Here is a 106,792-nt window from a genome sequence, read left to right as displayed (position 1 = left end):
GAAAGAGTCGCGATGGAGGAGCCGTTCACCATCGTCGCGTCTGTTGTTGCCATCAACGGAGCTCGTCGTCAGGGGAGCATCACCGACGTCACTACTAATGAACCGTCTCCGTCCCTGTTGTGATCTTGCTCAGCCCTACGCCCCCTTCATTCTTGTCTCTAAATCAGCACAATTTTTCCCCTGTTCTGACTCCATGTATGAAACTGTAACGCTTCCACCTTTACTCTGCTATATTTTCTTCTTTTCTTACATGCTCTGGTTTTAATTGCGATAATATATCTCTGTTTTAGTACTATCGCCCTACTTTTGTTGCGTTTCTACTGGAAATTATCTTGAGTACTGGTATTAGTGCTATCATGGAACGGTTGGAGCTGTTGATGTTATGATTACATCTGCGATGTAGCCGTGGAAGTTGCTGCCACCGCCTCGATCCAAATTCTGCGCTCATTCATTTCATTTTACGTCAATCCTCCTCACCTTGGATTCTGGCACTCCGGGTTCGATATCTTCAGTCCCTTAGGACCATGTTGTGAGTAGGCTTTACATTTATAATGGTTTGGTTTTACGTCTATAATTATTTTGATATATGGGACTTTGAACTTAGTTATACTCACAAAAATTATTATCAAATGATTTTAAATTGGTTTTACTAATTGATTTATTAGAACTAAATATTTATCCTTGTGAAGCTCATTTTAATATGCACATGAGACTATATATTTTTATGAGACTATATGTATGTTTAAAAATAAAAGTTTATATTATCTTAAAGCATTTGGTTTTATTTGAATATGTATTTTTGAAGTATTGAAATTTGGTTGGTACTCACTTATTTTGGAATTGTGAAATATGGTTGAAATGCCTTAAGATTGAGAAAATATGATTGAATATGATTCGGATGAGAAAGTATTATCTAATTTGATTTGATTCGATACCTTATATATTTGAAAGATCAAAGATTTGTTGTATTTGAAATTATATGTTTTGAATTGGTTTGGGAGGCTCGTATTAGAAAACCGTAGTTAACCGCGGTTATGACGTTAACCTAGATGCATCTGGCTCAGACCTCAGCTAGCAGGGGCGTTGCTAGCCTAACGTGTAGGCCACATGTTGGATCTGTTATTCCGTACGGACACACGAGAGGAAAGGGCTACCCTTAGAGGTGGAGCCGCCTAAGTGTGGACTATTTGATTTTATTTCTGTATGAGAACTCTCTTATTGATTCACATATTCATATAAATTATTATTTTCTAACTAAAATTATTTTTATGATAATGTTTATATGGTCTCATGTGGATTATAGATGTATTGTCTAGTCACTGGGTTGCAAAACTCATTCCGTTTTTCTAAAAATATTTTTCAGGAACAAATACTTGAATGTGTGAGCCTTCTATTTAAGAGTAATAATCTGCAATTGGTACTTCATTTTTGTTGAGTTCTTAGACATCATATGCTCCATATGTCACAGGCAGGATCCATCCATATCTATTTATTTTACCTTTTATTAAAAATATGAAATTATTCATTTTAGAAACTGTAAATTTCTTTAAAATATTTGTAACTTTCTTATTTAATTTATATTTGAGTCTGATAGGCTTGCTAGGGAACTGTTTCCTGAGCGCCGGTCATGGTTCATTTTGAGCCGTGACAGAGTGGTATCAGAGCTTAGGTTTAATCTGTGTAATATGGAGCAAGTGTCCTATGATAGGATCACAATTGTATAAATAGAAGCGCGCCTATTTGTACAAATTGTGGCACTATCAAAGGCCTATAGGAATGTCCTCTTTGTCCTCTATGTCATTGTTATCTTCTGATTATTGAGAGCATGCATCCTCTACCGCTTCTTACTACTCTTGTCCTTTTGTACCCAATCTTGACATATCCTTTGGTAGATTTTCTCGAATGTGTTTTTGCAAGGGTTTCAGTTTTGGTTCTGGTTTGCGATTTCTTTCCTAGCTAGTTCTAATTTTCTCCGATTTTGTGAATGTTTGCTTTAATCTTCTTCGTCTTTGGGTTGTTCTCTATGATTCCTAATGTCAATAGTTCATGAGTTACTTAATTAAAAGATTCGATTTATGTTTGTTGTGAATTACCATCTGATTTCCTTATAGAATTGTATTTGTATTTGTGGATTGCATGAATTTGCTGAGTTTCTGATCGAGATGCTTTGTTCTGGATTTGATAAGCGATATTGAGATTTTCCTTCTTATGTTGATGATTTTTGAAGCTAACATAATTTTGATTAGCTTTTGATTCTTTTTCAAATCAATAATTTTGAAAACAGCTATTTAGTTGCTCAAGAATGACTATGTGATGAAACATATGAATAGAGTGTTATTGTTGTTTGTTCGATTGCTGATTTTCTTTGCTTAAGTGTAGTGAATTATTTGAGTGATAAGTTAGCTGGATCAAAAGTCTTTTTCGATCTAGAAATTTAGTTTTGTTTTTCTAATTTGATGATTTGTTTCCATTATGGTACTTTGTTGCTGAATATGAATTTTTGTCACGGAACTACTTCCTGCTTGATAAGTTGAGAGAAAGATTGTGAACGCTTACCTTTTGGTTGGTGATTATAAGATGAATTTTGCTTTTGAGTATGATCTGAAACCTGAGAATTTTTTTAACCCCTTGTTTTTCTGAAAATTTTCTTATTTTCAACCATTGTTCTTATTCTCAGAGGTTTAGGGAGATTGGTTTTTTTTATTTGTAGTGCCTTTGTGATATTTGGATTGTAGATCTTAGAGATTGGAAAGAATTGTTGACGATTTTTGATAAAAAAGACTAGATATCTAATTTCTTAAAGCAAAATAAATTACTTATACGAATTTTTTTCTTTATTATATTCAACTAATTATTATAAACCATGCTTTCTTATTATGTACCCCTTAATAACTCTAGTTTTAAAATTATCTTATTTCTCAACGAAACTTGATGTTTCATGAATTACATTTGGTTGGGTTTGTGGAATAAAATAGTATAAGTAAAATTATGTACATACTTGAGCTATATAATGATACTTTAAATTAAATTTTCACTAGGATTGAAAATATATTATTTATTTTAATGTGATAATATAGGATTTTTGTGAACTTTGTTGCTTTTAAATTTATAAGTGGGAATCAATATTTAAAACAACTTGAGATTTTATTAGGACAATCATAATATATAGAGACTATTGTGGTAAATTTTTCAACAAGTTAGGATTTTTTTATTGAATGATTAGTAATTTGAAAGTCTTTTCTCTTGTAACGAAGTTATTGCTAATTTTATTATTAGTATTATGGAGTATTTACTTGAATATTTCCTTGCTTTACATCTTAATCATTAGCTTCTTTGTCACGATTATGGAAGCTCTGTTCTCTTGCTTTGCACTCATTTAAGTATTTAATTATTATAATTCTTGACTCTTTGCGAAGTTGTTAAAGTATTTCAGCATTTGGCGTTTTGATTTCCATCATAATGTATTTTATACATAAAACCCCACCATTTCTTTAAGCTTTTTCTTTCCTTTTTCTTTTGAGAAATTTCTTTTACAAAGATTTCACATCTTCCTCCAACCATTGATGATTATATGCTCCTATTTTTATTTTATTTATTCTTATGCATATTAAAATTTTAAGAGCCATTAATATCGGTTGAAAACTGCTGCAAAGCAGATATAGATATTTGTCTATATAAAATATGTGCATCACTGTATGCATAATGACTGGTTTACAATTGGTAATTTATAATTTATAGTTGTTGTTCTCCTTTTCACATAAAAAATAGTCAACCTTTTTCTATAACCATAGTTATACTTGCATGTGTGTTATTCATTTATCTAAAAAAAAAAAAAGAAAAACAAAGATAAAGTATATATATTTATGAATATGATTTTTTTTTGGTGTTTTATCTTTACAAGAAATCTTATTTCATACTAATTTTCTAAAATTCTTTTGCTACGTGCTTTGATTATATTAAGAGCAAATTCATAATTGGAGATTTAGACCAAAAAAAAAAAAAAGAAGAAAGTAGTTATTATAATTGATCCTAGTGTGTTAATTGCCAATACTAAATTTTAGTTTTATTATTATTATTATTTTATATGTGAATTTATTTGTAACTTCATACTAAGTTTAGCTACATGATTATAGGAAATCATTTAACTTTATTTTATAATAATGACAAAAATGAGTTAAATATATAGGTGAATTTTGGCCTTGGGAATAATGAGATGATTGCTTACATTTTCTCATTATGTTTTACGCTATTTATCTTTTATTTATAGTCAAAAGCTATTAAATTTTATTCTAGTATACTTAGTATTCAAGGTTATGGCAATAATTATTTCAAATGGCCTTTGTCAAAGAATTCTAGATAAGAGAAAATGAGGATGTTAATTTTTGTGACAATTACTATTTTTAATTTTCATAATTGTACAATTGTCTTTCTAAAAGGTGCGGTCAAATCTTCTATTTGTTGTTTTGCTTTGTCCCTCTGTTATTGCCTTTGTCTTGTTACTTGGAATTTGGATTTATAATTGTTGTGGGTATTTTATTTACGTTGTATATTTGTTGCTGTTTAGTTTTCCTTACCTATAGTGCTGTTGCTTCTTATTGTTTTCTTTAACTTCATTTGTCCTATTGTTCTTATTATGCTCGACAAATATTATAAAAATTTTAGGCCTTGTATGTTCTTCCTCTTCTTTGATTCTAAAAGATTGTGTTTCTAGTCATTCTCTTAAATCTTTGTGAATATTACCGTTGATTTTAGTGGCCATCTCTTGTAAACTTCGTACTTCTTTGGTCCAACATAAACTTGTTTTGACTTCATACACCATCTTTTCTTTTATTTTTCTATCGAAGTTTCTTGATTCAGATTTCCTTGCTAAGATGCGATTGATTCTCTTTTTGGCATGCTTCACTGTTTTTGTATATCCTTGTTTAGTTGCGATCCTACGCATCTCCCCGAATTCTTGCGAACACCATCTGTGATGTTTGCTCTTTTCTGCATAAGTTTTGAATCCTTTTAAGCAAACTCGTGTTTGTTTCAATGTCACGTGCGATTCCCAGATATAGCAAGCGATACGTTAGTTTTTTAGGACACAGCTATCGATGCGGAAGTTCGGAAAGTTGAAATTCGAACACTTGACATAAGACTGGTTGCTACCATGGATATGTACTACAGAACCAAGATTGTATTTAGAAAAGATTGACGAACGATGGTGCGGTATTTTACAACCACACTTACTAACCGGCAAGTGCACCGGGTCGTACCAAGTAATACCTTATGTGAGTAAGGGTTGATCCCACGAGGATTGATGGATTAAGCAACAATAGTGTTTGATAGGATTAGTTAGACAAACAGAAAAGAGTATTTGAATATTCAATCGTGCAGAAATTAAAATAGTAAAGTAAATAAATTGGGAAGAGAATATGGAGAAAATAGTTAAGGGTTCAGAGTTATCTATTTTTTCTGATTAACTTTTCTTACTAACTAATTTAATTATGCAGGATTTAATTTATGTCACGTATCCTATTAAATTCAGATAATTAAAATTTAGGAGAAATAGTTTTCAAGCTGTTGTTCAGGTAAAGAGCTTTTCCAAGTTTTACAAGAACTCAAATAGAAAGATGGTCATACTTCCGTTCCACCCAAATTCATAAAATAAAGAGCGAAAACAATTCTTAAATTATAAATCCATACATAAATAAAATAGAAAAAGCAATAAAATTAATCCATAGAAATAGACAGAGCTCCTAACCTTAACAGTGGAGGTTTAGTTGCTCATGGAAAAGAGAAAATAAGGATTCAGGTAAAATGTACAGAGCTCCAATCTGATGGCATCAGATCCCTTTTTATAACTAATCCTAATAAATTTAAAATCTAATATTTAAAATTAAACTTAAAATAATATCTTTTCCTAATTTAAGATTTGAGTTTAAATTTGAATTAATTAACAGATCTTCAGTTGATGGGTGGGGACCACTTGTTCTGTCCATTCTGCAGCTTCTAATATGTATTTTCAGGGCTGAAAATTGAGTTAAAACAGCCCAGAAATCGCCCCCAGCGTTTTTCTGCATTTTCTGCACGTGGCGCATGTGACGCGTCCGCGTCGTCCACGCGTTCGCGTCATTTGTGCAGATTCCAGTCCACGCGATTGCGTCAGGCACGCGATCGCGTCATTGCGATTTCCTCCATTCCGCGCGGTTGCGTGAGCCATGCGTCCGCGTCGGTATTCGCTGGTCATCTCCTTGGCTTCTTCTCTTTCTCTGCAGAAACTTCATCAAATCCATCCGAATGCTACCTAAATTAAATAAAATTGCACAAAACTCAAAATAGCATCCATAGTGGCTAAAATATAATTAATTCTTAATTAAACTCAACAAATTAGATGCAAATTCACTAGGAAAAGATAGACAAGATGCTCACGCATCACAACACCAAACTTAAACTGTTGCTTGTCCTCAAGCAACCAAAACTAATATAAGCTTAGGATGTGAATTTGCATGAGAATGAGAGTTCGATTAAGCCCATGTCTTCTCTTGTAGTGGGGTTTATAACTGCAATCCTGAATAGTTTTGGCATTTCTCTTTATCCTTTGAAGTTCAGAATGATTGGCATCCATAGGAACTCAGAATTCAGATAGTGTTATTGATTCTCCTAATTCAGTATGTTGATTCTTGAACACAACTACTTTATGAGTCTTGGCTGTGACCCTAAGCATTTTGTTTTCCAGTATTACCACCGGATACATAAATGTCACAGACACATAACTGGGTGAACCTTTTCAGATTGTGACTCAGCTTTGCTAAAGTCCCCAGTTAGAGGTGCCCAGAGTTCTTAAGCACACTCTTTTTGCTTTGGACCACGACTTTAACCGCTCAGTCTCAAGTTTTTCACTTGACACCTTCACGCCACAAGCACATGGTTAGGGACAGCTTGATTTAGCCGCTTAGGCCAGGATTTTATTCCTTAGGGCCCTCCTATCCATTAATGCTCAAAGTCTTGGATCCTTTTTACCCTTTGCCTTTTAGTTTAAAGGGTTATTGGCTTTTTCTGCTTGCTTTTTCTTTTCTTTTCTTTTCTTTTTCTTCTTTTTTTTTTCGCCAATTTTTTTTGCAAGCTTTGTGTTTTTCACTGCTTTTTCTTGCTTCAAGAATCAATTTTATAATTTTTCAGATTATCAATAACATTTTTCTTTTTCATCATTCTTTCAAGAGCTAACAATTTTAACATTCATAAACTTCACTATCAAAAATTATGCACTGTTCATGTCATGCTTTCAGAATCACAGAAAATACCACCACATTTAAGTAAATCCGACTATTTTTAAAATTAACTCAATTTCTCATGCAATACATCACTTCTTTTTCTTTTATTTTTAGATTCAAGTTCAGTGAGTGGTACATGAAACATCTTTTCAGCGTTAAAGCAATTAAATGAAAACTAAACTAGTCCTAGGATTCTAACTAATAAAGGATCATGCAACAAACAAAGAAAAATAACAGGAAACTGGAACATAATATAGAAAAGAGGGAAGGAATAAAAATGAAAGGAACTCAACCACCTTAATTATCCTAGCGGTCGTTTTATTCTTCAGGTTGTGTTCCTCCGTGAAGATGATCCGCCTCCCTTTGGTGCCATAAGAATAGACAAAAAACCTATAAGCGAAGCGTCAACACCAATTTTAAAGGTTTGCTTGTCCTCAAGCAAAGAAGAAATGAAAATAGAAGAGACAAATATTAAAATGAAAGAAAAAAAATATAAAAGGATAAGAGAATAAGAGAGAATTAGGATTGGGAGAGAGAGAGAAAGAAAACTGGGCGGCGCAAGCGACGCGTTCGCGTCAATGACGCGATCGCGTGCGTCGCGCATTCTTCATAATGACGCGTTAGCGTCAGGCACGCGTCTGCGTACCCTAGATTTTGTGCGATTCGCGCGAAGCCAGCCGCGCGTCCGCGTGACTTTCTGTTCGCATGGCTTGGGAACTAAATCTTCATACGACGCGTTCGCGTGGCCGACGCGGACGCGTGGATGGCCATTTATGCAATTGACGCGGACGCGTCGGGCATGCGTCCGCGTGACCAATTTTGTGCTTTTAGCACACTTCTTGCCTCAAGCCAGCTTAACTCTCTGTCCAGACACCTTTTACATCGATTTTTCGGGTCACGCGTCCGCGTGGATGACGCGGTCGCGTGAAGTGGCAAAAATCATGAATGACGCGGTTATGTGAGCCATGCGTCCGCGTGGGCTTGTTTGTGCTAGAGGCATCATTCTTGCGCCACTCCCGTGCAACTCTCTATTCAAATTTATTTTTCACGCACACATGATTGACACGTTCGCGTCAATGATGCGATCGCGTCGTGTGCCTCTTTTTTTTTTTTTTTTTAGCCTGAGGTGTTCGGTTCCTGGAAGAACATAGCTGCATGATCAGAAAATTAGTAAGAACTCAATAAAAATAAAATAACTAAGAAAACTACTACTACGAAAAATAGCTAAGGATACGAAATTATCGGGTTGCCTCCCGACAAGCGCTTCTTTATCGTCACTAGCTTGACGGTCAGCTCCTCTAAGGAGGAGGATCATAGGGGCTCAGCTCTTCACCCCTTACTTTGAACTTCTTTCCTGTGTCTCCATAACGTAGCTCAATATGCTCCAGAGAGAGGATTCTGATTACTGTATAAACCCATGCTGGATTGCTGGTCAACACCACCTTCATTCCTGGGGAGAAACCTTCAGTGGGGATCTTTTTGTTTCTCCATCCTCTGGGTATTTTTTCTTTTTGGGGACCTCCTCCTTGGTGGATGATGCAGTTCCAACACCAAACTTAGGTTTGATGTCAGGCGGAATTTTATCGGTTGTCACCACAGGAGGTTTGAGTTGCAAATTCTGCTGTGCATCATCAGGGGGTTCTTGAAGGTTTGGATCAATGAGCTCAACCTGCATGCACCTCTCTTCTTCACCTGTTGAATGTACATCTTTGAAGACATGAAAGACCAGTTGCTCATTATGCACTCTAAGCACTAATTCACCCACTTCTACATCAATCAGAGCTCTTCCAGTGGCTAGGAATGGTCTTCCTAGAATTATAGAGGCATTCTCATCCTCCCCTGTATCAAGAATCACAAAATCTGCTGGGAGGAAGAACTTACCCACTTTCACCAAGATATTCTCCACTAATCCGTATGCAGGCTTCATAGATTTGTCTGCCATCTGTAATGCTATCTTTGTGGGTTGTGCCTCTTGGATATGCAGCTTCTTCATCACAGATAAGGGCATTAGATTTATGCTTGCTCCTAGATCACATAGGGATTTCTCAAAGGTTGTGCTCCCAATGGTGCATGGAATTTGAAAGCTCCCTGGATCTGGCATCTTCCTTGGCAAGTTATTCTGAATGACAGCACTACATTCCTTAGTCAGGACTACTGTCTCATCTCCCTTTAAACGCTTTTTCTTTGACAACAGCTCCTTCATGAACTTGACATAGATAGGCATTTGCTCCAAAACCTCAGCAAAAGGAATATTGATTTGTAACTTTCTGAAGATTTCCAAGAACTTTGAAAACTGCTTTTTCTTGGTCTCCTTTTGAAGTCTCTGAGGATACGGCATCTTAGGCTTGTACTCAGGAGCCTTTGGCAGTGTAGGATAAATGTCAAGAGAGTCTGGGAATGGGTTGTCTGCACGCTTTGGAGGGGCGTGCTCTACTTCTTCCTTCTTCTCATCTGGAGCTTCTTTTTCAACTACATCTTCATTGACCTTGGTTTCAGAGTCAGCTACTTTACCACTTCTCAATTGAATAGCCTTGCAATCTTCTCCTGGGTTCACCACTGTATCCTCTTGAAATGTACTTACAGACCTCTCAAGTATTTGCTTGCTCAGTTGGCCCACTAGCACCTCTAAGTTTCTAATAGAGGCTTTGGTTTCCTGTATAACTTGTGCTTCCGTACTTGCCACTTGTTCAGTTATTACAGTGATAGCCTTGCATTCCTCTCTTGGATTTAGAATTGTGTTACCAGGAAGGCTGTTAGTGGTCCTCTGATCAATTTCATTAACTTTTGTGGCTAATTGACCCATTTGAATTTCCAGGTTCTTGATGGATGCTCTGGTTTCCTGTCTAAAACCTGTTAATATTGCTTCTAAATCATTGTTCTGTTGGAAACCGCCCTGAGAACTATTGTTGAAGTTCTGAGGTCTCTGAGGTTGGTCCCTCCACCCAAAGTTTGGGTGATTTCTCTATCCCGGGTTGTATGTCTTAGAATATGGATCATTGTTGGGATTCCTAGGACCACTCCCCATGTAATTCACCTGTTCATAAGAAGGTTGAGCATAATCATGATTATCATTTTGAACAAAATTACCTGCCATGTCATAGGAGATTTCTTGGGGTGGATTTTGAGTGTTGATAGCTGAGACTTGCATGCCATCCTTCTGTTGAGTAAGTAGATTTATCTGTTGGGACATAAGCTTGTTTTGAGCAAGAAGGGTATTAACAGCTTCCACTTCCAACACGCCTCTCTTCTGAGCGGTCTCAGAGTTCACAGGATTCCTGTTTGATGAGTATAAATATTGGTTGCTTGCAACCAATTCAATCAGCTCAATAGTTTTCTCTGGTGCCTTCTTCTTGTGCAGTGAACTGCCTGCAGAAGTGTCTAGGCTCATCTTTGACATCTCTCCTAAGCCTTCATAAAAGATATCCAGTTGGGTCCACTTGGAGAACATGTCAGGAGGGCATTGCCTAGTCAGTAGCTTGTATCTCTCCCAAGCTTCATAAAGAGTTTCACCGTCCTTCTGCTTGAAGGTCTGAACCTCCAACCTAAGCTTAGTCAACTTCTTTGGTGGGAAAAATTTAGTGAGAAACTTTGTAACAACCTTTTCCCAAGTATTCAAACTCTCTTTTGGTTGGGAATCTAACCATAGCTTTGCTTTATCCCTCAGAGCAAATGGGAAAAGCATGAGTTTGTACACCTCTGGGTTTACTCCATTTGTCTTCACAGTATCACATATCTACAGAAAATCAGAAATAAATTGATTTGGATCTTCATGAGGAAGTCCATGATACTGGCAGTTTTGTTGCACCAGGGTGACCAATTGTGGCTTCAACTCAAAGTTATTTGCAGTTATAGGAGGCACCACAATGCTTTTTCCATAGAGATCCGCAGTAGGGGCAGAATAAAAGCCAAGCACTCTTCTCTGCTGATCATCCCCATTCGAATTTACCACATTGGCATTAGCATTATTATTTGCCATAGTGGATTCTGCAGCCTTACAAAGTCTTGCTTGTTGTAAACGTCGCCTGAAAGTTCTTTCAGGTTCAGGATCAAAGTCTAAGAGATGTTCTTTGTCTCTATTCCTGCGCATACACAAGCAGAAAACAAGAAAAAATGGGACTCTCTACGTCAGAGTGCAGAGAAGTCCCTGTGAGGTAATCTGTGTAAAATAAAAAAATAAAAATGCTAAATAAATAAAAATTCGAAAATTTTAAAAATAAAAATAAACAGGAAAAATTAAAATAAAAATAAAAATAAATAGAGGACACCAAACTTAATTTCAGAAATTAAAGAAAAATATTAGTGCTAATTTTTATTTATTTAAATAATAATTTTTTTTCTTTTTTTTTTAGACAAAAATAAAGTAAAACTAAAAAATAAAAAATATAATAAAAGAAAAACAGAATAACACGACAGTAAATAAAAAAAACGAAATTAAAAGGAAGTAAGAAAAAAAAAAAAAGAAAACAGGGATACGGGGAATGGGAAATATTAACGTAAAGAAAGAAAAAAATGAAAAAAAAATAAAAATTAAAAAAAATAAAATTTAATAATACTAAAGAAATATAATTAAAGAAAAAAAATATCTAATTTAAGCAATCAAACAATGAGTAGTTGTCAATCACAGTCAATCCCCGGCAACGGCACCAAAAACTTGTGCGGTATTTTACAACCACACTTACTAACCGGTAAGTGCACCGGGTCGTACCAAGTAATACCTTACGTGAGTAAGGGTCGATCCCACGAGGATTGATGGATTAAGCAACAATAGTGTTTGATAGGATTAGTTAGACAAACAGAAAAGAGTATTTGAATATTCAATCGTGCAGAAATTAAAATAGTAAAGTAAATAAATTGGGAAGAGAATATGGAGAAAATAGTTAAGGGTTCAGAGTTATCTATTTTTTCTGATTAACTTTTCTTACTAACTAATTTAATTATGCAGGATTTAATTTATGGCAAACTGTATGTGACTAGACCCTAATTCCTTAGACCTTCCTAGTCTCCTCTAAAATTCATTAACTGCCAATTCCTTGGTCAATTAATTCCAATTAGAAAGTGATAATCAATTTCTAGTTTATATGCCACAAAAAATCTGATTATCCAAGAGGTAAAAGGATTATATGTCACGTATCCTATTAAATTCAGATAATTAAAATTTAGGAGAAATAGTTTTCAAGCTGTTGTTCAAGTAAAGAGTTTTTCCAAGTTTTACAAGAACTCAAATAGAAAGAGGGTCATACTTCCGTTCCACCCAAATTCATAAAATAAAGAGCGAAAACAATTCTTAAATTATAAATCCATACATAAATAAAATAGAAAAAGCAATAAAATTAATCCAAAGAAATAGACAGAGCTCCTAACCTTAACAGTGGAGGTTTAGTTGCTCATGGAAAAGAGAAAATAAGGATTCAGGTAAAATGTACAAAACTCCAATCTGATGGCATCAGATCCCTTTTTATAACTAATCCTAATAAATTTAAAATCTAATATTTAAAATTAAACATAAAATAATATCTTTTCCTAATTTAAGATTTGAGTTTAAATTTGAATTAATTAACAGATCTTCAGTTGATGGGTGGGGACCACTTGTTCTGTCCATTCTGCAGCTTCTAATATGTGTTTTCGGGGCTGAAAATTGAGTTAAAACAGCCCAGAAATCGCCCCCAGCGTTTTTCTGCATTTTTTGCACGTGGCGCATGTGACGCGTCCGCGTCGTCCACGCGTTCGCGTCATTTGTGCAGATTCCAGTCCACGCGATCGCGTTATTGCGATTTCCTCCATTCCGCGCGGTCGCGTGAGCCATGCGTCCGCGTCGGTATTCGCTGGTCATCTCCTTGGCTTCTTCTCTTTCTCTGCAGAAACTTCATCAAATCCATCCGAATGCTACCTAAATTAAATAAAATTGTACAAAACTCAAAATAGCATCCATAGTGGCTAAAATATAATTAATTCTTAATTAAACTCAACAAATTAGATGCAAATTCACTAGGAAAAGATAGACAAGATGCTCACGCATCAAACGACGTGAAGAGGGCTATGTATATCTGAGTTGTCAAGGGAATGAGAGTAGGGAAATGCCAATGACATCGTTTTATCAGGATCCTATCTTGTAACTTTTGCACCTCGTTATACTCATTTCTCATGTTCGGTAAAGTGCTAAAACCATGTAAAGTTTTGAAGATTATATCAATTTTCGAGGACGAAAATTTTTATAAGGAGGGTAGAATGTAAAATCCCTACAATACCGCTTGTTCCTCTTTTTTTCAAACCAAACCCTAACCCTCTTCTAACACACTCACTCACCTCTCACTACCGCACACACTCTCACGCCCCTCACAGCACGCACACCCAGACTCTGACGGAAAAAAGAAAGAAAGAAAAAGGAAAGAGAGAAAAGGGGAGACTGCGACAAGAGAATGGAGGAGGAAGGCGGGAGCTGTCCACGCCGAGCCACCATGCGAGGAGAGAGAGTCGCACCTCATCACCGCCAGCCTGGAGCACGCCGTTCGTGTCCCATCGCGTTGCCGCCAGCCGCGTCCAGCTCGTTACAGTTGCGTCGCCATCAGAGGCCAGAACCGAGAGAGGTGCGTCCGAGAGGAGGGACGAGTGCGAGAGAGGAGACGCGGAAGAAGTACTACCGCCGTTCTGCCTCGCCGCCGTCGAACTGCTACAGCCGCCGTGCCTTGTCTTCGTCGCCGCTAAGCTTCAACCGCCGCCATCTCTGTTGGGGTTCACCGTCATTGCTGAATGAAGAAGGAGAGTTTGAGTCGGCCAGTGAAGGGAGGAAGAAAGAGTCGCGATGGAGGGTAGAATGTAAAATCCCTACAATACCGCTTGTTCCTCTTTTTTTCAAACCAAACCCTAACCCTCTTCTAACACACTCACTTACCTCTCACTACCACACACACTCTCACTCCCCTCACAGCACGCACACCCAGACTCTGACGGAAAAAAGAAAGAAAGAAAAAGGAAAGAGAGAAAAGGGGAGACTGCGAGAAGAGAATGGAGGAGGAAGGCGGGAGCTGTCCACGCCGAGCCACCATGCGAGGAGAGAGAGTCGCACCTCATCACCGCCGGCCTGGAGCACGCCGTTCGTGTCCCGTCGCGTTGCCGCCAGCCGCGTCCAGCTCGTTACAGTTGCGTCGCCATCAGAGGCCAGAACCGAGAGAGGTGCGTCCGAGAGGAGGGACGAGTGCGAGAGAGGAGACGCGGAAGAAGGACTACCGCCGTTCTGCCTCGCCGCCGTCGAACTGCCACAGCCGCCGTGCCTTGTCTTCGTCGCCGCTAAGCTTCAACTGCCGCCATCTCTGTTGGGGGTCACCGTCATTGCTGAATGAAGAGGGAGAGTTTGAGTCGGCCAGTGAAGGGAGGAAGAAAGAGTCGCGATGGAGGAGCCGTTCACCATCGTCGCGTCTGCTGTTGCCATCAACAGAGCTCCTCGTCAGGGGAGCATCACCGACGTCACTACTAATGAACCGTCTCCGTCCCTGTTGTGATCTTGCTCAGCCCTACGCCCCCTTCATTCTTGTCTCTAAATCAGCACAATTTTTCCCCTGTTCTGACTCCATGTATGAAACTGTAACGCTTCCACCTTTACTCTGCTATATTTTCTTCTTTTCTTACATGCTCTGGTTTTAATTGCGATAATATATCTCTGTTTTAGTACTATCGCCCTACTTTTGTTGCGTTTCTGTTGGAAATTATCTTGAGTACTGGTATTAGTGCTATCATGGAACGGTTGGAGCTGTTGATGTTATGATTACATCTGCGATGTAGCCGTGGAAGTTGCTGCCACCGCCTCGATCCAAATTCTGCGCTCATTCATTTCATTTTACTTCAATCCTCTTCACCTTGGATTCTGGCACTCCGGGTTCGATATCTTCAGTCCTTTAGGACCATGTTGTGAGTAGGCTTTACATTTATAATGGTTTGGTTTTACGTCTATAATTATTTTGATATATGGGACTTTGAACTTAGTTATACTCACAAAAATTATTATCAAATGATTTTAAATTGGTTTTACTAATTGATTTATTAGAACTAAATATTTATCCTTGTGAAGCTCATTTTAATATGCACATGAGACTATATGTATGTTTGAAAATAAAAGTTTATATTATCTTAAAGCATTTGGTTTTATTTGAATATGTATTTTTGAAGTATTGGAATTTGGTTGGTACTCACTTATTTTGGAATTGTAAAATATGGTTGAAATGCCTTAAGATTGAGAAAATATGATTGAATATGATTCGGATGAGAAAGTATTATCTGATTTGATTTGATTCGATACCTTATATATTTGAAAGATCAAAGATTTGTTGTATTTGAAATTATATATTTTGAATTGGTTTGGGAGGCTCGTATTAGAAAACCGTAGTTAACGGCGGTTATGACGTTAACCTAGATGCATCTGGCTCAGACCTCAGCTAGCAGGGGCGTTGCTAGCCTAACGTGTAGGCCACACGTTGGATCTGTTAGTCCGTACGGACACACGAGAGGAAAGGGCTACCCTTAGAGGTGGAGCCGCCTAAGTGTGGACTATTTGATTTTATTTCTGTATGAGAACTCCCTTATTGATTCATATATTCATATAAATTATTATTTTCTAACTAAAATTATTTTTATGATAATGTTTATATGGTCTCATGTGGATTATAGATGTATTGTCTAGTCACTGGGTTGCAAAACTCATTCCGTTTTTCTAAAAATATTTTTCAGGAACAAATACTTGAATGTGTGAGCCTTCTATTCAAGAGTAATGATATGCAATTGGTACTTCATTTTTGTTGAGTTCTTAGACATCATATGCTCCATATGTCACAGGCAGGATCCATCCATATCTATTTATTTTACCTTTTATTAAAAATATGAAATTATTCATTTTAGAAACTGTAAATTTCTTTAAAATATTTGTAACTTTCTAATTTAATTTATATTTGAGTCTGATAGGCTTGCTAGGGAACTGTTTCCTAAGCGCCGGTCATGGTTCATTTTGGGCCGTGACATGATAGAACAAGACATTGAGTTGATGATGAGGAATGGAAGATGAAGATGGCTTGGAAATTTGGTAAATTAGAAGCTGAAATTAGGGTTCTAAAAATGGGGAGAATTTTGATGTTTGTGTTCATGCTACTGATTGTAATTGGTGTTCTTGTATTAAAGCTGGATAGACAGTAGGGTCAACTATATCTAGCAAAAAACAAATGACATGCATGTTATATGCATTCCTTGTTCATGTAGTTGTTCCTATCCTTTTGTTTGAAAGAAATGGAAATTAAGGTGTTTGATTATATGCATACTTCTGTTCCTGGACTTCTTTTTAATGAAATAGAAATGGACAGCACTTGAACTAGTCTTAAGTTTGTAACAGAGGATAATATATAAACAAAAGGCTGAGAAAACTCAATTGAATAAAATCATAATTCATAATTCATATTCATATTGGTAATGTTTGATTCAAAAAAGGCCTTATAGAGCCAAAACACCAGCAAAATAGATACAAAAAATAGCCTGCTTTTCCTAAAATTCCCAACACTGGGACAATGTTTTAGGCATTGTAAACAACATCAGCAAAATAGATACAAAAAGACAGCCTGCTTTCCCTAAACATAATCATCCTAATCTTCATTTTTTGTGTCTGGGTGCCTTGAATCCAGGATTCGGCACAAACTTCATGAAATTTGCAAGCCTTGTAGCAGTTCCCTGTGTTGCACCTTGCATAGGGTTAGGTGGGGGATTCCTTGATGTATGACTACTTCCTAGTGGGGTAGCAGCAGGTGGGGTGGTTACTGGTGGATTGCTACTTCCTGAAGCTGGTTTTTCACAACCCTTGGCTAACTTTCTTTTTAGAGGGAGCTGTGGCGGCCTAACAGGTGAGGGTAGAACCTATCAGCCAAAAAAAAAATGTAACATAGTTAGTAAACTAGGTAAGGATGTGAGTATGATAAATTTAAAATCATATAAGCTCGTGAACCTGTTGAGAGTCATCAGTTGCTTCCAAGGGTGGTTGACTTTGGTCAAGATTGATTTCGGTTGGGGCTTCTGGGACAGGGGCAGCAGAGTTGGCCTGACCTTCACCACCATTAGTAGCAGTGGGTTGTGCAGCGGCAGCCTCTGCAGCAGCAGCTTCTGCAGCTGCAGCAGCCTCTTCGGCAGCAGCCCTCTTTGGACAATTCCTTCTGGTGTGTGCTGCTGCGCCACAACAACGACATCGACCTTTTTTATATATTCTTTTCATCTTCGTCTTCAACTTCTTACTCCCACTTGGCTCCTCATCTGCATCTTTTCTTCTTTTTTTCTTAAGTGGTCCGGGCTTGTTTCTAAATTTTGGTGCTTGTGGTCTGTTATATGGTGACTTTTCCCATAGTGCTTGACCTGGAATTGGATTGATATGGAAGGCATATGTGTTATTATATGCTTCCATGGTCAACCACTGATGACAGTAGTCCTCCGGTCTCTTACCAGCCCTTGCCAGTGCAGCACACGCATGCACACATGGCATCCCTAAACAGCATTCACACAACAACGAAGACAACAACAGTAAGCCTGCAACAAAGGTTGATAATGATAATAAGACTAAGACAATGAATTTAAAAAACATTACCACTCAATTGCCAGAAACCACATGTGCAGAGCCTCTTTCCCAAGTCCACAACCATGTTGGTCGGCCAACCATGTACTTCGAACTTTTCATAATCTGCATCACCAGACCACATCGGGACCCAATTTTTTGATTCCTTCCGTATATTTTCTAACCTGCTACGCTATATAGGAGGTAGAACTCCAGTGTTCGAATTCAGCTTCACCTTGTTCCTAGCTATCAACCTCATTGCATACATTCTGACTTCTTCCAAGAGTGTGATAATAGGCTTAGCTCTAGCATCTTTGATCCTGGAGTTGAAGACTTCACAGGCATTATTACAGATGTTATCTATTTTAGGTGCATTACTGAAGAATGCCCGGCTCCAAGAGTCTCTAGGCTACTTGTTCAAATACTCCCATGCTTCCTTATTAACCCTTTCAATCTTTTTGATGATATCAAGGAAGCCATCTTGGCTAGTACACCTTGCACAATCCCAGAGAAACCCTCTAAGCTGGAGATCCTTCTATTGCTTGTTGAAGTTCTTCCACAGATGTCAAACGCAGAATCTGTGATGGACATCTGGAAAAACCTCCTTAACTGCATTTATAAGGCCCTGTTTCAGATACCAAAGAAGGGGTCAGATAGTTGTTATCGGGCAGCAAATCTGTCCCTACAGTTATATAAGTGACATCAAAATAGTCCCTAGACTTGTTCAAGTGACATCAAACTAGTCCCTACACATATGTAAGTGACATCAAACTAGTCCCTACACAGCACTGTTATAGAACATTATGCAGAACAAGATAAATGAGTAACAACAGATTGACAGAATATTATGCAGCATATAATTAGTCCAGGGTTAATTCTGCATATATAGACAGCAGCCCAGTGTATTAACATCATATAGATAACTGCAATAGATAGGTTGACACTAAATAACTTAGAATTCTTAAGTCACAACCACTGTATAAATAAGTCACAATAGATTAATTCAGCAACTATAGACATCAGCCATGTGTATAATCATCATGTTGAAACACACCCAATAGGTAACTAATAAGTAACAACAAGTAACTTGTTATAACTAAGAACTATTAAGTCACAACCAGTGTATAAACATCATTTTAAGTCACAATAGATTAATTCAGCATATATAATCAGCAGCCCAGTGTATAAACATCATTTTAAGTGACAACCTATAAATATTGCATACCTTCTGCATATCTGAGATAAAACAGAGCTTGTTCTTCTTATAATCCCCTAGGTCTTGATGAAGTAATTCCAAGAACCATCTCCAGTTTTCAGTGTTCTCAACAGGGACAATTGCATAGGCAATAACATATATATGATTGTTTGCGTCTTGGCCAATTGCAGATAATATCTGACCACCATGCCGGGTCTTTAGAAAAGCCCCATCCAAGCCTATGAGGGGTCTGCAACTAGCCAGAAATCCTTTTTTACATCCCTCCAAACAGACATACATCTTCTCGAAAATTGGATCATCATCAGGGTTGGGCTGAGGTATAACCCTAACTGTGACAGTGGATCCTGGATTGCTCTTCAGCAGTGTCAGCCCATAATCTCTCACCGTGCCATATTGGGCAGCTGCATCACCGTACACAACAGATCTAGCATCTCCTAAGGCCCTGGTCAGTGAAGACTTGTTTAGTTCCAGATCACATTTAGTCTTAAAATATTGCGTAGCCTCGGAGTGTCTCAGATTCGGATATTTTCTTAGTTTCTTCACCAATTTGTAGGCTAGCCACTTCCTATTAGCTAGTCTATTTTTGGTCTCTCTTGCACAGGTGTGGTTATCCATGAATGTCTTGATCTGCCAGCAGTTGTTCTCAGTATTGTTAGAGGCATACACAAGCCAGCCACAGCTCGCATCCTTACACACAGCTCTCATCCTCACGTTATCGTTCTTCTTAAACCAAATCCTTCTACCCTCTTGTATGCAATATTCACGCACAGCCTCTTTGAACTCCATTTTTGTAGTGAAAGTCATTCCAACCTCTAGCCTAAGCTCTCCAAACCTCCCTCATTCTCTAAATGCATGGAATACGTCATCTGAATCAACTTCCTCCAACTCATCCTCAGAGTTTAGAGGAGTCTTCATTTCTTCTGAGTGCCATGAGTCTCCACCATTAGAATCATTATAAGGATCATCCTACACATCATGATAAGGAGCAACTGATGATCCAAACTTAGGAATCGGTCCAAAAATGATTTCATCATCCTCAGAATCTGAGTCTGCACAAACAGGACCATCTTCTTCAACCATAACAGACTTCTTTCCTTTTGTAAGTTTCTTCCCTGGCCTACTTCTCAATTTCACATTACTCTTTCCTGCTGACCTATCCGGAGGCAAGTCTTCTTCACTGGACACTTCATCACCACCAGGCCTATATGCTTCATCCTCTGTACTATCGTCACTGTCATGGCTGTCTGAGGATCCCTCTGAACTAGACAAAGCAACAAAGGCTGTCTTGGGCTGTTTTCCTTTACCAGTTGTTCTTGTAATATTTCCAGTAGCAGCAGCTCTTGTCAGTGGCCTCCTTCCACATGCTGCTGCTGCTATTTTTACATTCTTACAGCCTCTCTTTGTTTTAGCCTTCTTGGTTTCTTTTTCTTTGGACCAAGGTTTCGGAATTGCTGTGGGTTGGAGATTTTTTTGGTAGAATTTTGGGCTTGCTTTTACTGGGTTGGGCCATTGTTTTTGGTGGTGAATTGGGCTTAGGTCCAAGACTTGCAGTGGATTGGGGGGAAATTTTTCCTGCTTTGTTTCGGTTACCAGCAGCCAATGAGGTAGGTGGCTCCTTTGGTTTTGTGGATTCAGTAGTATTCTTTGGTTCAGAAGTTGGATTGCATGGTGTTGTGCTGGGAATTGGTTCAGCTGTGGCATTGGTGGTGGGTTTTGGGGTGGGGATAATGGTTGGTATCAACATCAGCTCCTTGCCAAAAACCACTGGTTCTGCTTCCTCAATATACACAGGCTCAGATACTCCATGTTCGTAGTACACATGAATAACCCCCTTGTTCTGCTGAGCCAGGTAACACATCTCCATCAGCTCATTATCATCTGCTATTGCTCTTAAACCAGTTTGCATAGGCCGATTAGGCACCAGCCACCAAGTTTGGCTAACCTTGTCATACCCAATTTTCTTGTGATAGTCTCGGACGAAGAATACATCCAGCGTGTCTGTATCAATATCCGGTAACTCACAAGTCTCTCCACCGTTGTAAGACATACTCCCATCGGCCTCTGTGATAAACGACCCTCCATGGTAAAATATAATGGTAATTAACGGATCACCCATCTGCCAATATTTACAAAAAAAAAATTAATTGATCACACCCATTGTTTGAAATCAGACATCACTGCTAGTAATAGATTGGAAATATGAAGGTATAGAATAAATGAACTAGATCACAGAATATGGTGTTAATTAATGTAACAATCAAACATTATCAGCTACTCCTACTTGCAAGAATATAATCATAAACAAATTCTAGCTGGAAAAATTCATTGGAATCTACTAGAATGTGGATCACACAAATCAAGTAAAATAATGAAAGCAAGATCATAACTTTATGGTGTCAAACCCTCCACCCCACATGAAAGAAATATGTGCCATAAATCAAACTACCAACAAAAAAAGACACACAAAAATAAAGAAAATCTGCCAAATTTGGAGCTAAAGTAATCACTAACTAGAGAGGTTAAAAAATAATAAAATAATATACAACACTGAAGGTGGAGATGAAATAAGAAAAACCATCTAGAAATAGTAATGGTAAATAGTAGTTAATGAAAGCTCATTAAATGGCATCTGTTATCTTCTTCATATCATAGCATTGACTCAGTCCTAATCTTCTTCTACCAATTTCATCATCACTTTCACTAAGAGCAGTTTAGGAATTATTTTTGTATGTACAGATTTTATTTCTAAGGTAATGTTTAGAATCTGTCTCTGGGACACAAATTTAAAGACAATAAAATCTTTCCGTTCTCCCAACAAGTGGAGATAGTGGAGGCAGGACACTGAAATAGAAATTTTTTTACATTTTATTTTTTCTGTTTTATCCCCGAATGTTAAAATTATTAACAAATACATTTCTCTTTGTATCCATCACTATTGTCTCATTATCTCCATATTTGTATCCCAGAAACCATTTTCAAACACTAACTAGGTGTGCTTAACTATGAGTGAAGCTATTTATTTTTGGATAAGTATGGACATTCGGAACCAAAATGATTGATGAGGAAAATAGAATCAGAAGACAAAAGGATACAATTGTGCCTACATGCCATAAATAAAATGTTTGAAAAGAAGATCATTGAAAAAAACCAATCTATCTGAACCTGCAATTCTTGAGCAGAAAACTCCAGTAAGGCACCTAAGAGTCTCCTCTTGAATATAGGCAATGCTTCCTCACGTCTTCAAGACATTCAAGAATGGTAATAATATACATTAGGACCTTTTTTTTTCTATTCGAAAGAGTGTAGTCATTGAAAACTTTTTGGCAAAAAAAAGTTCCCAAAAGTCTTCTATGTAAAGCTAACTAGTATCATAATTGTGTATTCCAAGAGAAAAATAGTTAAATGAAGCACATAAAGCACAGAAGCACATTTCAGCTAAACTTCAGATAATGGCTTATCATCATTTAAAACCATTCATGAATTTTCTCTTCTACAATTTTCATCATCACTCTCACTAATCAGTCAAGTTCAGAATCCATTATCAGAGTTACAAAAAATTTCAACTCCCAAAAGATCTTTACTTCTACTGTGATCATGCAAACTCTGTTTAACAAATTCATTGATCAGAGTCATTCTCCTGAAACACATTAACAGTTTGGAAACTCCTCCACTAACAGCAGTAAACCCTAACACATAGAGAACACGTTTTCATATCATCAAAACACAAGAAACACTCCTACTCTACAATTTTCTTGGCCAAACCACTACGAAAGCCAGTACTGATCAAACCCTAGCACAGAGAACAGAACAGAGGCGTTCATACCCACCAATTACAATCGAAAAAAACGGCCTGAACTTTTGTGAATATTAGATTAACAACAATATCAAAAAACAGAGGAACCACATTTTTTTTTCATTTTTGGCTTACCTCTTTCAGAGAAACTAGGCTTCCCAACTATGTGTATGAAGGCGAGGAAAACAGCGATGCTCCAGAGCCAAAGTCTTCCACTGAAATCGGTGCGGTTAATGCAGTCGCACATGCGCCATTGGAGATTGAGGGAGGGAGAAGAAGAAACCTCACTCTGTGTTGTGTTTGTTTCGTGTTTAGAGAGGAGGGAGACAATACGTTATTGAAACGTTGAGAGAGGGACGTAGTGAGCGTGAAACGACGTCGTTTCTGTGAGTCCCACGTGTCACCAACGCTGCCAGCTAAGCTTTCTGGTTGCGCCACGTGTGCTGAAATTGCCGGAAGGACCACTTTGAGTCCCGGAGTGCAAGTTCGGAGATGACTCTGAAAAACTTTTAAATTCAAGGACTACTATGAGGCTCGAGTGCAACTTCAGGAAGTACATTGAGGCTTATCTCCATAAAAGATACATAATAACAAATCTAATAAATATCCAACACCTTTTCAAATATTATTTATTAAGTGAAATTGGTAATTGATTTTTTTTTTTTGGGTTTGGTTTCCAAATGATAATATAATATATATTCTGACACAGTGTTATAGTTGCCAAAGGAAATTTTTCTTCTGATACTTTTCTTAGGCCATGATTCAATATATACTAAAGTATTTCAATTATCTAATATGCAAAGTTTGTATCTTAACTTTCATATTTATCTTTTGGAACAACTAACTAATAACACAGCTTTCTTTTTTCCTTACAATGAAACATTTGAATTTCTTTAATTTATTGAAAACATGGCAAAAGAAACTAATAAAAATCTTTATGATTGCATAAGGCGTCATTCCTTTCCATACATTCTATGGAAGTAAGTATTTAAAGAATAAGTTTTTACTCCAATATATAAATGTAATATTTTCTTAAAGAAAAAACAAATAAAAAAATCTTTTTTTTTCCCAACAAAATTTCATTGATTAGATATTAAAGACTCAACCTTATTAAATATACATCAATTTATTAATAATAAATTCTCAAATAGATTTCTAAAAAATATTTACTCAAAAATTATTCAAATTATATTAATCTTTTTATTATTAAAAAATCTAATTTATTTTACAATAATATTTTTTAAATATAATTATCTAAATACATTTAGACGCATTCAATTGTTGACACAGCTGAGCTCGTTAAATAAGATTAGATAAATAATATGTACTATTATTTATTAATACAAAAAATATGTAAAATATTTGATATAATAAAAAATAGTTAATTTGTACTGTAATATCAATAAATATCAAAGTATTATTAGAATTGATCTAAAAAAAATTATATTTTATACATGTATTGTGTTTATAGTAGCTAGAATTCTAATCTAATTTTTAAAATCTTTTTAAGATTTTAAATCCATCAATAATTCTACAATATCTCTACTAATCAGACAATTTAATGATTGTTGCAATTTAATATTTTACACGTTTAATTTATACTTCTAATTTTATATTAAATCTTTTTTTATAATTACTATTATATATAATTGTCTCCTCGCTCGTGTCTTAAAAAATAAGTAACAAGTTTCGTCTTTTTATACGTAATCTTATCTAAAATTATTATGAGTAATGTTATAAGTAAATATTATTATTTTTTATTAGTATTTAAATAATAATAATTTGTATTTATATTTATAAAAATTTTATACATAAGAAATATATAATTTATATTTATATTTATTAAAATTTATATATGTAAATTAATATAATTTATATCTATATATTTTAGAATTTATATATATATAAATTAATAAAATTTATCTATTAAAAATAATTTAATATTTATATCAATTAAATAATAATAAAAAATACTAAAAATTGTGGTGAAAAGTTTCTCAAACATCATTATACACGCCTTAGAAATGTTTTAAATTGATGAGTGTGAGACGTTAGAAAAAAAGTCGCGAGAGAAAAAAGAGAATAGTGAGAGTTTTAATTGTTCTTTTTTAATCCTAAGAAGAGAGTAAAAATGAGTTTTTGGATAATAGGTTATGGAAATTGATTGATATTCTAATTGATTTTACCTAACATGACTGACAGAGTAAATTAAACTAAAATCAATTATAGCTGTACGGTTAATTTTTTTCAAACGAATCAAGTTTTAAATATAATTACTTCGTCTCATACAAAGAAACTTATAAATACATGTAATAATTTTATGGGACACTCTATTATATAGATTGAAGTTGTATAGAGAGAGAATTAAATTTTTTTTATAGTTATTTTTTATTATTTTATTAATGTTTAAAATATAGATCTTAGTATTTTCAATTTCTCTTTCATCACATAAAAAGAAAGATCTATAAATTTACATCTTTATCATATAATTTACCTAGTTTCATTACATGTAAATAAAAGAATTTTGTAATGCCTTATTCAAACATAATCTAATGGTATCGGACATTGTAATTCACCATTTATGTTATGAGTTATGACAGTGAAATAATAAATCATTAGCGAGTATAAAAATAAGTGAAACAGAGGAAGTAGCAATAAAATAGACACTAGTAAAAATCTTTGAGAAATAAACAAATAAAAGGTGTACCACTAATACACTATCACTGATGACGCGTCTTCAGTATTCATCATTGCCCTCTCTAAGTCTCAACTTTGTGTCTCCTTCATCAATACCCAGCAGCTTCCGCTTACTTTTCTTTCTCTCTTCACAAAGAGTTTCTTAATTGATGTTATTAATTAACTGTTTAGTGTTAATAACCACAACTCTTGTTCAGCACATACATACACTTCTTCAAACTTCAAACATATGGCGTCCGCCTCTTCTTCCACTTCAATCCCACTACCACCACCACCAAGATCATGCACCTATCACGTATTCTTGAGTTTCAGAGGAGAAGACACTCGCACAGGTTTTACTGGCCATCTCTATGCGGCCCTCAACAGGAAGGGAATCACAACCTACAAAGATGACCAAAACCTTCGCAAAGGCCATGTTATTTCAAAAGAACTCCTCAAAGCAATTGAAGAGTCCATGTTTGCAGTTATCGTTTTTTCACCGGACTACGCTTCCTCCAGTTGGTGCTTGGATGAGCTCCAAAAAATCATGGAGTGCAACAACAAAGTGGGACAACAGATCGTGCCGGTGTTCTACGATGTGGAGCCTTGTGATGTGAGGCACCAAATAGGAACCTTTCATGAAGCTTTCAAGAAACACGAACAGAGACATAACCGTGAGAAGATCAAAAGATGGAGAGATGCGCTAACACAAGTTGCTACTCATTCTGGTTGGACCTCCAAAAATCAGTAAGCAAACTAGTCATTAACTTATTACTCTTGTTATTACTACAATTTATCTGCTATACATGTTCAAACTTTTAGATCCACATCCATCTAAACAAAACTGCAATCATTATAGGTACCATTTTAATAACATAGATCTGCTTGTTAAAATTGCTCCAGTAAATGGCATAATTAAAATGTTTCAGTAAAAATTTTTTAAGATCGATAAGAGATATTACTCTTAATATTATATAATATTATTATTATTTTATAATACTACATTTTAAATATTTTTCTAAACCAAATAGAGTGCAATGTTTAAACAACGATGGCAACAGTATACTACTAAAAATTAGCCACAATGTTTAAATTTTTTGTACAAACATATCAATTTTTAATTTTTTTTGTGACTGAAATAAATTAAACAAAGAAAAACAAAACAAACAAAACAAGGAACTGCCTAAATAGAGGGACAGTCCCGTTTAAGACTACTCTTAAACTCCTCCCAAGGTGAAAGAAGCTCCACATGCGAAAGTTGTAACTTCATCGCTATCTTTGTCATAGTATCTGCCACCGTGTTTGCATCTCTCATAATCAAACGAAAGTCAACCCGCCAATTCCAATGCATAATATCTCTTATTTTGAGCACCAGTAGATCAATAAACCCAAAACCATATTGAGTAACAAGATTAAATGCTTCCACACAATCCGTCTCACAAATAACATCTCGTTGACCCACATCCCAAGCTAAGAGATATCCTCTCCAAATAGCAAACAATTCTCCTTGAAGAATACTATTACTCTCAATCATTCCCAAACACCCCCTTTGCCAGCTCCCATTACAATCTCTAATAACACAAGCAAAACCAACACTATCACCCGAACCAAAATAACTAGCATCACAATTAATCTTAAAAGTACCAATGGATGGGGGATTCCAAAAACCATTTAGAGTAGAGGGAAAGGACATACGTTGTAATTCAAAGATATTCCTAAGCTCCTTTTCTGAAGTTAATGCCAGACAAATCACTTTTTCCGGAGGCCAAGTTTCATCGGGATTAAAGATGTCATTATTCCTTGCTCGCCATATCCACCAAAGTCCCGAAAAGAACTTGAACGGATGCTCTCTGCTATGATACAAGAACCAGTTCTTCAAATCCAAAGGATGACAAGAAATATCCAACCTATGCCAGACAAGCTGAGTTTTGGGACAATCCCGAATGCAATGTAAAACCGATTCCTGGCTAGAAAGACATCTTGGACACTTATCCGATGACGACATCCCTCTTCTAAAGCGAAAACTTGCAGTAGGAAGAGCCTCCTTAAGACACAACCAAGCCAAAAATTTATGCTTTTCCGGAACAAGCTAGCGCCAAAGCCAAAGCCAATTCTCCCGCTCCTCCCAACCAAACAGCTGCTTACACAACCACAAGTAACCATTGCGAGAGTTATAGACTTTGGCAGCAGACCCACTCCAATACCAACCCACTTCCGGACCTGCTTGTTCATCTGGATTGTAAGAAAGAATATTATCTTTCAGATTTTGAGATAAAGGAGAATAAAGAGTATCCAAATGCCACCTACCAACCGACCAAATATCCTGTATCCGGAGATTCGAATCAGAAATGTGAACATAATCGATCTCATTAGATAACCGTCCTTCTTTCCTCCAGCTAGAAAACCAAAAATTCTGGTTCAAATCTCCAATACACCAAGCAAACCCATCCTTCAACACTTCCCAAGCCTTGCAAAGACACCTCCAAATGGGAGAGTCCTTGTTCTTAGGATAACTAAAACAGTCATATAGAGATGATCGGTATTTGGCATCCAACAATTGGACCCATAGCTTGTTTGGCTGCTGGAAGAAAGTCCAAACTAGCTTCCCAAGAAGAGTAATATTTACACAATAAGGATCTCTAATCCCTAAACCTCCATATTTTTTTGGAGTAACCAGTACCTTCCAACTAACAAGATTCAATCCTCTTCCATCAACTTGTCCTTTCCAAAGAAAATTCCTCATCATAGACTCCAATTTACTAATGATTCCTTTGGGAAAAATAGAGACCTGCATCTGATACGTGGGAATAGCAGCGACAACAAAATTAACCAAGCAAAGTCTACCAGCCCGATTGAGTAAACTTCCTTTCCAGCTTGCTAGCCTACTCCGAATCTTATCCAGGACACCATTGAAAGCTAAACGAGTCACCCTAGAATGGCTAAGGGTAACTCCAAGATACTTGCCCAAGTCCTGGACAAATATGATAGAGGATATCCCAGTGAAAACCTCTTTCCTTGTTGCAGAGACATTCTTGGAGCAAAGCGCTTTAGACTTCTCCACATTAATCTTCATCCCATATGCTTTGCAAAAAGTCTCTAAAACCAACATCACATTTTGCACTTGTCTCTTTGTAGCTTTACAGAATAAAAGCAAGTCATCCGCAAACATTAAGTGGGATATTCTTGGTCCCCCTCTAGAAATAGCAACCGGTTCCCACAAGCCCAAATCAACCTGATGACTAATAAAGCATGCCAATCGCTCCATACACAACACAAAAAGATAGGGTGACATATGATCTCCTTGTCTAAGACCTCGGCTAGGAGTAAAGCCATTCAGACGACTCCCATTCTAAAGAATAGATAAGGAAGAAGCAGTGACACAATTCATAATCAAATTAAGTGTAGGAATAGGAAAACCAAAGCTTTTAAGGGTATGAGCTAAAAACCTCCAGTCAACTCTGTCATAAGCTTTCTCCAGATCAATCTTAAATGTCAGTGTGCCTTTCTTTGATTTAGTCTTCTTCATAAAGTGGAGGACTTCTTGGGCAATAATGATGTTGTCAGGAGTTCCTCGTCCCGGAATAAATCCTCCTTGAAGCGGGCCAACAATCTCCGCAAGATGAGGACGAAGCCTATTAACAAGGACCTTCGTGATGATCTTGTAAACTACATTGCAGAGACTAATCGGCCTGAAATCTTTCATAGATACCGGTGATTCAACCTTTGGAATGAGAACTAGTAGAGTCTCCAACATTCTCGGATCAAGAGGAACACCGGAGAATGCCTGCTTAACCATCTTCCAAACATCAAGACCAATGATCTCCCAATATTCTTTGAAAAAGAAAGCTTGAAACCCATCAGGACCCGGAGCTTTAAAAGAGTTCATGTGAAAAACCGCTGCTTTGACTTCCTCCATAGTAACTGGTGCCGTAAGGTTATTGCAAGCTTTCTCATTTAGAGAAGGAAGAGGCACATCACCAAGGCAACCCAAATCAACATCATCCAAATGACAGAATAAGCTTTTATAGAAAGACTCTGCTTCTTGACTCAGAACCTCTGGATCAGTTTCCCACACTCCATCCTTGAGAAAAAGGCCATGAATCTTATTATGCTTCCTTCGCGCAAGAGTTTGAATATGAAAGAATCTTGTATTCCTATCCCCGAACCTTACCCACTGCTCTATGGACTTTTGGAACCATAGGAGCTCTTCTTGCACTAGAGTATTATTATAATCATCAAGCAACTGTCGCTCTTTCTGACGCAAATAAATACTATCCACCACTTCCAAACGCTTTTGTAAATAATTAATCTGCTGCTCTAATTCACATTTCTTAACAAAAATGTTGCCAAATACCTTCGAGTTAAACTCTAGTGAATTCTTCTGTACTTCCGAAAGCTTGCCATGAATTCCTCTATTACCAGACCACCATGACTGGTTCACAATATCCCTATACCCAGGATGAGTAGCCCAAGCAGCAATAAATCGGAAAGGTCGATTCCCTTTAGGCTGAGGACGACCTTTACAACGCACCAGAATAGGGCAATGATCAGACTGAAGCCTATTTAAAACTTCTGCATAAGCCTCTGGAAAGATAGATAACCAACTATTATTTATACAGACTCGATCAAGCTTTTTTGCCACGTCAACATAATTTTTCACCCTCCTGTACCAAGAAAACTGCCTCCCAATAGTCTTCAGATCAAACAAGCCACTATCCCCTAATGAAGTAGCAAACATGTCTGCTCTTTGATGAGAAAACTGACAGCCCTTAGATTCATAAGAAAATTTGACTTCATTAAAATCACCAAGAACAATCCAAGGTCCTTGAAAAACCATGGATTGTGCAACAAGATAATCCCAAAGGAGAACCCTTTTATTAAATTGAGGACTGCCATAAATACCACTACACCTCCAAATTAAATTATCAAAGTGAACCTCAACAGTAACACCCTGATCAAAAGCATCAATGAACTTACAACAAACACCCTTCATAGAGGATAGAAACCAAATACCTCCCTTATGCCCCTCTGCTTCTACTATACCAACAGAGTGATACCCAATCTTTCCCAGAATAATTTTAAATGCTGAAAAGGGGAGTGAGTTTCAACCACAATAAAGAAAACATGTCTAAATTTCCTAACAAGTTCCTTGCAATGCACACGGGCTAACTTATTAGAAGCACCCCTAATATTCCAAACAATCATATTTAAACTATACATAAATAATAGGGACAGAATAAATAAGAACATAAAACTCTAAACAGAATCACCAACCTCAATAGGTGGTTTGTCCTGCGGTACTGGCACACTCTGATCCTCAATAATTGCCACCTTCGGACCTCCTGACACTGCACCTGCCATGCTTCCATCTACTAAGGTTTCCTCCATTGTGCCACCATTTTTATCAACTGGCGAGTTCTGCAAGGAGGAAGGCCGAGGACGCTTCCGTAGAGAAATTCCACGACGTGCAGGAGTTTTGCGTGATGGAGATGGCGCAATTTCATGTTTTTCTCGCTTCCCCATCCTAATGCCAATTGATTTACCTCCATCACCATGCAAATTGGGTCTTGGAACCCTTCTCGAACCAAACTTGTGCTGCTTTCCATCTTGGTCCTTCAAACCTGATGACTGGCCCATTGTGAATTTTCCCTTACGGAGCACTTGTTGCCAACCCTCTCCATCATCCATGCATGCCTCATTAACATGAGTATCAGGCACGTGAGGAGCCAATGATTTCGTAACCACATCCTTCCCTTTAACAACTCCTAATTTCTCACCCAAATTACGAGGATTCTCACCCAAATCACGAGCTTCTGATTCAGCCTCTTGTTGAATCTCATGATTATTGTGTGGCACTAGTGTCGGGGCTTCATTATTTTTTTCATCACCAAAGGAATTCTCGTTTCCTTCCAAGGACTCCTTCTCCATGCACAACGATTTATCATGCCCATATCGTGCACAAGTAGCACAAATCAACGGTAAACTCTCGTACTCCACTTCATAAGTCACACCCTCCACTATAATATGTTTGATTACAGGCAACTCAAGATTAATTTGAACACAAGCTCGAGCATATTTTCCTCTTTCTGCAAGCTTAGTAGCCAAATCTACTTTCACCGGAATCCCTATTGCAGAAGCAATTCGCAGCATTGCTTGTTCCTGGTAGCACCAAATTGGAAGTCCCGAGACTTGAATCCATACCAACGTTGATCCAAAGGATTTTTCGCATGGCCTAAAATCCACATCCCATGGCTTTACTGCAACATAGTGACCGTCTATCAACCACGGGCCACCAAGAATGACTTTCTCACGATCCGTAGCAATATCAAATTTAGCCAAAAAATATCCAAACCCCACATCCAACAAATCAAACCCTCCTTTGATGCGCCATACTATCCGAAGCTTATGCATGAGAGCCGTGTAGCCATAATGCTTATCCAGCACCTTGATCACGATGGCTTCCTTGTAAGGTTCAGCTAGACAACTCTTTGCCTCCTTGGTAAAACTGACACTTGGGGGATGAGAATCACCCTGCTTACCTGTCACCGTCGCGATACCATCCCCAGATAAAGACCCTACTAATGCAAAGGCCTTAGACTTTTCTGCACCAATGACTTTATCTCTAAAAGAGACCTTGGATGGCTTTTCTAACCCCTCTCGAGAAGAACCCTCCTTAACACCGGATACACACCCACCCACGCTCTCCCCCTTATCTCTTCCCGATGGCATGGCCATCTTCCTCACTGTGTTTCACCCTCAACCGTTCGCCCACGCTCTCTCCTTCTCTCATTCTCCTTGAGTACGGAGTACGTACTCTTTCTCTGCTAGGGTTTTTACTCTCTAGTCTTTATATCAATTTTTAATTGAAAAACAAAAGTAAATTATAACAAATTATATTCTGGTTCCTATGATTTTTTTTTTCAAAATAGATTTGAAACATATCTACCCTACATTCATAGTTTAGACTTTAGAGTAATACATTAATTGAATCAATTTCTAAAAATTTTTTAGTTGAATATTTTAGTCCTTAGAAAAAAACTTATTATAAAATTAGCTTTTTGATTTTTTCATTCAGTTAAACAAATCAATCTTTAGTGGATCTTTCTTAGAAAAAATAAATATTTGAATTAAAATTTATAGTAATATATGGAATAATTTCTTTTCTTCTTCAACGTAGATACAATCACGAGCCAACGAGCTATAACTCAAATGGCATAGTCTCTCTACTCACTTAGAAATCGCAAATTCGAGTCTCTCTGTTTTTAGTAAAAAAAAAATCACAATATGAACGAATTATTATAAATTTTAATTCAAATATAATCATGGAATAATAATTATATATGGTTATTTTAATCTACCATAATTTTCTTCTTGAATTACATATGAAATAAAGCTCTCGAAATTAGCTAATAATAAAATAATATGATAACACCATGGAGGCATGGAATCAATCACAATAGAATGATATTGATAATGAATGCTAAAAATGCAACGTAATAACCCAAATTAGTCCTAAAAAAAATTGTCAGAAAAATTTAATTCTCAGCAAATTTTAACCATTCAACCAGTCTCTGACTTTATATTTTATTAGACATATTAATCTTCGTCTTAAATTTTGGTAAAAAAATTAGACAAATCAATGCATATTGTTATTTAATAATAAAAAAAAATGATCCCTAAAAATTTTTTAAATTCTAAGATGAGTTCTTCCATACAAATAAATAATCTTATGTGAGAATTAATTTGTCTATCGAAATAAAAATTTAAAGGCTAATTTAATAATTAAAATTTGTTAAAAATTAAAATGTCAGACTAAAAAATTTGTAAAAACTAATTTGGAGTATTTCTCAAAAATATATATTGTATTATCCTTTTTTGTTTCTTAATAGGCATAAATAGATATCAAGAGTCATTAATTTTTTATGATGATTTATATAACCAGAAATACTTTGGTATAATACGGTTTGTTAGTATGTCACCTAACTAATAATAACTAGAATAAGACTTGGAGGAAGAACTAAATTAATTATACTATATAAAATAAATTTAAAAATATTATATTGTTTATAAATTAATTAGATAATATATGAATTAATATTAAATTTTATATTTATTTGTAAAAATATTTATAATTTCTATATAATTCAATATAATTATTTTAAAAAACCAAAAGAAAATATATAACAACAAAAGTCTTGTAAAGTTGGCTACTTTCTTAAATATTGACTTATGTGTGTTTTCTAATATTTTTATATAATAGAAGAATTTCTTATATACTATTATTCTGTTTTTAAAGTTAGGAGTGAGGCTCGAATTCGAGATCTCGTGAGGAGGAAAGACTATATCATTTGAGCTATACCTCGTTGGCTTCTTATATACTATTATACTTTATCATAAAAATTTAAATATAATTAATACTAAGAAGATATAATTTTTTTTTCATTTATTGTGTGAATATTTTCCATAAACAATCATTCAGACTTTGAAAAACAAATTTTATTTGTTTGTTGATATTTTCGATTTAATGGTATTGTATAGTGTAATTTTGAAGTTTTTTTAGTGTATTTGGATTTTGGAGATAATTAAAAAAAATTGAAAATAAAAATATAAAAAATGTAGTATAACATTATAAATATACTTTATTGTTTATTAATAACGATATATTAGAATATATCCATAATAAACAAATATTGTTGTATTATTATGCACTTTAAATATTTGTAACTGAAAATTGTTATTAATATAGTTTTAATATAGATATTAATTATATTTAATCGTTACTTCTTAATTTAATGGAATAATAATAGGTATTAAATTTAATTACTTTTGTATTATTACTATATATAATTTCTAATTTTTATTTTGCAAAATTGTAAAATTATTAAATTACCATGTATACAAAATTGCTGATGATGCGGCACAATCGTAGAAACCAATATGTCATAAACTCATTTTATAATAGATTTGTATCAATTTTATATAATAAAAATTAGATTCAATGAATCAGGTATCAAATTAAAATAAATTTATAAAAAGCTATATCAAATGAATAAATTACCTGGAAAATATATATAGCTTATTGCAAATAAATTTTGTAAAAAAGAAAATTGTTTTTGTAAACTTCAGTTGTTTTGTTTTGCGTCTTCCTTTATCTTATTACAAAATTTCTTTTTTATAAGAAAAGAAGTTGCTATATTACAAAGAAATTCTCTTTCCTTGAACAGCGACGAAGCAGTACTTGTGGAAAATATTGCTCAACATATATTTGAAATATTGATTCCTAAGTTTCCATCTTCAATGAAGAATCTTGTGGGGATTAATTCAAGAGTGGAACAAGTGATTACTCTCATTGGCCTTGGATTGAATGATGTTCGCTTTATAGGCATATGGGGAATGGGCGGCATAGGTAAGACCACTATTGCTAGAGCTGTCTTTGAAACCATTCGATGTAGTTTTGAAGTTACTTGCTTTCTTGCTGATGTAAGGGAGAACTGTGAGAAAAAAGATATTACTCACATGCAAAAGCAACTTCTTGATCAAATGAATATAAGTTCAAATGCTGTTTATAACAAGTATGATGGGAGGACAATAATTCAAAACTCTTTACGTCTCAAAAAGGTACTTCTTGTTCTTGATGATGTAAATCATGAAAAACAATTAGAAGATTTGGCTGGAGAAAAAGCTTGGTTTGGTCCTGGAAGCAGAATAATAATCACAACTAGAGATTTCCATCTGCTAAGGAAAAATAAGTTGCATGAAACTTATAACGTTGAAGGATTAGTGGAAAATGAAGCCCTTAACCTCTTTTCTTTAGAAGCTTTTAACCTGCCAAAACCTTCAGAAGAGTTTTTGGCGTTGTCCAAAGAAGTGGTCAAATACAGCGGTGGTCTCCCATTGGCACTTAAAGTATTGGGTTCCTATCTTAATGGTAGAGGTATTGAGGTTTGGCATAGTGCTATTGAAAAAATAAAGCATTTTTCACATTCTGAAATTATTGATGTATTGAAAATAAGCTATGATGGTTTAGATGATATGGAAAAAGATATTTTTCTAGATATTGCTTGTTTCTTTAAAGGATGGCAGAAACATCATGTAACAGAGATATTAAAAAGATGTGGTCATGATGCTGAAATCGGTATTGATATTTTGATTAATAGATCATTGATCACTATAGACAAATATGATTATGATTATTGGTTGGGGATGCATGATCTGCTTGAAGAAATGGGCAAACGAATTGTAATTCAGGAATCTCAGAATGTTGTTTGTAAGCGTAGCAGATTGTGGTGTTTGGAGGATGTTGAATTTGTACTTACTCAAAAGAAAGTAAGTGTCGATTTTTCTCAACTATAGGATGCATAGAATTAAAATAAGAATTTGACAATGTCTTTGATATTATATCTAGGTAACTAAAAACTATTTTTGTTTTTATGGTTATCTCAATCAGTATAGTTTTTTCATTGGTTTTTTTAATTGTTTATTTATTTATTTACGTGTATCTGTAGAAAACTAAAGCAACTCATGGCATCGTTCTACATGAGTGGTATAGCGAGACTGAAGTGAATCAGAGAGATTTATCTTTCTCAAAATTGTGCCAGTTAAAGCTACTCATTTTAGATGGCGCGAAAGCTCCCATTCTCTGCGATATTCCTTGTACATTAAAGGTATTTTGCTGGAGACGTTGTCCAATGAAAACTCTGCCCCTTACAGATCATCAACGCTATGAGCTTGTTGAAATTAATCTGTCTAAAAGCCAAATTGCAGAGTTATGGGATGGAAAGAAGGTAGATCTTTTCATCAACAGTTCTATCAAATTTTATTACATAAACATTTCCAGCATAAATATTAACCATGTGATATATGTTTTTTTTTTATGTTTTTCAGGTTTTAGAAAACTTAGAGCACTTATATCTATCATGGTGCAAGCAGCTGAAGCAAACGCCAGATCTTTCTGGGGCTCCCAATCTTAAAAAACTTAATCTTCGGGGATGCGAGGAGCTGGATTATATTCACCCGTCTCTCGCACACCACAAAAGGCTTGTTGAATTGAATTTAGAAGATTGTAAGAGACTTGAAACACTTGGAGATAAATTGGAGATGAGTTCACTCGAGAAACTAGATCTTGATAGCTGCAGTAGTTTGAGAAGACTGCCAGAATTTGGGGAATGCATGAAAAAGTTATCGATTCTTAATCTGAGAAATACAGGTATAGAAGAGCTACCCCCAACGCTTGGAAATTTGGCTGGCGTGTCTGAGTTGAACTTAAGTGGATGCGACAAGATTACTGGTCTTCTCTTATCACTTGGATGTTTCGTTGGCCTTAAAAAGTTGGTGTTACGTGCTCTTCCACAGAAAACTGATGGGTTAGAGTCCCTCACAGTCAGAGCTGATTATGATGATTCTGACAGCTCATCTAGAGAAGAGTCGACCCTTTCCTATGATATTGCCCACTTAGCCTCGTTGACGTATTTGGATTTATCTCGGAACAGGTTTTTAAGAGTTCCTATAAGTATCCATCAACTTCCCAGACTTACACATCTAAAGCTATCTTTTTGCGATGAATTGGAGGTTTTACCAGAGCTTCCATCAAGTCTAAGAGAATTAGACGCACAGGGTTGTTATTCACTGGATAAATCATATGTTGATGATGTCATATCAAAGACGTGTTGTGGCTTTGCAGAATCAGCTAGCCAAGATCGTGAAGACTTCTTGCAAATGATGATCACAGGGGAGGAAATTCCAGCATGGTTTGAGCATCAGGAAGAAGATGAGGGAGTATCAGTCTCATTCCCACTTAATTGCCCTTCAACTGAAATGGTCGCACTTGCTCTCTGTTTCCTATTTAACGGTATCGAAGGATTACAGCCTTCGGTGATCTGCAACGGGAAAGAATTCATTAACGCGAGTTTTTACTGGTGGTCTAGTTTATATAATTTGTTGTTCATTGTGTGCGTGAACGGTTACTATTTTAGTAAGCTGTTATGCCACCACAATCGCTTCCAAATGTTATTTCCATATGCTGACCATCTTGGTATCCGAGTACAGAGATGTGGAGCACGTTGGGTGTACAAGCAAGACATTCAAGATTTCAAGAAAAGAAAAGCAACTCTAGAAGACTTCAACTGAACATGGACATGATTTCACATTCTTCAGCTTCTATAAATAAGATGCTCGTGGTTGACTCTCCACTGTATGAACAAGAGATAGAGCCAGCCGCCACAGCGGAGGGCTCTATTCCCCATTTGGCATCTCGCAAAAGCTCTCACCCACCTCATAGCTCATGACACACCTTTCTCAATATGTTACATGTATCATTGCCAAGCTTAGATCTCCTCAGCTAAATGGTTCCCCAGATCTGAAGCTTTTGACACAGCTCATTGCATCCATCCCGAAAGAAATGTAAATCTTTTTTATATCAATATTGCTATTTGAACTTTGCATTTTAGTTTGTAATTCTTTTTCTTTCTATTTTTAGGAAAAATAATATGTTGCTTTCTGATAGAGGAGAGTTTATGTTATCTGATTACTGGGAATGTGTTTTTGTGTTAAATTGCGTGTTTCAAATTGTGAGTATGGAAAAAGATGGCTGGGGAGGAATATGAATTGAGCATTTGGGGATTGTAATTGAATTCATGTGTGACGGCTTTTCTTTTTTCTTTTCTTTTTGAATGTCTTGGGAAAAATATTTTAATCTTGGTTTCATGTGTAAATTGCTTACACTAAATTTTTTATTGGGTTTGAGGATTTTTAAGAAGATGGCGCTTGAGATTGAGAATGGTTTGAATTTTTCGTTGCTGCAGCATAGAACTTGTTTGACAACCCAGATTGAGATTCATTTCAGAGGGAAAGAGAAAATCTGCAGGCCATGGAGAGTACCAATGTCAACTTAGTTGCCATTCTTGTAAGTTTCGAGTGTTTTGATATGCGATTATTGATAAAGAATAACCTATATGTTGTCTAGTTCTGTGGGTTATGTCTTTGATGTACCTCATTAGAACTTTGATTACTAAAGTTTGATTGCCATATGAATCAAAGGTTAATGGGTATTGCATTATGTTTCTTCTTTTATACAGTGTCTTGGGGATTTGATAAATCAGTGGTGTTTAATTTATCTGTTAGACATGGTAATCGATGCATCATCCCTTAGAGAACATATAGAATGTGCAAAGCTTATCACCTTTACATTCTCTGATTGACCAATGATTACTTCAATGATGAATGCCGCCGAGATATCGGGTTTTAAACTTTAAACTTTTGATTCAGCCCAGGAACAGGTCAGCCAAGGTGAACCTGAAGATTTTTCTGATTATCCTTTTTTTCATGCCAAAATATAATTCCCCTTCAACTGAAACCATTGCACTTGCTCTTTCTTTCCTATTTGATGTTGACAAAGACTCGGAAGAACAGCCTTCGGTGATAATTTATGCATTGTCTGCGTGAACAGTTACTATTTTAGTCACTTGTTATGCCAACACAATCGCTTTCAAATGCTATTTCCCAGTAATTATGAAATCCGAGTAAAGAGATCTGGAGCACGTTGGGTGACTAAGCAAGACATTCAAGATTTCAAGAAAAGAAAATCCCAAACAGGGAAAACAAAAGAAACTCTTGAACTGAACTGTTGGGCCAACCGTGGGGAGCTCTCGACAACCGGGGAGAATTCGGGGAGGAATCAAGTGAGAAAACATAAGATGAGAAGACACCATATCCAACTCAAAACCTTAAGGTGTCAAGTTAATGGGTCTCTCATCTTATAAACTCCTCACTCTTCCATGCTTTCTTTGATGTGGGACTAACTTTAACACTCCTCACACTTGCAATACTAACAATCTCCCCCTCAAGTGTGAGCCTCCACATCAAGCACTAACTCCCCCTCTTTCTAACTCCTCCACCACCACGAGTATTCGTCCATCACACCGCCGCAAAACACCGCGGGACACGCCGCCCGGACCACCTTTGCCGGGAAGACTTTCGATGCTTCACCTTGAATACTCCTTAAACCAGACCGATTAAACCATCGGCTCTGATACCACTTGTTGGGCCAACCGTGGGGAGCTCTCGACAACCGGGGAGAATTCGGGGAGGAATCGAGTGAGAAAACATAAGATGAGATGACACCACATCCAACTCAAAACCTTAAGGTGTCAAGTTAATGGGTCTCTCATCTTATAAACTCCTCACTCTTCCATGCTTTCTTTGATGTGGGACTAACTTCAACACTCCTCACACTTGCAACACTAACACTGAACATGGACATCATTTCACATTCTTCATCTTCTAGGAATGAGATGCAGTTGGTTGACCCTCCAATGTATGAAGAAAAGGAAGAGCATGATTGCCAAGCTTAGATCTCTTCAGCTAAATGGCTCCTCATATTTGAAGCTTTTGACACAGCTCACTGCATCCATTCAACTGCCTTTTGAACCCAGAAAGAAATGTAAATCTTGGGTTTATTTGAAGTTTGTATTTTAGTTTTAATTCTTTTTCAAATTGCGGATATGAGAAAAAAGAGGGATAGGTTGGGGAGGAATATGAATTGAGCATTTGGAGGTTGTATTTGAGTGTGATGGCTTTTCTACCTTTTTTTTTTCTTTTCTCCTTGAATATCTTGAGGACAAAATTGAATCTTGGTTTCATGTGTAAATTGTTACAATGGGGTTATAGGGACTTTTTAATTGGGTTGGAGGGTTTTTAGGTAGATAGCTTGAGATTGACAATGTTTTGAATTTTATGTTGCTGCGGCAACGAGTGAGACTTGGCAAGCATGACGTGACAGATTCAGATTCATTAGAGAGTGAAGGAGAAAATCTGCAGCCCATGGTAAGTACCAATGTCAAATTAGTTGCCATTCTTCTATGTTTTCAGTTGTTTCGATCTGCGATTATTGATAAAGAATTACCTATATGCTGTCGGGTTCTGCGGGATATGTCTTTGATGTACCTGATTAGAACTTTGAAAGTTCTTACTTGATAAACCTTTAATATGCTGATTCCTTTCTTAAAACAACTGCATGTTTTCAATTTGCAGACATCTTTTCTTTCCAAAAAAGGTCCAGCTTTCAAAGAAAAGAATACACATTGGACAAAAGCAACTCTCTGTGCCCAGATACCTTTATATCTTCCATTTTTCAACCAAGTTCATCTTGAATTGTATCAAAGGATTTGCAGTGTAGGAACCATTCTAGTTTTGATTTTGTATCCTCCTTTAATTTGAAAACTTCTAATCTTATTGTTGTTGAAAATGAATTGTGATCTTAATATTGATGTAAGATTTTTTTCCCTTTTATAATCATGGTATGAAGGATAAAAAATTAAAATTTCCATTTTGTGAAATTACTAAAAGATATGTTAATGTTGATCTCGTAATCATAGATTGAATGTACCATGCATGCTGTACACTTCAATATTAAGTTACTGGTAAATTGCAAACTTGGATAGGTATCTCATAAAGTAGAGATTTGAACAACATATTTTTCTGAAGGTAAGATACATAGATTGAAAAGGCATGGATTTATTAGGAAATTTTGTTGCTTCATCATACATATTCTCCTCCACTGCTGTAACTTCTTTTATAATTAAAAATCTCGTGACATGTTCAGGAAAATGATATATAAATTTAAAATATGTATGATGAAGTTTTATGAAGGATTAATGCAGATAATTATTAACTCAAGTGCTGAAGACAATTTATAATCTGGTGCAAGAACTTTGATAGTTAAGTGTTTGACATGAACAGAGCTGAGATAATGGATTTATGTGAGACAAATATATTTGAAGATGATGTGATTGATGAAGTGATCAACTTTGGGAGAGAAGAAAGGTATGGCCCTTTTCCAAAAGCTAAATTTAATTTTGTTAGAAGAATAACTCTTGAAAGCTAATAACATTTTCACATTTTTTAAATATTTTTTAATATAGATGTTAGTATTGCATGTCATGATATAATGTCTCTTTCCTTTATACGCATTATGCATTATAATAACAATATTATGAGCATTGATTAAAAAACTGAGGGAATGATCATTCGGTAAGGGAAGGTGACCCCCCAAAGACAAAATAATCGAGATGATCCTTCGATAAAGGAAGGTGATCGAATTGAGATGATCCTTTGATAAGGGAAGGTGATCGGCAAACTTTTGGGAATGAACCTTCGATAAGGAAAGGTGACTCCTATCAATTTGATAATAATATATCTTTGTTGCCATAACTTCCTTCTTATGTATGTCTAAATAATCTTGATTGTAAATTGAACTGAGGGAATGATCTTTCAGTAAGGAAAGGTGATCCCCAAAGACAAAATTTCCATATGATCCTTCGGTAAGGGAAGGTGATCGATCAAGATGATCCTTCGGTAAGAGAAGGTGATCGCCAAAACGTTTGGAATAAGAACTTTTGGTAAGGGAAGGGAACTCCCACCTTTTATACTGGTTTGAGCTCAATACCTTCAATAAAAGTTACGAGAAAAAGTAATGAAAAGTATCATGAAAAGTGTGATTATGATTGTTCTTCTGTTATCTTTTTTATTTATAATTATGTTTATTATTTCATTAAAAAATCCTTCATTTATCCAAAGTTCCTTTTTGTATGATGTATGATATTGTTCAAGATCTTTATTTTGTTCAAGATCTTTATCTATTCTGTTTGACTTATATATGCCAATGTTACTATTCTTTTCTTATTTATTATTTATTTTGCCTTGTTTTATGGCCTATAAGGACATAAAACTAAGGTTTATGAGTTTGCATTTTATATGTTTTAACGCTATAGGCGTTTTGTGTGCGTCATACATGTCATACCATAAGTAAATGAGAAGCATCTAAAAGTCACACCACTCCGACTAACAAAGACTTTTGAAATACTAATTAAACAACATTGCATTATCACTATTTTTATTTTAAAACTCGAAGTGACTAGGGATGAATACGATGACACCATATAGATAAACTATTAAGAAATTTTTGTTTCTCACCCCTCTCTCCGTACTATCTTCAGGAACGATGCAGTACAAAACAATACACTGCTCAGTTGAGGTAAAAAGACAAGTGCATTATTAGGAGCAAGCTATCGAGGACGTAAATACAAAACATTAAGCGTTTACCTTAAGAAGGAAGAATATGCGATTGTTTTAGCCATAGTTATACAAATTAAGAGAATTAGGATTTTCTGTGCGTCTTGTTTTATTTTTATTGAGTGATTGCAATTGTAACTATGATATTTCTTTTTATGATTATTTGGTATGAGTAAAGCTTGTCATTGTTGAGCCTTCATAGTTTAGCACGCCCGTTTTTCATGTTAATATTTCCAGATCCACTTATATTTTTCAACTAGTAACTATTCTAATAAAAACTAATTATTCAATATTTTTATATATAAATTATTTTATATAAATATTTTATATTTGTTTTAAAAAAAAATTCGCAAGGTTTTGAATATCAGCTACTAAATATAATCCACATAAACCCTAACTTAGTTTAAAACCATTAGGGTGTTATAAGTGCTTGAGATATGTTACTTAGCATAAAAATACTAGTAAATTTAGAATGAACATCAACAAAACAAATGTAATACTAGTAAATGTAATACTTCAAATGTCTGCAAACACCAGCTCAAGTGGTGATTTGTATATAGTTTCAGTGCTAGAAAAATATAAACGATGTATTTTGACAAGAGAACAGATTTCACACATATTATCAAGGTGAGGATAGGCAAGGAGCAATGTTTAACAACAGTAGTAATAGTTTTTATTGCACAGTGACATAATCTTTTATGCCACAATTCAATGTTTGATACAGAATTATAATTAAAAGAAGAAGCATTACAAGTAGATGCAGTATTACTATTTAAACTGGTAGGAGAAGTATGAAACGGATTACTTTGATTATTCACTAAACTAGGTTGAGGTTTAAGAGAAGAAGTTGGATAACATAGAGTAGTACATGAAGAAGAAATAGACTTTGGCACAGAAAGATGATCAAAGGTATAGATGCCATCTCTAACTATGCCTTGGAAGAAATGCTTACGAGTAGCCTGATCACGAATTACAACAAAATTAGGTCAAAATTCAAAGAAAACATGATTATCAAAGGTAAATTTGGATACACTCATAAGATTGTGTGTAATTTCAGGAACAAGTAAGAGATTATTAAATCAAAACGATAGTAGCAATTGTAAACAACATGATCAAATTGACCACAAAGTTGGCATGAAGGGCGATTATTGGTGAAACCAACTCTGCCTCTACCTCTTGAGTTACGACCACCTCTTTCACGTCGTCCAAAGACGCCTCTATTATCATTGAAGGTCATAGAAGATTGAGCAAGGTTTACCATGTGCATACTTGTGTCAAGTTTCTTGAAGCGATCTAACATATTGTTAAATGCAAGAAGATAATTTTCAGCCTCTACAACACAATACGACCCCAATTTCGACATCACAGTGCCTATATACACTGAATACTCTCCTGAAAGGTCATTTGAAATAGCTTAAATGTGATCATCTTCCAGTATGATATAACCAATAGCAAAAAGAGAGTTAACAATCTTACGAATCTAAGCCAAATACTCTAATGCAGAGGCACCTTTCTTATCCCAAATTTCATAAAACCAAGTTGAACTAATTACTTTATTCTGAAAATTGACAATCGTCAATGCAATGATCCAGGAAGAGAGTGTTAGATCTTGTAGCTTCCAAGTCTTGAAAGATTCTGACTCAGATTGTATCTTCTTGATTGAATCTTTAGTGAATTGTTCTAAAACTTTGTCTGCATAAAGATGATCTTCTATGCTTATACTCTGAATAGTAAGAAGAGCCTGATATCTCCATGTTGAGAAGTTATTCTCGTTGAGCTTATTTGAGATAGGAGAAAATGCTTTTTTGTTGGTGAAATTTGCTAAAGAAATTTCCATGATAGAAGGAGAAAGAAACACTGATGATGGTGTGGGATGGAGGGAGAGATAAATTAGACTCTAGATATCTTATTAAATCCTAAAAAATCTATTTCAGAGTACATAGCAATAAATCTTTGATGAACGAAAAAAAACAAGTATGAATAAGAAAAAACATAAGAAAGAAGAGAATTTTTTATTAAAATTCACAAGTAAAATTGTATATTACAATTTTATATCTTTTACACATATATAGTACAGAGATATACAACTGTATGTATATAGAATTCTGTAATATACTGCTAACTAACTCATTAACCACTTGTAATGTTAATAATCCCAACACTCTCAATAATTAATAATTACATAAACTTAAATTTCATTATTCGAATAGTGATTGCTATGTTATTATAATGCACTAAATTTGTGCTAATGCAGAGTAATGAGATGTGTTGCTAAAGTAATGCTAAAATCTATATTAATTATTATTAAATTATTTCTAAATATTCAGTCTAACAATATTTATGTTCTAGATATTCAAGTTTATCATTTAGAACAGAGTGTTAAAGATAATTTATGTGTTTATCTCTAAATTCTAAGAAAATATTAGAGTAAGCAAGCAAATTACTATTACCAAAAAAAAGTTTAATTATTTTATTGGTTTTTATAATTTTACTAAATTTTTAATTAAAATCTTATATTTTTTCAATTAAGTCTTTATATTATTTTTAATTTTATAATTAGATCATTTTCATAATAAAATTGTTAAAATTAACAAAATATTCCTCCCAAAATACATGTGGTCAAATATCTAGTTAGGTTTTTAATTATGAATACCTTTAATCTATGAAAAAAAATATTCAATTAACTCTAATACTTTTTACAAAAAGAAGGACCTAATCATAAAATTCAAAACAGTATAAGAACCCAATTGAAATGAAAAAAATATAAGAATCTAATTAAAAATTTAATAAAACTATAAAAACCATTAAAATAATTAATAAACAAAAAAAATAAATATTGAGTAAATATTCTGACTATTTGCCTAAAAGACAAAAAATCTCTTCACAATTTGAAAATTTTTAATTGATTTTTCACTAATCAAGTAATTGATCTAAATGACTTTTATAAATTATGACTTACTGATATATCAATAACCATTTAGGCGAATTACTTAAATAAAATTTAATTAAAATTTTTTTAATTATGTATGAATATTTTGTCTTTTAAACAAATAATCAGAACTGAAAAAAAAACATTTACTCCTAAATATAATATATTACTTGATATAGTTCAAAAAAAAAATTACTTGATATACAATTCTTGACATTATTGAATGAGTCAAGTAAAAACTTGGCCTTGTAATATGACATAACACAGTTGGCCCATTTGTGTCTTGGCATTACAAGGCAAAGCATAAACTAATAAATCAAACATCAAATGTTATCACTTTGTTCATCATATGCTTCTTGTATTATGGTGCATCCATTTAAGCCACTTTCATTTTCACTCCTACCCAAATACCCATCATGCTCTTCTTGGCCACACCAATGTCCAATGGTCAATATTTGTCTTCTTTGATGTTTATTCCTTTTTTTTAATGTCCCTTTAATTGTTGTATTTTAATTTGTTCTTTGGAGTAATCTTTAATTTGTCCAAACCCTATTCACCTGGTCCCCCTTTCGTCATCTCTATACACATGATGTTCTTAGGTTAATCCCCCTTTTATATATATCTTTCTTTTCTTGTGGTCAACATACAGTGTTGAAACTATTACATCAGAGGAAATTTCCACACATCTTGGGTAGGCCAAGTTTCAAAATCACAACAACATCTTCACAAGTGTTCTGTCCCCCTTTTGCTTGCTTTATAACTAAATAATGTTATGTAATAATATATTATAGTGTATGTAAATGTATAAAATTTTATATTAACTTGTGGCTATGCTATATACACACCTTATTATATGATTTATTCCATACTTTTCAATATATACAATGGATAAAAACAGTCATAAACATAACTATTTAATTTATAATTATATATAGTTGATCTAAAAAAGATAAGAGTATTTTTAATTTTTTATCTATAAACCATAAAAGATACATAATAACAAATCTAATAAATATCCAAAACCTTTTCAAATATTATTTATCAAGTGAAATTGGTAATTGATTTTTTTTTTTTTTGGGTTTGGTTTCCAAATGATAATATAATATATATTCTGACCCAGTGTTGTAGTTGCCAAAGGAAATTTTTCTTCTGATACTTTTCTTAGGCCATGATTCAATATATACTAAAGTATTTCAATTATCTAATATGCAAAGTTTGTATCTTAACTTTCATATTTATCTTTTGGAACAACTAACTAATAACACAGCTTTCTTTTTTCCTTACAATGAAACATTTGAATTTATTTAATTTATTGAAAACATGGCAAAAGAAACTAATAAGAATCTTTATGATTACATAAGGCGTCATTCCTTTTCATACATTCTATGGAAGTAAGTATTTAAAGAATAAGGCTTTACTCCAATATATAAATGTAATCTTTTCTCAAAGAAAAAACAAATAAAAAAGTCTTTTTTTTCCAACAAAATTTCATTGATTAGATATTAAAGACTCAACCTTATTAAATATACATCAATTTATTAATAATAAATTCCCAAATAGATTTATAAAAAATATTTACTCAAAAATTATTCAAATTATATTAATCTTTTTATTATTAAAAAATCTAATTTATTTTATAATAATATTTTTTAAACGTAATTATTTAAATACATTTAGACGCATTCAATTGTTGACACAGTTGAGCTTGTTAAATAAGATTAGATAATAATATATACTATTATTTATTAATATAAAAAATATGTAAAATATTTTATATAATAAAAAATAGTTAATTTGTACTGTAATATCAATAAATATCAAAGTATTATTAGAATTGATCTAAAAAAGATTATATTTTATACATGTATTGTGTTTATAGTAGCTAAAATTCTAATCTAATTTTTAAAATCTTTGATGTTATGATTTTAAATCCATCAATAATTCTACAATATCTCTACTAAATCAGACAATTTAATGATTGTTGCAATTTAATATTTTACACGTTTAATTTACACTTCTAATTTTATATTAAATCTTTTTTTATAATTACTATTATATATAATTGTCTCCTCGCTCGTGTCTTAAAAATAAGTAACAAGTTCTTTGATTGAAATATTTCGTCTTCCTCTACGTAATCTTATTTAAAATTATTATGAGTAATGTTATAAGTAAATATTATTATTTTTTTATTAGTATTTAAATAATAATAATTTATATTTATATTTATTAAACTTTATATATATAAATTAATATAATTTATATCTATATATTTTAGAATTTATATATATAAATTAATAAAATTTATTTATTAAAAATAATTTAATATTTATATTAATTAAATAATAATTAAAAATACTAAAAATGGTGGTGAAAAGTTTCTCAAACATCATTATACACGTCTTAGAAATATTTTAAATTGATGAGTGTGAGATATTATAAGAAAAATACTCATTAATCACGGGTAAAAAATTTTGATATGGAAATAAAATGAGTGATGTACTTTAACATGGTAATTTTTGGTGTTTTTTAAAATTGTGGAAGTACACAATTCGGACCCTCCGATTTGTGTTTAAAAAGTTAAAAAAATTCAGAGTACACAAATCGGAGGGTCCGATTTGTGTTAAAAAATTTGAAAAAATTCAGAATACACAAATCGGACCATACGAGTTGTTTGATTTTAAAATTTTGCTTAATAAATCGCATGGTCCGACTTGTGGTTAGGCAAATATGAATTTCGGAAGCTAGAAAACGGATCCTCCGAATTATTTGTTGTTATTAATTTTTTTATGAAAGGAAGAACTCGCATGGTTCGAGTTCTATTCATTGACACCACATGGCTCTGAAGTACCTGTATTCCCTACATCTGAGTCCAACACCACTTTTTCTTCCATATTTAAATTAACACTCTCTTCAATCACACTTTTTTAAATTATATTTGAAAAGCATAATCTATTTATAAAATAGACTACATTTTTTTTCATGTTATGTTATTATAAGAGAAAAAAATACAATTATGACATCATTTAAAAAGTATAACCTTAAATATTATAAAAATTATTTATAAAACGTAGCAGTATGTTGATATCTATAGGTACACGTTTTATAATAAAGAGAGTGCTTTTAAAAAGTAACTTATTTATTCTATTTTGGATGCGTCTCAAAAGTGTTCCTAATGTATATAGGCCCAAATACATATACTATAATACTACACTTAGAGAATTTTTTATTTCCTTTTTACACCACCACCAAAATTAAACCCGCGCCCTTCATCTTCAGAAACCTCACCACCACCTTCGCTGTTTTCACCCCTTCACCTTTGCTCACCACCACTCACCGGCGCCCTTCTCCTTCGTCTTCATCTTCGCTCACCGGCGCCCTTCACCTTCACCTTTGATGCCCTGTACGCCGCGTACCCCGACCGTAGCGCCGCTACCAGCGATGTTGTTAGCAGGACGATTCTCCCTCTGCCATCGCGCTTCACTCTGTTCGTTGCCTCCACAAGAACGCGCCCGGGGTGTTCACGCTACTCACCATCGTTACCTTTGTCTCACTCTGTATCCTCTCTGAATCTCTACATCTAGAATGGAGATGCCTCAGGGGTTTAGGGGTTTTGAGATGGTGCGTATGAATTTTTTAGGGGTTTTGATTCATCTAATTTGTTTGTTCTGAGTTTTAGCGTTTTTATTTTGATTGTTTTGAATTTTTCGTGTATCTGATTTTTGCCCGGCCATCGCAGTTCGTCACTTCCTTCATCCGTTCCTTGCGGCATCATTCACGTCGTCTTCTCCATTCTCCATTAGCGTCACAGCATCTTCTCTCTTCTTCGCCGCAAGCGTCGCGTCGTCTACCCTCTTCTCCGTCGTGAGCGTCGCATCTTGTCATCTTCTTCTATGGACTTGTTCGTCTTCTCCACCGATGCAATAGTTTCGTTCATCATCTCTGCCAGCGCAACCTTACTTGCCGCTTTCTGCTCTGGCTCCCTTCGTCTCTGGTAAGCTTCCATTTTTCCTCTTCCCTTGTTTTTTGCCTGATTATATGTTGAATAGTGAAACATTACTTGTAATACGGTGGTTTATGTATTGACTATACTCTTTTGTGTGAAACCATTTTGAGAAAATTGATTTCTAATGTTTTGTTTTGTTACTTATTTGTTTGATAAGAACATCCCTGGATTAAAGATGTAAGAAGTAATGCAGGTTATATTTTGTTTCTAATGTCTTCTTTTGTTTCTTGTGTTTATGTTTTCTTTTTGGTATTTTTTATGAGCTTTGATTTATTTTTAGTGCCAATAGACATATTTTTCAAGTTTTAAAATCTCAGTCGCGGTAAAGATTGACATTAGGGTAGGTTAAAAAGTGCAATGGAGACAATACTTTTTTGTTGTTCTTCAAGCCCAGAACAAAAGTTTAGGCACTGCAAATTAGGTTTTGAAGGTATATAGTGACCTTATGGGATTTGTTTACGGTGATGATCAATCACTTTAATTCTATATATGCTCACATGACTTTAATTCAGAACATAAATCCAATAGAGATTGCACTGGAATTGGATATCAATGTTGCTTGTGTTGATAGAATTGCTTGCTTCGATGATATTTTTCTCTTAGTGCACATTATGGAGCATGCATTAATTGTTAACCACGTTTAGGTTGAATTCTAAGCTTGATTTAGCAGATCACTGCATGAAGCTTGGTCTGAGATTTAAAATCAGTTAAATTTATTTTGTTTGCTTTTTTCGACAATGGCTATTGTTATCAGTGCAAGATGATGATTTTTAAGAGGAATGACTTGACTTTTACTGTAATATCACGTACTGCAGTTTTGAAAAGGCCTTTGATGAAGTTATTTTTCCAAAGGGGGAACCTAATGCTATTTCTATTAGTAAGAGAGATGTCGAGCTTTTACAGCCAGAGACATTCATTAATGATACTATCATTGACTTTTATATTAAGCATGATAATAGAAGTTATAATATTGCTATAATTTTAATGAGTATGTACTACTTGTATTATTCAGAAATTGGTTTTCTCCCCCTTTCTCTGGCATTTGTACATGCATATGTGTTATCTCTGTATCTCATCAATTACCCAGGGAAGGAAGGAGGGTAAATCTTTGTAAGAGTGAGCAATATGTATTCCAGTGTTGTAATTTTTGCAACTTCAATAATATACTTTTTCAATAGCTTCTTCTTTCAGAAGCTTGCTGATTTAGACAGAGATCCATCAAGTGCTTGTGAGGGTAAAGCAGCATTTCAACGCGTTTACAAATGGACAAGAAAACTGAACCTTTTTGAGAAGGATTATATCTTTATTCCTGTTAACTACAGGTGAGAGGTTTATACATGTGCCTTGCTTGCCCTTTTGGAATTTGCTGCATCCTAATAAGAATTACTGGTGCCTTGATGACAGTCTTCACTGGAATTGATTGTCATTTGTCATCCTAGTGAAGTGATAAGCTTCAAAGGCAAGATATCTTATTTGCCTATCAATTTATATTCAATATTTTATTATAGATTGAAACACAAAAGTAATAGCTGATTATCCACAAAAAGGTAGGTAGGTGGAAGCAGTCTATTACCTTGTCAAAGAAGGATAACCTCTATATGGATGCCATGGAGACAGCCTCACAATCTGGTGATCATGAACTTGCGGAGGAGTTGCTCGTTCATTTAATTGATCAGGTACCAGGTTCAGTTTCCAATTGCATATATGATTTATTTTCTTTCAACATCCTTTTGTTCTCTGCTAATGCACTGCGTAATGGCACACGGCACTAGACCTTATAAAAATGTTACTATATATCCATTCCTTTTACAATTTACATTGGTTATTGCATATTAGCGGTATGACTTGTAGCATGTGCAATTTTAGGCCTATGTGTTAGGCTGTTAGCATTTAACAGTTTCTGTACTAATAACAATAAATTTTACAAAATTAACCTAATAACCCTCACTAATTGTTATTAAAAAATATTGGTGTCTATTGCTTCTTGAAGTGTTTATCTTAGTGCTGTTCAGCTTCCTTTAGACAGCTAGAACTTACTTGAAAGTTGATGTCAATGAGCACCTATTTAAGTTGTTTATCTAAATATATCATTTATATTTAATTAATGGCAGAGATGCCGCTTTATTGCAACCATATTGACTTAGAAAAGATGCATTTTTGTAGTATATTTTAGTGGACTTTGTGCGGATATACATGTTGGTGATGATTGTTAATATTGGTTTAGTTGAACTTAGACTATAAACTAGTTATCTACTTGCATAATTTCTAAATAAAAATTGTCATATAAACAATGACTTCGCTCCATGAGTTTTGTTTAAAATTTTTTGCTTATTAAAATGCATCGTATCCAATCTTCACTCTCCCCTCTCCTTCTAGAGTTATACAGGTTACCACCTTTTACTTGTTTTAGCATGTAGTAATAGGCTCAACATTGTTTCTCTTATCTGAACTTAAACTGTTTTTCTTTGTGGGATAAATTTGGTAAAATAACTTCTGATTATAGACTTGTTATAACTGTTGAATATCACTTGTGGCAATGGCTTCTCAGCTTTCCGAGGCAAAGAAACGAGAACGGGCCTTTACGAATAGGGAATGCTGGAATCAGTTGCACTTAATGGGAAAAGCCAAGAATTTGCTTCAATATATGTTCAACTTGGTCATGCTAGGTGCTTTATTTGACGTCAATAGTTTTTTCTCTGCTATCAGAAGATTAATGACTTTTATTAGAAAATAGTTATGTAGGATATAATATTTTAGTTTTTCATAGTTTATTAGTAATAAATTCTAAGTGGTCTAATGTATATTTTGATATGGACATGCTTAATTTAGTGTGAGATGTATGAATATTCAATTATGATCATTCCAATATTTTTAGTTCATTATAAATATATTTTGTTTAAGGATAATTTTTATTATTTAAAGAATATTATTTAGTATTATTATGTATTTATTTTTATTTTATAATTTTTGACTAATTTAATTAAAAATACAGGATTATATATATAATCATTTCACTAAATATTAGGTTTTAAAAAAAAGATTATTAGAGGAGAGAGTAGAGAAAATAATGAGGGATCTAAGGTTACACTTATATAGAGTAGTAGTTATGGTATACAATGTGGTTATGCTTTACAGGTGATGCAGTAGCGTTGAAAAGCGTAGCCTATTCTGGTAAAAATGGAAGTTGAAAAGCGTAACTTTTGGTTCCGGACAGCATCACTTGAAAAGCGCATCTTATTCCCAAATGTCAAAAGCGTAGCCTTTGAGAATAGGCAACGGCCGAATAGGCATCCCTCACTAAAGTGTCTTCGTAGCTCGAAAAGCGTAGCCTTAGCCTAAGACATCATTTTTTTTTTCACTTTTGGCTACACTTTTTAAGTATACCTGAATGAGTGTTTTTCTTGTAGTGCATTAGAAAAAAAAGTCGCGAGAAAAAAAAGAGAATAGTGAGAGTTTTAATTGTTCTTTTTTAATCCTAAGAAGAGAGTAAAAATGAGTTTTTAGATAATAGGTTATCGAAATTGATTGATATTCTAATTGATTTTACCTAACATGACTAACAGAGTAAATTAAACTAAAATCAATTATAGCTGTACGGTTAATTTTTTTTCAAACGAATCAAGTTTTAAATATAATTACTTCGTCTCATACAAAGAAACTTATAAATACATGTAATAGTTTCATTACATGTAAATAAAAGAATTTTGTAATGCCTTATTCAAACATAATCTAATGGTCTCGGGCATTGTAATTCACCATTTATGTTATGAGTTCTGACAGTGAAATAATAAATCATTAGTGAGTATAAAAATAAGTGAAACAGAGGAAGTAGTAATAAAATAGACACTAGTAAAAATCTTTGAGACATAAACAAATAAAAGGTGTACCACTATCACTGATCACGCGTCTTCAGTATTCATCATTGCCCTCTCAACTTTGTGTCTCCTTCATCACTACCCAGCAGCTTCCGCTGACTTTTCTTTCTCTCTTCACAAAGAGTTTCTTAATTGATGTTATTAATTAACTGTTTAGTGTTAATAACCACAACTCTTGTTCAGCACATACATACACTTCTTCAAACTTCAAACATATGGCGTCCGCCTCTTCTTCCACTTCAATCCCACTACCACCACCATCAAGATCATGCACCTATCACGTGTTCTTGAGTTTCAGAGGGAAAGACACTCGCACAGGTTTCACTGGCCATCTCTATGCGGCCCTCAATAGGAAAGGAATCACAACCTACAAAGATGACCAAAACCTTCGCAAAGGCGATGTTATTTCAAAAGAACTCCTCAAAGCAATTGAAGAGTCGATGTTTGCAGTTATTGTTTTCTCACCGGACTACGCTTCCTCCAGTTGGTGCTTGGATGAGCTCCAAAAAATCATGGAGTGCAACAACAAGGTGGGACAACAGATCGTGCCCGTGTTCTACGATGTGGAGCCTTGTGATGTGAGGCACCAAATAGGAACCTTTCATGAAGCTTTCAAGAAACACGAACAGAGATATAACCGTGAGAAGATCAAAAGATGGAGAGATGCGCTAACAGAAGTTGCTGCTCATTCTGGTTGGACCTCCAAAAATCAGTAAGCTAACTAGTCATTGACTTATTACTCTTGTTATTACTACAATTTATCTGCTATACATGTTCAAACTTTTAGTTCTATATCCCTGTAAACAAAACTGCAATCATTATAGGTACCATTTTTAACAAATAACATAGATCTGCTTGTTAAAATTGCTCCAGTAAATGGCATAATTAAAATGTTTCACTAAAAATTTTTTAAGATCGATAAGAGATATTACTCTTAATATTATATAATATTATTATTATTTTATAATACTACATTTTAAATATTTTTCTAAACCAAATAGAGTGCAAATTTTAAACAACGATGGTAACAGTATACTACTAAAAATTAGCCACAATGTTTAAATTTTTTGTACAAACATATCAATTTTTAATTGAAAAATAAAAGTAAATTATAACAAATTATATTCTGGTTCCTATGATTTTTTTTTGTCAAAATAGATTTAAACCATATCTACCCTACATTCATAGTTTAGACTTTAGAGTAATACATTAATTGAATCAACAACAAACAACAACAACAAAGCTTTGTCCCACTAAGTGGGGTCGGCTACATGAATCAAACGACGCCATTGTGCTCTGTCATGTATCATGTCTACAGAGAGACCGTTTACATGTAGATTTCGTTTGACCACCTCATGGATGGTCTTCTTAGGTCTTCCTCTACCTTTCGCCCTTTGTCCATCTTCCATCTCATCCACCCTCCTGACTGGATGTTCTATCGGTCTTCTTCTCACATGTCCAAACCACCTGAGACGCGATTCAACCATCTTTTCCACAATGGGTGCTACTCCAACTCTCTCCCTTATATCTTCATTCTTTATTTTATCCAATCGCGTATGACCACTCATCCATCTCAACATCTTCATCTCTGCCACACTCAGCTTATGTTCGTGCTCCCCTTTAGCCGCCCAACACTCCGTACCATACAGCATAACCGGTCTTATAGTGGTGCGATAGAATTTACCTTTAAGTTTTAAAGGCACTTTTTTGTCGCATATAAAACCAGATGCACTCTGCCATTTTGACCAATCTGCTTGGATCCTATGATTTACATCCTGTTCAATCTCTCCATTATCCTATATGATGCACCCAAGATACTTAAAACTTTTAACTTTTCGCAGGATGTTTTCTCCAATCTTCACCTCTATATTGGGGTTTTCCCTTCTCAGACTGAACTTACATTCCATATATTCCGTCTTGCTACGGCTTATGCGCAGACCATACACTTCTAGAGCTTCTCTCCATAACTCCAACTTCTTATTTAGGTCTTCCCTTGACTCTCCCATAAGGACGATATCATCGGCAAAAAGCATGCACCATGACACAGGCTCTTGGATGTGCTCTGTGAGTACTTCCAAGACTAATGTGAAAAGGTATGTACTTGAGGATGATCCCTGGTGTAATCCTATACCAATAGGGAATTTCTCTATCACACCACCTTGAGTCTTCACACTAGTTGTGGCCCCATCATACATGTCTTTAATTGCCCGAATATATGCGATCCTTACTCTCCTCTTTTCTAAAACCTTCCATAAGACCTCCCTTGGTACCCTATCATACGCTTTTTCCAAATCAATAAACACCATATGTAGATCCCTTTTATTACTACGATACTTCTCCATCATCCTTCTTAATAGGTATATCGCTTCAGTGCTAGATCTGCCTGGTATAAATCCAAATTGGTTCTCTGTTACTTGTGTCTCTTTTCTCAACCTCCGTTCTATCACCCTTTCCCATAACTTCATAGTATGACTCATAAGCTTAATTCCTCTATAGTTTCCGCAACTTTGTATATCCCCCTTATTCTTGTAGATAGGTACCAAGGTACTCTTTCTCCAGTCATCAGGCATCTTCTTTGACCTTAAAATCTCATTAAAAAACATGGTTAACCAGTTGATGCATTTTTCTCCAAGACCCTTCCAAACCTCAATCGGGATATTATCAGGTCCTACTGTCCTGCCATTTTTCATCTGCTTTAGAGCCTCTTTTACCTCGAAGTCTCGAATCCTTCGATAGTAGTCAAAGTTTTGATCTTCTTCCCTTGTGCATAATCGACCAAGGCTCGGAAGAGTCTTCTGTCCCTCATTAAATAACTCGTAGAAATAGCTCTTCCACCTTTCATTAATCTTCTCCTCTTGATCCAATACCTTTCCATCCTTATCCTTTATGCACTTAACCTGATCCAAATCTCTCGTTCTTCTTTCCCGACTCTTTGCGATTCTATATATACATTTTTCTCCTTCTTTCGTGCCCAAAGACTGGTAGAGACCCTCATATGCTCTTGTTCTTGCTTCACTTACAGCCACTTTTGTCTCTTTCTTAGCCGCCTTATATTTTTCCCAATTATCTGCATTGCGGCATAAAGACCACTCTTTAAAGCATTCCCTTTTTGTCTTTATCTTTTCTTGTATACTCGCATTCCACCACCAGGACTCCTTGTCTCTTGGTCCTATTCCTTTAGATTCACCAAAACTTTCTTTTGCTGTTCTTCTAATAACTTCTGCCATCTCCCTCCACATCTCTTCCGCGCTTCCATTCCCATCCCACTTTGCCTCTTCTCCTACCCGTCTTAGAAAGCTTCTTTGTTCCTCACCTTTCATCCGCCACCACCTTGTCCTTGGGTTCTTCGTATGATGTCTTTTCTTCAACTTTTGCTCAACGCGAAAATCCATGATGAGCACCCTATGTTGTGTTGTCAAACTCTCTCCCGGGATAATTTTACAGTTAATGCAAAATTTTCGGTCAACTCTCCTCAACAAGAAGAAGTCGATTTGAGAGCTTGTCATGCCACTCTTATAGGTTATAAGATGTTCGTCTCTCTTTTTAAAACATGTATTTGCGATGAGAAGATCAAAGGTCGAGGAAAAGTCCAAAATAGTTTTACCCTCGGCATTGATCACCCCGAAACCATGGCCTCCGTGAATACTCCCATATCCAGTCACTTCTCTCCCAACATGGCCATTTAAATCTCCTCCTAAGAAAATCTTATCTCCCAAAGGTATGCCTTGAACCAAACTCTCTAGATCCTCCCAAAACCTTATCTTGTGTTGTTCGTCCGAACCCACTTGCGGTGCATAGGCGCTAACCACATGGAAAGCACCTCCCTCCACCACAAGTTTGATAGAGATGATCCGATCTCCCACCCTCTTGACATCCACTACGTCCTTCTTCCACTGCTTATCTACAATTATTCCAACCCCATTCTTATTCTTCACCTTTCCTGTATACCAAAGTTTGAAACCAGAAGTATCCAACTCCCTAGCCTTTGCACCAACCCATTTCGTTTCTTGTAGGCACATAATGTTAATCTTCCTCCTTGTCATGGTGTCCACCACCTCCATGGACTTTCCTGTTAGAGTGCCTATGTTCCATGTCCCAAATCTCAACCTTCTGTCGCTTCGACCTTTACCTTTTACTTTGTGAACTAGCTTATTTACCCTCGTCCGTTCACGAAAACGCGAGAACCCTTGCTCATTTAACACTACATCCGGGCACCGATGCAGCGGCTCTTGCTTTGACACCGTACTCGAGCCATACGGCGCGTTGCTTCCGGGCAACGACCTAGCTTTAGCGCAATAATGTCTTTGATTCATGTTATGGGGGTTCGGCTATATTTTTATGTTGGTTGCCGAAGACCTAACACAACCCTCCTCCTTTATCCGGGCTTGGGACCAGCTATGTACCGCAAGTGTAACATAGGCGGAGTTTAATACATTAATTGAATCAATTTCTAAAAAAATTTTAGTTGAATATTTTAGTCCTTAGAAAAAAATTTTATTATCAAATTAGGTTTTTGATTTTTTTCATTCAGTTAAACAAATCAATCTTTAGTGGATCTTTCTTAGAAAAAATAAATATTTGAATTAAAATTTATAGTAATATATGGAATAATTTCTTTTCTTCTTCAATGTAGATACAATTGAACAAGCCAACGAACTATAGTTCAAATAGTATAATCTCTCTATTCACTTAAAAATCGCATATTCGAGTCTGTTTGTTTTTAGTAAAAAAAAAAAATCACAATATGAACGAATTATTATAAATTTTAATTCAAATATAATCATGGAATAATAATTATATATGGTTATTTTAATCTACCATAATTTTCTTCTTGAATTACATATGAAATAAAGCTCTCGAAATTAGCTAATAATAAAATAATATGATAACACCATGGAGGCATGGAATCAATCACAATAGAATGATATTGACAATGAATGCTAAAAATGCAACGTAATATCCCAAATTTGTCCTAAAAAAAAATTGTCAGAAAAATTTAATTCTCAGCAAATTTTAACCATTAAACCAGTCTCTAACTTTATATTTTATTAGACATAATCATCGTCTTAAATTTTGATAAAAAAATTAGACAAATCAATGCATATTGTTATTTAATAATAAAAAAAATGATCCCTAAAAATTTTTTAAATTCTAAGATGAGTTCTTCCATACAAATAAATGATCTTATGTGAGAATTGATTTGTTTATCGGAATAAAAATTTAGAGACTAATTTAGTAATTAAAATTTGTTAAAAATTAAAATGTCAAACTACAAAATTTTTAAAAACTAATTTGGAGTATTTCTCAAAAATATATATTGTATTATCCTTTTTTGTTTCTTAATAGGCATAAATAGATATCAAGAGTCATTAATTTTTTATGATGATTTATATAACCAAAAATACTTTGGTATAATACGGTTTGTTAGTATGTCACCTAACTAATAATAACTAGAATAAGACTCGGAAAAAGAACTAAATTAATTATACTATATAAAATAAATTTAAAAGTATTATATTGTTTATAAATTAGTTAGATAATATATGGATTAATATTAAATTTTTATACTTATTTGTAAAAATATTTATAATTTATATATAATTTAATATAATTATTTTAAACCAAAAGAAAATATATAACAACAAAAGTTTTGTAAAGTTGGCTACTTTCTTAAATATTGTCTTATGTGTGTTTTCTAATAATTTTATATAATAGAAGAATTTTTTATATACTATTTTTTTTTTTAAAATTAGGAGTGAGACTCGAATTCGAAATCTCTAAGCAAGGAGGAAAGACTATGTCATTTAAGCTATATCTCGTTGGCTTCTTATATACTATTATACTTTATCATAAAAAATTTAAATATAATTAAGACTAAGAAAATATAAGTTTTTTTTTTTTCATTTATTGTGTGAATATTTTCCATAAACAATCATTCAGATTTTGAAAAACAAATTTTATTTGTTTATTGATATTTTCGAGTTAATGGTATTGTATAGTGTAATTTTGAAGTTTTTTTTTAGTGTATTTGGATTTTGGAGATAATTAAAAAAAAACAATTGAAAATAAAAATATAAAAAATGTAGAACATTATAAATATACTTTAAAGGTAATGACCAAATTAGTACCCGAAAGATTCAAACGCTGACATTTTAGTACCTGACTATTGTTATTGACAAAATAGTACCTGAATGTTTTAAAAATTTGTCAAGCGTGTCCTGGTGCTTGCCGGACCATGACTCCGGCGAGTAAGATGCTTACGTGTTCACCGGTTTTTGCTGACAAGAGAAATTTATTTTGAGTTGGAATTTATAATTAAAAATATTATTCCAAACCCTAATCCCTCCCCCTCCCTCATCGTAACCCCCTTTCCCTTTCCCTTTCCCTTTCCCTTTTCCTCTCCATCGCACTCCATCGCAGCTCCTTCCCTCTCCCTCCCTCTCATATCATATCATCTCATTTCATCTCATTTCTGTAATAAAAAAGAACAACAATCTAATATCTCAAAATTCCATCCTTTCAAAGCAACTACAAAGCAAAACTTTCGATTCTCTCTCTCAGATCAGAGAAGAACAGGACGAGAATATGAAGAAGAAGAAGAAGAAGCTACAATTTCTGAACATCCCATAAATCTGTTACCTTTTCTTCCTCTTCGCCTTCTCTCTCCTCTCTACTGCCGCCGCCATCTTTACCGTCACTTCCCTCTATACCAACAAAGTTGTCTCCTTTTCCTCCACCATCTCTGCAATCCCCAAAATCTTCAAGCGTTTGTTCATCACTTACCTCTGAGTCACGCTTTTGATGTTTATATGTAACTGTCTTCAGGATTTTCTTGGTTTTATTTATTATAGCAATTGATACACAGAACTCGTTTATGCAGTTTTTCACGGTTATTGTGGGTGTGTTGGTCATTATGAATTTAGTAGAATTGTTGGTGCAGAATATTTTTTACTGTTTGCAAAAGTTACCATCACCAAGGGATTGATAAGAGTGCTTTACATGATCATCTTGGTAAGAAATTTGGGGGGTTTGTAGGTGGATTTTTTCTTTTTCTATTTTTTTTAATGTAATTGATGGAATATTGTAATACATTTAGAAAGAAATATAAATGGTATTGGTAGATTGTAATTTGAATTGTGATATTGTGTTCATTTGTGCATGCTTCTATCTGTGCCTTTATATGATCTGCGATAGGAGGGAGAGGGAAGGGAGCAACGATGGAGAGGGAAAGGGAAGGGGGCTGCGATGGGGAGAGAAAGGAAAGGGAAGAGTGTGTTGGGGGCTGCAATGGGGATGGAGGGGGAGGGGAGGGGGGCTAGGTTGGGTAGGGGAGGGCTGCGATGGGGAGGGAGATGGAGGAGGAGTCTGCATTGGGGAGGGAGAGCTTAGGATTTGAGGGGTGGTTTGCCATGTCACCAAAATACGGTGGCCATGTCAGCATTGTGTTTGTCAGAGATTTGCTCTGGCGAATTCGGGGATACGCTTGTCAAATTTTAAAATTTTTTAGAGACTATTTTGTCAATAACAAAAGTCGGGTACCAAAATGTTAGCATTTGAATCTTTCGGGTACTAATTTAGTCATTACCTCTATACTTTATTAATAATGATATATTAGAATATATCCATAATAAACAAATATTGTTGTGTTATTATGCACTTTAAATATTTGTAACTAAAAATTGTTATTAATATAGTTTTAATATAGATATTAATTATATTTAATCGTTACTTCTTAATTTAATGGAATAATAATAGGTATTAAATTTAATTACTTTTGTATTATTACTATATAGAATTTCTAATTTTTATTTTGCAAAATTGTAAAATTACCATGTATACAAAATTGCTGATGATGCGGCACAATCATAGAAACCAATATGTCATAAAGTCATTTTATAATAGATTTGTATCAATTTTATATAATAAAAATTAGATTCAATGAATCAAGTATCAAATTAAATTAAATTTATAAAAAGCTATATCAAATGAATAAATTACCTGGAAAATATATATAGCTTATTATTTCAAATAAATTTTGTAAAAGAAAATTGTTTTTGTAAACTTCAGTTGTTTTGTTTTGCGTCTTCCTTTATCTTATTACAAAATTTCTTTTTTATAATAAAAGAAGTTGCTATATTACAAAGAAATTCTCTTTCCCTGAACAGGGACGAAGCAGTACTTGTGGAAAATATTGCTCAACATATATTTGAAATATTGATTCCTAAGTTGCCATCTTCAATGAAGAATCTTGTGGGGATTAATTCAAGAGTGGAACAAGTGATTACTCTCATAGGCCTTGGATTGAATGATGTTCGCTTTATAGGCATATGGGGAATGGGCGGCATGGGTAAGACCACTATTGCTAGAGTTGTCTTTGAAACCATTCGAAGTAGATTTGAAGTTACTTGCTTTCTTGCCGATGTAAGGGAGCAATGTGAGAAAAAAGATATTACTGACATACAAAAGCAACTTCTTGATCAAATGAATATAAGTTCAAATGCTGTTTATAACAAGTATGAGGGGAGGAAAATAATTCAAAACTCTTTACGTCTCAAAAAGGTACTTCTTGTTGTTGATGATGTAAATCATGAAAAACAATTAGAGGATTTGGCTGGGGAGCAAGATTGGTTTGGTCCTGGGAGCAGAATAATAATTACAACTAGAGACGTAGAGGTGCTAAAGGGACCAGAGGTGCATGAAACTTATAAGGTTGAAGGGTTAGTGAAAAGTGAAGCCCTTAACCTCTTTTGTCTGAAAGCCTTTAAACAGGAGGAGCCTACAGAAGGGTTTTTGGATTTGTCTGAAGAAGTGGTCAAGTACAGTGGTGGTCTTCCATTGGCACTTAAAGTATTGGGTTCCTATCTTTATGGTAGACCTACTATTGCGGTTTGGTATAGTGCTATTGAAAGAATAAAGAAGTCTTCACATTCTGAAATTATTGATGTATTGAAAATAAGCTATGAGGGTTTAGAAGATACAGAAAAGGATATTTTTCTAGATATTGCTTGTTTCTTTAAAGGATATGAGAAAAATTATGTAACAGAGAAATTAAAAAGATGTGGTCATGATGCTGAAATCGGTATTGATATTTTGATTAATAGATCATTGATCACTATTGACGAATATGATGATGATGATTATTATTGGTTGGGGATGCATGATCTGCTTGAAGAAATGGGCAAACAAATTGTAGTTCAGGAATCTCCGAATGATGCTTGTAACCGTAGCAGATTGTGGTGTTTGGAGGATCTTGAATTTGTACTTACTCAAAAGGAGGTGAGTGTCGTTTTTTCTCAACTATAGGATGCATAGAATTAAAATAAGGATTTGACAATGTCTTTGATATTATATCTAGATAACTAAAAACTATTTTTTCGTTTTTGTGGTTATCTCAATCAGTATAGTTTTTTCATTGGTTTTTTTAATTGTTTATTTATTTATTTACATGTATGTATAGAAAACTAAAGCTGCTCATGGCATCGTTCTACGTAAGGAGTATAGCGAGACTGAAGTGAATCAGAGAGATTTATCTTTGTCAAAAATGTGCCAGTTAAAGCTTCTCATTTTAGATGGCGTGAGAGCTCCCATTCTCAGCGATATTCCTTGTACATTAAAGGTATTTCGCTGGTTTAGTTGTCCACTGAAAACTCTGCCCCTTACAGATCATCAACGCTATGAGCTTGTTGAAATTGATCTGTCTTGTAGCGAAATTGTAGAGTTATGGGATGGAAAGAAGGTAGACCTTTTCATCAACAGTTCTATCAAATTTTATTACATAAACATTTCCAGCATAAATATTAACCATGTGATATTTTTTTTTTATGTTTTTTCAGATTCTAGAAAAGTTAGAGCACTTGGATCTGTCAAAGTGCATGCAGCTGAAGCAAACGCCAGATCTTTCTGGGGCTCCCAATCTTAAAACACTTAATCTTTCGGCATGCGTGGAGCTGGATTATATTCACCAGTCTCTCGCACACCACAAGAGGCTTGTTGAATTGGATTTAAGCGAATGTGGAAGTCTTGAAACACTTGGAGATAAATTGGAGATGAGTTCACTCGAGATACTAAATCTAACCTGGTGCAGTAGTTTGAGAAGACTGCCAGATCTTTCAGGGGCTCCCAATCTTAAAAAACTTAATCTTCGGGAATGCAAGATGCTGGATTATATTCACCCGTCTCTCGCACACCACAAGAGGCTTGTTGAATTGAATTTAAGGGGATGTGATAGACTTAAAACACTTGGAGATAAATTGGAGATGAGTTCACTCGAAAAACTATATCTAGAGTGGTGCACTAGTTTGAGAAGACTGCCAGATCTTTCTGGGGCTCCCAATCTTAAAAAACTTAATCTTTGGAAATGCAAGAAGCTGAATTATATTCACCCGTCTCTCGCACACCACGAGAGGATTGTTGAATTGGATTTACGTGAATGTTGGAGTCTTGAAACACTTGGAGATAAATTGGAGATGAGTTCACTCGAGAAACTAGATCTAAGCTGGTGCAGTAGTTTGAGAAGACTGCCAGAATTTGGGGAATGCATGAAACAGTTATGGATTCTTATTCTGATACGTACAGGTATAGAAGAGCTACCCCCAACGCTTGGAAATTTGGCTGGCGTGTCTGAGTTGAACTTAAGTGGATGCGACAAGATTACTGGTCTTCTCTTATCACTTGGATGTTTCGTTGGCCTTAAAAAGTTGGTGTTAGGTGGTCTTCCAGATAAAACTGATGGGTTAGAGTCTCTCACAGTCAGAGCTGATTATGACAATTGTGACAGCTCATCTTTGAGTAGCCTGACCCTTTCCTCCGATATTGGCTCATCTAGAGAAGAGGCGACCCTTTCCTATGATATTGTCCACTTAGCATCGTTGACGGAATTGGATTTATCTCAGAACTGGTTTTTAAGAGTTCCAATAAGTATCCATCAACTTCCCAGACTTACATGTCTGAAATTACGGGGTTGCTCCGAATTGGAGGTTTTACCAGAGCTTCCATCAAGTCTAAGAAAATTAGACGCACAGGGGTGTGATTCACTGGATGCATCGAATGTTGATGATGTTATATCAAAGGCGTGTTGTGGCTTTGCAGAATCAGCTAGCCAAGATCGTGAAGACTTCTTGCAAATGTTGATCCCTAGGAAGGAAATTCCAGCATGGTTTGAGCATCAGGAAGAAGATGACGGAGTATCAGTCTCATTCCCGCAGAATTGCACTTCAATTGAAACCATCGCACTTGCTCTCTGTTTCCTAATTGAAATTGAAGAAGATGCTGACGAAAAAATGCTATCGGTGATCTGCAATGGTAAAGAATTCATCAACGAGAGTTTAGACGTGTTCGATGGTTCAGATAATTTGTTCATTGTGTGCGTGAAGGGTTACTATTTTAGTAAGCTGTTATGCCAACACAATCGCTTCCAATTGTTATATCGAGATAATGACTATCTTGATATCCGAGTACAGAGATGTGGAGCACGTTGGGTGACTAAGCAAGACGTTGAAGGTTTCAAGAAAACAAAATCAAAAACTGGGAAAAGGAAAGCAAGTCTTGAACTGAACATGGACATGATCCCACATTCTTCAACTTCTAGGAATAAGATGCTTGTGGTTGCCCCTCCACTATATGAACAAGGGGAAGAGCGAGCCACCACAGCGGAGGGCCCTATCCACCATTTGGCATCTCGCAAAAGCTCTGACCCACCTCCCTTTGCATCCCAGTTCTCATAGCTCATGACACACCTTTCTCAATATATTACATCTATCATTGCCAAGCTAAATGGTTCCCCAGATCTGAAGCTTTTGACACAGCTCATTGCATCCATCTAGATAAAAATGTAAATCTTTTTAATATCAATATTGCTATTTGAACTTTGCATTTTAGTTTGTAATTCTTTTTCTTTCTATTTTTAGGAAAAATAATATGTTGGTTTCTGATAGAGGAGAGTTTATGTTATCTGATTACTGGGAATGTGTTTTTGTGTTAAATTGCGTGTTTCAAATTGTGAATATGGAAGAAGATGGGTGGGGACGAATATGAATTGAGCATTTGGGGATTGTATTTGAATTCATGCGTGAGGGCTTGCTTTTTTTTGAATGTCTTGGGACAAATATTTTAATATTGGTTTCATGTGTAAATTGCTCCAATGAGGTTACAATAATTTTTTTTACTGGGTTCGAGGATTTTTAAGAAGATGGTGCTTGAGATTGAGAATGGTTTGAATTTTTCGTTGCTGCAGCATAGAACTTGTCTGACAACCCAGATTGAGATTCATTAAAGAGGGAAAAAGAAAATCTGCAGGCCACGGAGGGTACCAATGTCAACTTAGTTGCCATTCTTGTAAGTTTCAGAGTTGTTTTGATCTGCAATTAGTGATAAAGAATAACCTATATGTTGTCTAGTTCTGTGGGTTATGACTTTGATCACTAATGTTTGATTGCCATATGAATCAAAGGTTAATGGGTATTGCATTATGTTTCTTGTTTTATACAGTATCTTGGGGATTTGATAAATCAGTACTGTTTAATTTATCTGTTAGACATGGTAATCGATGCATCATCCCTTAGAGAACATATAGAATGTGCAAAGCTTATCACCTTTACATTCTCTGATTGACCAATGATAACTTCAATGATGAATGTCGCCGAGATCTCGGGTTTTAAACTTTAAACTTTTGATTCAGCCCCAGGAACAGGTCAGCCAAGGTGAACCTGAAGATTTTTCTGATTATCATTTTTTTCATGCCAAAATATAATTCCCCTTCAACTGAAACCATTGCACTTGCTCTTTCTTTCCTATTTGATGTTGACAAAGACTCGGAAGAACAGCCTTCGATGATCTGCAATGGTAAAGAATTCATCAACGGGAGTTTATTGAACATGTCGCATGGAGGAGATAATTTATGCATTATCTGCGTGAACCGTTACTATTTTAGTCACTTGTTATGCCAACACAATCGCTTTCAAATGCTATTTCCCAGTAATTATGAAATCCGAGTAAAGAGATTTGGAGCACGTTGGGTGACTAAGCAAGACATTCAAGATTTCAAGAAAAGAAAATCCCAAACAGGGAAAACAAAAGAAACTCTTGAACTGAACATGGACATCATTTCACATTCTTCATCTTCTAGGAATAAGATGCTCGTGGTTGACCCTCCAATGTATGAAGAAGAGGAAGAGCATGATTGCCAAGCTTAGATCTCTTCAGCTAAATGGTTCCTCATATTTGAAGCTTTTGACACAGCTCACTGCATCCATTCAACTTCCATTTGAACCCAGAAAGAAATGTAAATCTTGAGTTTATTTGAAGTTTGTATTTTAGTTTTAATTCTTTTTCAAATTGCGGATATGAGAAAAAAGAGGGATAGGTTGGGGAGGAATATGAATTGAGCATTTGGAGGTTGTATTTGAGTGTGATGGCTTTTCTACCTTTTTTTTTTCTTTTCTCCTTGAATATCTTGAGGACAAAATTTAATCTTTGGTTTCATGTGTAAATTGTTACAATGGGGTTATAGGGACTTTTTAATTGGGTTGGAGGGTTTTTAGGTAGATAGCTTGAGATTGACAATGTTTTGAATTTTATGTTGCTGCGGCAACGAGTGAGACTTGGCAAGCATGACGTGACAGATTCAGATTCATTAGAGAGTGAAGGAGAAAATCTGCAGCCCATGGTAAGTACCAATGTCAAATTAGTTGCCATTCTTTTATGTTTCCAGTTGTTTCGATCTGCGATTATTGATAAAGAATTACCTATATGCTGTCGGGTTCTGCGGTCTATGTCTTTGATGTACCTCATAGAACTTTGAATACTGTTTGATAAACAACTAATTTTTAATCACACATTATTTGAAGTTCTTACTTGATAAACCTTTAATATGCTGATTCGTTTCTTAAAACAACTGCATGTTTTCAATTTGCAGACATCTTTTCTTTCCAAAAAAGGTCCAGCTTTCAAAGAAAAGAATACACATTGGACAAAAGCAACTCTCTGTGCCCAGATACCTTTATATCTTCCATTTTTCAACCAAGTTCATCTTGAATTGTATCAAAGGATTTGCAGTGTAGGAACCTTTCTAGTTTTGATTTTGTATCCTCCTTTAATTTGAAAACTTCTAATCTTATTGTTGTTGAAAATGAATTGTGATCTTAATATTGATGTAAGATTTTTTCCCTCTTATAATCATGGTATGAAGGATAAAAAATTAAAATTTTCATTTTGTGAAATTACTAAAAGATATGTTAATGTTGATCTCGTAATCATAGATTGAATGTACCATGCATGCTGTACACTTCAATATTAAGTTACTGGTAAATTGCAAACTTGGATAGGTATCTCATAAAGTAGAGATTTGAACAACATATTTTTCTGAAGGTAAGATACATAGATTGAAAAGGCATGGATTTATTAGGAAATTTTGTTGCTTCAAGCTAATATATGTAATTAATTATGCTCTATAAAGTTTCATGGCATTGGAGGAATCATTGTATTTCTCCTCCACTGCTGTAACTTCTTTTATAAATAAAAATCTCGTGACATGTTGAGGAAAATGATATATAAATTTAAAATATGTATGATGAAGTTTTATGAAGGATTAATGCAGATAATTATTAACTCAAGTGCTGAAACAATTTATAATCTGTTGCAAGAACTTTGATAGTTAAGTGTTTGACATGAACAAAAGAGCTGAGATAATGGATTTATGTGAGACAAATATATTTGAAGATGATGTGATCGATGAAGTGATCAACTTTGGGAGAGAAGAAAGGTATGGCCCTTTTCCAAAAGCTAAATTTAATTTTGTTAGGAGAATAACTCTTGAAAGCTAATAACATTTTCACATTTTTTAAATATTTTTTAATATAGATATTAGCATTGTACGACATGATATAATGTCTCTTTTCTTTATACGCATTATGCATTATAATAATAATATTATGTGCATTGATTAAAGAATTGAGGGAATGATCTTTCGGTAAGGGAAGATGACCTCCAAAGACAAGATAATCGAGATGATCCTTCGGTGAGGGAATGTGATCGAATTGAGATAATCCTTCGATAAGGGAAGGTGATCGGCAAACTTTCGAGAATGAACCTTTGGTAAGGGAAGGTGACTCCCATCAATTTGATAATAATATATCTTTGTTGTCATAACTTCCTTCTTGTGTATGTCTAAATAATCTTGATTGTAAATTGAACTGAGGGAATGATCTTTCGGTAAGGGAAGGTGACCCCCAAAAACAAGGTATCGATATGATCCTCCGGTAAGGGAAGGTGATCGATCGAGATGATCTTTCGATAAGGGAAAGTGATCGCCAAAACGTTTGGGATAAGAACCTTCGGCAAGGGAAGGGGACTCCCACTTTTTATACCGGTTTGAACTCAATACCTTCCATAAAAGTTACGAGAAAAAGTAATGAAAAGTACAATAAAAAGTGTGATCATGATTGTTCTTCTGTTATCTTTTTTTATTTATGATTATGTTTATTATTTCATTCAAAAATCCTTCCTTTATCCAAAGTTCTTTTTTGTATGATGTAGGATATTGTTCAAAATCTTTATTTTATTCAGATCTATTCTGTTTGACTTATATACTATTCTTTTCTTATTTATTATTTATTTTGCCTTGCTTTATGGCCTATGAGGACATAAAATCAAAGTTTATGAGTTTGCATTTTATATGTTTTAACGCTATAGGCGTTTTGTATGCGTCATACATGTCATACCATAAGTAGATAAGAAGCATCTAAAAGTCACAACACTCCGACTAACAAAGACTTTTGAAATACTAATTGAACAACATTGCATCATCACTATTTTTATTTTAAAACTCGGAGTGGCTGGGAATGGATACGATGACACCATATAGATAAACTATTGAGAAACTTTTGTTTCTCACCCCTCTCTCCGTACCATCTTCAGGAACGATGCACTACAAAGCAATACACTGCTCAGTTGAGGTGAAAAGACAAGTGCACTATTAGGAGCAAGCTATCGAGAACGTAAATACAAAACATTAAGCGTTTACCTTAAGAAGGAAGAATATGCGATTGTTTTAGCCATAGTTATACAAATTAAGAGAATTAGGATTTTCTGTGCGTCTTATTTTATTTTTATTGAGTGATTGATTGTAATTATGATATTTCTTTTTATGATTATTTGGTATGAGTAAAGCTTGTCATTGTTGTGCCTTCATAGTTTAGCACGCCCGTTTTTCATGTTAGTATTTTCAAATCCACTTATATTTTTCAACTAGTAACTTTTCTAATACAAACTAGTTATTCAATGTTTTTATATATAAATTATTTTATATAAATATTTCATATTTGTTTTAAAAAAAATTCGCAAGATTTTGAATATCAACTACTAAATATAATCCAAATAAAGCCTAACTCAGTTTAAAAGCATTAGGGTGTTACAGACTGGAAGTACTTGAGATATTTTGCTTAGTGGGTGTATCTGCATAAGACAGAGAAACGCTGACACACGTCTTCTGTTTGGCTGTTGAGACACACAATTTTGAAGGACACGCTGGTATACAGATGGACACAAATTACATGTATTCAGTATACCTTCAATAAGTTGAGACACAAAAATTAATATTGAGACACTGATTATTTTGACAATTTTACCCTTGTTTTATTTCTATATTTTTATTTTTGTCATCTCCTCTCACCCATCTTCAGATCTCTTCATCTCTTCTCCCTTCCCTTCTCCTCTCCATCTCAACTTCCGTCTATTCTCTCTTCTCTCTTCATGGCCAATCAAGCAGAATTTCTTCTCTTCTCCCTTCTCCTACCCATTTCAACTTCTGTTTCTTCTTTCTTCATGGCCAACCAACCTCCTCTACTGAAGTGCCTCTGCCATTGTCACTGCCTCACTTCCTCCTTATACTTTCCAGATTGCATCTCTGTCTTCTTCCTTCTTCTAAATCTCCAGATCTGCGATTTGTATCTCTGCCATGTCGCAATCGAACCTGTATCATCGACCCATCGTGCCTCCATCTTCATCTCTGTTCATCCTTCTATTTGTCTTTTTCTGGATTTTTTTTCCTAAAATAAAATTCTATTTTTTCTTTGTTTTTTATTATTAATCTGTGTTAGAAAAAAATTATAGTCTGAATACTATGAATAATTTATTTCCATTGGCTTCTACGCATTGAAATATCTCACCCTCCAATTAATTTTTTTAACAACTTAAAATTGACACAAGAGATTCAAAATGAGAATCATGCCAATTAATTACTTGTTATTTGATTAAGAAGATATGTATTGAATTTGTTGTTGAAATTTCTGAAATTTTTGTTATTTGAATAATTTTTTGTTATGAATGGAAATGGAAGAAAAGAATCACTGCAGCCGTTGATGAAAAAGTATAAACAGTGATGATGGGGTAAAGTTAGATAACGAAGGTATTATTGACTTTTTAAAATTTTATGTGTTTTATGTATGTTCTTTGCCAAAACATAAAACATATATACATATATTTTGTATCTATATCTATATAGTCTATGTCTCTGTGTCTATGTCTTATGTTATACACTAAACAAACAGAACATAATATACTACTAACTAACTCATTAACCACTTGTAATGTTAATAATCCCAATACTCTCAATAATTAATAATTACATAAACTTAAATTTCATTATTCGAATAGTGATTGCTATGTTATTATAATGCACTAAATTTGTGCTAATGCAGAGTAATGAGATGTGTTGTTAAAGTAATGTTAGAATCTATATTAATTATTATTAAATTATTTCTAAATATTCAGTCTAACAATATTTATATTCTAGATATTCAAGTTTATCCTTTAGAACAGAGTGTTAAAGATAATTTATGTGTTTATCTCTAAATTTTAAGAAAATATTAGAGTAAGCAAGCAAATTACCATTACCAAAAAAAAATTTAATTATTTTATTGGTTTTTATAATTTTATTAAATTTTTAATTAAAGTCTTATATTTTTTAATTAAGTTTTTATATTATTTTTAATTTTATAATTAGGTCATTTTTATATCAAAATTGTTAAAATTAACAAAATATTTTTCTCAAAATATATGTGGTCAAAAATCTAGTTAGATTTTTAATTATGAATACCTATATTCAATTAACTTTAATACTTTTTACAAAAAAAGAATGACCTAATCATAAAATTTAAAACAATATAAGAATCTAATTGAAAGGAAAAAAAATATAGGAATTTAATTAAAAAATTAATAAAACTATAAAGATTAATAAAATAATTAATAAACAAAAAATAAATATGGAGTAAATATTTATTTTAATCTCAGACTATTTGCCTAAAAGACAAAAAAAATTTTAAATAAATGATTAGAAACTGAAAAAAAATATTTACTCCTAAATATATTACTTAATATAGTTACCCAAAAAAAAATTTACTTGATATACAATTCTTGACATTATTGAATGAGTCAAGTAAAAACTTGGCCTTGTAATATGACATAACACAGTTGGCCCATTTGTGTCTTGGCATTACAAGGCAAAGCATAAACTAATAAATCAAACATCAAATATTATCACTTTGTTCATCATATGCTTCTTGTATTATGGTGCATCCATTTAAGCCACTTTCATTTTCACATCCTACCCAAATACCCATCATGCTCTTCTTGGCCACACCAATGTCCAATGGTCAATATTTGTCTTCTTTGATGTTTATTCCTTTTTTTTAAGGTCCCTTTACTTGTTGTATTTTAATTTGTTCTTTGGAGTAATCTTTAATTTGTCCAAACCCTATTCACCTGGTCCCCCTTTCATCATCTCTATACACATGATGTTCTTAGGTTAATCCCCCTTTTATATATATCTTTCTTTTCTTGTGGTCAACAGTGTTGAAACTATTACATCAGAGGAAATTTCCACACATCTTGGGTAGGCCAAGTTTCAAAATCACAACAACATCTTCACAAGTGTTCTGTCCCCCTTTTGCTTGCTTTATAACTTAATCATGTTATGCAATAATATATAATAGTGTAAATGTATAAAATTATATATTAATAACTTGTGGCTATGCTATATACACACCTTATTATATGATTTATTACATACTTTTCAAGGCTCAATTTTATCGAAATGGAACCTATATGTGTGTTTTTCTTGGATATGGAAGCATGGGGGACTAGACGTATATGTGGGGCAGTTTTTTTGTCAGTTTCACAGGGAAAAACTCGGACCGTGCGTTTTTTTTGTTTATAAATTTTGTATGTCAAATCGCACGGTCCGATTTATACACGAAGGAGATATAAAATTTGGGGTGCTGTAAATCGGACCCTCCGTGTTACCTTAACGTGAGTTTTTAATATGTAAAGTAGTACAAGTCGCATGGTCCGAGTTCCAAACTTTGATTTTGAAAAGAACTCGGACCCTCCGTTTTGAGTGCAAAGGGAAATTGTCTGAAAAGCAGAAATCACAGGGTCCGAGTTGTTATCCCTGACACCACAAACATGTTAAGCACACCCCTCCCCCATAATGAAGTCCAGCACGTACCATAGGACCATATGTAAATTAAAAAGCGTACTTTTCAATATATACAATGGATAAAAACAGTCTTAACTATTTAATTTATAATTATATATAGTTGATCTAAAAAAGATAAGAGTATTTTTAATTTTTTATCTATAAACCATAAAAGATACATAATAACAAATCTAATAAATATCCAAAACCTTTTCGAATATTATTTATCAAGTGAAATTGGTAATTGATTTTTTTTTTTTTTTTTGGGTTTGGTTTCCAAATGATAATATAATATATATTCTGACACAGTGTTGTAGTTGCCAAAGGAATTTTTTCTTCTGATAGTTTTCTTAGGCCATGATTCAATATATACTAAAGTATTTCAATTATCTAATATGCAAAGTTTGTATCTTAACTTTCATATTTATCTTTTGGAACAACTAACTAATAACACAGCTTTCTTTTTTCCTTACAATGAAACATTTGAATTTCTTTAATTTATTGAAAACATGGCAAAAGAAACTAATAAGAATCTTTATGATTACATAAGGCGTCATTCCTTTCCATCATTTTATGGAAGTAAGTATTTAAAGAACAAGTTTTTACTCCAATATATAAATGTAATACTTTCTTAAAGAAAAAACAAATAAAAAAGTCGTCTTCTTTTTTTTCCAACAGAATTTCATTGATTAGATCTTAAAGACTCAACCTTATTAAATATACATCAATTTATTAATAATAAATCCTCAAATAGATTTCTAAAAAATATTTACTAAAAAATTATTCAAATTATATTGGTCATTTTATTATTAAAAAAAAAACTAATTTGTTTAATAATAATATTTTTTAAACGTATTATCTAAACACATTTAGACGCATTCTTCAAATGCTGACACAACCGATCATCAGTTCGTTAAATAAGGTTAGATAAATAGTATGTACTATTATTTATTAATATGTAAAATATTTATATAATAAAAAAATAGTTAATTTGTACTGTAATATCAATAAATATCAAAGTATTAATATAGAATATAATTGATCTAAAAACATTATATTTTATACATGTATTGTGTTTATAGTAGCTACAATCCTAATCGAATTTTTAAAATCTTTGATGTTATGATTTTAAATCCATCAATAATTCTACAATATCTTCTCTACTAAATCAGACAATTTAATGATTTAATAAGTCTTGTTGCAATTTAATGTTCTACACGTTTAATTTACACTTACAATTTTATATTAAATATTTTTTCTACTATAATTGTCTCCTCGCTCGTGTCTTACAAAATAAGTAACAGGTTCTTTAATTGAAATGTTTCGTCTTCCTGTACGTAATTTTATCTAAAACTATTATAAGTAATGTTATATGATTAATAAATATTATATCATTTTTAATTAATATTTAATTAATAATAATTTATATTTATATTTATTAAAATTTATACATATAAATTAGTACAGTTTATATTTATATATTTTAAAATTTTTATATATAAATTAATAAAATTTATTTATTAAAAATAATTTAATATTTATTTTAATTAAATAATAATTAAAAATACTAAAAATGGTGGTGCAAAAGTTTCTCAAACATCATTATACACGCCTTAGAAATGTTTTAAATTGATGAGTGTGAGAATTCATTTGTAGGTCCACCATGGTAGACCCATAGTGATGAAAATTGAAAACATTCTAAAGCCAAGGGGTTGCCTCTTAGTTGACTTGAGTCAACACGGTCAGACCAATATATTTGAAACTCTATCTTCTCATGATCTCATAAAAAAGCAGCCACTAATGCTGAAAACCAAACTACAAATGTTAAAATATTACAAAAACAAATGTCATATATAATCAACTAAATAATCCGAACAATAATAATGTTAATAATTAATTAAGCAATAAGCTAGTGGTTCATGAACACAACCAACCAATCTTCCCTAGCACAGAACGGTGCCTATACAACAAAACATGTCTTTAAAATAAAACATGTTGGCTTTATATTATACTACGTACTATCTCATCATCACTTTCCTATAGTTATAATCATTTGATGAACAAGACACCAAAAAAAAAAAAAAAATCATTTGATGAAACATAATATATAGTATTTTCTGGAAGTGACATAAACACGTATAAGAGACATGAACTTAATATTTTATTTTTCTCCATAATCATCGTTCGTGCTGTTTAGTAATAAATAATTATGAATCTATGACCATTTAGAATAATGGATGATAATAATTAAATAATTACTATTTAATTTAGATTTAGATACGCACTAGGCTTCCACGCTCTTTCCTTAGTGAAGCACATGGAGCTTGCGTGCAATATTAATATTAACACAAGTTCTGTGAAAGATAGAGTAAGGCCACAACATGTTACCAAACCAAAAATGCAAAAAGCAAACCTAGTCATCACGGTAACATTAATACAGCACGTAGTATAACATGACTTTTCAACTTAGATTGTTCAAAATTAAATATACCATGTTATTGGAATTTGGATCTTCTCGTGGCACGATTAGATTTTGTGGTTAAAACTAGAGCAGAAAATTGCGTGTGTTGTAGGATTGTCGAAAACATGCATGGTCCCCATAATAAGATATTGACTTCTTTTCCTAGTGTGAAATACGGTTTTGACCATGGAGCTTGAAAGAATATTTGATAAAAAATAAATAAATAAAAAAAAATTTGATAGTCCAACAAGAAATCTCATACTTATAAAATAGGACATTAAAAAGAAAAATTACAGTTATTAAGTTGTGGGTGCAATTATATTATGCATAGCTAATAATATTTAGGAGATAATAAAAAATAATTTAAATAATTTAAAATTATATTATTTATTAATTATGATTAAAATAACTGTATAAATTTTTATATAATAAATATATAATTATAAATATTATATAACTAAAATTATAATATTAAATTAAATAAAATAATACAGTATCTCTCTAGTAATAATATAACTCTGAAGAGAACAATAATTTCAAAAGAATTAGGAGGGGAGCGGTGGGGTGGTTTTGGTGGTTTAAGAGATATTTACTGGTCTTGTCTCTTTTCGGTTAAATTGTTTATTTTGGAAAACCACAATTCTTTTAAATTACGTAAAGATTTTTAGAAGTTCGCTTTATGCTGAATCGTTCAATTAAAGTAACATTCAAACCAAGCAATTGAGCTGTGTATTATACTTTAGTTTTGCACTTTTGCTGTTTTGCATTTAATACAAACTAATATTTTCTCGCAATAATATTACGGAATAGTTTATTTATTTATTGTTAATGTTTGAAAGTAAAACATATTTCATCAACATTTAAAATAAGATAACACTTAGTGATGTAAAATGAAATGTTTTATAATATAATAATATATAATGAAAATAAAAGGTTCATTATATACATTTCTAGTTTTAAAATATTTTTATATATGGATAAAATAAATTTATTTTTATATACTAACAATATAAAAACTTTAAACAGATATTTAATCAATTGTATCTGATTATATTAATAAAGTAACTAAATTTAAAATTATTATTTAAAAAATGATCAAAATATATAAATTCAATTAAATAATTGTATAAAATTTTTTATATTATTAATACATTAAAATTAACTCTAAATTTAAATCTTCTTAATTAAAAATAAATTACTTACTATCTTAACTAATTTTATATGTATTATTAATAAAGACTCATATGCAATTATTAATGATTAGATCATTTAATTAAATTATTATTTAATAATTTTTAATTATTAATTTTATATAAAAATAAAAGACAACTGTATATGAATGTTTAGTGTTATTATTACTACACAATGTGATAAATACAATATGGCTTAATATAAATGAAACCTATTTAAAATAGAGTAAAAAGGAATAAAAAGAAACTCTAAAAAAAAAAAGAGTGCCGTCCAAAAAATACCAACCTCTCAACCTACCTAATCTTCCATTGGTCATTGTCCCCTCCTTCCTTCGTCACACCATCTTATCACCATTATATACCTTTCTCACCTTCCTCACTTCTCTCCAATTTACAACACAACCTTCTCTCTCTCTCTCTCTCTACACAATGGGGTTCCCCGTAGGCTACACGGAAGTCCTCGTCCCAAACATCTTCCTCCGCCTCCTCACCTTCCTCGCCGCCCTCCGAAACCTCGTACTCTCCCTCTTCCGCCTCCTCGGCCTCTCCGAACTCCTCGACACTACCACCACCGACCCCTACCCTCTCTCTTGGACCCAGGCCCACCAGGCCCAATTCCGGCCCACCACCACCACCACCACAACCACCATCCCTTCCCTCTCCGCTATCCTCATCCGCGAATTCCTCCCCGTCATGAAATTCAGCGACCTAGCCGGCGCCGGAGATTTCATTCCGGCCACGACGGAGAACGGATGCGCTGTTTGCTTGAGCGAATTCTCCGGGGAAGACGAGATCAGGTGTATGGCGAACTGCAGACACGTGTTCCATCGCGGTTGCGTGGACCGTTGGATGGACCACGATCAAAGGACTTGCCCTCTCTGTAGGACTCCTTTCGTTCCCGATCACAAGGTGAACGAGTACAACCAACGCCTCTGGGAAGCTTCTGGAGTAGCGGAATTCTACGCAGATTAAAAATGTGATCTGCATAGAACTCCTACTCCCTTCGCCGATCTGAATCGCCGACACTGTAAACTAGTGTCGGCATCTCAGATCGAATTAGTAGAGATCCGATACCAATCTAAAAATAGAAACAAACTCCTCCTTCCTTCTCCACTCTCATTACTTTCCTCTTTTAAAAAAAATGATTTATTCATTTTTTTCTCTTATGATATTTACTATCTAGATTAGATTTTTTGGATGTAGGTAGAACTTGGTAGTTGGAGAAGCTAGTGAAATTTGTATATAGTTAAAAACAAAAATTGATGAAATAAAATGTAAGTGATACGAGAAATTGACAAGCTTTTGTATCAATTGTATACACTCTGCTTTTCAAGTTTTTGTTTGGATTCTGTTGTTAATTTACTATTTTGGGAGCTCCTACTAGATTAGCATACTTGGTTTAATTAACTTTTAACATTGTGTAATTAATCTGCAGCCACATTTTGATTTCATTACTTTATAATACAAACCGAGACGTGTTGTTCTGGGTGAGATGAGAATGGAAAAATGTGGGAATCGAATCTTATTAATTATTATAGCAAGTTGTCAATTAATTATGCTGATAATTAATTTTCTAGTGCATTTTCCTTGGATAACCAAAAATACAAAATAAAAGATTAAAAAAGTTCTGGCAATTAACCAATTTTACTTTGTGAAGCTAGGTGAAATTAAATGTGTTTGTTGTTACTTGTAGTAGTACTACTATTCTAGTGTTAATAGTATTTTCACTATTGTGATGATAGAGTTATCATTATTGACAAGAGGAAAAAATTGCTCATATGACGATGGATTAATAGTAAAATATTACTAAATTGCTTCTTTTTTCCCCTGCGTGGATAATTCATAATTGGTTTTTCTTTTTCCCCCTCTTATGGACACATGCATCTCTAGCTAAAATTGCGGCAACTTACATGGTAGTTTAATGTTGATTGTGGGGGACTGGATCCAATGATCATTCATTGTAGTTTCTGGAAGTATCTTCAATAAGATTAGCTTTTATGGCATATGACAAGGAGGAACAGTATGTTCAGTACTTTGTAAATTTTTTAGTTAGCTGGAGGTGATTTGAACAGTGTTCTACCCCAATGGGGAAAGTCAATAATTGCTTTTTGTAACTGTATCTTAACTGTAGACTAATAGTTCACTTCAAACTTCAAAGTGACTTTAGAACTACTCAAACTAGTAACATTTTTCAAAAGCTGTTCTTTTTTTTTTTATTATTATTATTTCTATATGATTTGAAGTAATTATATTTTGATATATGTCTTGCTTTGTAAAGATATATTTGTTATTGCTTTCCTAGTAAAATTTTCTTCTTTTACTAATATACTGTTGTTTCTAATACTATTTTAATGTTGATATATTTTTCCTTTCGTTCAAACTTTTTTTTTCCCCATATCCGCTAGCAAGAGATTAGTTCAAATAGTAAACAACTTTGTATTGTTTAAGCAAGAATCGAGTTTAAAATTGTTGAACGGAGTCAAGTGCACGACCAATATATATCAAATTCGAAAAATGAAACCTGAAATACTAGATTCGCAGCAAAAATTTCCTATTTACGAAAAAAAAAAGATTAGTTTTTAAAAAATTTCAGATAAAACACTTTATTTATAAAAAATTTTCTTCCTTTATAAATAATCTTCAAATAGATTGGTTTTTCTGTCGCTTGAAAAAATAATTAATTTGTTTAGGAATTTATTTGTTCAAAACGCATATTAAAAATTTGATTAAAAGCGATGAAATAACTAATCTATCTAATACGAACAATCCTTGAATTTTTTTTTAAAAATTCGTTAGAGTTCAATTTGAATGTTTACGCAGAAAAAATATATAGACTTGAACTCTAGGTTAAATTAGTCTAATTGTCCTTCTAAAAAATAATAAAAAATAAAATTGATCAAAGCTAATTATAATTGTTTAAGTTGGTTTGCATTTTAAATAAAAATTGATCAAAGCTGACTAGTGACCCAACCCTCTAGCGGCCTCTACAGCCTTATAAATATACAAAATTTAAGAAGTAAGAAACTAAGAAAATGAGAAATTAAATCCAAAGTGCAAGCGAAGTTTGATTTGGGCAACCATTTTTTTATACAAGGATGACATCAGTTAAAATAGAGCAGTGATTGGAGAAGACCCAAAAGAAGAAAAAGCTGTCCAAATGGAACCCTACCATATATGAGGTAGGTGAATATATTAAACTAGTTATCATAGTTCACATGTTCTAGATAATGAACAAGGAGACAGAAAAATAGTTGTTATATTATTAATACATTCTGTATACTAGTGTGAAGGTAGATAGAGATTAGAGAACATGTGGCATACATCATGAATCATGATCATGTTTTTCAACATGGGTGACTGTCTTTGTATGCAGGTCTTAACCTGTTGGTCAACCAGACAGCTACATTTTCACTTGTTAAATCTAGGTATCCACGGTAATCTTCTTTATTTCACACTTAGTTTATAAAAATAGTAATGATTATTGGTTGGTTCGATCGGAAAAATTAGTTGACTAATTTGGTAATAAGTTCAAGTGAGTTTTTTTTTTTCTTTTTATGTGTTTTTTTAATTAATTTTTATTATATTAATAAATTATTAAACTAATTTAATTATTAAAATGACTTAGTCGTATAGGATTACCAATAATATTATAGTTCAGGTTGCAAGTAAATAGGATTGTCAAACCGATTAGTTCGGTCCATTTAGATTTGGCCCGTAAGTTAAATAGGTTGGACCGTTTAAGTTCGTTTTATTTGTGGGCCATAATTTTTCAGTCCGGACCATTTATAGTCAGTCCGATGGATTAAATGGATCAACCTGTTTATCCTTTTATTTTATTTTTTGAAAAATATTTTGACAAAAAATATCATTTTTAGGTTAAAAGCCTTTAAAAAATAATATTTTTTATTTGATAAGTCGGATTTTCGGATCAGATCGAAAAAAATATCGGCTAAAAGTATTACTTTTTTTTAAAAAAAATGTAAAAAAAATAAATAACCACCCGTTTAACTCGTCATTTTTTCGAGTTAATCAGATTCATTCCGTTTAACCCGAAATTTAATCGAATTTAATTTTAAAGACAAAATTCATCCATTTAAATGAATAAACCATGTGACCCGATGAATTTAACCCATTTTAACAGCCTACAAATAAATTGGTATCGAGAACAACCAGTTTTGTCTGATGTTAACAGAAACTAAAAAGTAAAAAGTCCTTTATTTTGGCAAGCTGGCTACTAGAGAAAAGACGAACGGTTATGTGACATTAGACAGCGTACATTTGTGCTCATATGTTTGTTAGTATTTGGATGTTGTTAAATTGGTGTTGACATCAAACCGTATACACCGTTACCATTATTTTATTATTGTTAATCAAACATTTAGGTGAAGTGTGAAGAGATGTTGAATGTTGCATAATGCATGAAGCATGGTTACAACTTAGAAGGAGTCAATATTGATCTCATAAAGAAATTTCAACCTCAGAGGAATCTCGATTCTTAGACTTATTTCTGGCTTTGTTTTTAGGTAAAGTAATATTTTAATTCGAAAGGATTGAGTCAAATTTTAATTTAATTTTTAATATTTTTAATATTTTATTTTAATTTTAAAATTTTTTAAATAAATTTAATATTGTTCTACTATTACATTTGACATGAATAATAGAATAAATAGTCAAATTAATTTTTAAAAGATTATTCATTCTTTAAATTCGTCTGTAAAAAATTTTAGTTATATTTCTTTAACCTATGAAAATAAAAAGATATGATTTAACTAATAATATTATTAATTATTCGTATTAAATTTAATAGTAAGATTATATTAAATTTATTTAAATTTTTTTGAACAAAAATAAATTATTTAAAACATTAAGAAGTAACTTAACATTTAGCCCAGAAATTAGAATAAAAATAATACTTTATCTCTTTTTTTTTTTTGTGTTCAATATTTCTTCATTTTGGTATTGGTTATTGTAATTGGAAATAAAGATAATGATATATATATATATTTTTGGTCAGTAGTTATTAGATGCTATTTTGAAACCTGGATTCTAAAGTGGGCTTTTGGAGAACATATGAAATCTGAAAATAGATCTTACTGAAATATGAAGCTGAACTATGTTCTATCTCTTCAAATCCAATCCACTAAATGACCAAAATTTAAAAAACCCCAACCCACTATTGTGGTAGGTTATGGAGTTTATCTTCCAGACGAAAAAAAAAAGAGTTTATCTTTATTCTTACAGCATAATTTACTTCTTATGCTTTTTAATTCTTTTATTCTGATTCTTTTAGGCAACTACTCCCATGAAGATGCCAAAAACATCTTCTCATGATGATCCTTATTTAAAAAGTGTAACTTATTTATTTAGCAACACTTTAAATAAAAGTAACACTTTTACTTCAAATAAAATCAAGCCCTACAATTTATCATCCAATAGTCAAAATGATATATCTTCACATGATGATAATCATTAAATCTTCATTGGAGTAGGTACCATTCTTTTATTACTACTATTATTTGAGTTACTTTTTTTTTTTCAAGACTCCATGATAGTATGATACACTACCTCAAAAGTTTATAGACTAAAATAAGTTGAACTCAATTAAAAAAGTTGACACTTCAAACTCCTAATTTCAACTCATAAGTCATAATTCACCCCCTTTTTCTTCCACCTTTCAACCTTGCTTTGATCTCAAGTGACCCTCACAAATCACACCACGTTGTCACATATAACTTAGAAAAGAAAGAAGATCTCTAACACACTCAAGAAAACCACACAGAAAGGAGAATATTGACAAATATCAATTACCAAAGGAATAATAACATTATGTCAAGTAGTAGTTGCATAATTTAATGTGTTATCTTTGCATTGTGAAGATGATCGCTGCAAAACAGGGTTGTGCAACAGCACCAATGGCTCTTGCATGCCTTTGTAACTTCCATGATCCTTTTACCATCTTAGATGGTGTGATCGAACATTTCTGGGGTATGTAAGAACAAAACCTTGATCACATATCAGAAACTCTACGGCTCAACCACTCTTTCTACTTAGTATAGTAGACATAATTTCCTTTCATTGATTCCAGAAATGTCGTTTTCACTTTTTAAACAAACACTAAACATTTTAATTGATGGAGAGAAGATTAAAATACATGGAGTTCAAACTTTTATATAAGCAAAGTTTTATAATAAAATAATAATTCTTATAGCAATTAAGTACTAGTTATAATAGTTCAAAAAATTAGTAGAAATTTTGACTAGTCAAATTTCTTATTCAAATTTGTTTCAAATTCTTGATTTTTCATTTTTCATAAATATTGTGTTATCTTGCACTAGAAAAACAACTTGCATTCTTATAGTTTCTATCACCTTCTAATTTAGGATACAATTTTTTTTTTTGGTGACTAATTTAGGATACAATTTGATTTTTAATACTAATTTAATTTGATTTTGAATTTCTTCAATGTTCTAACTAGCATGTTGTATTTGTACTATTCTTAAATGTTCTTGATTTAATTATCTAACAATAAAAATTAAAAAAAAATTTTTCTTTCCTTGATCAATTTCAGATTTTTAGTCTGCGGTTAATTATTCATATTTAAAAGTTTGGATTAAAATATATTTTTGGATTGTTAGATTAATTAGATCCATAGTTAAAAATATTAGACAAAAAAAAATTATGTTCATCTTTAAATTTTTCTCTATTGGTTTTTGTAAACTTTATGAATGAGAGTGTAAGTGTTGGAGATAAGGGGCAAGTTTTGTGATGAAGAAATGATAATGTGTGATAGGACAAACTCATTCTGGTGTGAGAATGGTGGAGCTTGTGACTTGAGAAGATAGTTCAAAGAGAGAATTATTCAACTATTCATGCATGTACGAACCTGGATTTGGTGGAGACCACGGTAAACATTATGGATCACCATGTTGCTACATTTTCTGTTTTCATAGTGCTTTGGAAAGGGAGTGATGATTGCTCTCTTCCAACAACAACGTCACATGGTTCTCTCATCTCTCACTTTTTAGTTTCTAGTATCTTCTCTTTGCAAGTTAATTTGTGCTACTGTTCTGAAAATGGAAATGCCTTTTAATCTTTCTGCATTAAAAAGGATACTAATAGGGACATTTAAGAAAATAAAATGTTCTGTTTTTGAATCCTATACTAATTATTGAATCTCTAATGCAAACATTAGGTAGGTTTTGAAGTTTTGATAAAATATATATATTTTTTTAATTTTATTCTTATATTAGGTCAACTTATTCTCTTCAGTTATTATTTGAGATCTATGATCTATTTTATAATAGAAATAAGTGAGTCAGATTTAGTGTTTGTATAAAAAAATTGATTACAAATAAGTTTTTTTTTTGAAAAAATAGGTAGAAATAACATTTCTCTTATTTGAGATTTATGGTCTATTTTATAACAGAAATAAGTGAGTTGATTTAGTGTATAAAAAAATGAGCGCAAATAATATTTTTTTTTTTAAAATTTGCCAACAATTTTAAATAAATAAATCAACAGTTAAAATTTTGAGTCCATAGTAACATCCTGAACATTTTTTGCTTCAGTAATTTTATTTTAATTATTAAGTTTCACCCAAACATGTAAGATGTTTGCAAATTATGGCTATGGCATTGACAATGAATAAATACCAATTGGTTAAGTATTTGAGCTAAATTAAAAGTAAAAGAATAAGGAAGACATAATAAGCTATAAGCATATATTATTTAATAAAATTGATAAGTCCAGTCTTATTTCGGTCAATTGTGAGCGGTGATGGACACGGCGGATGTGTCATTTACTGGGTTGCAAGGAGGCATCTCTTCTAGTCAGATACCTGGGCATTTCTCTAGGAGCAAATCCAAGGCTGATGGTTATCAGTGGCTAAGAGAAAGGGGGTTGAATCTTAGCCCCCTTTTTGCTTGATAATACTTGCTGACTTTTGAAACCAACTTTGGAAACTTTTTGTCTTTTTATTTCGTCACTAGCCACGAGACTTTTTCTTTTGTCTCGTCCCTAGCCACGAGACTTTTCTTTTTGTCTCGTCACTTGACACGAGATATTTTTGGTTTTTGCTCCTATGTAGTAGAAACAGAAATGGAGTAGAGAAGAGAGAAAATTACACCCAGATATATCCTGGTTCAGCTGCTAAGTGTAGTGCAGCCTACATCCAGTCTCCATCACAAACATGATGGAATTTCACTATAATCTTCCTGATTACAATCTGTAAAGTGCTAACCCAACTTACAAGGGGATTCCCACAGAATCATGAAACACAACATAGATGAACAAAGGAACTCTAAGGACATCTATGGCTTTTTCTTTTAATTTTGCACTCTCTGCCTTTTTTCGCTCTATGGCTTTTGCATACAAACCTCACTGTTTGCCTTTTTCCATGAGACTCAAGACATGACAAAATTAAACAGAAAAATACAAAACATAATACATTGAAGGAGAAGAAAATCTGTTAGCTCAGGTAGCTCTGAGAACCCTGTGCCTTGCACTCTCACACTTTCTCCTTGCTCCAAATAGTGGTTGTTCTCTCTTTTTATAGAAGAGGGAAGCCTCCACTTTTGAAGCCAAAAACCAAGCCAACTTCTTCTTCTCCAAGAAACAGAACCGGTTCGGCCACATAGAGAGAGAAGAGATAACCATGCAAAACCCAACATGCAATTACCTCTAGTCCTTCCTTGGTCATCACTCTTCATCAATCCGAGCTCTCCATCCTTGGCTTGCTCTCCAAGATGGATTTCTGGCCCTTGATGCTTCATGATGATGATGGCTTCATCTGCTACAATCTCTGCCTCTTCCATCACTTCGCCACTCTAGCTACTTCCTGTGGTGGTTGAGCAGAATCAGAGACAAGCCATCTCTCCAAGATCTTCTTCCTTGCTGGCCGAATCTCCTTCTCCATTTTTGGTATGGAGGAGCCAAGATCTCATCACAGAATCTTACTACAAGTGATAAGAATCTCAGCCACTACATTTTTTATGTTTTCTTGCCATCATTGCGATGGTCTTTTGGCGAGCCTTTTCTTCTTTTCGGTAGCTCAATGTAGCTTCCATGGTTTGCTGGGTATTGTCCGAAAAGAGAAGAAAGAAAGAATGAATGAGAGAGAAGAAACAAATGAAAGAGAAGTAATTAAATGAAGTTAAACAATTAAGTAGAAAAAGTTGCTTTTACTTCCCTTGCTTGAGTGGCGTGCTGCACAAAGTAAATCAATCATGTCACTCATAATCTCTCTCATAGTTCCCATGCTATTAGTGAATTTGAAATCCATCATGTGGCAAGCTTTGAGATCCGTTAGAAGACATAAGGCAAATGACAACATTTGCTTTCCTGATGAATTGTTTTCGGATCAAGCATGAGAAACATTCATCAAAACTAAAATTGGGCTTAGTAGCAACAACATTTAATCTGGCCCAATAAAATTTTGATTCATCCAAACTAATTGGACTTATAGCAATGTTTGAGTTCTGGCCCAATTAGTCACAAATTGCTTCAGCCACATATTATAGGAATCATACACCAAGGCTGAATATTGGTTTTGATTTGGGCTTGCAATATTTCTTTTATGTTTCGGCCCAAATAAAACCTGCACAGCAAAATTAATTAATTAACATATATGAATTGAAATTAGATTAACAATTTTGCTGTTAATAATGTTTGATCATCACTTAATTAAAAATAGAGTTTTCCAAACTCATCAATCTCCCCCTTGATGACAAACATTATTAAAATTGAAATGAAAAGAAATTTAGGATTGAGTAAAGAGTACTCCCTTGAATTTTGAATTTCTCCCCCTTTCAAATTGTCACATGGCTCCCCCTTAATATATGCCATTTTTACCAAGGGAAGCACTAACCTGTAACATTTTAATCAAGCTTCAAGTAACAATATTATTTAGCATATTCATTACTTGATGCTAAATGCTTGATTTATGAGCAGAGTTGGATGATAATCAAAACTCTTTTGTTATCAATAAATTGATTTTCTGCTCAAATATTACACACATCAATTGAGTACAAAACAATGTTGTTCAAACATTTCAAATATTTTCCAATCAAGATATCAGAGCAATATTATTCAAGTAAGGAAAATATTTTTGAATCATACATGATCACATAAAAAACATGGCAGTTGTTAGATATCACAGTTTAAAGGAACTGCCAAAAATAAATTATCAAGCCAGCATGTTTACCAAGATGAATCAGAATATTCTTATTTCAATAAAGGCATGTTCATCAAGATAAATCAACAACCAGGCATTCATATAATCAAAACAAATGCATTGTCAAACATCATCATAAACCAAATGTCAAATGCATTTCCAGCAGCAGTAATCACAGTGAAACAAATGCAATAACAACATGCATCCTTTTAACAAGGGTGATCATGAATTTTCAAACAAAAATTTCATCCCCTGTTTTCCACCTCTGTTTTTCAGATTTCAATTTTCAGCTTTTCTCCCCCTTTTGTCATCAAAGGGGCACCTGCAAGAAGATATAACATGGAAGCATAATATGCAAAATATAACCCAAAAGTGTCTACAAAGTATCACAGAGTTATTGTTCCAACAGAAACAAGCCAAAACAAAGTACCAAATTGAGCCTAAGTGTGCCAATATCAAACGGTAAACAGAAATTTAATCATCAGAGAGATTAAAGTCAGATCCCTCAGCCCCTGCTTCACTACCAACTTCATCATCAAGGCTTTCCAGCATTAGACCGACCCTTTCTTGGCATTTCTTCCAGGCCGACTCATTTTCATATGCAAGTTTGCGAGCAGACTTGTGAAATTGAACCATGAGATCGGACATGTTTGAGAATTCTGTGAGAATGTCTCTTAGGGAATCGGTCGCCTTTGAGGATTCTGGCCAGCTCTCAAAGTCATCATCAGAAGCCATAGATTTCTTTCCCTTTTTAGCAGCCCCGCCTCCTTTGATCATAGAGACTTTGTTCTCTACATCTTCATTTGTTAAATCTACCTTAAAGTACTCAAAGATGCACGTGAGAAACATTCCATAAGGTAAATTAGCCTTTTTTGTACTCTTTACAGACTCCCACATATGTCTAATCATGAGATAACTAAATGAAATGGAAGATGAAGTAACGAGAGCAAATATTATGAGACAATCAGATACGGTTACCCTGTTATGAGAGCCACTCTGTGGGGTGATAATGTGAGTTATGATGCGGTGCAGCAGGGAGTTGGTTGGTCCAAGAGCCTTGTGAGTCGGAACAGTGCCGTCGAGTCCAGACAGATTCTCACAAATTTGATGAAGAACTTGCTTGTATGCAACCCCAACGTGTGAATCCCATTTATCACTCATGTAAACCTTCGGCCCTTCATCAATGTAACCAAGGGCAGAAGCAATAGTCTCAGCATTCAGGGTGATATGCACACGTTTCACGTAGGAGTGAAGGCTGCCATCAATAAATCTCAGATTCGCATAAAACTGTCTCACCAACCCTGGGTAAACCATTTTGTGAATAAGGAGCAATGGTGACCATTTGAGACTATCAAACAGGGGTTGTAGATTGATTCCTTTGAAGGCCAGAGACTCGAGATTCACCAAGTAGGAGGGGCACAGATGCCGCTTTTCCAAAACCTCTTTGTGGAATTCATAGAAAGCACATGTAGAAAACCTTGAAGGATCAAAGTGAGAATGTGGCTTATGAAATTTGTTCTTGAAATCCATTGAGCCAAGGTTTACGGGTTCCCGGGTCTCATGAAGCACGAAACCTTTGGTTTTCTGAGAGCTTTTCCCTGACGCATGAGGGGTGGACTTCTTCGGTGGTGATGGAGGAGGTGATGTATGAGATTCCTCTTCCTCTTCCTCCATACTTGGTTCCTTGTTCTTGTCACTTTTTCTCCTTTTAGAAGATTTTTGGGCTATAATTTTGCGCCTCTGATGATCGAACTCTTGACGGTTTAGAATTCCACTAATGAATTCTCGTTGTTAAGTATAGTTTTCAAACCAATCAAGAATCCTTTCATACAAAAATTTTGGTTGTCACAATTAACAATCCCCAAATAAGAATTAACCGGAGTATTTTGGACTCCGAGTCGTCTCACAAAGAGTTGCAATGAAATGGTCAATTATTGGCTATGAAGAACAAGGGGGGTTTGGTTGATTAGAGGGGCAATAAAATAAAAAGACAAGAAAAGTAAATTGAGCAAGTAATTAAAGAAAGCAAGTAATAAAGAGAGACATTCATGGCAATGGATTGAGATCATAGGCTTTCTATCCTAGTCATGCATGATTAATTCATCTTATTTAGTTAACTCACACATCGGGAGAATGTCAAACAAGACTAATTAATCATGTCACAATTATAAACAAGAATTTATCTCATTACGTCAACTCCAACAAATAGGGAGAAAGTCTAACGAGACTAGCTAATCTCAATCCAAAAGTCCTAACCAACTCACTAATTAAATTAGCAAAAGATTAGCGTCAACGGAAACAATATTCCATAAGTCCTAATCAACTTACTAATTAAATTAGCAAAAGGTTAGCGTCAATGGAAACAATACTAGCTAACAACTCTAGATCACCAACATGAGTTGGGTTTTCATGACTCAAGATTGCCCAATTACTCTTTCCAAGCCAAGAATGCTCAAAATCTACTCTAACATCCTTCCAAGCATTTTATCAAACACTTGGAAGGCATAAAAGGAAAGCATAATAAAAGTGCAAGAATAATAAAATCTACCAACTACAAATTGCAAGAAAAGTAAATCAACAACTCAATTCATCAATAAAAAGACATCAAACATTAAATTGCATTGAAAGTAAATGGAAATCCAACAAGGGTTCATAAACATAAAAGAGAGCAAAATAAGAAATGACAAGTAAAACTAGAAGAATAGAGATGTAATAACAAGAAATTAAAAGGAGAAACTAAATCAAAACAAGAATTAAAAGTTGGATTTAAGAAAATTAAACCTAAACTATCCTAAATTCTAGAGAGAAGAGAGAGCTTCTCTCTCTAGAATTCTACCCTAAAACATGATGAAAACTAAACTATGACTACTTGGTTCATTTCCCCTTCAATCCTTGGGTTCAATAGCATCAGAAATGGGTTGGATTGGGCCCAAAATAAGCTGCAAAATCGCTGGGGGCGATTTCATTAAAGTGGGCCACGGACAGCATCGGCGCGCGCGCGCAAAGTGCGCGTGCGCGCCCCTGAACGCGAAGCAACATATGGCAAATTTTATATCATTTCGAAGCCTCGAATGTTATCTTTCCAACGCAACTAGAACCGCCTCATTTGGACCTCTGTAGCTCAAGTTATGGTCGATTGAGTTCGCGGAGGTCGGCTTGACAGCTTTACGGTTCCTTCATTTCTTCATGAGTTCTCCCACTTTGCATGCTTTTCTCCTCACTTCTTCCATCTAATACTTGCCTTATGAACATGAAATCACTCAACAAACACATCAAGGCATCGAATAGAATTAAAGTGGATTAAAATCACCTATTTTAAGGCCTAAAAAGCATGTTTTCACATTTAAGCACAAATCAAGGGAGAATTACAAAACCATGCTATTTCGTTGAATAAATGTGGGAAAAGGTGATAAAATCCCCCAAAATAAGCACAAGATAAACCACGAAATCGGGGTTTATCAAATCTCCCCACACTTAAACCAAGCATGTCCTCATGCTAAGAATAAAGAAGGACAAGAAACGGGTATGAACATTTATTCAATGCAAATAAACTATATGCACCTATCTATATGAATGCAACTAAATGCAAGATGATTCTACCTACTTGATTAAAAGTAAATCAATCCTCCAAGAACATATATAAGCAAGTAGGGTAAAGGTCATATGACGATTCATGAATCCTACCAATTCAAAAATCAAAATGAAGTACAAGTAGGCTTGCAAGAAGAAAAGCTCATGAAAGCCGGGAACAAGAAATCGAGCATCGAACCCTCACCGGAAGTGTATCCGCTCTAGTCGCTCTAGTGTATAGGGTCGATCCACTCAATTCTCTTCTAATCATGCTTTCCATGATTTGTTTTTCATCTAACAATCAACAATTATTCAATGCATGCATACATTCATCATGAGGACTTATTCATAGGTTGTAATGGGGCTAGGATCAAGGTGGGATGCATATGGTCAAGTGAGCTTGAAATTTGTATCTTTGATTAGCCTAAGCTCTCACTAAACACATATAACAACCTATACAATTCTAATACACAACCTAGCTACCCATGACTCCCACTTTTTCACATACTCATGCATTATTTTTAATTCACATTCCATATGCATTGATTTTTAATTGAACTTTACTTTGGAGCATTTTTGTCCCCTTTTTATTTTTTTTTCTCTTTTTTCTTTTTCTATATTTTTTTTCTTATATATATATATATATATGTTCTTTTTTTTTTCTTTTTTTTTTCTTTATCATTTTTTTTCAAAGTATATACAAACATATCAATGCATATGGTTTTACATATGGTGCATGAATATGTACCCAATTCCCAATATTTTCAACAAAAATAAAAATTAAACTTTTACCTCAACTAATGTCCCAAGTTTCCCATACCCAAATGATAAACACTCTCACTAGCCTAAGTTAATCAAAGATCCAAATTAAGGACATTTATTGTTTTTCACTTAGGGGTAGTGATGTGCTAGCATTAAGAACAAAAGGGATTAAATAGGCTCAAATTTGGCTAACAATAGTTGATGAAAGGTAGGCTATTTGGGTAAGTGAGATAAATAAAATGATGGCCTCAATCATATAAATGCATGTATACATGGAATAATGGACATATAGAATCAAACAAATCAAAGATTACAATCATAGAAAGAGAATAATGCACACAAGAATGAAAATAAGTGGTTATAAGATGTAACCACACAATTGGGCTCAAAGCTCACCTGCTTGTGTTCTTAGCTCAAAAACCATGTTCCAAAATAAATTCTTCAAGCAAGTTCAACAAGAAAAAAATTTTCAAATTGGTAGGGTGCCCTAAAAAAAATAATTTTTCTTGGAAAAGAAATCATCACCCTAACCAAGTAGTCCTAACATAAAAAAAAATGGTAAGAATATATACAAATCCTAACTAACATGCAATCTATCATGCAATGCAACAACTAATCTAACAAAGACAAAAATTAAAAATTGGTGTTGAAAAAGGAAGTTGTTACCCATGGAGGTTTGTCGGACGACCTTCCCACACTTAGAAATTTGCACCGTCCTCGGTGCATGCAAAGAAGAGCAAGGTGGACGGGTTGCTACAATTGATGAGCTCCTTCAAAAGATTGTGCGAATGAACTTGTTTGTTGCCCCATTTAGAAGCTTTTCCAATCCTTTCCTTCTTGGTGGCCAACCTAAAAGGAAAGAAAAAGAAAAAGAATTAAGCCTACAACAAAGATAGCAAAGCAAATAGAACATAGGCGGGGGCTAATACCAAATAAGAGTAAGGTTCTCACTATATGGTAGCTACAACATATAAGTGAGAAGGCAATATAAGCTAAGGCATTTTAACTAACACTTGATGCAAGAGTAAAGTCAAAGCATGAAGAGCACTCAAAAGCATCAAGTTCGACTAGAAAGAGTGGGTCATGAAAGACATGCAAGTTCATATCAATGCATAAAGAATATAAGAGTCATACAAGATTAAGCATTGATTTAAAAGTTTCATCACCCAACAATATCAAACAAGTCAAGAAGCACCAAGATTAACCAAGAAATTCTCAACAATTGAATATAAGAATCCAACACCATTATTAAAATAAGAAACTTAGAAAATAAAAGGGAAAACAAGTAACAAAAATAAAATTAAAATGCATTGAATGAAAATAAGCAAATGCAATAAAAGAAATTGGAAGAGAAAATTTTTTTTATTTTATTTATATATATATATATATATATTTTATTTATTTATTTATTTTTTATCTTTTTAAGGAAAAAAAATTTTTTTTTGGAAGAAAAAGAAAAACAAGAAAAAAAATAGAAAGAAAGAAGAAGAGAAGAAGAAAGAAGGAGAAAAGAGAAAGGAGAAAAACAGGGTGCAAATCCGTGCATATGCGCCATGCGTGCTTAAGCACGGATACAGCAGGTACAATCCGCGCGCGTGCGCCATGCGTGCTTGGGCGCGGATTCGACAGAGACAATCGGCGCGCGCGCGCCATGCGTGCTTACGCGCGGATCGCCTGGCACAAAGTAGGCATAAAGTGGGCACAACTCTCGGATTTTTGTACTAGGAGTGTGATATGCACCACCCGCGCGCGCGCGCACTGCGCGCTTGGGCGCCGATTCCCCTTTTTTTTTTTTTTTAAAGAAGCACAAACACAGAATTTAATACTCTCCTAATCTATAAACATTCTAAAGCAAGCAAAATTCAAATTTAACAACAAATCTTTTTGTTTTTTTTTGTTTTTTTTTTTGTTTTTGAAAAATTTTCAAACATACTAAAACCAAAACTTATACTACAAGTAAAATGCAATTTAACAACAACTAAACTAATCAAAACAAACTAAGAAGCAACCAATCAATCAAAGCAAAATGTATAAGAGTATAGAAAATAATAAAAACTACCTACAATGGTAACTCCAATCTCTTATTAACCAAATCTAAAAGAGGGTGGAAAGAGTTTACCATGGTGGGGTGTCTCCCACCTAGCACTTTTGTTTATTGTCCTTAAGTTGGACTTATGGGGAGCTCCTCTTAAGGTGGCTTATGCTTGTATTCATCCTTGAACCTCCAAGAATGCTTGCTCTTCAATTGGTTGTCAGAATTTCCAACCATCTTCACCAAGCTTGGGTGAGGTTCTTCCCAATATATGAGCTCCAAAAATTGGTCTTCATGTTGTGATCCGGGATCCCATATTTTATTTTCACACCCATCCTCAAATTGATCATCATGATTCCAATTGGGTGGTTTAGCCTTGGAATTCTCAAAGAAGCACCCAAACATTCTCCTAGACCCATGCAATTTGTTCTTACACCAACCATTGCCATTCAACTTTGAGCATGCAACCATCATGAACTTAGAGTGATGCTTCCAACCACTACACAACTCTCTCCTACTCTTAACTCCACAAAGAGCTCTAAGTTGACCATCATTTTCAATCAAACCATATTCAAGCGAGAAAGTGAAGCTTAGGGATAAGAATTTTACCCACTTGAATGTTATGTTGGATGGTGACTTAGGAAGGGACGTCTCTAATGGTCTTGTAAGTTCCATTCCCTTATGCTCTTCTTTGAATTCTTCCACCTCCTTGCAACTTTCCACAACTTTAACCTCTTCCTCTTGGTGGCTTTCTTCCAATTCAATTTCTTTTTCATTGCTCACCAAGGGCATGAGAGGTGAGGTGTCTTCTTCCTTACCCTCTATGTCAAACCCAATTGGAGAGGATTCAATTGTACATAAGAATTCTTCAATGATTGAATCCATCTCTTGGTCAACCTCTTCAAAGGCTTCAACCACTTCTTCCGGCTCAATTGTCTTAACTTCCTCCTCTTGTTGCACTACTTGCTTCAACTTCTCTTCTTCACCTTGAAGCTCTAAACTCACTCCCTCACTATGCTCCGTGATTGCTTCTCCACATTCAACAATGGGAGTGTCTTGGTTGCTTAGGCTTAGTCGGGAGGAGGCCATATTGCTAACGGCATCCACTAGGATAGCCATCTTGGCTCCTAGCTCTTTAAACTTCTTTTCATCCTCCTCTTCTCGCCTTAAGATATGAGATCCAAGATCTCTCAATTCTTGCATGGGGGCTTCATCGGGAGGTGATGGTAAGAAGGTTCATTATTTGGGAGGAAAGTTTCATAATTGAAAGGTGGTTCATCTTGGTAAGGTTGTGGTGGTTCAATATTTTTCATTCTTTCCATTTGTTGCACAAAACACTCCATGGTTACTTGAAATTGATCCAATGTCTCCTTGAAACGATCCCTTGACTCTTATTCTTCTTGGATATCATGGGTAGGATCATATGACTCTTGGAGTGAAGGGCATGAGTATTCTTCCATGGGAGGTTGTGGTGGAAAGTGGTATTCATTTTGTGGTTGGAGATTTTCATACATTTGAGGTGGTTCTTGAGAGTAATTGTGTTGTAATGGTGGTGGTTCCATGTATGGTTCATATGGCTCATAAGGTGGTTGGTATGGTGGATAAGGATTAGGGTCATATGGAGGTGATTGGTGGTAAGGGACTTGTGAGTAAGGTGGTTCAAAATTATGTTGAGGAGGTGGTTCATAGGCATATGGTGGTGGTTGTTGACAATCACAATAAAGGTCACCACATCCATTAGATTGATATGCATTAGGATTAGAGTTATACCCATGAGAATTCGGAGGTTGTTGTTGCCAAGAAGGTTGATCAATCCCTTGAGGCTCCTCCCACCTTTGATTGTTCCATCCATGATGCATATTGTCATTATAGTTCCCATTTCCTACAACATAATTTGAGCCAAACTCATAGTCAAAGAGGTGAGAATTCATAATAGCAAATAAAAACAAAAGCTACAAAAATAAGCAACAAGTCCTAAGTCTAACAAAAACTAGCAAATAAGCAAAAGGCAAACATATTCACATATTCACAATAGTCAATAATGTAACACAATTGCAACTCCCCGGCAACGGCGCCATTTTGATGAATGAATTTCTTGACGGTTTAGAATTTCTCAAATAAAATCTCGTCGAAGTATAGTTTCTAAACCAAGCAATAATCCTTTCATACAAAAAGTTGTTTGTCACTAAAACAAACCCCTAAATTTATAAACCGAAGTATTCAAACCTTGGGTCATTCTCCCTAGGAATTACAATAAAGTGTCTTGTTATTGGTTGTGAGTTATTTTGGGGTTAAGATTTTTTTACAAGAAATATAAATGGCAAAGGAAATAAACTAACAACTAACAAGGCTCTTGGCAAGATATGAGAGTTAGAAATCCTATCCTAGTTATCCTCTTCAATTGTGATGAGAATTGTTCATTGCTCCCACTTAGTTAACCTCTAACCATGGAGGAAAGTCAAGTGGATGAATCAATTTGATTCCTCAAGACCTAATCAACTCCTAAAGGAAAGACTAGCTTTAGAGGCATTCAAATCAATTAGCAATCTCTAATTGTCAATCAACAAAGGAATTAGATAACTCAAGAGTCACTAATCACTCTACCTAGGCCAAGAGGAACAAAATCTATACAAAAATCCAACCAAGCATTTCATCAAACACCCGGAAGGCACAAAAGAAAAGTATAGCAAATCACAACAAGAATGAATTCTAGCTACAATTGAATACAAAGAATTAACAACAACAACCAAGGAAATCACAATTATCATGAATTACCTCAAATTGCATTATTGAAAGGGAATAAAAGAAACAACAATCTATCCAAAACAAAGTGAAGAATTACAAGAATTAAAGTACATAACTAGAGAGAGGAAGAGGGGAAGATTAAGAATTGACAGAGGAGAATTGAATTAAGGCATGAATTAAACCTATATATAAGAAGAGAGATTAACCTAGACCTAATCCTAATTCTAGAGAGAAGTGAGAGCTTCTCTCTCTAAAACTACTCTAAACTAAAGCTATGACTCTCCTCTCATCTCCTCCTTTTAATCCTTGATCCTTTTATTCCTTTCTATCAGCAATTGGCGCCAAAAAAAATGGGTTCAGAAACCCCTCAAAATTGCCAGGCACGTGTTGCCTTAATGAAGTCATGTGCGGACATCGACGCGTGCACGCACGGTACGCGTGCGCGTACCTGGCTGATTCCGCAATGTGCGCGCGAGCGCCTTGTGCGCGTGCGCGTGCTTGGCTGTGATCAATTCTTTGGCTTTTTGTGCTTCTCTCCACTTGCATGCTTCCTTCCTTACTTCCTTTGATCCATGCCTGGCCTATTTCAATCCTGGAATTACTAGCAAACACATCAAGGCACCTTATGGAATCAAGGAGAAATCAAAATTCATCAAAATAAGGCCTAAAAATCATGTTTTTACAATTAAGCACAAATACAGGAGAGATAACAAAACCATGCTAATTCATAGGTTAAATGCGAGAAAAGGTCATCAAAATACTCTAAATTCAATACAAGATAAACCCTAAAAAATGGGGTTTATCAGCCTCATTGATTTGGTTTTCTTGGTGGGAGGTGAAGGAGAAGATGAAGAAGTGGAGTGAATGTGTATGTGTGTATGTGTTTGGGGAGTGGAAGGCTTTTGAGAGAGACGAATTCTTTCACTCTTCCTTGGTGCTGTTTTCTTTTTCATAATGAGGAAGATGAATGGTGATGGAAGTTGGAGAGAGAGAGGTGGCCGAATGGTGTGGTGAGTGGAGGGAGGTTAGAGGGTCATTAAATGCTGATTGGAAAGAGATAGTGGAGGGAGTTATTAACCATTAAGGGCACAGTTATTAACCAGGGAAGTTTCAAAAAATTGAAAAAGGGAGTTTCCTTGAATCAAGGGATTAGTTGGAAGGAAAGATTTGATTTGACAACATGCTTCTTCCAACAAGATTTGATAAGACAACCAAGAGATTTTGTGAATTTATTTTTCAAACAAAAATGAGGAACTAACAAAACTGTCATGGTGGGTCAAGAAATTTTTGGTGGGGCCCATGAAAATTGAATTCGGCATTGCCTCTCCCTTGATTATAGCTCTTCTAACATGCCCTCATTTTTATCTCATCCAAACCTACGAGACAAAACTGAACAGAGTCAAATATTCATAAGTTATCAATAGAACTTAAATCAAACATTCCCAAACTTTTTCTCAAGGTGCAGAATCTGTCTTCACAGAGGAGTTTTGTAAAAATATCAGCAATTTGGTCTTCAGATTTTACAAATTGAATATCAATAGTACCCTTTTGCACATGCTCTCTAATAAAATGATATTTTATCTCAATGTGCTTGGTTCTTGAGTGCAGAACATGATTTTTTGAAATATTTATAGCACTCATATTATCACAAAATAAGGGTATACTATTGATTTTTAATTTTTAATCTTCCAATTGTGTTTTTAACCAAATTAATTGAGAGCAACATGCAGATGCAGAAATGTATTCTGCTTCAGCCGTGGATAAAGCCACTGTGGCTTGCTTCTTGCTTGACCATATGTTGAGTGAGCTTCCAAGGAAGTAACACATGCCGGATGTGCTCCGTCTATCCCCTCTATCTCCCGCATAATCTGCATCACAAAACCCTACTGCACAAAAGTCATCAGATTTAGGATACCATAATCCAAAATTACAAGTCCCCTTAATGTATCTAATGATGCGTTTAACAGCCGTAAGATGGGATTCTTTTGGGTGAGATTGAAACCTTGAGCATACACCCACACTTTGGACAATATCCGGTCTAGAGGAGGTAAGGTACATAAGTGAACCTATCATTCCTCTATACCTTGTTTCATCCACATCTTGGCCATCATCATCCTTTTCAAGTTTTGTGTTAGGATGCATTGGTGTACCCATTGGTTTGGAATTTTCAAGGCCAAACTTTTTGATAAGTTCTTTTGCATACTTTCCTTGGTGAATAAAAGTACCACTAGGAGTTTGTTTGATTTGGAGGCCAAGAAAGAAAGTTAGCTCTCCCATTAAGCTCATTTCAAACTCACTAGTCATAAGTTTTCCAAACTCTTCACACAAGGATACATTGGCCGATCCAAATACAATGTCATCAACATAAACTTGAACAAGGAGTATATCATCATTAGATACTTTAATAAATAAAGTAGTGTCGGTGGTACCCCTTTGAAAATGATTTTCCAATAAGAAGGCACTAAGCCTTTCATACCAAGCTCTTGGAGCTTGTCTAAGACCATAAAGAGCCTTAGATAGTTTAAAAATATGATTTGGGAAATCTTTATGTTCAAAACCGGGGGATTGAGCCACATACACTTCTCTATCAATAAAGCCATTAAGGAAAGCATATTTAACATCTATTTGAAACATTTTGAAACCTTTATTGGCAGCATAGGCAAGAAGCAACCTAATTGCTTCCATTCTAGCTACCGGAGCAAAAGACTCATCAAAATCTATACCATCTTCTTGATCATAACCTTGGGCCACTAATCTAGCCTTGTTACGAACAACTTGTCCATCCTCACCAAGTTTATTTTTAAACACCCACTTAGTACCCGTAACTTTCTTACCATCCAGATGAGGTACTAGTATCCAAACCTCATTCTTGTCGAATTGAGCAAGCTCTTCTTGCATTGCTTTGACCCAAGATGGATCTTCAAGAGCTTGTTTGACATTGTTGGGCTCCATTTGAGACAAGAGGGCAAAATTGCTTGGTTCGGATTGCCTTTTGGTGGAGGATCTTGTTGGTACTCCTTGAGAGGGATCACCAATTATGAAGTCATGAGGATAACCCCTCATAGACTTCCATTCTCTAGGCTTTCGAAGTGGTGTTGAGCTTTGATGAGTTTCTGGTGGTCTCACTGTTTCAGTTTCTCGTGTCTGCTCAGGAGATAAAATGGAAATATCTCCTCCAATCTGACGAGACAAAACCGGACTGGCAGATTCTTCGTTTTGAGCAGATTTGGGATTTTCTTCACTTGTTCCAGCCTCTTCACCATCTGAATCATTATCTATCACAGCACTGGGAATTAAGTTAGAATCACAAAAAGTAACATGTATGGATTCCTCTATAGTTCTATGTTCCTTGAGATAAACTCTATAGGCCTTGCTTGTGGTGGAATATCCAACAAACATTCCTTCATAAAATTTTGGATCAAATTTTTCAAGGTTTTCTTTATTATTAAGTACAAAGCATTTGCATCCAAAAACATGAAAGTACTTAAGATTTGGAGGGGTTTCTTTCCATAGCTCATAAGGGATTTTCTTCAACCCTTTTCTACTGATTGTCCTATTCAAAATGTAATAAGCTGTATTCACAGCTTCAGCCCATAAAAATTTAGGAATCTCATTCTCACAAAGCATAGCCCTAGTCATCTCTTGAAGGCTCCTATTCCTTCTTTCAACCACCCCATTTTGTTGGGGGGTTCTAGGGCATGAAAAGTTATGAGAAATTCCTAAGTCATCACAGAATTTTTCAAAGTCTTGGTTTTCAAATTCTCTTCCGTGATCACTTCTTAAATGGGCAATTTTTAAATCCTTTTCATTTTGAATTTTCTTGCAAAGAGTGGAGAAGGCATGAAAAGCATCATTTTTATGAGCAAGGAAAAGTACCCAACCAAATCTAGAGTAATCATCTACCACCACAAGACCGTAGTGTTTACCTCCTAAACTTTGAGTTCCTGTTGGTCCAAAAAGATCAATATGTAACATCTCTAATGGCCTTTTGGTTGAGATTTCATCTTTAGGTTTAAAGGAGGATTTTACTTGTTTGCCCAATTGGCAAGCATCACAAGTAAGATCCTTATCAAATTTGATGTTTGGAATTCCTCTAACCAGATTTTTCTTAACAAGCTTAGAAATTTGGTACATGCTTGTATGACCCAACTTTCTATGCCATAGCCATTTTTCAGATTCAAGAGATGTAAAGCATGTCACATTTTGTTCTTTTAGGTCCTCAAGAGTCAATCCATACACATTATTGTATCTTTTAGCTTCAAATAAAATATCCTCAGTTTTCTCACAAACAACTAAACAAACAAACTTCCTAAAAATAACCTCAAAGCCTAAATCACACAATTGACTAACACTAAGTAAATTATGTTTCAAACCATGTACAAGAAGAACATCATTTATACAAGATGAAAAGTTTTTACCAACTTTCCCAACAGCCACTATTTTTCCTTTTGCATCATCACCGAAAGTGACAAGTCCTCCATCATATTCATCAAGCTTTATGAAGAAGGTTGTCTTTCCGGTCATATGCCTAGAGCATCCGCTATCCATATACCACATATTTTCTTTCCATTTGGATGCTAGGCACACCTACAAAACAAGCTTAAGTGACCTTAGGTATCCAAATTTTCTTGGATCCTTTCACGTTAAACCATCTCCTATGTCCTAAGCCATTGTAATCAAAAACAACTTTACAAACTTTATCACCAATCATTCTTTCACCAAAAAAACATTGAATAGGAAAATGTCCATTTCGATTGCATAGTCTACAAAATCTTGGAGTTGTTGTTTTGTTAAAGTAGGTGGGGTCTTGAAATCTTGTATCATTAGAGGATGAAGCAAAGTTTTCAAAATGAGATTTTTCAGCAGATTTATAAAATCCCAACCCAGCTTTATCATAAAGAGGTTTTTGACTAGCCAAGATTTGATTCAGATTTTCAGAACTTTGGGTGAACTTGGCTAAGTCTTTCTTAAGCCTTTTAACCTCTTTAAGCAACTCTTCATTTCTTTTAAAACAATCTACATATGCAAGAACGGAATGATCACTTTCACAGCTCTTAATTTGGGCTTTTAACTGCTTATTTTCTTCAACAAGATCACAAGCAGTTTCGGCCTCCCTTACTTTTTCTTTAAGAAAACTGTTTTCAGCTTTAAGAATGGTGATTTGTTGTTCAAGTTCTTGATTTTCCAGCAGAAAACATCTTATTTTTTCAGAAAGGTGGTCTATCATAAGATGAAGATCTTTAGAGTTGGGTTATAAAAGACTACCTGATCTATGTGATCTGCCATGAGACAAGGTTGTGACTTGGTCTCGGATTCCTCATCATCATCATCCGAGTCATTTTCCAAATCTTTCCATGAAGCCATCAGACCCTTCTTCTTTCCTCTTTTTGGCTTCTCTTCCTTCTTTAACTTGGGACAATCAGATTTGAAATGCCCCATTTCCTTGCAGTTGTAACAAGTTACTTTGCTAAGGTCTTTCTTCATTTTCCTTGAACTGCTGCCTTTCCCTTTGAGCTTCATCATTTTCCTGAATTTTTTTGCAAACAACACAAATTCATTTTCAGATGAGTTATCACTGGATTCATCATCCAGAGGGTTAGTAACAGAAGAAAAAGCTATTCCTTTCTTTTTTGAATCCTTTTTTAAGTAGGTGTTTTCAAAAGCAAGTAAATTTCCTCTCAAATCATCATAAGTCATAGAGTCAAGACCACTACTCTCAGAGATAATTAAAGCTTTTGTTTCCTACTCTTTTGTGAGACATCTTAACACTCTTCTCACTAGCACAAATTCAGGATACTTGATTCCCATAGCATCCAAGCCAACAATAATGGTGTTGAAACGTTCAAACATCTCATCAATGGATTCTCCTTCCTTCATTGCAAACATTTCGTACTCTCTATTTAACATATCAATCCTTGTCTTTTTCACAATGGTTGTTCCTTCATGAGTAACTAGGAGTTTATCCCAGATTTCCTTTGCTGTTGTGCAACGTGATACTCGTCGGTACTCCTCAAAGCTGATAGCACAGTTGAGCAGATTGATGGCCTTGGTATTGAGCTCCACCTTTTTTCTATCTTCATCCGTCCAACTTGCTTCAGGTTTAAGGGAGACAACTCCTTCGGCACTTGTAACAGTTGGATATTGAGGCCCTTTCAGGATGATCTTCCAAAGTCTGTAATCCACTGCTTGTACAAATATCTTCATCCTCTCCTTCTAATAGGTATAATTTTTCCCGTTGAAAAGAGGAGGATTGTTGCTTGATTGTCCTTCGGTCAGATTGTAGGACACCACATTTGAGCCACTGTTTTCTGCCATGAGGATCTTTACTCCAAGCTGCAAAGCTTGATCTATTTGAGACCAAGCTCTGATACCAATTGATGGTTATCAGTGGCTAAGAGAAGGGGGGGTTGAATCTTAGCCCCCTTTTTGCTTGATAATACTTGCTGAATTTTGAAACCAACTTTGGAAACTTTTTGTCTTTTTATCTCGTCACTAGCCACGAGACTTTTTCTTTTGTCTCGACCCTAGCCACGAGACTTTTCTTTTTGTCTCGTCACTTGACACGAGATATTTTTTATTTTTACTCCTGTGCAGTAGAAACAGAAATGGAGTAGAGAAGAGAGAAAATTACACCCAGATATATCCTGGTTCAGCTGCTAAGTGCAGTGCAGCCTACATCCAGTCTCCATCACAAACATGATGGAATTTCACTATAATCTTCCTGATTACAATCTGTAAAGTGCTAACCCAACTTACAAGAGGATTCCCACAGAATCATGAAACACAACATAGATGAACAAAGGAACTCTAAGGACATCTATGGCATTTTCTTTTAATTTTGCACTCTCTGCCTTTTTTCGCTCTATGGTTTTTGCATACAAACCTCACTGTTTGCCTTTTTCCATGAGACTCAAGACATGACAAAATTAAACAGAAAAATACAAAACATAATACATTGAAGGAGAAGAAAATCTGTTAGCTCAGGTAGCTCTGAGAACCCTGTGCCTTGCACTCTCACACTTTCTCCTTGCTCCAAATAGTGGCTATTCTCTCTTTTTATAGAAGAGGGAAGCCTCCACTTTTGAAGCCAAAAACCAAGCCAACTTCTTCTTCTCCAAGAAACAGAACCGGTTCGGCCACATAGAGAGAGAAGAGATAACCATGCAAAACCCAACATGCAATTACCTCTAGTCCTTCCTTGGTCATCACTCTTCATCAATCCGAGCTCTCCATCCTTGGCTTGCTCTCCAAGATGGATTTCTGGCCCTTGATGCTTCATGATGATGATGGCTTCATCTGCTCCAATCTCTGTCTCTTCCATCACTTCGCCACTCTAGCTACTTCCTGTGGTGGTTGAGCAGAATCAGAGACAAGCCATCTCTCCAAGATCTTCTTCCTTGCTGGCCGAATCTCCTTCTCCATTTTTGGTATGGAGGAGCCAAGATCTCATCACAGAATCTTACTACAAGTGATAAGAATCTCAGCCACTATATTTTTTATGTTTTCTTGCCATCATTGCGATGGTCTTTTGGCGAGCCTTTTCTTCTTTTCGGTAGCTCAATGTAGCTTCCATGGTTTGCTGGGTATTGTCCGAAAAGAGAAGAAAGAAAGAATGAATGAGAGAGAAGAAACAAATGAAAGAGAAGTAATTAAATGAAGTTAAACAATTAAGTAGAAAAATTTACTTTTACTTCCCTTGCTTGAGTGGCGTGTTGCACAAAGTAAATCAATCATGTCACTCATAATCTCTCTCATAGTTCCCATGCTATTAGTGAATTTGAAATCCATCATGTGGCAAGCTTTGAGATCCGTTAGAAGACATAAGGCAAATGATAACATTTGCTTTCCTGATGAATTGTTTTCGGATCAAGCATGAGAAACATTCATCAAAACTAAAATTGGGCTTAGTAGCAACAACATTTAATCTGGCCCAATAAAATTTTGATTCTTCCAAACTAATTGGACTTATAGCAATGTTTGAGTTCTGGCCCAATTAGTCACAAATTGCTTCAGCCACATATTATAGGAATCATACACCAAGGCTGAATATTGGTTTTGATTTGGGCTTGTAATATTTCTTTTATGTTTCGGCCCAAATAAAACCTGCACAGCAAAATTAATTAATTAACATATATGAATTGAAATTAGATTAACAATTTTGCTATTAATAATGTTTGATCATCACTTAATTAAAAATAGAGTTTTCCAAACTCATCAAAGGCTTGTTAATACGTGAAAACCTGTGATAGACAAGGTGGAGGAGAAGTTGAGTCTGTGGAAAGCAAAGACGCTCAATAAGGCGGGTAAGCTTGTCCTAATTAAATCAGTTCTTAATAGCCTGCCTGTTTACTATCTTAGTTTGTATAAGATGCCTAAGGGAGTGGCGGAGAAGTTGATCTCCCTTCAAAGACGCTTCTTATGGAGTAAAGAGGATAGGAGGTATAGGATGCCCCTGGTAAAACGGGAGTTAGTTATGGCTCCAAAGAAGGCAGGAGGGCTGGGAGTTGGTGATACAGTGGTTCAGAATACAGCCTTACTCTTTAAGTGGTGGTGGCGATTTTCGAAAGAGGACTATCTGTTGTGGAAGAAAGTTGTCTGCTCCTGTAATAACATGAACCCTGCTGAGATGCTGAGTGGCCAGCCAGTACCTACAAGAGGGGGTCCCTGGAAGAAAATCTGCCAACTCCAGATCAGAGAGCCACATGTGAGAGAAATAATGATCAGAGGCTTGTCCATGGAGGTAGGGAATGGTGGAACAACCCGGTTTTGGGAGGATAACTGGCTACCTGGTGGTCTGTTGAAAGATGTGTTTCCAAGATTGTTCTCGGTCTCAAACCTGAAAGGGTCTTTTATAGAGAATTGTGTGTTTTGGGATGGGTTAGAGTGGATTTGGAACCTCCAATGGAGGAGAGAGTTATTTCAATGGGAGTTGGAGCTAGTAAACTAGCTTCATGAGAGGTTACAAACGGTTAAGCTCACAAGTGAGCGAGAGGATAGTGTGATCTGGAAATTTGATAAATCTGGTTCCTTTTCAACTAACTCATTTGTGCAGGTGATGCCAGCAGAGATTCTTCAGGAGGACGTCATGAGATATAGTTTCACTAGTGCTATTTGGAGAGGTCTAGTCCCTCCAAAGATCGAACTGTTTTCTTGGTTTGTGTTGGTTGGCAGGGTAAATACCAAGGATAGATTGTGTAGACTAGGCGTTATTAACCAGAACGACAACATGTGTGTGTTATGCCGTAAGTCTGTAGAATCTGTGTTTGATTTGTTTATTGGATATGAGCTCACTTGGCAGGTGTGGGGTGCTTGGCTGTTCGCTCTTGGGAGGCTATGGACTATGCCAGGTTCACTAAAGGAGCACTTTCTAAGTTGCACGACTGGTTCAGTGAGAAAAGACGACAGGAAGCGGTGGTTCATCGGTTTCTCTACAGTATTATGGACAATTTGGGTAGAAAGAAATGAGCGGATCTTCAGAAATCAGGCTTCTAGCGTGGTGGAAATTATTAACAGGTCATTCGGATTCTCAGACGAATGGATTGGTGGTGAACCCTATGGTTGTTGATGGCAATGCCGGAGATGACTAAAGGCTGTCACATGTTGGGTGTTACTGGTTTATCCTGTTCTGTCTGTTAATGCTCTGCCTTGTGTGTTGAGCTCTTTACTTTAAAAAAAATTACCTAATAAAATTTGTATTGCAGTTTTTTACTGAAATTGAACTTCTAATGAATTGCCTAAAGTAACTAGCAGCAGTGGGGACACAAATGTGAGTATAACACAAAAATTTCACCATGAGAGTGAATTGAACCTTTCTTATTATTGCAACTTTAGAATTAGATAACAATGTGTTATTGTCAAGTACGGAGAACACTGGCTGTTTTGGCAATTTTTTCAGTGGGAGTTGTTTGTGCTGATGTCTTCTATAGTAAGAAACTGCTCAACAAGAAAAAAGAGATATACTTTTAAGATTCAACAATTATTTAAAATGAAAGTACAAGGAATTCATGGTGATGGTGATGTTGATGAAGATGAGTGTTTGTTCATTGTAACTGAAATTTATGATGTTTCACAGACTAGTTAGTAGCCATATTATTTTCATCATAATTTTAGGGTTCTTAGCACTTTAATTTGTTATGTCGTTTTTTTTTTTTAAATTATGAGTGAGACTGGAACTCATAATCTCTAAGTAAGTATGAAAAAACTATATCATTTCAGTTATAACTTGTTGGTCAAGATAAATAAATTCTTAATTAAAAAGGGTAACACATTATTATTGGAATCGAGTTTGAGAGCTTTAACTAAGGTAGAATCGATTTAATTAATCATATGCTTATAATTTGAGGGGTAATGTGTCTTTTTTCTCTTTATTTTATTTATTTATGAATGTTTTATTTTAAAATATTTGTTAATAGATTTACATTTTTATTTTTTAAGAAGCTGAACTGTTTACATAATTATTCTTTTTTTGGTGCAAATTAAAGAATCAATTAAATTGACATAATTAGACAAATAAAATTAATTTTCAACTAAGACAACTAAAATATCGATTTAACTTTTAGAACTTATTTGTTTTTAAATTTGTTTACTTCTCAAAAAGATAAGACAAACAAAAGAAAGAAGAAAGAAAAAAACACAACAAATTAAAAAGAGAAGCTAAGCTTTGATCAATTTCCTTAATTAACAAATAAAGCATTGCCTCTGAGGAGACTTTATGAAACAGAATAAAGTACTTAAACACACACTTCAAAGAATTGATTCCACGCGAGCAAACAAATTGAGCTTGATATGAGAAAAAAGAAAAAAAAATGAAAATGTTGATAATTAGGTTTTGTCTATGAAGTTTATGTCACAACAGTGGTTGTGAATACTACAGTTCTTTAAAAGAAAAAGATGGATTATGATTTTGAAAAAAAAAATGCTTTTGTGTTGGAAATATCAGTGTTTATACCCGAATCATTGCATCATTATTGAAGTGCTTGCTTCTTTGATTTCCAGAAAATGACCATTA

At 34.3% G+C, this 106,792-nt stretch overlaps 5 protein-coding genes, 1 long non-coding RNA gene and 1 other non-coding gene across 22 annotated transcripts; 5 read left to right on the top strand and 2 right to left on the bottom strand.

The window, feature by feature from the left end:
* The first annotated feature begins 10,699 nt into the window (after positions 1-10,699).
* LOC112745816 (small nucleolar RNA R71) lies at positions 10,700-10,803 on the top strand. The gene has a single exon (XR_003173726.1). It is a non-coding gene; the product is annotated as a small nucleolar RNA R71 (small nucleolar RNA).
* A 7,213-nt stretch (positions 10,804-18,016) lies between these two features.
* LOC112743199 (uncharacterized) lies at positions 18,017-19,825 on the bottom strand. The gene is made up of 3 exons (XM_025792404.1): positions 19,049-19,825; positions 18,269-18,432; positions 18,017-18,143 (listed from the first exon to the last, which is right to left on the bottom strand). Exons 1-3 carry the CDS (start codon positions 19,823-19,825, stop codon positions 18,017-18,019), a joined length of 1,068 nt encoding a protein of 355 aa, XP_025648189.1.
* A 5,663-nt stretch (positions 19,826-25,488) lies between these two features.
* LOC112744162 (TMV resistance protein N) lies at positions 25,489-42,772 on the top strand. 8 transcript variants are annotated; one of them, XM_072214998.1, is made up of 8 exons: positions 25,489-26,255; positions 34,733-35,834; positions 36,014-36,292; positions 36,393-37,907; positions 38,309-38,409; positions 40,536-40,676; positions 41,244-41,327; positions 42,500-42,772. In XM_072214998.1, the coding sequence occupies exons 1-4, from the start codon at positions 25,759-25,761 to the stop codon at positions 37,632-37,634; spliced, it is 3,120 nt and encodes a 1,039-aa protein (XP_072071099.1). In that variant the 5' UTR covers positions 25,489-25,758; the 3' UTR covers positions 37,635-37,907; positions 38,309-38,409; positions 40,536-40,676; positions 41,244-41,327; positions 42,500-42,772. The 8 variants fall into 8 exon arrangements, with proteins under 8 accessions (XP_072071099.1, XP_072071100.1, XP_072071096.1 ...); XM_072214999.1 differs by lacking the exon at positions 40,536-40,676 and adding an exon at positions 38,772-40,328; XM_072214995.1 differs by adding an exon at positions 38,772-40,328 and having other exon boundaries at positions 40,536-41,327.
* A 453-nt stretch (positions 42,773-43,225) lies between these two features.
* LOC140178358 (uncharacterized) lies at positions 43,226-44,616 on the bottom strand. Its single transcript, XR_011871365.1, has 2 exons — positions 44,052-44,616; positions 43,226-43,967 (listed from the first exon to the last, which is right to left on the bottom strand). It is a non-coding gene; the product is annotated as an uncharacterized lncRNA (long non-coding RNA).
* Positions 44,617-48,656: 4,040 nt separating this feature from the next.
* Positions 48,657-52,393, top strand: LOC112744161 (probable ubiquitin-like-specific protease 2B). 2 transcript variants are annotated; one of them, XM_072214989.1, is made up of 6 exons: positions 48,657-49,122; positions 49,241-49,495; positions 50,686-50,829; positions 50,912-50,966; positions 51,059-51,183; positions 52,056-52,393. In XM_072214989.1, the coding sequence occupies exons 2-4, from the start codon at positions 49,395-49,397 to the stop codon at positions 50,925-50,927; spliced, it is 261 nt and encodes an 86-aa protein (XP_072071090.1). In that variant the 5' UTR covers positions 48,657-49,122; positions 49,241-49,394; the 3' UTR covers positions 50,928-50,966; positions 51,059-51,183; positions 52,056-52,393. The 2 variants fall into 2 exon arrangements, with proteins under 2 accessions (XP_072071090.1, XP_072071091.1); XM_072214990.1 differs by having other exon boundaries at positions 51,055-51,183.
* Positions 52,394-53,246: 853 nt separating this feature from the next.
* On the top strand, positions 53,247-67,530 carry LOC112744160 (TMV resistance protein N). 8 transcript variants are annotated; one of them, XR_011871367.1, is made up of 7 exons: positions 53,247-54,094; positions 61,548-62,658; positions 62,840-63,118; positions 63,216-65,212; positions 65,615-65,715; positions 66,190-67,045; positions 67,295-67,530. XR_011871367.1 is itself a non-coding variant. In XM_072214993.1 (4 exons), exons 1-4 carry the CDS (start codon positions 53,598-53,600, stop codon positions 65,103-65,105), a joined length of 3,657 nt encoding a protein of 1,218 aa, XP_072071094.1. In that variant the 5' UTR covers positions 53,247-53,597; the 3' UTR covers positions 65,106-65,363. The 8 variants fall into 8 exon arrangements, 2 of the variants coding, with proteins under 2 accessions (XP_072071094.1, XP_025649470.1); XR_003172682.3 differs by lacking the exon at positions 67,295-67,530 and having other exon boundaries at positions 66,059-66,781; XR_011871368.1 differs by lacking the exons at positions 66,190-67,045; positions 67,295-67,530 and adding an exon at positions 65,869-66,046.
* Positions 67,531-76,737: 9,207 nt separating this feature from the next.
* LOC112744159 (brassinosteroid-responsive RING protein 1) lies at positions 76,738-77,837 on the top strand. Its single transcript, XM_025793683.3, has one exon. It carries the CDS (start codon positions 76,934-76,936, stop codon positions 77,474-77,476), a length of 543 nt encoding a protein of 180 aa, XP_025649468.1. The 5' UTR covers positions 76,738-76,933; the 3' UTR covers positions 77,477-77,837.
* Positions 77,838-106,792: the final 28,955 nt, after the last annotated feature.

This window comes from Arachis hypogaea, chromosome 14 (assembly GCF_003086295.3).
Source record: "Arachis hypogaea cultivar Tifrunner chromosome 14, arahy.Tifrunner.gnm2.J5K5, whole genome shotgun sequence".
NCBI lineage: Eukaryota > Viridiplantae > Streptophyta > Magnoliopsida > Fabales > Fabaceae > Arachis > Arachis hypogaea.
The sequence above is the reverse complement of the archived record's forward strand: the minus strand, read 5'-3'. Positions and strand labels throughout refer to the sequence as shown.

Excerpts from the sequence above, each read along its gene's own strand:
- LOC112743199 (XM_025792404.1), bottom strand. The coding sequence starts at position 19,825 with ATGGAGTTCAAAGAGGCTGTGCGTGAATATTGCATACAAGAGGGTAGA. Across the intron at positions 18,433-19,048 it reads TTATCTCAGATATGCAGAAG|TTAAGGAGGTTTTTCCAGAT; the intron begins GTATGCAATATT and ends TTATAAATGCAG. Across the intron at positions 18,144-18,268 it reads TCATCAAAAAGATTGAAAGG|GATCAAAGATGCTAGAGCTA; the intron begins GTTAATAAGGAA and ends CTTCAACTCCAG.
- LOC112744162 (XM_072215000.1), top strand. The coding sequence starts at position 25,759 with ATGGCGTCCGCCTCTTCTTCCACTTCAATCCCACTACCACCACCACCA. Across the intron at positions 26,256-34,732 it reads GGTTGGACCTCCAAAAATCA|CGACGAAGCAGTACTTGTGG; the intron begins GTAAGCAAACTA and ends TTCCTTGAACAG. Across the intron at positions 36,293-36,392 it reads AGTTATGGGATGGAAAGAAG|GTTTTAGAAAACTTAGAGCA; the intron begins GTAGATCTTTTC and ends TATGTTTTTCAG.
- LOC112744161 (XM_072214989.1), top strand. The coding sequence starts at position 49,395 with ATGGACTTGTTCGTCTTCTCCACCGATGCAATAGTTTCGTTCATCATC. Across the intron at positions 49,496-50,685 it reads TCTGGCTCCCTTCGTCTCTG|CTTCTTCTTTCAGAAGCTTG; the intron begins GTAAGCTTCCAT and ends CTTTTTCAATAG.
- LOC112744160 (XM_025793685.3), top strand. The coding sequence starts at position 53,598 with ATGGCGTCCGCCTCTTCTTCCACTTCAATCCCACTACCACCACCATCA. Across the intron at positions 62,659-62,839 it reads TTGTACTTACTCAAAAGGAG|AAAACTAAAGCTGCTCATGG; the intron begins GTGAGTGTCGTT and ends ATGTATGTATAG. Across the intron at positions 63,119-63,215 it reads AGTTATGGGATGGAAAGAAG|ATTCTAGAAAAGTTAGAGCA; the intron begins GTAGACCTTTTC and ends ATGTTTTTTCAG.
- LOC112744159 (XM_025793683.3), top strand. The coding sequence starts at position 76,934 with ATGGGGTTCCCCGTAGGCTACACGGAAGTCCTCGTCCCAAACATCTTC.